Source organism: Lycorma delicatula, chromosome 9, assembly GCF_047948215.1.
Source record: "Lycorma delicatula isolate Av1 chromosome 9, ASM4794821v1, whole genome shotgun sequence".
In the NCBI taxonomy this organism is placed as follows: domain Eukaryota; kingdom Metazoa; phylum Arthropoda; class Insecta; order Hemiptera; family Fulgoridae; genus Lycorma; species Lycorma delicatula.
Window position 1 is genome coordinate 16,144,388 of NC_134463.1, and position 134,828 is coordinate 16,279,215.

General features: G+C 31.8%; 1 protein-coding gene across 3 annotated transcripts; it reads left to right on the plus strand.

Annotated features, from left to right (window-relative positions):
* Positions 1 to 16,218: 16,218 nt before the first annotated feature.
* Positions 16,219 to 118,644, plus strand: LOC142330281 (angiotensin-converting enzyme-like). Of its 3 annotated transcripts, none has more exons than XM_075375469.1 (19): positions 16,219 to 16,605; positions 18,623 to 18,864; positions 23,173 to 23,388; positions 25,158 to 25,347; positions 37,881 to 38,000; positions 60,301 to 60,402; positions 69,399 to 69,484; positions 77,070 to 77,406; positions 79,911 to 80,075; positions 84,898 to 84,994; positions 85,616 to 85,759; positions 87,960 to 88,151; positions 90,510 to 90,607; positions 91,463 to 91,632; positions 94,900 to 95,024; positions 96,254 to 96,500; positions 104,520 to 104,618; positions 114,964 to 115,110; positions 118,403 to 118,644. In XM_075375469.1, exons 8-19 carry the CDS (start codon positions 77,071 to 77,073, stop codon positions 118,563 to 118,565), a joined length of 1,983 nt encoding a protein of 660 aa, XP_075231584.1. In that variant the 5' UTR covers positions 16,219 to 16,605; positions 18,623 to 18,864; positions 23,173 to 23,388; positions 25,158 to 25,347; positions 37,881 to 38,000; positions 60,301 to 60,402; positions 69,399 to 69,484; position 77,070; the 3' UTR covers positions 118,566 to 118,644. The 3 variants fall into 3 exon arrangements, with proteins under 3 accessions (XP_075231584.1, XP_075231587.1, XP_075231585.1); XM_075375472.1 differs by having other exon boundaries at positions 16,219 to 16,379; XM_075375470.1 differs by having other exon boundaries at positions 16,219 to 16,379; positions 18,697 to 18,864.
* The last annotated feature ends 16,184 nt before the right edge of the window (positions 118,645 to 134,828 follow it).

Sequence of the window (134,828 nt, forward strand, 5' to 3'; positions counted from 1 at the left end):
GAATAGTAATAATTATATATTATATTTACTTATAGAATATTGTTGCAAAATAAATACTAATATGTAAAAAATTATAATTATTCTTTGAAATCATCAATAAGTAATTTTCTTTCGAATATTTTTATGTCCTTGTATGTTCTTAGAATATAGAAAGACATAGTTTACTGACTGTAAAAGTTTTCACATGAATATTTTGATTAAAATTTAATTTATATATATTTTTTTTATTTAAGTTTACCAGTTATCATTTTACTGACATTGTTCTTTTCTTCATCCTATACTACAGTAACCTTCTTTGAAAAAAATTAAAAACAACCCACCAGATTGATCTAAACTCATTGTCACAAATCAGCTGATTTCAAAGTTGAGACTCTAAGGTTCAATTAAGAGAGTTTAAGGTTCTAATAAAGGCATATAGATATGGATACTAAATAGTGGATACCAGTGTTCTTTGGTAGCTGGTTTCAATTAATCACATGTCTCAATAATGTTCAGACTGAGTCTGTTCAAGATTACACATTTACCTGGTACATTCACACAGAGCTTTATAAGTCACTAACAAATCTAATTGTTGATGCGACTATAAAATTATATTACACATAGTTGTAAAAATTAAAAACAATATTAAAAAGCTCTTTAATATGCAGTCAAATACTACATTCTGTCAGTTGACAAAACCAATGTTCTACCTATTTTTCATGATACAAAAACAACATATAAAATAAGAAAACATAGCATATAAAGAATGTATTACTCCCCTACTTACTAAAGGTGTCTTTTTTTTTAAGTAGATGCCATTAATAACTTACTGGTAATACCATTAAAAAGAAGCTGTGTAATTTCCTGTGAAAGGTTGTTTTGGAGAGCGGTTTAATTTAAATTCCACTGATAATGAATTTAATTCCACCATAGAAACCTTGTAATTTTGGTCCTAAACAGTGCACGTAAACCATTTCAGTAAGTTGATTATCTTTCTTATCACTTACTCCTTTTCTGTATCCTTAATCACTTCTTCCCCATTATAAGTTCTATAAGAATAGGTCTGATTCTGCTAAAAGCTCCATATTGAGAAGCTGAGACCTTGATGATCATTGTTGTTACCTGATTGGGATCTATCTGAGAATCAACTTAGAGACTCAATTTCCTACCCATTGGCTACAAATAAGCCGAACAGCTTATATTTAATTATTTAGCTTAACTAAGCAATTAGGCTTACTGTTAGCCATTAAAGTTATCAGGCTTTACCTCCTAAAAAAAAACATTTTAATATCATCATATTTGTTACTTCCTAAACACCTGTATTTAATTACTTTAAACAGATCTAAATCATTATCATAGTAATGTTTTAAAAAAGTTATCTAATGTTAAAAACTAGCAACAATATTGCTGAATTGTGCAAGCACAGATCTAAACCCACCTCTCCAGTGATAAGTTGAAGGTTATTTTCTTTATGACCTTACTTGTATTATTTATTTACTTGCATTCTTATTGAGAAAAAACAACAGAAAAATTTCAAGAATGCTTTGTTAAAACAGAATTTATACAATTCAACCCCCTTGGAATTAAAAATACACCTTTCTAATTAAAAGAAAAACCATAATTGGCAATGACTGCTAAACTTTTCCATTAAACAATCTTAGGTATATTCTTCACCTCTCTATCACCCCACGCCACCTTTGAAACTTCAGCCCCAAAATTTAATATCATCAGTGCCCATACCAAATTCATAAGTCAGATTTTAAAATTATTGGTATACCCTGATTAACAATTTTTACTGTATTTCTTAGTAAATACTGCAAAAAATCTCACAATTTTATTTTTGTTTTTTAATGATCAGCTGATATTATAATCTAACTACACCTTAATTACCCTTATGCAAACAATGTTTTTATTTTTAAAAATAAAACATTGTTTTCTCTAAAATATAACACTGTATTGCTTTGGTTTTAAGATTATTTTTTTTTGTAACTTCTCATTTCTAAGTTGTTTTGTAAATACCAGTATTCAAAAAAAAAGTTACAAAATAATCCTTTTTTATATAAGTGAGTCCAAACATTTCAAGATTTAAAAAATATATATAATGATTATCAATACATCCTTTTAAAAACAATGATTTATACTTTTCTTATTCATGAACCTTTTAAAGAATTATTTTTTCCTTAACATTAATTAAATAAACCAAATCTCAGGAAAGTTATCATGTTCATGACTGGAAACTGTATGTTTAGGTCTCATGACTCAATATTCAGACTATGCCAAAAATTTACTTAAGCTGCCAAGTATTTTTTTCTGGAATGTAAAGGGCTTTAGTTCAAAAGAGATTTGATCTTTGAAGTTTTGCTCTTTCCAGACAGAGCACCTCAGTTTAACAGACAGTCTGTGGAGTTCTTTAACAATGTAGACCTGATCTTACAGTTAACAGGGTTTAAATATAGACTTGAGCAAGGGCTTTTAAGCTGAGGAGAAGGCTGAAATTTGCTCCTTTTAACTTAATTTAGTCTAGCATTTAAATCTAGTGGTGCTCACATAACTTCCAGTATGTATAAATTACTGAGTCAGGCAGCCACCTTAACCACTCATTTCTTAATAAAAGGTGCAGCAGCATAATTTGCTGATTTGAAGGGTCAATAAAAATAAAGATGTTATAGGTATCATTGTAATTATTTTTTCACCATATGCTACTACATTGGAAATTTATTTTTACACTGTTTTGAAAGTTGTATCCAACAAGTGGTGCCCCCCATTGATGATACACTGATTTACTGTAATTTGGAAGCGTCGGTCGACTCTTTCCAGCATAGCAAGGGGTATGTTGGCTATTGCTTGATGAATATTCTCCTTTACTTCAGCAAGAGTCCTTGGACGATCGGTATACACGAGGGATTTCAGATATCCCCAAAAACAGTTGTGCATGGGCCACTGAAGACTGCCCCTCAAAGAGATCAGGCGCCCAGGGAGATTTTCCCACAAAACACGCATTGCAGTTCACGCCGTGTGTATCGAGTCTTCATCCTGTTGCAAGGGAGAGAAAACTTCCCTAAGCTTAAAAATTTAAGGTTACCATATTTATTCATTAAAGAATGTTAGTTTAATATGTAAAACATTATTAACATATCTCTTTTCATTGTTAGATAAAAATTTCTATTAAAAAATGTAGATAAATAACGAAACAAAATATTTGTTCTTTTTTTTCATTACCTGAAATAGATGAGTTTCCTAACTTTGTAAGCTACTTCACAGAACTTATATACAGCCTGAAAATGGAATTCAACCAATACTTTTGTACTGGTTTCCAGTACAAGCATTTCAAAATTAAGATCATTTCAGACTAGACATAATTCATAATCCAGTGATTGAATAATGTACCCCTTGCATAATGAATTATAAAAAGAAGTTAAACCACATTCACAGATGTTAAGAAATTCCTTGACCATCTTATCTATCTGTCTAACTGCAGTATATTTATGTTCTTGATACAACGGCTTTTGATCTTGTTTTGTCCATAGATGACCAGAGGAAATAACAAAATGTTTCACATTGTTCCATAGTTAAAAGTAAAACTGTAGATCAAAGTTAGTTCTACTGTATTTGATGTATAGTTTTAATAAAAATGCATTGATTAGAAGATTTTTTAGATCATTATAAGTTGATAAAAAATCTATTAAATAGTATTAGTTTGCAAAAAGATAACAAATTACAAAGTAATGGTTATATTAATGTATGACATCTTAAAATACAATAGAATGTCTTTAGAAATATTATTTTTAGAAGTAAGATGTCAATAGCTAAAGCTAATTTACTAAACCAACATTCATAAATTATCCAGTTAAAGAACACTAGATGCAGATTGTGTTAGAATGGGTGGTCATATGTTGTTATTCCTATTAATAATTTACACATACTTTCATTTTGCAATCGCAAGCAAGAAGAGCTTTTATTCAGAAAAGAAGTTTGTTAGTATTAAATATGGATCTAAGATTAGAAAGATATTCTTAAAAATATTTAAATAAAAAATAATTAATCAGTCATTATTGGCATAAATTAATTGATAACTAAAGAAATTATAATACAGAATACTTAGTAGAAAATATTTATTTACCATGTAATTAGATTATTATATGTTAATAAGATTAGTATCTGTTATTTATGAATATAAAAGCACATATTCTGAAAAAGATTATAATAGTAAAAAAAAAGTATTTATAATATTAAAAAAAGTATTTAAAGTGTGCTAAAAAAAATGTCAACTATTTAAAGTTGAAAGGCCCTTTATGTTTCAAAAACCATCATTACAAAAAAAAAGAATATCTGAGAACAAGCTGAGAATTTGAAAATGAATTAAAATCATGGGAACAGTGCTAGAAGAAACAGTTTCAGAAAAATTTAAAGGATAAGAAATTTATAACAGAAGTCGTGCTCAGCCATCAGCACTAGATGACTACAATACAGCTTACAGCAAACAATATATTTTTACATCTTCTGCTGTTGCTGTTGACAGCACAAGGAATTGTTACTCAAGTAAATCAAAATAAAATATACATAATTTTTTTAAATTAAATTTGTCTTTATTTAATTATATTTTTTTATTAATTTATTAAAACACTAAACACAATTTATCGTTAAATGTCTTATTTTTTAAATTTATTTTATTTCTTTCATTTTTTATTTTTTTGTACATTTTTTTAGACCATACACAATTTATTGATTCAATCTCATTATCAAAATACAAATCTTTAAAATAATTCATCTGCTTGCATTATAATAAATTTAATTTCATAATTAAATCATCAAAATCACAATGTAATGAGATGTAATAAACAGTTTCGTACTGTCTTACTATCACATCATAGATAAGGGGATTAAAGGTATATCATAACGGTTAATTATTTTCAGTTATAAAATTTTAGTGTTTTATAAAATAAACTTGTTTTTAGTTCAGTTGCGCATATTTCATGCATGCAATCAATTTTTTAAAACTTCTAAAAATCACTCTTCCTCAATTTTGAAATTTTATTATTTATTTATAAAACTCTCTCTAAAAAAAAATATATATATATATATATCATAGCAGGAATTGGCTTTGTAATGAAGCATCTTTACATTTCAAATAAAGCAATTCTGATTAGTGCTACTTATTTATATCCTAGAGGATCTCTGCTCAACAGACATAATGTATTTTAAATGGGAGTCTTATACATTATCATAATAAATACTTAACAATAATACCAAGCAATTGATAAGATGTAACAATACAAAACAGTACAGTTGCAAACAAAATCACTTTGGACATGCTGTAAAAATATTTGCTCTGGTTAAAGCTAAGTAGCTTTATTATTTTTATTTTATTTTTACTGAGAACTACAGAGTGTCCCATATAAAACGCAACCCAACCTTATATTGGTAGGTATTGAAATAATAAAAAGGCATGTGTAAATGTAAATGTAATTTTTATTATTACCATCCATTACCTTACATTTAGAGTAAATGTTGGAAGTGGCATCCATCTTCTTGAATACAAGCTTCAATTCTTTTCACAGCGTTTCTTGCAACTTTTTTCAGTTTGTGGCTGGATATTTAATACAGCTTGTTCAATATTGACTTTCAATTGTTCAAGTGTTCGTGGTTTGTTGCTGTAGGCTTTTTCTTTGAGGTAACCCCGTAGAAAAAAATCCGCCGCAGTCAAATCTGGAGATCTTGGTGGCCACAAGCCTCGACCGATAACACGATTACCAAAGAATTCCTCAACGAAATCAGAAGTTGAACCTGCTTAGTGCGATGTCGCACCGTCATGTTGTAGCCAGCAGTGTCTGTGTTCCTCTTACAAAGTGCGATGAACTGAAATAAAATATCCTGATATCGTTCTGCATTAATGGTGTACTCGAAAAAAATAGGACCGATTATTTTCTTCCGCGATATCGCGCACCACACGCCCAACTTCTGCGGGTGTAATTGTTTTTCGTGATAAACGTGGGGATTTTCAGCACTCCAAATTCTACTGTTTTGGCTGTTTACGTAGCCATCCAAATGAAACCGTGCTTCATCTGTGAAAAATAACTAATCCATAACATTAATTCCCTTACGCAGAAATCGACGGAACTGTTGACAATATTGTAGCCGTTTTCTTTGTCGGGCTCAAGAAGTCGATAAACCGTTTGAATGCGATAAGGTTGTAATTGTAATTGTTTGGTCACCCGATGAACAGTTGATTTAGACAAATTAATTTCAGCAGACAAACGTCTGATCGATTTATTTGGCGAGGCGAGTAATCGGTCTTTGATTTCAGCGACTGTATCTGTATTCAACACTGACGCGGATCTTTTGTGTTCCTTGTTATTAACAGAACTGGTCTCTCTAAATTTTGCGACTAACCTTACTACTGATGTTTTGTTAGGAGCTGGTTTATCCGGGTACTTATGGCGAAACAAATCTTGAACTGTAACCGCTGATTTCGTACTGAAGTACGAATCAACAATGAAAACACGTTCATCTAGCGAAAACACCATCTTGTCTCTAGTAATACACTGAACGTTATGATTGAATTGTTGTTACTACCGGTAGTGTTCTACTGCGTCGCCGCGATGTTCAGATGTTGGACGAGTCCATTTCAGTAACGAGTAAGGGAGTAAGCTTGACTTTTGAAATTTCATGAATGAGTGATTGATGGGTTGCGTTTTATATGGGACACTCTGTATATAAGGCAACATTTTGCATACATTTCTCTTTCTTTCAGACATTTTCTTTCTGATTTTGTAATAGTTCTATATTCACTCCTCCTTTTCTAATATTATTAACTCATTTAATTTCAACATTTGTAAAAGCCCATCTCAAAGGGCTTTCTGCTCTTTTAATTCATATTTTTCTTCTGTATTTGCCATGTTTCACTACCATTTAGCTCCTTTATACTCTACACAAATATTTTCAATTCTTTTTTTTAATTTAAAATTTATATTTAATAAAAGCAGATCCTTTTTCTGTAAAAACTTTCCTTGCTTGTGCCAATTTACTTTCAAGTCGACACTACTTCATTCATCCTTTGTAATTTACTTATTACATAACAAAATTCTTTAGTTATGTGTTAATATTATACCTGTTTATTTATTATTTTTTTTGTCTTCAGTCATTTGACTGGTTTGATGCAGCTCTCCAAGATTCCCTATCTAGTGCTAGTGGTTTCATTTCAGTATACCCTCTACATCCTACATCCCTGACAATTTGTTTTACATATTCCAAACGTGGCCTGCCTACACAATGTTTTCCTTCTACCTGTCCTTCCAATATTAAAGAGACTATTCCAGGATGCCTTAGTATGTGGCCTCTAAGTCTGTCTCTTCTTTTAACTATAGTTTTCCAAATGCTTCTTTTTTCATCTATTTGCCGCAATACCTCTGCTGCTCAATAACGATTTGCTGATGATATAGTAATTCTAGCCGAGAGTAAAAAGGATTTAGAAGAAACAATGAACGGCACAGATGAAGTCCTTCGCAAGAACTATCGCATGAAAATAAACAATAACAAAACAAGAGTAATGAAATGTAGTAGAAATAACAAAGATGGACCGCTGAATGTGAAAATAGGAGGAGAAAAGATTATGGAGGTAGAAGAATTTTGTTATTTGGGAAGTAGAATTACTAAAGATGGACGAAGCAGGAACGATATAAAATGCCGAATAGCACAAGCTAAACGAGCCTTCAGTAAGAAATATAATTTGTTTACATCAAAAATTAATTTAAATGTCAGGAAAAGATTTTTGAAAGTGTATGTTTGGAGTGTCGCTTTATATGGAAGTGAAACTTGGACGATCGGAGTATCTGAGAAGAAAAGATTAGAAGCTTTTGAAATGCGGTGCTATAGGAGAATGTTAAAAATCAGACGGGTGGATAAAGTGACAAATGAGGAGATATTGTGGCAAATAGATAAAGAAAGAAGCATTTGGAAAAATATAGTTAAAAGAAGAGACAGACTTATAGGCCACATACTAAGGCATCCTGGAATAGTCGCTTTAATATTGGAAGGACAGGTAGAAGGGAAAAATTGTGTAGGCAGGCCACGTTTGGAATATGTAAAACAAATTGTTAGGGATGTACGATGTAGAGGGTATACTGAAATGAAACGACTAGCACTAGATAGGGAATCTTGGAGAGCTGCATCAAACCAGTCAAATGACTGAAGACAAAAAAAAAAAAGATATGAAATAACGTTATGTTCATCTATCTTAATATTCGATTCCTCCTCATATGTATAATATGACAACCTATATGTAAATAAACGGGTAAAATATGTATATATTATTATACAGAGGGATTCAGGAGCAAAGGGGAATAATTTGGGAACTGATAATAGAGCTTGAAATAAAGAAAATAGTTCATACAAACGTATGTCCGAAAACGCTTTGTTATCGAGTTACCGAAAAATTTCGCCCGGATTTCAGTTTCTTCGATGAAGTAAGTTCATACTGAAATTTTTAAGGCGTTATATTTGGGGTAAACTTGGTGGTTTCTATGTTTCTTGATATAAAAAATCGAATAAAACAAACCCCAGAACTTTGTCTCTTCTAGTTTTCACGATATCCAACGTAAATCAGAAAAATTCGGTCACGGTAAACACGTTTTTTAGGTCTGAAGTACAATAACTTTGTTAAATGACTAATAAATGCGAACATTTTATTATCAAAACTTGTAGAGAATTTAAATCTGAGAAAATTGATGTGAAAAGGAAATGAAAAACAAAAAAAAAATAAAATTTTATTTTTATAAACAACAAATAGCCAAATTTATGGGAAGAATATTGCGAATCTGTAAATATTAAAAACAGCTGTAATTAATAGGCCCTCTCATAATACTAGGTCAACGTGTCACGTCAAGGGGGGAATTTCCTGGAATATTTTAACAATGAATTTCTTACAATGCTTGTAAATTTCTCATTAGTGAAAAGAACTTTTCAACTTGATGGAACACAAACACATTTCACGAATGAAGTAAGACAATTCTTAGATAAAAAAAATTACTGGTTAATGGACTGGACATAGAGGGGGGGCCACCTAGATTACCGGACCTCACTACCTTACATTATTGTTTATAGGAATGGTTGAAATGCGAACTATACAAGCAAAAAGTAGACACACAAACACACGTTAACTGCTGGCTTGCATTCGCAATGCTGCTTCCATCATCAAGGAATGCGAAGATTTGGTTGGCAACAGAATATGTAAGAAAACGAGTTGAAAACTGCATCGGTGAAATTTTATAGCATTTATTGCTAGTACAATTATAATCCACAGTGAGTATTCTTTTTTAAGTAAATTAAAAGTATTTCAATTTTTAGTCTAAATTTATTACACTAAAACAGCTGTTTTTAATTTTTAAATTAAAAACAGCATTCATTCATTCTTCTGTTAACTTTTGACCTGATAAGTTGTTTTTAGTTTTTCATAGACTTTATTGCATCAATTTTCTCAGAATTAAATTCTCTATAAATTTCAATAATAAAATTTACGGATTTATTAATCATTTAACGAAATTATTTTATTCCAAACCTAATTTTGCTTTAATTTTTTTGTTTTAATTCACCGAATTTTTCTGTTACATTGGATATCATGAAAACTAAGGGATTATTCAATTTTTCAAGTCAAGAAAAGTCATGTTTACCCCCTCCTATATAACGCCTTAAAAATTTCAGTATGACCTCATTCATTGGGGAAACTGAAATCCGGGCGAAATCTCTAGCCTTTAACTTGATAACAAAGCGTTTTTGGACATATGTTTGTAGAAATTTTTGTTCTTATTTCAGGCTCCAGAATCAGTTGCCAAATTATTTCACTTTCCTCCTGAACCACTTTCTATACCCATATTCTCTTGTATTTCTGGAAGAGGTTCATTGCGTAGCACAAATAGGCGTGCTCTTCAAACAACTAGGGTATATAACCACACGCGGAAATTGCGTTCGGTGTAATTTCTATGAAGTGATATACAAAGTATTTTATAAGGTTTATTTACGAGGGTTATAGTTGGTTATTACTGTATTTTATAAGGTTTATAATTCTATTTACGAGGTAATAGATGGTTATTACTGTAACTTTAATTACTTACTGACAGTTTTATACGGATTTGATTACTAGATCGTGGTTACGTACGATTAACATGATGTGCACCGTTATCTACGCGCACAGTTAACCAATGTGACATGTATTAAATTAAAAATACTGAAGCAAAGCTATAATTCCTGCGTTTAATATGTACTATTGCTGCAACTTTTCTTTTGCAGACGTTTCACCTTGCTGTTGCTTTGTAGTAGGTCTTAGAAATATTAATTAACAAACAAAATATAAATAAAATCTTTTTAATAGTTTTTAAGTAAAATTATTTCAGTACAAATAAAAAATTAAGTAATTTCAAGTGATAAAACGTTTTATGGATTTTTTTAGAGAAATCAAAAAAAATTTGTAAAAAAAAAATCCCTTAATACAATAACCAGTTCTAATTGACCAGTTTAAATCTCAGTGCATGTACAATTGTATCCCGGATCTATCTGATCCGACTCATTGACGCCCCCCCTTTTTTTTTTTAATCGGTTTTTGAGTTTTTAGTTTTTACATAACTCCGTCCCCTCTTTTTTAAGATCACTGAATCTCATTGTGTGGATATCAGATTACGCGGAATTGAGCGCTGAATACTATGGTGCCGCGTAAAAACTTTTCCAACTTCACTGGTGGTAAGGAGAAGCAAAATTAATTATGGACGAAGATGATTCAACTTCTGCGGCTGCGGTTGAGACAGACGTACCTACAGCAGCTAAACAAGACAAAGGATGGAAGTGGGCGAAGCAGTGGAAGAGAAGGATGCTCCACCGGGAAATCTTAAGGACTTGACCAATCGGCTGGGAATCGCACTGTATGTCCTGCGGCAGAATCGCGGCACTAGTTTGAATAGTTTCATTAATACACATGAAATGGAACTGCAGGCTATCCTTAGTGAAAGAAATTTCGGCGCCGCTAAGGCAAATAGTCGATGTGAGAGTCTGAAATAAGAAATATTCTCACAGCAAATTGGTCTGATGATGAACTTATAGATAAGCTTTCGCGACGGTGACGATCAGAATGTAGTAACAGTATACATCAGATGAAGACTGTATCTCCGGATGCAAGAGATACGTGACAGTTATTACGTCCTAAAGGGTGGCGCGTAAGTTGACAGAAGAATGTATCCGGGTAAGATGGGTCCACTGAAGAGTCTACATACGATATGATGCTGCATGTTGCTACAGGTGCTGGGATACCGGTCACCAGAGTGTGGACTACAGTGGCCCTAACAGAACTGAATTGTTTCAATTGTGGTGGCAGAGGCCTCAAGGCTAATGAATGTCGTGAACCAACTACATGTTTAAATTGCGGAAGTCACAACCATCGCACCGGAAGCTGGACGTGCCACTCTCACAAAAAAATATTAGTATAATTCTTACTAATGCCAACCGTTGTCAACTCTCTTGCGAGAAAGTATCAGGTGGATTTTTCCATTACATCTGAACCAAATAGATACGTGGCAGCCAGAAATGACTGGTGGGCGGATTCAGAGGGTGATGTAACCATCAGAACGTTAGTGGAAGTCTAGGTTGTCAGTTATTCAGTCGAGAACGAGGTTATATCGTAGTTGAGTTTGCAGAAGTCGTTATTGTCGAGACTTACATCATCCCTAATTGTGATTTGCGCGAGTACGAGTTATTTTTAGGCAGATTGCAGGAAATAGTCGTCAGGTCCCCCAAGAAGATTATTCTTATGGGGGATTTCGATTGCAAAGCTGTGGTGGCGGGAAGTTTATACTCTAACCACCGCGGAGAGGTGCTCGCCGAATTTATTCAATCTGTAGTAGGGTTATACTATATAAACGATGCCACCCCAACGATTGAGGTCAGAAGTCACTCATGAGTTCTGAACCTGATCATATTGGACGGACTGTGGAATCACAACGCGTGTTCCTGGCGGGTGTTGCCTGATGAGACTGCGAGTGATCACCTTGCTACTATTCTGGAGATAGCTGACCCTTCGGGCACAGCCAGTTGCCGAATGACACCACAGAGATTAACGCAGCTTCAGATCTCTACTATTATTACAAATGTCATGAGAATTAGAGATGTCAACAAACCTAAGCCAAGCTTGCTTCAGGACATTATTAGGGAAGAAATGGAGTTGATACCGGCTCAAGTTAGGGGTTTCCGGTCGGCTTATTGGTGGTCTGATAAGATAGCCGAGCTTAGGCGAATTTTCCAAAGATAAAGCGAAGGAAACAAAGGCTTAGACTGAATGGTGGTCCGGAATACGAGGCTGCGGCACAGGCTTTTTTGGCCAGAAGGGGGCTGCTCAACTATGAAATTAAATGTGCAAAGGGGAGAAAATGGCTTGAGCTTTGCCAAGATTTAGACAGTGACCCGTGGGGGCGAGCATATCAGATTGCCACTAGGGTCGGACGCGATTCTCCCAATTGCATGTATTGGCATGCTGAAGACACAGCTGAACACACCTTTTTTCGATGTACTGAATGGAGAGATTAGAGGGCTAGGGCTAGGGCTAGTGTGGTGGCTTGACACCCAGGCTCCTTGTACCATATATGTGTTAGCTTTGTCAGAGAATTGGAGGCTGGTGGATTCATTTGCGATGGAAGAGTTGAGGACCGAAGGCATGGAGGCTTGGAGAAGGGAACACAAGTTTAGGGACAGGTGGATGCCCCAGTCATGAGGGCCGGTATGCTTAAGTGCACCGGTTCCAATGAACAGCTAGGAACTCCATGGGAGAATAGGTGGGAATAAAATAAAGACAGAGTCCCGGCCACTGGGTGGGGTTCTGGGAACGACGTAGTCTGGCCTGGTTCCCCTCCCCAGTGTTAGAGGCAGGCATATGAAAAGACTGATTCCCAGTCTTTTAACGACATAGTTGGGCCCGGTTAACCCTTCCTGGGTATTGGAGGTGGGATTGTCAATCGAGGGGCCGACCTGCCATGCCAGACCTATTGCCAGTAGGTGGGGAGGCTCCTTTACTTCATTGTATGTCTGGGTCAGGAGAGTAGGGGAAAAAGCAATATTGCACACCTAGTGTGTGATTCATCACTCTACAAACAAAGTTGTGTAATCACACCATTATTTTTAGCAACCAGTCTTCAAAAAAAATAATTTTCACGAACTGAAGAATAAAAACAACACACAAATAAGCAAATAAAATAGAAATACTATTTTTAACAAGCACATCATGATCATTATACATCTTTACACAAGGTGTTACATGATCTTGTAAAATACAGTAAGTTGATATGCAAATAAATCTGCAAATTAAAAACCTATAATTATGTGATTAACACCTAAGAAAATAAAGGCAAATAGTACAATGTGAAAAATTTTGTAGAAATTGAAAAGAAAAAATGTTTTTGAAAAAGTTTGTTTACACAACATTGGTAGTTAATCGGGTAATCAGTGTTTATTTCATACTGATCTCTAAAAATGTTATGAGAAAAATTTAAATAATAGGTAACATCAGTATGGGTGCTTCACATGAAAATGTGACCTCCACTAGACTTCATTACCACTGGACCTTAGAAAAATAAGTCATCGTAATGAAACAGAGAATGATGACTCACTTCATCAATTATGTTTACCATTCAATCATTTTTATTTAACCATCATAGAGTTTGGAAAAGGATTTTTACTTTTGTATTTATTTTTCTTAAATCCAGACTATAAACAAATAAATTCTGTGATTTTGATTCTTTCTTCATGAGACATGAATTAAAAATGAAATAAAATACAAATAAATTATCATACATGAACAATAAATAACTCCTTTGAACAAAAAACAAAATAAACTTATTCACAGCTTAGTCACCAAAAAACTATAATAATAATGAAATATTTAAACTGAATTGCTCCAATTGTACAATATTCTACATCAGTCAACAGGATGTATCTTTAAAGAATGAACATGTAAAACACAACCACAAACATTAAGTATTTGATTCTTTTGGTCATTATCTTTAAATCAATTATAGTTTTCTTTAAAACTATGTAGTTATTCAAATCAGCTTGCATCCATTACAACTATTTATAAAACTGTAAATTTGTATCAGTAGTTAAATCTTGAATTGGAATTAATATTTAAACCAATTGAAAGAAAAAACCACTTGATATTTTGAGCAGTTATTTTATTATTGTTAGTTTTAATTATAACATTTGTTTTATTGCTTCATTATTATAATTTATTTTTTTTGTTAGGATGAAAACAACTTTTACATCATTAATACCATCCATCAGTTTATATTTTAATTACAATTGCTTTATCATTTGATAATAATATAGAACAGTTTACTGAAAATAATGATAAATTGTAAATGAAAAAACAATGAATTATCTGCAAGAAGTATGAATAAGGTTACATTGGCTAATTGGGCTTTTGAAAATAGTATTAAAGAACATTATGACAATGTAAAGATAAAATTTTTTGTTTTATTTTACCAACAATTATATCATTAATTTACACATTTATTCTGTTGATTATTTTGATTTGTTAGATTTATTCTTAAAAATGGCACAAGTATAAAAGAGTAAACATGGTCCGAATTTTCAATAATTTTATAATTAACAGTATTTTACTTAAGAGTTTTTAGTAACATTCTATTATACTTACAGAACAAGTATATTAAGAATTCACATTTTAGACCATTCTTAGGCAAAGTAAATATCATGAAACTTGTGAATTCTCTGTACATGTAATAACTATCACTTTAGTACAAGCATGTTTTCATAACTACATCTTTTCATAACTATATTCTTACAACAAGAAATATATGTATATATAAAGTTACATAAAATAAATAATCCTATAAGACCATTCATAAATTTTAAAATAGCGCCTGCATATTTTATAGCTAAAATTATTAAAAATAAAAATGAATCTTAAATATAAATATTGTGTTAAAAATGGTTGGTTATAAAGTCATAAGTAAGTTTTAGTTATCACTAAAATTGTAAGTCATGTCATCATCACAAACATATACCCTAATATACCAGTTGATAAAACAATAGAAATAATAAAAAAATAATATAAAAGAAACCCCAGAAGGGAATATTTATCTTTGAAATTACTTTGAGTATGAGAACTAATTTTATTCACAAACAGAAGGATTACTTATGGGTTCACCTACTTCTGCAATTATGTCTTTTTATACAATATTTTGCAAGTATTATAGTTGATGGTATATTGAGTACACACCAAGTACTATTAAGGATAAGAAATGTTGTCGCATATAATCCAGTTATAAATAATGTAAATTTGATCATTTAAATAAACTTAATAATTATAATGAGTATTTAAAATTGTCATGCAAAATTGAAAAGAACAGAAAAATAAATTTTTTGAAAATTAAATTTTAATTTTTTAATTTTTTTAACTAATAGTATTAAAATACTTGTAAATTCTAATCACCCAAGGCCACAAAAAATGGTACATTTAAAAACCTGATTTTTAAAGCTATACCATTATCCAAATAATATGAAATAAACTCAAAAAAGATAAAGAAAAAATAAAACAAATAGCAGTACTTAGTACTTAATGATTTCAATGATAAAATTGTAGAAAAAGAATATAAAAAATAGTTTAAAGTACCATGAAATTTTTACAAAATTACAAGAAAATAACACAGATATTTAGTAATAGTTTTTTTCTTAGAATACAGTATTACAAATAAACTAACAGAAAACATTATTAATGTTTATGAAAAAATAAATGTAAAAATAACAAAAAACCAAATACTTACATTATAAAATATTTAAGGAATAACAATAATAAAAGTGATGGAAAGGATTTAAGGGTAATATATATAAAATTAAATGAAATGAATGCAATAAAATGTATACTTGTAAAAGTAAAAAATCCTTTAAAAAAAATGTTTAAGGGACATTACAATGCTTATAGTAAAAATAAAGAAAGGTGTGTCTGTCACCCGATCGTTTGTTGCAATGTAAGCATAATATTGATAGTAAAAACATTTTAGAAATTTTGTAAATTTGTAATAACATTAAAAATAATGAATAATACTTGAACAATATTATATTTATAAATCTAAAAAAGGTATGAAATGGTGAACGAACAGATCGTATTTAACGATGATATTTTAATTAAACATATAGTGGGTTGTAGCAGTTGGCAACAATATGTACGAACGTAGATATGTGACGTTTTAAATTTACATCGTTCCAGTAATGGCAGTCCAGTCATGTTAAAATTTCTGTTGTTAATGTTTTGTTTTCCGAATGTTTAAGTTCATTTCGTTTTTGTTATTTGTTGAAGTAATTATAGAATTATGTACCGACTGATGATGCGGGATCCGCGGAAGTCGACAATTTGAGTTAGGTTTTTAGGTTCTCTGTTATTGTGTTTAATGGTGGTGGTTTTTCAGTTATATATATTTAGTATTACATTTTTCTATGTATTTATTCCATACCTTATATAGATTACAAATTTTTATTAATGTTATTATCTACTGAAAATGTAACATACCAATTAACTTGCAAAGAGACCCGCCCCCATGCTTAAATACACATGTATATCACAGTATGCGATTCAGAATTAAAGTACGTATGTAGTATTATGTTTTATATTATTACAATACAAATACATAAAGTCAGCAAAGAAATAGAGTTATAAATATTTTTAACTTAAACCGACACTCTTTTACAACCTTAAAAATTTCATAAAGACTCAACAAATTTATCTAATACGTTGTATCTGGAGAACACATTGTTTATCTAACAAAAAAACATTTACTATTGAAGACAATTTCTGAGTAGAATCTACTTTTTGACCCTTGTAATTTGGTCGGTCATTGACTTTGTCTGTTAGTCGAACAATATCCAACCACTAATATTGGTTTCATGCCACCTTTCCCGGTTGAAAACGTTCTAGGTCTTGTCTAATGGGTATACCATCAATTTCAGTAATTCTTAACTACCTCCTGTAAACAACAGAAATATGACTTTACATCCTGTTGAAATACTGGATGAGAGAGATGCAGTCATTACGCATCAGATAAGTATCTTTGTCATTAGATTTGAACATGAAAAACACTCAAAGGTAAGAGTCATTATTTCCTTTGTTTAAAAACTATTTTCTTCAAAATGAATTGCTACCATCATGTATAGTTTTTTGTTATCTCAATATGAAGCTTCAGCTTTAAGCAATAAGATAATTTTACCTTCTAAATGAAGTAATACTGACAATTGTTAATACTTGTTCACCTTCCTGGTTATTGCTAACCATTAGCATGCTATGTATAAATCAAACAATGAGTTGTAATATGCTGACAACTAATGAGTACTCATATTCTTAAGAGTAGGCTATTTTTTACTGTTGATTCCTGTAGCCTTAAAAATGTTTTTTATTACTGAACAATTTTAAACAGGTAAAATCAGTAGATTTCAGTTGAGACCAATTTAGAGAAAATTGAGATCTAATTCAAATAGGATGAAGATAATCATTTAGAAATTGATGTTGGTCATGAATCTGATTAGTAATTGTCCAGTGTTACAGATTATGTACATGATCAGACTAAAATTGAAAAGAAGACTCAGTAATATCAGAATCATTGATCAATGAAACCCTAATAAAAGAAAAGAAAATTTTTCAAAAAAAATGCCTAAAGGTGTTGGTTCTTCTAATGAAATAGTAAAATAAGTAATTATAGTTGATGCGGGTAAGGTATAACAACTTAGAAATGCAAAATATTGTCTATTCTAGGAAAACTTGTAACTACGATTGTGGACTTTTATCCATCTTCTCCTTTAATTTGAACTTTTAAAATGTTTCAGTAATTTATTTATAGAAAATATATTCATAATATTCTTGTGAATGAAATAACAAAAGAAGATTTATAAATTAATAAAAAATTAACTGTTTATATTGTCTTGTTTTATAAAGATGTTATGAACCCTTAAGCATATTAATTTTATCTGAAGCTCTTCACAATAACATAGCATAGAAATATTAAATACTACATACTGCAGAGAAATATCCAGACCTTTTATAAACTGTCTTTGATTTGATATTATTATAAAAAAAGAAGTTACAGCATAAAAACTTAGTATTAATCTCAGAAATCAGGGAATTTTTTTTTAGGGAAACTGTCATAATAATTATAATGTAGGATCATCAGTAACAGTACATGATTAACTGATAGATTTCTATTTTAAATGTATATCCCTTCTAAACCCTTTGGGTGGGTGAAAAATGTCATTCACCATGGGGTCTTACCATTGTCGTGTTGGTATGTCGATTCTTTCTTTGGTTGTGGTCGCGGTTGGTGAAAAAAGTCATCCACCATGAGACCACCTTTTTTTGTGTCAGTCAACTCACACAGTTCGTTAACACCGCTAGGTCTCCCTGTGCAAACAAGTCGTTGATCATTGTACAGTTTAACACTGCAAGGTCTTTGTGTGCGAGATTGGTTGTGATCCTATATTTACAACACAATGCTTATATTCTTCTTAGAAATAGATTCTTGCATTGAGAATTATGTTTTTTAGTGTGTGTTTTTATACAGTTTTTGATAGATTAATTTGTGTATATTTTGATTCATCTTTTCTGGTATTCAAGAAGAGATCATTTTCACCCTGGTGACTTTGAGTTAACTGACTAATGATTTTTTGGCATCTGTGGGTTCATCGTAGATGGTCACACAGATAACTGAAATTTACAGTACAATCACGTAAATCCTTACCACAAGACATCACTTCATGGATTTTTGCATTTTTACTGTTGGATGATAAATTGTTTCCTGAGCCTCCTGTAAACAACTTAAGAAAGGAGCTGATTACAGCAGCTTAAATGTTAACGAGGTAGGTTCATTATCCATTTTTTGGTGGGCAGAAAATGATTATTTTCATTGTAAATTTGGTATTTAATATACCATATCTTGTCATTAAATTTTTTATTTATGTTTCAATATAGAATATTTTCTTAGATATTTTCTTTTGGCATGTAAGGATACGTGGCTGAGTTTATCAGAATGGATTTAAGTGATTTAAGAGGTTATAATATGTACTTGATCAAAATAATGTTTAATTTTTGTGAAACCTTATTGGCTAGAAGTTAATGTAAAGTATAACTTACTATCTGTGTCCCATTGACTTCATTAATGAACAGAGTTGCATTTTTATTTATCATTAAAACTAATATTATATATATATATACTAGTATAATGATAGTTCATATTGTATTTACAAATGGAAGTGTTAAAATATTTGTAGCAAAATGCAACAAAGGTCTGCTACCTTTTATAATCTAATATTACTCATTGTAGGCAGCAGAAATTTAGCCCACAATCATAATGGGTATGAAACTGAATGTCTCGTGTATATATATATATATTATTATTATGCTTTTACGGCCAACATGGGGACCACTTAAGTCAATTTTAGTTGGATCTTTTCTGAGAAAAGCGTGTTATTTTACTCTTTCGAGCTGCCCAGTATTTCTTCATCCGTTCAGATCTTGCTTTCTTTTCTTCATCCGTAAACACCCTCTTCGTTGTATTTTGTCGTTGTCTGTCTTTTGTTTAAATCTAATGCTTTTATCTTTTAGCTTTGTAATTTTTCCAGTTTTATTCTGTAGGTCAGTCAGGGAAATTCCCAATTGTTTCATATCTTCTCTAATTTCTTTGATCCATCCTACTTCTAGCTTTTGGAACCAGAGCTTTTCAATGATATTTCTTGACAGTCTTGTTTCCGGTGTCCTTATGAGATGACCGAAGAAAGAGATTCTTTTTTTCCGCATAGTATCAGTAACAGGCTCTATTTCTCGATACACCACCTCATTTGGCACAATCCACCATTGGCCTTCTTTTTGGTGTTTTTTATTGATACACGTTCTGACAATTCTCCTCTCTATTTTCAGAATTTTTTCAATTCGGTTTTTCTGAGTGATTTTGAAAAGGGTCTCGCTTCCGTAGGTGACTTCTGGCTGTACTACAGTTTTGTAATGTTTAAGTTTTGTTTTAGCAGAAAGGCATTTTTTGTTATATGTTGACCAAGTTAATTTTTGGGATTTAATCATTTTATTTGTCCTGTTTTGCCATGTCACTTTTTCATTTAAATTATAAGTTATTATTTCCCCTAGATATTTAAATTGTTTTACTATTTTAATTTTCTGATTGTTTACTGTAATGTGCTCTATTACCAGAGGATCTATGGCCATTAGTTCAGTTTTTTCGAAAGAGATATGAAGCCCTATCTTTTGTGCTAGGTTTTGAAGGCTCATGATTTGTGTTTTGGCTTCTTGAATATTATTTGCTAAAAGAGCGAGGTCATCTGCAAATCCTAGGCAATTTAGTGTGATGGAGTTTTTCTTAGTACCCATTTTTATATTTTTGGGATTTATTTCATACCATTTTCTCATGACAAATTCGAGGGCGCAGTTAAAAAGGAGTGGTGAGTGGTCTCCTTGCCTCAATCCAGTTTTTATGTAGAAGGGTTGAGAGAGTTCACCTCTGAATTTCACTCTGGACTGGGTATTGGTTAAAGTTAATTTTATCATGTTTACGAGTTTAGGGTGAAGGCCCAGGTTTCTCAGAATATTCAGCATGGATGGTCGGTGTATACAATCATAGGCCCTAGTCGACAAAGGTGATTATTAGTTGTTTTTTCCGTCTTTTATATAAGTCCATCATAAGTTTTAGGGATATTATTTGTTCCGGGCAACCTCTCCATGGCCTAAATCCCCCTTGGTATTCCCCAAGTTCCAGTTCAAGTTGGTCTTTGCATCGGTTGTATATGATTCTCGACAGGATTTTGTATGTGCAATCCAGGAGAGATATGCCTCTGTAGTTTTCCGGATTAGTTTTATCCCCTTTTTTATGTAATGGATGGATGAGGGCTGTGGTCCAGTGTTCTGGAAGTTTTTCTTCATTCCATATTTTCACGAGGCATAGATGTAGGGAAGTTTTGACTGAATAAACTGATGAGTGTTTCCAGAGTTCTGCGAAAAGCTGGTCTTCTCTGCTTGCTTTGTAGTTTTTTATTTCATTTAAGGCTGCGAGAACTTCTTGAATTGTTGGCGGGTTGATATTTACTGGTGAAGTTTTAACTGGAGTTTGTGTCAATCTCAAAAAGCTCTGGGGGGTCGTCACAGTTGAGGAGTCTATTGAAGGTTTCTGCCAAAATTTCAGCATTTTCTTTATTGGTGTGGGCCATATTTCCTTTTTTTCCTCTCAGCATAAGGGTGGGTGGTTCATATCTTTGAAGAGCCTGACCAAAAATTTTATAATAGTCTCGGAAATTAGTTTTCTTGGAACTTTCTTCTATTTGCTGAATCAAGTTTTTTTGGGCTTGTCGTTTGGTTCCTCTTATAATTTTCTGAGTTATTTTCCTTTGTTTGGTGAATTCATGGTTAGATTCTTCAGTTTTCTGGGTTTGGTGGTTGATCCAAGCCCGGTGTCGGTCTTTGACTGCTTTGTCACATTCTTCATTCCACCATTGGTGTTTTTTTCTTGGGTTTATAGGGGCTAGTTCTTCAGCTATTTCTTTCAGTTGGGATGTCAGTTCTTTTAAATTATTAGTTAATTTGATTTTTTTTGTTGTTTCTTCAAAGATGGCATTGTTTATTAATTTATGTGGATCATAAGCTCTTTTGTTTTTAGGTTGGGATTTTTTCTTTTTATGCGGGGTGAATTTTATTTTAACTTTAATTAAGTAATGGTCCGATCCAGTATCTGTTCCTCTCAAGACTTTTACATTATAAATCTCCTTGTGATAATTCCGGTCCATGCAAACATGATCCAGTTGCCATTCTCATTTTTTCCAATCTGGGTGTTTCCAAGTCTTAAATTTGTTTGGTTTTCTCATAAAATAGGTGGATTTTGAGATCATATTATGGTTTCTGCAAAATTCGACAAGTCTTTGGCCGTTCTTGTTAGTTTTCTTTTGGGCAACCCATTTTCCGATAATATCACGATATCTTCGTTCTTTACCAAGTTGGGCATTAAAGTCCCCTATTAAAATCTTTGTGTGGGTCTTATTTATGTTGTTTGCAGTTTGGTCAAGAAGTTCCCAGAATTTGTCCATCTCTTCTCTATCTTTTTTAAGATTTTTTGTCATTGGTGGGAGCATGGACATTTATTATGGTGTAGAATTTATTGGCTGATTTTAGGGTTAAGGTTGAAATCCTGGGGGAGTAAGACTTAAATTCTACGACTGAGTCAATTATTTTAAGATTGATTGCAAATCCTGTTCCGAACTGTGGGCAATTCTTCATCACATTTTTCCTGGGGATTCCTTTGTAAATTCTGTAACCCTGAGATTCAAACGGCTCTCGATCGGTGTTTCTCATTTCTTGAAGTCCTGCGATTAGGATATTTTGTTTGTCCATTATGTCTGTTAGAGTTTTTAGTTTGCCGGGTTGAGTTAGAAAATTAATGTTGTGAGTGGCAATGTAGTTTATTTGCTTGTTTCTTATCCTCAATTTTGAAGTTGTGTTGTTTTTGGGTGTTTCCAAACGCTCCGATTCATTGTTATCTTTTAAGCAGCTGCCCACCGGATCCGAGTGCAGCCTCCTCTGGTATTTACCAGACGGTGGATTTTTTCTTAAAAGACCTTCCATATTTGACTTTCAAGTCAGCCTTGGGTGGGAATAAATTCCCGAGTTACAACTCTGGATGTGATCCAGAGAGGTGATTCCGATTTAGTTCACCAGTAGAAATCTCCACGTTTCTAACTGGTTATCTAGTATATATATAATATATCTTATATGCAAAGAGAAGTGTTAAAATGTTTCTAATAGAATGCAACTTGCTCCTACCTTTCTTAATTTAACAATCATTGCAGACAGTTGCGAGTTAGATTACAATCTTACTGGGTATGAAACAATGTTTCATATGATTATATTTACAAATATTTGCAGAAAAATGAAAATGCTACATTAAGTAATCTTATATTAATCAATTCAAGAAGTTGAATATTCACATCAATCATATTTGATATGAATATGAATTTTTATATCATCATATATACAGTGAGCATTATATGTTTAGAGTAGAGAATAATTTTACAAGAAAGTTCAGGTAAGGTTGTGCACCCCTCTTAGTCGTTTATTCATATACTCATACTGATATTTAAACTTAACGAATTTTAACCTCAGTAATTGTCTTTCAGGATTTTTACTCCAGATGTGCGTTTTCTTTTCTGTCAGAGAATCATCTGCAGTTGGGATTGAGACCAGGACAAAAACTGATTGTATTATTTTCTTTCTCTGTATGGTCCCCTACAATATCGTATACTGTCATAATTTTTTGATTGAAGTTGATAGCAAGGACCATGGTAATGAAAAATGTATAAATAGTAAATACTACTCACTATGGGAGGAGCATGGTAAGTAATGAGAATGATAAGTAGTTTATCTGTTGATGAATATGAAACAAATATTCTATTAGCAATTACATTAAGAACGATTATCGATCAATTTAGAACGATCAAGTATTGAATTTATGGTTAATTGTAACAGATTAGTTAGACTGGGTTATGAGAAATGGAAATGTGAGAAGGGTTTGAAGAGGTGCCCTTCACGTGATGGTGACACTTTGGTGCAATGCCAATCTCACCCACACTGCTTTCAGCTGTCACCAGATTACGTTTGCACGTGATTTACAAGTTTAAGTTTACGTGGTTTAAGTTTGTCTGTTACTTTACATAAAAAGATATTTATAATAAGGATCTATTATTGGTAATCAATTTGTTCTCATTTATTGCTACTGGAGTATTATTATCAGTTTTCTTAAGTCATACGATTTTTTTTTCTAGTGTGCATTGGACAATTACTGAAATTACATTACAAGGAAATGATCTTTAATTATGTTTATAGTGATTCATCTTGTGAAAAATGTTATTTCTCCACAGAAATTTCTGTTATGATATGAGTATTGTGGGATCGGAGGATTCATTTTTATTTTGTGTTGATTTATATTCAAATGCTCGATTGTTTTCCTTTGGATCTGGTCGCAGGGTGGATGAAAAATGTCATCCACCGTGGGGTCATTCCATTGTCTGGTTGGTATGGTTCCTTTGAATGTGACTGCTGGCTGGTTGAAAAATGTCATCCTCCATGGGTCATTCTGTTGTCTTGTTGGTATGTCAAATCTTTTGTTGGATGTGATCGCGGTGAGTGAAAAAAGTCATCTACATAGAGGTCACTGATTCCTTTGGATCTGGCCACAGGTTGGATGAAAAATGTCATCCTGTGTGGGGTTATTCCATTTTTCTTGTTGGTATGTTAAGTCTTTTGATGGATGTGTTGTCGGTGAGTGGAAAACTCATCCCCGGAGAGAACACTTGCAGCTGTGTCAGTCATTTCCCATAGTTCATTAACATAGCTAGTGAACCAGTACAAACGAGTCGTCGATATCTGCACTTTTCGTTAACACTGCAATTTCCACATGTGGACGATTTGCTAGTTGTGTGTATATATATATATATATATATATATATATACACTAGTATAATGATATGTCATATCTCATTATATTTACAAATGAAAGTGTAAAAATTTATGTAGCAAGATGCAACTGTATGCTTACCGTTTATAATCTAATATTACTCACTGTAGGCAGTGGAAATTAAGCTCACAATCATATCAGGTATGACACTGAATGTCTCATGTTTATCATATTTACAAAGGGAAGTTATATGTTGTTCCAACAGTATGTAATTTACTGCTACATTCCTTAATTTAAAATTAATCATTCCAGACAGTTGCCAGTTAGCCTATACTCTTACTGGATATGAAACAATGTTTCACATGATTATATTTACAAATAAAAGTTGTAAACTATTTGCAGCAGAAGGTAACTGTTTCTGTTTTATGTCTGTTGGATTATGTAATGTTATATTGATCATTGTAGGCAGTTGAATATAGCCTACAATCATACTGAATATGAATATGAATTTTTATATCATCATATGTACAGTGGAGCATTATATGTTTAAAATATAGAATAATTTTACAAGGAAGGGCAGATTAGGTTGTGCATCCCTCTTACTCGTTTATTCATATACTCATACTGATATTAAAATATAAACAATCCTAACCTCAGTAATTTTCTTTCAGCATTTTTAATACAGATGTGCATTTTCATTTCTTTCAGGGAATCATATTATTGGTGTCTGCAGTGGGGATCGAGACTGGGCAAAAGCTGATTATTTTATTTCTGTGTATGGTCTCCTTTGGGTAGCATATACTATCATAATTTTATGATTGAGGTTGATACCACGAACCATGATAATGACAGATATACAAATAGTAAATACTACTACTCACTCTACGGGAGCAGCGTGGTAAGTAATGAGAATGTTAAGTAGTTTATCTGTGATGAATACAGAACAAATATTCTATTAGCGATTAGATTAAGATTATTGTCCAATTTAGAATGGTTAAGTATTGAATTTGTGGTTAACCGTCACAGAGTAGTTTGATTGGGTTATGAGAAATAGAAATGTGAGGTGAAGTGATTTTTAAAAGGGGCCCACCAAAGGGATTTAAGTGGTGCCCACCACTTGACAATGACACTTTGGTGCATCGCTACTCTCACCCCTGCTGCTTTCAGTGGTCACCAGATTACATTTGCATGTGATGTTAGAATTCTGAAATGGGAATGGTTTACTTTTATATTTTACTTTACATAAAAAGATACTTTATAATAAGGATCTATTATTGGTAATAAATTTGAAGTCATTTATCGCTGCTGGTGTATTATCAGTTTCCCTAAATCGTACGATTTTTTTTCCTGTGCACCGTGGACAATTACTGAAATTACATTACAAGGAAATGACCTTTAAGTATGTTTATAGTGATTCATCTTGTGTAAAATGTTATTTCTCCTCAGAAATTTCTGTTTTGATTTGGGTATTGTGGGATTGGAGGTTATTTTTATTTCCTGTATTGATTTTATAGTTGATTTTTTACTGAAATGCTAGATTTTTTCGTTTGGATCTCGTTGCAATGTGGATGAAAAACTTCGACACAGATTAATTAGATTGGGTTATGAGAAATCCACATGTGTGAAGAAGGGATTGAAGCGGTGCCTCACCACGCGACGATGATGTGCATCATCACTCTCACTCCGCTGCTTTCAGCGGTCACCAGCTTACATTTGCACATGATGTCGAATTTCCAAAATGCTTTACTTTTTCGTGATTGGCAACCAATGATCTAATATTGGCAACCAATTTTAGTCATTTAATCGCTAGTGGTGTATTATTATCAGTTTCCCTAAGTTGTACAATTTTTTTTCTAGTGAGCTGCAGACAATTACTGAAATTACACTACAAGAAAATAATCTTATGTTATGTTTATAGTGATTCATCTTGTGATAAATATTATTTCTTTTCAGAAATTTCTGTTATGATTTGAGTAGTATTGTGGGATCGGAGGATTCATTTTATTTTATGTTTTGATTTGATAGTTGATTTATACTCAAATGATCGGTGGAAAAATAACATCCACCCTATGACCTTCTTAATCATTTTTTCTTGATAATACATTTATATCTGGCCGCAAGGAGGTTGGCAATTGTTATTCACGAACAGACGACCCCATCATCTTTGTATCAAATCGATTAAGATAAGTTAGGTTTTACTATTTTTTTTTTTATATCTGGCCGCACCGTGTCTGAAAATGTCATCCACATATGGGCCATCACATCGTCTCTTTTTTATGTCAATGATTACTTTGGAGCTGGCCGCAGGGTGTTGAAAAATATCATCCACCGTGTGACCATCCCACCTTAATCATTTTCTCATGATAATACATTTAGATCTGGCTGCTAGTAGCGTGAAAATTGTTATTCACGAAGAGACGGACTAATCATCTTTGTATCAGATTGATTACATTTGATTAGATTGATCAGATAAGTTAGATTTTACAGTGATTTATTATGTAGTTTTTGGTCCTGTATTTGTTCGCCTGTGTTATGAGTAACGTATACATATATAAATGTGTTCGAACAAGCGCCCACCACATGACACACTAAAATATCTATCGTCACTCTCACCCCCCCTGCTTTCAGCAGTCACCAAAAATAAAACTATAGTTTTCAATAAAGGTTTTAATTACATTAAACTATATGCCGTTTACGGCTACCGATGTATTATTTAAAGTTATGTAGTTTCGTATTAAATTGTTTCCGTTTTTGTGAGCCATGTTGAATTGCTGAATTGAATAAGTGTTTAAAAATTAACAACGTAATGTTATATACTTCATGTGTCCATGGTTATATATATATATATATATATATATATATATATACTGTAATTCTTGTAATGATGAGAGTAGTGTAGTTCAGTGCTCTCACCCCCGCTGCTTTCTGCGGTCGCCAAACATAAATAGATAGTTTATAATAAGGATTTAATTTATTTAAAGGCATATTTGTTTATTGTCTTGATGTAAATAAACTTTGTACAAATTAGACACTAATCTCTAAGTAATCTTTCTGTTGTTGTTTCGTGGTAAGTAATAATCATCACCTACCAAGAGGCAAGCCATCACCGGAGTATTATATTGATTAAATATGTAATTATTTGTTAAATATCTGAATACGAAATCATTAGTCTGTTAGAATACTCGTGTGATTAGGTTTGAAATTAGAAATAAAAGTATCTGATTATACAGTTTAAAGTCTCATACTAGCTAGGCTGTGTTAAGAGTGATTAATTCATATGTAAAAGAATTTCAAGAAGCGCCCACCACGTGATGATGACGCTACCATGTCCATCATCACTCTCATCACCCCCGCTGCTTTCAGCGGTCGCCAAACGGAAATAGATAGTTTGTAATAAGGATTTAATTTATTTAAGTTAATATTCCTTTACTGCCTTCGGAATATAGTTTCACTGTTTGTAATTCCATTATAATATATTATAGCCATGTTCATTTGCTCAAGTTATAAATGTGATTGAATTTAACAACATAATAGTTTATACTTCGTGTGTCTAGCCTTATTTATAAACAGCAATAATTAAAATGAGAGCAGTTTAAGGCCAGAAAAGTATTTTTTTTCATGTCTATTTGTACTAATTTTATACAAATACCTCTTAAGTAATTCCTTTGTATCACGCCACATGGTGTGTGAAAAACAGCATCACCATAATAAAATCCAATGTAGTGTATGTATATCACTGATTCCAATAAAACTTTAGGCAGGATTAGTGGAAAACATAATTCGAGATGTGGACATTCCATAGTCGTGTTTGTGTTTTTTTTGTACCTGACCGCAGGGTGGCGAAAAATATCTTCCACCGTGTGACCATCCCATCTTAATCATTATTTCCTGATATTAAATTTAGATCTTGAAGCAGAGCGGTTGAAAATTATCTTTCACGTAGAGAATATACCTATGGTTTATTTTTTGAATCTTTCCGCATTGTGTCTTAGACAGCCTGTCACATGACATCATTGGGCCATTATATTGTCGTATATTAATATCAATGATTCCTTTGGATCTGGCCGCAGGGCGGTGGAAAAATAACATCCACCCTATGACACCATCCTTTCTTAATGATTTTTTCATGATAATAATACATTTTTATCTGGCCGCTAGTAGGGTAAAAATTGTTATTCACGAGTCCAACCCATCATCTTTGTATCAAATCGATAAAGATAAGTTAGATTTTACAGTGATTTATGTAGTTTTTTGTCTCGTATATGTTCGCCTGTGTTACGAACGTATACATGTATAAATGTTTTCGAAGAAGCGCCCTCCACGTGACAATGACACTAAAATATTTATCGTCACTCTCACCCCTTCTGCTTTCAGTGGTCGCCAAACATAAATAGATAGTTTATAATAAATATTTAATTTATTTGAAGTGATATTCGTTTTTTGTCTTAAAGTAAATACGATAGTAACGTTGTAGTAATTATAAACTAATTCCTGAGTAATCTTTTTGGTCCGGTCTCATAGTGAGTAAAAATCATGATCCACCAAGAGGCTTCCCATCATCGTGATATTTTGTTAATTAAATACGTAGATTTTCTGGTAAATAAATCTGAATATGAAATCGTTAGTCTGTTAGATTACTCATACTAGCTAGGCTGTGTGAAGAGCGGTTGATTCATATGTAAAAGAATTTGAAGAAGCGCCCACCACATGACGATGACCCGCTGTGTTCAGCGGTCGCCAAACAGAAATAGATAGTTTATAATAAGGATTGAATTTATTTAAATTAATATTCCTTTACTGCCTTCGGAATATAGTTTAACTTTATGTAATTCCATATAGTATATTTTCGTTTCATCATGTTCATTTGCTGAAGTTATAAATGTGATTGAATTTAACAACATAATAGTTTATACTTCGTGTGTCTAGCCTTATTTATAAACAGCAATAATTAAAATGAGAGCAGTTTAAGGCCAGAAAAGTATTTTTTTTTCATGTCATTTGTACTAATTTTATACAAATACCTCGAAAGTAATTCCTTTGTTATCACGCTACGTGGTGTGTGAAAAACGACATCACCTTAATAAAATCCAATGTAGTGTATGTATATTACTGATTCCAATGGAACTTTAGGCAGTATTGGTGAAAAACGTAATCCGGCATGTGGACATTCCAGTCGTGTTTGTGTTTTTTCGTCGTACCTGACCTTGGATCTGGCCGCAGGGTGGTGAAAAATATCCACCGTGTGACCATCCCATCTTAATCATTATTTCCTGTTAATAAATTTAGATTTGGCCACTAGTAGCGTGAAAATTGTTATTCACGAAGAGACGAACTAATCATCTTTGTATCAGATAGATTAAGATAAGTTAGATTTTGCATATGTTAGTGTTTTTTTATTTTGTATCTGGCCGCACCATGTCTCAAAATGTTATCTACCTATGGGCTATCACAATGTCTTATTTTTATATCAATGATTACTTTGGATCTGACCACTGGGTGTTGGAAAATATCATTCACCATGTGACCATCCCATCTTAATATTTATTTCCTGATAATAAATTTAGATCTTGAAGCAGAGCGGCTGAAAATTGTCATTCACGTAGAGAATATACCTATGGTTTATTTTTTTAATCTTTCCGCAGTGTGTCTTAGACAGCCATCCATCATTGGGCCATTATATTGTTGTATATTAATATCAATCATTCCTTTGGATCTGGCCGCAGGGTGGTGGAAAAATAACATCCACCCTATGACTATCCCTTCTTAATCATTTTTTCTTGATGATACATTTATATCTGGCCGCAGGGAGGTTGGTAATTGTTATTCACGAAGAGTCGAACCTATCATCTTGTATCAAATCGATTAAGATAAGTTAAGTTTTAGATAAGTTAGGGGTTTTTTTTTTTGTTTCGCCGCACCGTGTTTGAAAATGTCATCCACATATGGGCCATCGCATTGTCTCTTTATTATATCAGTGATTACTTTGGAGCTGGCCGCAGGGTGTTGAAAAATATCATCCACCGTGTGACCATCCCGTCTTAATCATTTTTTCATGATAATACATTTTGATCTTGCTGCTAGTAGCAAGAAAATAGTTATTGACAAGGAGTCCAACCCATCATCTTTGTATCAAATCGATAATGATAATTTAGATTTTACAGTGATTTATTATGTTGTTTTCAGTCTCATATATGTTCGCCTGTGTTACGAGTAACGTATACATGTATAAATGTGTTCGAAGAAGCGCCCACCATGTGAAAACACTTACATAAGTGTGGAAGTCTTATTTAGTGTGTAAGTAGGTAAGTGTATTTAGATTTCAATGTAACTTATCAAATAGTTTTGGAAATTTTCGAGCCAAAAATTTTATACATAGTGTATAAAATTTTATATATATATAAATTATCGCCTTCTAATACAGACTGAGGAGTATACTTAAAATACAGGACAGAAACGGCAAGGAGATCTAGGTCCAAAGCAAGCCTCTGGTGAAGCATCTTCGCCACATTGTTTTGTCGGACTGTATATTCCCTTGGAGCTAAAAACTGACACCCGCTAACCATGCATGGACAGCATGATGATGATGAGTCCATCGAACAGCATGTTTGATGGACTCGGTCGATCCACAAAGGCACAGGTCAATGGTTACAGGCAGGTTCCTTTGGGGTTAGATTATTGTCACATTTTACTATAACCCCGTGGAGCAAACTGGACTGGCTCTTCTCTAGGAAGTATTTCCGGAGATTCAGCAGCTGTTTTGCATGAACCTCCCGCCCACAAATCCACAACGCCTCTTCCTCTATTCCTGGAGAGGTGAAACCACTTGACGGAGCTGCGCGGGTGATGGGAGCGGTGTCGCGTGAACGATACATGCATCATTCTATTAAGCCCTTTAAATTATTTCATATTAATTTGAATTCTGATGTTCTGTTTTGCTGTCGTGATTTATATTATTTTGTTGGTTATATGTTGTATTGATGACAATTCCGTAACTAGGAAACCACAAGGCGTTATACAACAATAATTAATATAGTTTTTATTTTACTGTAAAGGCTATTTTTAAATAAAATTAAATCTTTTAGTAGGTTATTTGGTTAACCTAGCTAACCAATAATTGCTTTGTTTGGGAGCTGTTACTAATCAGCTGTCAAGGTGAGTAATAAATCAACAGTACGTTTGTAAATTCGAGTAGGAGTGTTCAGACAAACAGAAAATAAGACCCTTTGATGTGTTTGGACAGGTATCCTAGAAAATGTTCGCGGCGTAAACTCAGAAAAGACAACATTGTAGAAAAGTGACATCATCGATGACATGAGTGACACCTCTGGAAGTGGGCAAGATATCACTGACTCGCGAACGAATTCCTTCCCATGGCAGACTATCCCAATTTTATGCAAACCGAAAATGCCACATCCTCCAACTATGAATAAATTACTTCTATCCAATCAGTTTCAGCACCTTCCAATGGAGGAGACTAGCGAACAAACCGACAACACTAAGGTTGTCCTTAGCCAATAATCCTTTATGGAATAACGGACGTATTAAAACTCTGTGATTTATTTGACAAGGATTTAGACAAATATGACTATAGTGTGCGGATAGTATCCAGTAAATAGCTTTGGGTAATTTCAAAAGATGTAGATAAGAAAATTGAGTTCTTTGAGGCCTAATAGGGCAAACCTTCATAAGGAAAGATGAAAGGGCGTTCCGAGTTGTACTCAAAGACATACATTATTCAATCCCAGTAGATGTTATAAGAAAGGACAATGAGAGCCATGGACACAAAGAGTCGGAGTACTTTTAACGCCAGACATTGAGTGACGAAAAAGCCTCTGCCAATCTAATCTTGAACCAGAGGGTAACAACAGGAAGATCTTCGACCTAAAGTGTATTGCGAACTGTAGTGTTTGTTTTGAAACACCATGGAGGTCTCCTGAATCTGAGGTTGCAAGAGGACTCAGAAAGGTCGACCTTCTGATCTTTCCGTATCGTATGCCGTTCAGACAACAGCAACTTTGGTGATTCTGATGGCAAATATAAAATAGATAATTTAGTAGCTAAGACTGAATTCTTGTTACAATAAATTGGTAGTCTGATAAGCCTACTGACGAAAGTTATTATCAAGATTTGTTAATGGCAAGGTATTGAAGAATTTTGACCTGGAACGTCAGTGGCCTAGTAAGGAAGGAATTGAAGGCGATGATAGTTACGGAATTTTTAAACATTCTGAAACGCACTTCACTGACCGTAACTATTTCTGTGTTAGAGTTTACAAGGTCTAATCACCCAGATGTTAGAACACATGGCGGTAATACGGTTCTGGTTAAGATTGCTGTAAGGTATCACCTCCTTCCAAGTTTTAAAATGGACCATATTCAAGCGACCTTGATTAAAATATTCGACCAACCATATTGTCTGCAGTTTATTGTCCACCTTGTCAGGTGATCACAGATGGCTTATTTTTGGAATTCTTTGCAACTATGGGTTCCCGTGTTGTTGTGGGTCATGACTGGAATGAAAATCACGTACTCTCAGCTTATGAGGACTGAAAGGAGGACCTTGAAGGTTATTATTGACATCCAGCGATTGAATGTAATTTCTGGACTGTAGCCTACATACTGGCCTACAGATGTAACAAAGGTGCCCGACTTATTAGATTTTTATATCGTCTCGGGGAGTTTCTCTTTTTTGCACCACGTTTGAGAATAATTAATTCCTTAATAATTACATAATCCGATCATTTTCCAGTTCTTCTGACCGTTAGCACGATGGTTATAAAGAAGAAATCCCCATTAATGCATAATAATGCCACAGATTGAGAATCATCGTAGTTGGGTGCGATGATTGGGTACGACGTAGTTGGGTACGATGTCCCCCCAGCCAACTACGACAGGCTGGGGGGGACAGGCTGCCTATAGTAGTTACTTAGAAATACCCAAATTACATCGATGATGGGACCCACGACTTAACCTTGTTTACGCAGGAGGCAATCTGACGTTTAACTCACATACTATCCAAGAGAAGCAATGTTTCTTATTCTCATTTAAAGGAAATCTCGGCTCGGTGAAAATGGCAATTATGAGGCCTGAAGATAGGTCAACTATGAATAGGGGTGCTCGTAACTAAAAAAGCTGATAAAGGTGAGATGATCAAACACTACCTGGAAAGTCTTATACGACGTTTCACATGCAGAAGTGTTGCAAGGGATCGGGAGAGTAGAAGGCGTCAACAAGGCTCCTGGTTTTGACGTAATAACTCATAAGATGCTGTTTATGTTACCATTAGGGCCACCAAGTGCATAACGCGCCTCTTCAGTGGCATCCTTCGGAATGAAAGGTGTCACAAAACCGGGCAACTTGTAGAAGATGAAACTTCGAATGGACTTTTGAGATTTAATATCTTGTTTTTAAATGCTCTATGAATTTTTTCTTGTTTTTAAGCGCATATTTTTTATTTAAATGGACAACTGGGAAGATATTTTATCTCAATCAATTATCAAAACAACAGTCAATATAATTTGTTTATTATTATTATATTCGTAATAGAACCTATTCCCTCGAACACTATAGATTGTTTCTAGACAATAAGGGTATGATTCTCGATCATCAGTTTGGTTTCTATAGGGGTCATTCTACTACCTAACAGAGTCACAGGATTACTAGTATGGAGAGGAAGGGGATATTATTCAGCGGCGTTCTTGGACGTGCTACTTCAACCTTACTATTTAGTCTTACTTAGCTAGTCGTATGGCCGTTTTTCGCAAGTTATATTATCAGGAGTTGTCTTGCTTTTTTGTCACCAATTCGGGTCACTTTTGAGGTCAGTCCTATACCTGGTTTTCAAATGGGACCTTTTAGTCTTAGACTATGTTACCAATGGATCCTTTGCGGAAGATATGCAGTACTGGCGATTGACGATGATGCAATTTTAGCCTTGGACAAGCGTCAATCGGCGTTAGACGTAAAATAAGGGTTAGCTCAGGTAAGCCCATCCACGTTACTTTTACGATGAGGAGGGAGGACTGTCAATGAGTTCACTTCGATAATGTTGATATTCCATGCTTTAACAGCGTTTGGAAACTGGGTTTTCATCTAGATGAAAACCCAGATCTAGATGAATGCCCATGTCGCTTGGGCATGGAGGGATCACATAAGGGATAATCGAAAGCAAATTAACATTAAGATCAAGAAGATTCTGGCTTCTTGATAGGGTTCTCTCTCTTTTCAACAAAGTATTACTATATAAGGGGTTCTTAAAGCCAGTTTGGACCTACGGAATTAAAACAATATACGTGGAAATTAATTTTATTTTTTTGTCTTTTTTTTTGTCTTCAGTCATTTGACTGGTTTGATGCAGCTCTCCAAGATTCCCTATCTAGTGCTAGTCGTTTCATTTCAGTATACCCTCTACATCCTACATCCCCAACAATTTGTTTTACATACTCCAAACGTGGCCTGCCTACACAATTTTTCCCTTCTACCTGTCCTTCCAATATTAAAGCGACTATTCCAGGATGCCTTAGTATGTGGCCTATAAGTCTGTCTCTTCTTTTAACTATATTTTTCCAAATGCTTCTTTCTTCATCTATTTGCCGCAATACCTCTTCATTTGTCACTTTATCCACCCATCTGATTTTTAACATTCTCCTATAGCACCACATTTCAAAAGCTTCTAATCTTTTCTTCTCAGATACTCCGATTGTCCAAGTTTCACTTCCATATAAAGCGACACTCAAAACATACACTTTCAAAAATCTTTTCCTGACATTTAAATTAATTTTTGATGTAAACAAATTATATTTCTTACTGAAGGCTCGTTTAGCTTGTGCTATTCGGCATTTTATATCGCTCCTGCTTCGTCCATCTTTAGTAATTTTACTTCCCAAATAACAAAATTCTTCTACCTCCATAATCTTTTCTCTTCCTATTTTCACATTCAGCGGTCCATCTTTGTTATTTCTACTACATTTCATTACTTTTGTTTTGTTCTTGCTGGAAATTAATTAATGATACAATTAATTACGTAAAAAATTTTCTATTATAAAACTCTTTAATTCGTATTTTTTTTTATAATCGAAAAGAAGTATAGCATTTCACTGAAAAAAATTGAGAACAAATTTAAACTAATCCACCTCCCCAGATTTGACTGGGGAGGTGGAGTTTTATTTCTTTATACTATCTTAGTTCTGATCATTTGTGGAGGAACGTCATACTAATTATTAAATTAAATTACATTTGTTAAAACATATTATATACGTTAAAATATAACTGTTCAAATTATTATATATAAGTTAAATTCTATTTTAAATGAAAACAATATACAACACGAAAGTTAGTAAATATTAAATTTATTAACCATAAATATTAACTTCACTCAGTGAAAGCTGTATTCCCATTTTTATTATGGAATGTAACATTGTGTCTTCGTTATGTTTTGCATAATATTTTAAATTACGAATAAAACAGTTATATCATCTTTTATTTCTTCTTGGTTAACAGCAATAATTTTCTGCTACTTCTTAATTTATTTTTTTCTTAATCTATGAATACACAGAATGTGTTTGTGTACGATATATCTTTATACAAAATATAATACGCTGATTAAAATTTCACAATTCTATATATATGCTATATATATAATATATATTATGAAATATATTTTATAATTGTATTAAATTATAATAAAATATTTTACAAAATTTCTTTTGAAAATTTATTATTTCATGGCAATTTTTTGTATATACATATAAAAAAGGTATTAATTTTTAAAAAAATCGATTATAAATTACTTTTTTCAAACCTAATTATTACGTGAATTAATTCATTAAAAAAATACATTTTTTAAAAATTAGCGTTATAATTATTTTTTTAAGAAATATAACGTTTTAAATTATTAAAAATCAGTTTTTTATAGTGAAATATTACAGATATTTAACATAGATTTTAACTTCCATCGCCATTGTTAAAAAAAAATTTCTTATGATTCAAATATATTAACGATCATTAATGATTCTTTTTAAGCATAAATAATTTAAAACATATCAGGAAGAGAGATAAAATAATAAAACATGAAGGACTCGTATTTATAATTTGGAGGGGGAAATAAAAAATGCATAATTGTCTTTTTTGAAAGTAAAAAATCATATTTATAGTCATTAAATAATGAAATATATTTATTATTTATTATTCTTTAATATTAATATTTCAATTAAATTCAGTCAGTGAAATCTGTATTACTATTTTTATTATAATTGGAATAGAACGTATATTTTACCATACCTTGAGACAGAATATAATCATTAACAAATTTAAAAAAATTTTTACCATTTAATAATACCTATTTAAAATCTGCTACATGAACTTTAATCTTAATATTTTACTCAGAATAAAATTCTCTACAACTTTGTTTAAAAGTTTTATGTGTTTATTACCTATTTAATAAAATTATTTTATTAATAATAAATAGTGTATTTTTCCACCTTAATAATAAATAGTGTATTTTTACATCCCCAATCTTTTGACTTTTGCCCAGATTTATCGAAAATTACTAAAAATACAGTTATGAGACCTTAATTTTGGATCCTAAGAATTCCAGTCTGTTTTAATTTTTCTGAAGCTGGAGAAATCAGGACTTTTTCGCCAGGCAACACTCGAAACGTTTTTGAATCTATGTTTATATGAACGTTTTTCTTTATTTCCATCAGTAAAACATGTCATGAAATTTATTACAGTAATTAATTACATATAAGTTATTTTTTACAAAAGGTTTTATTTAACTAATATTAATATTAACATTAATAAAAAAAAGAACAAATTAGAAAAACCTAAAAATAAAAAGTAAGAATTAATTCAAATGGGAACCCCATTTACGGGCGCCTAAGCAGTGTCCGGCTCGTTAACAGATTCCGGCAGTAATAACCAAAGGCGTACGTATACCTGCAGTTTGTAGTACTGTAGGCTTGTGTCTGCCTGGTCAGGAGAACCTATCTTCTTGGTTTATCTGACTGCCAGTATCTGCTAGCTCATTTAGCGTTACCCAGGGTGCACCACGTGGAGGCGAACTAGCTTTACACCCCAAAAACCTAAAGGGTTTAGCCTCCCCCTTGCCATGACTGGTGACTGTGGAGGGGTTTGGGGGGGGACTGGGAGGACGAAGACTGGGTGAATTGGACGGGGGAGCTTGACTGGATGGATAAAGACTGGGTGGAATTGGACGGGGGAGCTGGATTGGATGGGGGAAGACTGGGTGGAATTGAAGGGGGGAGCTGGACTATGTGGATGAAGAGGACCAAATATGAAGCAAGGTGTGTTAGTGGTAGTAATGATTGTGGCAATGATGTTTTAGTTTTCTATAAAATGCTTAGTCTTTGTGATGATGATGTTGGTGGTGGGTGTTGATGTTTGTGGTCTTGATGATGATGTTTGGTTTCAGAAAAGGATCTGGAATCTCCAACCTCGTTGCTACATATCTACTACGTATTAGTCTAACACTACACCACGTCTCACCCCTGCGTTCCTGATACACCACGGCGGACTACGCCCAGAAATTACTGTATGTATTCATTTTACCTTCATTAGTTCCTCTCTTACAAATATTTGTGTGCTACAGGCAAGTTTAGTTTTCCATTACTTATTACGTTAAACCATTATGTTATCATTACAATTTGTGGAACATTCAGTTCATCATACCTATGGCCTTTCAAGTTTCAATTTCACTTAAGTACAGTCACGACAGGTTACTTACATAAGGTTATTATTGTTCAGCTGCAACCTATTTTACAGGCTCAATTAATTTCAATGCGATTATATTTTAATTAACTCTTTATTTTTATGTTTACTTATCACAATTTGATTATTATTAACTCTTTTTGTACTAGAATATCATTGTGGCCTTTTTTCTACACTAAATGTATTAATTATTTAACGTTAAGTTTGTTGATGTTCTTAATTCAGAAGAGGCCAGTGCTAATTAAGATTTATTGTAATTCGTTTATCTAAGATAATGACATCCGTTCATTGCTATTTGTCACATTATAGTATATGTCAGTAGTATAACTATTTGCCAGTTACTGATATTATGTTTTTCTAAATTTACAATTAAAATTAAGGTGTTTCATATGTTCTCTTGTTTTTCAGGCTTTGTCAAAAATGTATATTGTCAAAATCTGTATTTAAAAGTGTATATTCATGTATTTTTTTTTTTTCATTTAACATTATTGTTCAGATGCTGATTTCAGTTGATATTGTATGTATCATTAAATTATGTTATTTTCATAATTTCTTTTTAGTTTTTAAGGTTATGATTTAACATAAGTTCAGTTTTTCTTTCTCATTAAAGTCCAATTTCTTTTGGCAAATACGAGCTGTGTTTTTAGTTAACTTTACCCAACATAGCTCGTTGTTTTTGGACCTCCGGGCCGGATATATTAACGGATTTAAAGTTCTGGCAATATTTCTTAAAGTAATATTTGTCGTAATATCTCTTCCAAATATTATTTTTGATCTGAACTTATTCTATTATTTATAATTTAATGTTCTGTCAAATTTAGAATATCTTTATATTGTATTGTCTTTAAGCATGTTGTGACTGAAAGTAATGATGTCATGAAAATTGTAATTGACAACTACTAGTTACAGTAATTATATGATTACATATTGTTTTTATCCCATATTTCTTGAAAACTGCTGATAATAAAATTTTGGAAGCTGTTTCAGTAACTATCCATTTATGAACCCCTGTTTATAGCAACTTTCTTCTTTGTCCTGAAAATTTGTTACATTCTTTACGAATCATACCATATATAGTGTTTTATATATATCAAATGTATTCTAAGGCCTGTCATATTCCTTTCATTTAATAAGTATTGGTGATCTATTTTTCTTAGATTACATCACACAGAAGAAGAGAACACAGAATGATATCTGTGGTGGTGCTGTTTTATAACAGCACCACCACAGACATCATCATCGCCACCACAATCACCAACAACATAACAAACAACAAGCATTATAAAGACAACACTACACAATTGCCAACAATTTCACATCACTAAGTAACTTACTGTAATTTGTTGGTTTTCACGTGTAGTTTGCAATTGTGTATTGTTGTCGGTGATTGTGGTGGTGATGATGATGTCTGTGGTGGTGGTGATAATGTCTGTGGTGGTGCTGTTTTATGTCTTTTATTCTGTGTGATGTACTGTAAGAAAAATAGATCACCAATACTTATTAAATGAAAGGAATATGACAGGCCTTAAAATACATTTGGTATATATAAAACACTATATATGGTATGATTCGTAAATAATGTAACAAACTTTCAGGACAAAGAAGAAAGTTGCTATAAACAGAGGTTCATAAATGGATAGTTATTGAAACAGCTTCCAACATTTTATTTTCAGCACTTTTCAAGAAATATGGGATAAAAATCAGAAGGCTGGTGTCGAAAAAACTATAGTATGTTTGGCGTAAAATAACTGTTAAAACAGCCGGCGGGCGGGGAGGCGAGCTAGAGTAAAGGACACTCCTCTGGCGCGAGTCAAACTTGATTGTAGATCCGTTCCAGAGGAGTAGGTGGGAATATAAAAAAAAAAAAACTGTTAAAACAGGTGGGTAATAATAATACATAAAAATTATTTTTAATAAAACTTGTAGAGAATTAATTTTCTCAATTAATTCTAAGTAAAATTTATGAATAAAGACCACAGAAACTAATCTCGCCCAATTTTTTTCTTTTAACCAGAGTTGGACAAATAGCATGATATTAAGAGTATAAAAATATGAAAAATCATCGGTCTAAATGTGATTTGTGAAACGGAATTGCAAGGTGACCGCATGAAAAAATATAGTTATTACATATTTTAAGAAAATCTTGTTTTTCTGTCAGCCGTGAACTTTCAGAACGCCCTTCATGGTTACTGATCCTTACACTTACAATAAACTTAATTTTTGTATTCAGTAATATATCGAATAATTAAGCAAGTATCTGCCATAATCACATCTTAGTCTAAAGAAATTATTATTTTTACAAATATAAAATATTCAATAATTCCTTTACTATAAAGTACCAATATATCATTACAGTCACCAGAAAAAAAGACAAACAATTACTGAATTTTTACACTTAATTTAGAGGAGCCATGAGGTTTTCTTTGACTTTACTAATAGTAGTGTAGAATATTAAAATCGAGGAATCTTCATGAAGTCTGATGGCTGAAGCTAATGCCATAACCCAGAAAAGAGAGGGAGAAGATTATCTTTTATAAACACAAAATCTGATCGCGGAGGTGGGTAACAATCTCATTTAGGTATTTTTTTTCCTACGGCACTACTGGTTCATTAAACTAGGTTTTTCTGATCAACAGAGTCAAGTTTTATTTGTACAGCTAAATATGAAGTATATTTCAGTGATTCTCGTTAATCAAAAACCAAAACCAAATGGAGACAATTTCAATTTCAATTTTTATTATCCCAAGTAAACCCGTCCGGCATGTTATTTACTCTTTTCACCTTATTCATTTTCATAGAATTAGTTGGTGAGACATTGATGGGAAATTTAATCATATGATATTGGCGCAATTCTTCATTTACATTACGTTGAGCGAATATGAGCACGATTGCCTCATTATATTTTCTATATCCACCTTTAATAAAGAGGTCTCATTATTTCCCAACTCTTTTTCCAGTTTCATTATTATAAATATTACAATCTACATAAATATTTCCAAGATTTTTCTCCTGATTTTAATTTTTGATAAAAATTAAAGAATTCTATTTCTAGTCGACTTTATTTCACGAATCCTTTGTAATTTTACCACGAAATTGACTTTCCATTTCTGAAATTGTATATATCTCTGTTTAATATTGAACTCTTCATTAATTCCCTCGCAATCACCCATGATCTTTTTATTTTTTACGTAATGTAAAATCAGTAATTAAAAAAAATAAATACATAAAAACATGAAATTATAATAATAGTATTACTGCTCAAGCAATAATGTATAAATCTGGATAAATTTACTCCTAAAACCGCACTCGAAATTTAATAAAAGCATGTATCGATATATTGATGAATTCAATTTTACGAAAAGGTTATATAAAAAGATTTCTTGAAAAGATAAAGAATAATAGATGATAAATTTAAAACCATGTTTTAACGGATTTCAAATATTTGAAAACATTGTGTTTTATCAACATAAATCGAATCTATGCCGATTATGTATGCTAGTTTCTACGTGATGCAAGACTACTTAAGAAAAAGGTAAAAAAAAGAAATACTTATCGTCCAGCGAACCTTGAATTTTCCTGTTTGTGTTTGATTATTTAATTTGTTTAATTTTTTAATGTTATGTCTTATTTTTGTTCTTTATGTACCATCTACTTGTGTTTGTGTTTTTCGTAATCTTTGTATTAGTTGTATTCTTGTTCTGTAGTATGTGTAGTACTTTGGGTGCGCCTGTCTAAATGTAAAGTTAACTGGAAAAAAAAAAAATTAATTTAAAAAATTTGGCGTGGACACTACATGACTTTTCATTTTTTTTAAATGAAAAGTACATAACACTACATTTCATTAATAACTTCTGATATTTTTTCATTATTTCATTTTTAATTGTTATTATTGAATTATTATTAATCGTAAATTTTTTTACAATCAGAGGTTAATTATTAACAAATCAATATATTTAAGTTAAAAAAAAAATAGGAGATGAAATCTGATTTGAACTGATGTGCCTTCCCCTTGTGGATAACTCATGAGTTCCTTCATGTGTTGTCCACATCAGAATTTTTGTTTACTTTAACCGATAATTTTTTCCGGTTTCATTTACCGGTAAGTAAGTTTAACTTTTCATAAACACTCAATTTGATTATATTATATATTTGACGATTACTATTGGTGTTTGTTCGGTGCTCGATGATAACGCATAAATAATTTGAATTATCATCCGCCCTGAAAACCAGTGACCCAGTACCTACAAAATTCTATTATCTATTCCTCAAGTCAAGTTCAATTTTTTAAAGTAATTCACGAGGGATGAACTGAAAGATGCAGTGAGATTGTGGATCTAGGAAAGATTGCCAGAATTATTCATTTCAGAATGAGGAAACTGGTTCATCGTTACGTGAATATATTTTTTTTTTTGTAAATGATGACTACATGACAGATTTGTAAGTTATTGCGGTAAATAAAATATACCTGACACTTGACAATGTATGACATTTATCCTTTGACAATTTTCATTTGCGATTTATGATCTACTATATGTTATATCAGTCATATTAGCTAATTTCAATTTTATAAATACTGTATCCGTAACTCTACCAGATCACAGTTGTATGATGCAATATCTATTTTAAAATTTTCAATTTGGAGATAAAATACCAAAGGAAAATATACTACATAGATAATATGAATAAATCTTCATATTTTCTGCACAACTGCACAATATAATACTACACAAATAAATATGTCCTTAGCTAATGGATTCTTTAAACATGAGTAAAATGTATATACCCTTGGAAATGCACTAACTTACTATACGTATATAATTGTATTTTTATTTTTTTTAATTAAGTTACTTTGATAATTTTACTTACTAGAATGTTGTTCATGTGTGTGTTGTCGTGAAGTAGATGGTAATTGATTGCGTGTGTTTTTAGACATAATGAAAACAATTGAAAATGTGTGTAACTACTGTGTGAAAATGTGTTGTAACTGTGTAATGTAAAATAAAAATAAAATAAATTAATTTTTTTTTTTTTGCTTGGCAACGGTTATTATTATTGTTAGATGTCAAAAATAGATTCATTTAATTACGTATTTTTTTCAGATGCAATTTTTTTAAATTATACTATGTAATGCAGTATATTTTGTTACAAAACATTTGTCTCATTATTTCTAGTAAATCATTTTCTCTCTCATTTACTAAACTAGAATTACATGTATTAATTATTTAACGTTAAGTTTGTTGATGTTCTTAATTCAGAAAAAGCCAGTGCTAATTAAGATTTATTGTAATTCGTTTATCTAAGATAATGACATCCGTTCATTGCTATGTGTCACATTATAGTATATGTCAGTAGTACAACTGTTTGCCAGTTGATATTATGTTTTTCTAAATTTACAATTAAAATTAAGGTGTTTCATATGTTCTCTTGTTTTTCAGGCTTTGTCAAAAATGTATATTGTCAAAATCTGTATTTAAAAGTGTATATTCATGTATTTTTTTTTTTTTCATTTAACATTATTGTTCAGATGCTGATTTCAGTTGATATTGTATGTATCATTAAATTATGTTATTTTCATAATTTCTTTAGTTTTTAAGGTTATGATTTAACATAAGTTCAGTTGTTTTTCTTTCTCATTAAAGTCCAATTTCTTTTGGCAAATACGAGCTGTGTTTTTAGTTAACTTTACCCAACATAGCTCGTTGTTTTTTGTCCTCCGTGCCAGATATAATTCCAGATTTAAAGTTCTGGCAATATTTCTCTAAGTAAATATCTGTCGTAATATCTCTTTCAAATATTATTTTTGATCTAAACTTATTCTATTATATAAATAATTTAATGTTCTGCCAAATTTAGAATATCTTTATATTGTATTGTCTTTAAGCATGTTGTTACTGAAAGTAATGATGTCATGAAAATTGTAATTGACAACTACTAGTTACAGTAATTATATGATTACATATTTTTTGTGATAATTGAATATAACAATTATTTTATGTATTAATTCTCTGCTAAAAAATTTTTTTCTGATTTTATTGTTGTATAATTAAGTTGTTATTTTTAAGAGTGGCATTTCATATTGTATCTAATTTCTTACTATTTAAATATTTTATTGTAACTTCAATTAAAAAAATGACAACTCGTACTAAGACAGCTTCATGCTACTGATACTCGATTTTTTTTCTTGACGCTTTATCAATTGCAACTTTGTTTCTGCAACGTTTACTGGACATATGGATCGCCCTCGTCTCTCTTCTCTCTCTCTCACTCTCTCTCTCTCTCTCTCTCTCTCTCTCTCTCTCTCTCTCTCTCGGAAAACACTTCATACAAACATATATCCGAAAACGTTTTGTTATTGAATTACAGCGAGTGAAGAATTTCGCCCAGATTCAGTTCCCCTGGTGAAATGAGTAATTTTTAAGGAATTATATAAGGATACCGTTGATTTCTTATGGTTTTTAACCTGAAAAATCGAATAAACAAAACTATCTCCGTCGATTTTCATGATACCAAACTTGAAATGAAATATTCGCTGATGAAAAATACGTTTTTATTTCGGTTTGAAGTTTAATAACTTTATTAAACGATTAATTAAAACTTAATTTAATTCTGAGAATTTAATTATATATCAGAATTTAATTTAATTTAAATTCTAAGATTATGTAATAAAGTCTATGGAAAACAGAAAAAGTAAATAGACTTTTAATATTAAAAACAAAACCTAACGAAGATTTTTTCATTTATAAGTATCCAGAAATTTCCCATTACGGGCAATAGAAATAGTTATGATTCACTTTTTTTTTCCGTCGTTTTAGCTTGTTTCCCAACCCCCCTGAGCTGGATTCATCGTGAAGCATAGCACAGCCCAGAGGATTGTTCACCCTAACGGATAGTTTCAATGCCTGACTAACCCCCAGGTCAAGGTATCCAGGCCAGACTATGTCGTTCCTGAACCACACTCTAAGGGTCGGGACTCTGTCTTGATGCCTTGTCTCTAATGTGAATATCCCACAAAGGGGGCCCACACCGCGTCTTAACAGCTCGAGGTCTTTAACAATACACATTATCAAATATTATCCTAACTAATCTTTATAAGTTTTGTATATAATTTATGTTAATCTCTAATAATGTACTACAGTACAAAATTACGTTGTAAGGATAAAATGTGTATAATAACTACAGTAAAATACCGTTAATTCTTGAAAAAAAGTCTTAATTTTTTTTTTAGTTTCTTCTGGCAGATTTGGAAATCAAGGGCATTTTCAATCTTTAGTAATACACTAAATATACTCTTCTACTCTTGACCTTCCGAAGAATATTAGGTTATTTATTGCCGATTCCACGTCTTTATCTGTAATTGTAATTGTTCAGTTTCGTCTTCATCAGAATCCTTACCAGTGATTGAGATGATATCATCATCGATTGGAGCGACACTAACTGCAATATCATCATTAACATGTTCGAACAAGTAAAATGAAATTTCGTCCATGCCAATTTTAAAGGTTTTTAAAAATTACACTATTCTTGTTCTGAAATTGAGAAAGGGTCTACAAATTCATCTTGATTTTATACACCATTAACTTAAATTTACTGTTATCTATGCTTCTCTGGAAATCGTGTACGTTTAAAAACCGTTTTCATCAAAGAAATAATATCTACATCAAATCCATGAAATTTTCATACAAAGAGTTGATTTAATTCGATTTTAAGAGGATTTTCAAGGGGACAAAGTAAATATTCAATTTAGGGAATTATTCGAATTAAGGACGTTCGATTTAGGCAGGTTGATTGTACTAGAATTAACAGTTGTAGAAAATTATAAATTAATGAAAAAACCCGACTACTAATTGTCAAATCTATCTTCAATAATTATGAAAAATGAAACAAAAGTTAAACAAGTTTTGTTAGTCTTAAAAATGTGTAGGCCATTAAATTCACTAACTCATACAGCCTAAACAGGCATCCGACTACAACATAAAATGTAAAGTAATATTAAATTTCACATCACTAAGTAACTTACTGTAATTTGTTGTATTTGTGTATTGTTGGCAATTGTGTAGTGTTGTCTTTATAATGCTTGTTGTTTGTTATGTTGTTGGTGATTGTGGTGGCGATGATGATGTCTGTGGTGGTGCTGTTATAAAACAGCACCACCACAGATATCATTCTGTGTTCTCTTCTTCTGTGTGATGTAATCTAAGAAAAATAGATCACCAATACTTATTAAATGAAAGGAATATGACAGGCCTTAGAATACATTTGATATATATAAAACACTATATATGGTATGATTCGTAAAGAATGTAACAAATTTTCAGGACAAAGAAGAAAGTTGCTATAAACAGGGGTTCATAAATGGATAGTTACTGAAACAGCTTCCAAAATTTTATTATCAGCAGTTTTCAAGAAATATGGGATAAAAATCAGAAGGCTGGTGTCGAAAAACACTATAGTATGTTTGGCGTAAAATAACTGTTAAAACGGGTGGGTAATAATACATAAAAATTATTTTTAATAAAACTTGTAGAGAATTAATTCTCTCAATTAATTCTAAGTAAAATTTATGAATAAAGACCACAGAAACTAATCTCGGCCAATTTTTTTTCTTTTACCCAGAGTTGGACAAATTGCATTATATTAAGGGTATTAAAAATATGATAAATCATCGGTCTAAATGTGATTTGTGAAACGGAATTGCAAGGTGACCACATGAAAAAATAAAGTTATTACATATTTTAAGAAAATCTTGTTTTTCTGTCAGCCGTGAACTTTCAGAATGCCCTTCATGGTTACTGATCCTTACACTTACAATAAACTTAATTTTTGTATTCAGTAATATATCGAATAATTAAGCAAGTATCTGCCATAATCACATCTTAGTCTAAAGAAATTATTATTTTTACAAATATAAAATATTCAATAATTCCTTTACTATAAGTACCAATATATCATTACAGTCACCAGAAAAGAAGACAAACAATTACTGAATTTTTACACTTAATTTAGAGGAGCCATGAGGTTTTCTTTGACTTTACTAATAGTAGTGTAGAATATTAAAATCGAGGAATCTTCATGAAGTCTGATGGCTGAAGCTAATGCCATAACCCAGAAAAGAGAGGGAGAAGATTATCTTTTATAAACACAAAATCTGATCGCGGAGGTGGGTAACAATCTCATTTAGGTATTTTTTTTCCTACGGCACTATTGGTTCATTAAACTAGGTTTTTCTGATCAACAGAGTCAAGTTTTATTTGTACAGCTAAATATGAAGTATATTTCAGTGATTCTCGTTAATCAAAAACAAAAACCAATCGGAGACAATTTCAATTTCAATTTTTATTATCCCAAGTAAACCCGTCCGGCATGTTATTTACTCTTTTCAGCTTATTCATTTTCATAGAATTAGTTGGTGAGACATTGATGGGAAATTTAATCATATGATATTGGCATGATTCTTCATTTACATTACGTTGAGCGGATATGAGCACGATAGCCTCATTATATTTTCTATATCCACCTTTAATAAAGAGGTCTCATTATTTCCTAACTCTTTTTCCAGTTTCATTATTATAAATATTACAATCTACATAAATATTTCCAAGATTTTTCTCCTGATTTTAATTTTTGATAAAAATTAAAGAATTCTATTTCTAGTCGACTTTATTTCACGAATCCTTTGTAATTTTACCACGAAATTGACTTTCCATTTCTGAAATTGTATATATCTCTGTTTAATATTGAACTCTTCATTAATTCCCTCGCAATCACCCATGATCTTTTTATTTTTTACGTAATGTAAAATCAGTAATTAAAAAAAATAAATACATAAAAACATGAAATTATAATAATAGTATTACTGCTCAAGCAATAATGTATAAATCTGGATAAATTTACTCCTAAAACCGCACTCGAAATTTAATAAAAGCATGTATCGATATATTGATGAATTCAATTTTACGAAAAGGTTATATAAAAAGATTTCTTGAAATCCGTTTTAACGGATTTCAAATATTTGAAAACATTGTGTTTTATCAACATAAACCGAATCTATGCCGATTATGTATGCTAGTTTCTACGTGATGCAAGACTACTTAAGAAAAAGGTAAAAAAAAGAAATACTTATCGTCCAGCGAACCTTGAATTTTCCTGTTTGTGTTTGATTATTTAATTTGTTTAATTTTTTAATGTTATGTCTTATTTTTGTTCTTTCTGTACCATCTACTTGTGTTTGTGTTTTTCATAATCTTTGTATTAGTTGTATTCTTGTTCTGTAGTATGTGTAGTACTTTGGGTGCGCCTGTCTAAATGTAAAGTTAACTGGAAAAAAAAAAAATTAATTTAAAAAATTTGGCGTGGACACTACATGACTTTTCATTTTTTTTAAATGAAAAGTACATAACACTACATTTCATTAATAACTTCTGATATTTTTTCATTATTTCATTTTTAATTGTTATTATTGAATTATTATTAATCGTAAATTTTTTTACAATCAGAGGTTAATTATTAACAAATCAATATATTTAAGTTAAAAAAAAAATAGGAGATGAAATCTGATTTGAACTGATGTGCCTTCCCCTTGTGGATAACTCATGAGTTCCTTCATGTGTTGTCCACATCAGAATTTTTGTTTACTTTAACCGATAATTTTTTCCGGTTTAATTTACCGGTAAGTAAGTTTAACTTTTCATAAACACTCAATTTGATTATATTATATATTTGACGATTACTATTGGTGTTTGTTCGGTGCTCGATGATAACGCATAAATAATTTGAATTATCATCCGCCCTGAAAACCAGTGACCCAGTACCTACAAAATTCTATTATCTATTCCTCAAGTCAAGTTCAATTTTTTAAAGTAATTCACGAGGGATGAACTGAAAGATGCAGTGAGATTGTGGATCTAGGAAAGATTGCCAGAATTATTCATTTCAGAATGAGGAAACTGGTTCATCGTTACGTGAATATATTTTTTTTTTTGTAAATGATGACTACATGACAGATTTGTAAGTTATTGCGGTAAATAAAATATACCTGACACTTGACAATGTATGACATTTATCCTTTGACAATTTTCATTTGCGATTTATGATCTACTATATGTTATATCAGTCATATTAGCTAATTTCAATTTTATAAATACTGTATCCGTAACTCTACCAGATCACAGTTGTATGATGCAATATCTATTTTAAAATTTTCAATTTGGAGATAAAATACCAAAGGAAAATATACTACATAGATAATATGAATAAATCTTCATATTTTCTGCACAACTGCACAATATAATACTACACAAATAAATATGTCCTTAGCTAATGGATTCTTTAAACATGAGTAAAATGTATATACCCTTGGAAATGCACTAACTTACTATACGTATATAATTGTATTTTTATTTTTTTTAATTAAGTTACTTTGATAATTTTACTTACTAGAATGTTGTTCATGTGTGTGTTGTCGTGAAGTAGATGGTAATTGATTGCGTGTGTTTTTAGACATAATGAAAACAATTGAAAATGTGTGTAACTACTGTGTGAAAATGTGTTGTAACTGTGTAATGTAAAATAAAAATAAAATAAATTAATTTTTTTTTTTTTGCTTGGCAACGGTTATTATTATTGTTAGATGTCAAAAATAGATTCATTTAATTACGTATTTTTTTCAGATGCAATTTTTTTAAATTATACTATATAATGCAGTATATTTTGTTACAAAACATTTGTCTCATTTCTAGTAAATCATTTTCTTTCTCATTTATACACAGTGTAAATGACAGTAGTCATTTCATAAAATTTGGGTATCAGTCTAACTTCCTGTGAATGGTCTCCAGTTCAGCACCTTTTCTCCTACATGTACCATATCATTACTAATTAGGTTACACATATATCTCAAAACAACAGTTTCCGTTGCTGTCAACCAATCATAATAATTTCCACAATTACAATAAATACATGTTTTCATCTTACCTAGATGACTCAAAAGTTTCGAGTCCTGTACTGACCAAACTGTTACTCTGAAAAAATAAAATACGCTGATAGTTTTTATACATTGATCAGGCTTTTATTGTTATTTGTCAATATTATTCTCACAATCATGAGGCTAATGAACACAATGGGAGTCCAAGGGATGAAACCTCCATACTGGCTAGTAGATATATATATATATATATATATATATATATATATATATACGTGTGTGAAAAATATAAGTTTGTATATGGTTTGTAACAACTGTACAATAATATAAAGCATGATATTATGTACTATATTTATATATTATTTTCCAATAATTGATGACTAAATCTCTTAATATTATTATGACTTCTCAAAGAGCACCTAAAGCGTCTAAAAGGAGGGTTGTTGCGTCCTCTGTTATGTCATCGATATTCTATGCTGTCCCGGTATGGTGGCCTTCAGTACGGATAAAGAAGAACTTGGCACGCTTAGTTAGGACCCATAGGAGACTGTTGCTAGGCGTGGTTTCTGCGTACAGGACAGTCTCTTATGAGGCGTTATGCGGCGTTTTATCAGGAGTGCCTCCGATCGACCTTATGGCTCATTTCAGAGTCGAAAGAGATCAAGGTGTTGAAGTACATGAAGCAAGGCATAGGCTAATAGAGAGATGGCAGGAGAGATGGAGCACAGCAGGCCCTGGAGACAGGACCAGAAGGCTAATCCCCAATCTAAGGAACTGGATATATAGAAAACACTGTGAAATAAACTTTTACACGTCACAGTATTTTACAGGACACTGTAGTTTTAATTACTATCTGCATAGAGTCGGTAGAAGGGAAACTGCAGCCTGTATGTACTGTGACTGTGATGATGATGTCGAACATACTTTCACTGTATGTCATAATGGAGGGAAGAGACAGACGGTATTGACCTGTCATCTGATGGAACTGGGAGACTAATCAATAACATGATAAACAGTGAAGAAACTTTGAAAAAAGTTGAGTTGGTCATCAAAAGAATACTTACGCAGAAAAACAATGATGAGAGGAGACTAGGTTTTTAAACTTTAGCATAGGGCAGGGTGGACAGCCTCAGTGGTGAGGACTGACATGCCGAGGTGTGTCGGTTTTGATGATCCACTGGGGATTCCTAAGGGTTTCATCGTTAGGTTAATATCAAGATCTGAGAAGTCCCAATCGCCGTGTCGCGACAATGCTGGTATTGTCGTGACGTGGCGATATACGGATGGGGCAAAAGAACTGACCGGTGGGCCGACCTGCCATGCCGGACTTATAGCCGGTAGGTGGGAAGGCCCATTAGAGTAGAACAGGCACTCCCCAGGGTGGCGCAATACCAACCAGTCGGACCGGCCCAGTGGAGTAGAGTTCAAAAAAAAAAAAAGCATATCCCGTCTCGGCTTGCCCGCGCTATATACGTATGGAAGAAATTTCAGAAACTGGAAATAGTTTTTTTTTACTAATTAAATCTGGACTACTATTGTTATCAGAGTTAATCGCTACTCACTACTTAACACGTAAAATAAACTGTTTAGATAAAAAATTTCTTCCCATAATCGCAAATTTTTAATGAAATCAGAAGGATATTGAAGTTGTTAAAAAACTATTTGCTCCTAGCTCAACAAAAATCCAGGAGTTTCATCATTCCATTTTTTAGCATTACAACGGTTACATATTTTAATGTTCTTAGCTATGTGAATAAATTCACATACTCAATTTTAGAGTGATAATCAAATGCAGATTTGAAACCTAACATATTTTCTCGAACACTTTCAGTGTTGCTCTTCAAGTTTTTGAGAACGTTCTGGAGTATGTTCACATTGCCTACAATCATAAATTCTAGTAGCCAAAGAAGTTCTTTTTCATATCTGTGACTTTAACGACATAGGTATGATGAAATTATTAATACTAAATTGAAAATCGAATCTATGCAAATTATGTGTGTGCTTTACCCTGATGGAACTTCTTAGTTCAGGATATAAAATCTATACAGTGCTACATTGTTCGCGTGAGGATTAGTTCTCGTGGTAGCCGCTAGAACCACATTAAACTCTGACATTAAATTCAGTAAAATACATAACTTGTCTGAAGAAGTCGATATTGACATAGAAAATGATCGATAAGGATAATATCTATCGAGATAAACCATGACATTAAATTTATTAAAAGAAGTTATTACAATTTTTCGAAATATGTTGTCCCCAGCGCCACGTAGCGGGTCCAAACTAATTCAGAAACCTTCGCGGGCGTGCTCAAAATAACTCACCAAAGCTTCGTCGCAATGAGATTAATGGGATGAATGACAAACATTCATTTATATATATATATATAATGTCGGAGAGGCGAGGAGATTTGTCAGGGATTCAACGTTTTGTGTTTCACTCATTTTTATTATTACAAGTGGAGAATATATAAGATTATTAATAAAGTTCAATTAATAAAAATTGAGTAGATAACTCGTACAATGAAATAATTACAAATGATAATTATCACTTATCAATAACTCAGTAGTACACGAATTATAATATAAGATTAATTTAATTTAGAATTCAAATAATATTAAAACAACTTGCGATAGACCGAGGCTCAGGGAAATAACGAATTCGCGATCACCAGGACGTCTGTTCGATCTGGGTTCCAAAGCAAGACTGCCTTTTCTCAATATTCTCAAATAATATGCCTACTGCATATTTCCTTTTCCTTATTAATTTTATGATACCCCTATCGTCCTGGGATCCCGACTACGTTGACAACCATGTGCCTACCTAGGCCTAAGCCTACCGCAATAAAACAATTTAAACCTTATTTTACAAAATATTACAAGTAATAGTACATTTCTTAAAACTACTAAAAATACAGATATTCTAAAGAATATTCTCATCGTTTTGTCGGAAGATACTCCACTGTACTTTATTCTCCGACACGGCCATTCTGACAATCACACGCCCTCGGGTGTATCTAAAACATTGAGTTACAGTGGTATTTTAATTTTTGTTTTCAACTGACCTCGGTCATTATAAAGCATTTTACAATAGTTAAAGTACAAAAGATAGATACAGAAATCCGTTAATTATTCATTATCCTAAATAGTCATCGTACAGTACTCAAGAGATCGAAAAGCCATCAATCATTATTCCTTATCATTTAACTGTCAAATAAGATTTTATTTCCTCCACCAATAGACCTCTGCACTATCTCTAGGCTACCCTGTATGCCACATACAGTATCATACATATTCTGTAGTTGCCACAACTACCTGCCCGACACATCATCAGGTGCCCATCGCGCCCTGATCAAACTAACATTAGCCACTAATTTAGTTTGCAGTTACGACTACACACTGATGCATGTGCGAAAAATAAAAATGCCAGGTCCACGACCTGCTGCCAGCCATTAGTGCATTGCGTCATTGGTGGTCTCTTTTTAAACCATAGTCCCTGTTTCAGGACCAACATCAACAGTCTCCTCGGCACAACTTTCATTGTCCGAGGAAACATCCAACTCATTAGGAATATAATTCTCAGGCATTTCTCTCAACTTATCATGACTATACTTATAACTTCTACTACTACTACTTAAAGATTTTAGTGTGTACCTGTCGTTATCAAGTAATTCTGTTACTACGAATGGACCTCTAAATTTCCTATCGAGTTTCGTTTGATTACGTTCTTCGTTCTTAATCAAAACGTGATCTCCTATTTTAAACTTATTAACCTTCGCTTTATTTTTATCAAATCTAATCTTCTCATAATTAGCATTTTCCTCTATACTTTCAATCGCTCGTTGTCTTACATTAGAGATATCAATTTCATTTTCGTTGTCATCAACTAACAACCCGTAAGGTCTTGCCTTCTTACCAATTAATAATTCTAACGCACTAGATTTGGTAATACGATTCGCGGTTGAGTTTAAAGCTAGCTGAACTTCACCAATGGCGTCTTGCCATGGACGATTATTAGACTCAACAGCAGTGAACATATTTTTTAACGTACTCATTACACGCTCTACTTGACCATTTGCCCTACTAGTACCTGTAGCTATTAAATGTAAATTAATATTTAAAGATTTACAAAAGTCTTTAAAATCTTTCCCAGTAAAACATCTACCTTGATCGGCAATCACACGAGCGGGAACTCCCAATATAAATATTGAAGCCTTTGAAGCTTTAATAACACTATTACAGTCAATTTTTCTGGTGTGATGTAAATAAACATATTTGGTAAAACCATCTATAATAACAATAATGTATTCTTTAGTATTATTTTTACCGCTCATTTTACCTGTAATATCTATATGCACAGTATGCCAAGGTATGCGGGTCTTAGGGATGGGATGTAATTCAGCTTGAATTTTACCTGACTGAGCTTTAGAGAGTTTACAAGTAATACAATTGTCAACAAATTTACGTACGTATTTAGACATACCTTCAAACCAGTAATACTCATAAACCTTATCGAGTGTTTTATCCCAACCTAAGTGCATAACAGACTCATGTACATGGTTAATGACGGACCACCGAAATGCTCTGGGTACAATCGGCAAACAAAGGGTTTCGCCTTTTCTCTGTATTTTCCGGTATAGCGTACCGGCTTTAATTTCATAAGATTTTAAGAGATCTTCCGATAGCTCATCGCTTTGCAATTTGGTGACTATTTCCGAGTCACGCTGTTGTTCAGCAAGAAGCCAATCAACCGATATTTCCGCGAGGTTAACGCGTTTCTCTTCAATTTTATTAACCTGTTTTGTTAAATCGGACAAAGGGTTTCGAGAGAAGAAATCCGCGTGCGACATACGTTTGCCTTCTCTATAAACTATATCGAACTGAAAAGCCTGTAAATAAGCCCACCACCTATGGACTCTATCACTAAGATCAATCTTATTTTGAGAAGATTTCAATGAATTACAATCAGTTACAACAGTAAATTGTCGTCCATGCAAGTAATGCCGAAAATGTTTAATAGATTTAACAACGGCCATAGTTTCGAGTTCGTAAGAATGATACCTGGACTCGGCTGGGCTTGTCCTTTTACTAAAGTATTCAATAACTTTATTTTTACCGTCTACTTTATGCATGAGTATTGCTCCGTACCCATCGGAACTAGCATCGGTATGCAGTTCTATAGGATAATCCGGGTCAAAGATAATTAAGACGGGTTCGTTGGTCAAAGTATGAATTACTTTTTGTCGGGCGTTTTCATGTGTCTCAGTCCACTCAATATATTTTTTACCTGAGGTAAGAGCATATAATGGTTTCATGATTTGTGAAAACTTAGGGACAAACCGTCGGAAATAAGATGCAAGGCCAATAAACTGTCTAAGCTGAGTAACGGTCCTTGGAGCGGGTAACATTGTTAAAGAGTTTATTTTACGAGGGTTTGGACGAACTTGTCCTTCTTGAATCTCATACCCAAGGTATGAAACAGATGTTTTGAGAAAAGAACATTTTGAAAAATTAAATGAGAATCCCGCATCTATAAGAATTTTTAATACCACTCGAAGTCTTTCAAACGCTTCTTCTATCGTATCTGCAATTATCAGTACATCGTCTAGATAAACTACAACGAAAGTGTACGCGAGCTCACCCAATGCCTTTAAAATTGCTCTTTGAAAAACCGAAGGAGCATTTTTCAAGCCGAATGGCATTGTTAAAAATTCAAATTGACCATCAGGAGTAACAAATGCCGTACGTTCTATAGATTCCGAATGTATAGGAATTTGATGGAAACCACTGGCCATATCTAAACTAATGTAGAATTTAGCCTTTCTAAGTCTCGGTATTTGATCTAAAATAAGTGGCAAAGGAAATTTGTCTGCAACTGTATTTTTATTTAATTCACGATAATCGACACATAAACGATCCGATCCGTCCTTTTTCTTGACTAGTAAGATAGGACTAGCAAACGGTGAATTGCTAGGACGAATAACATTAGCTTCAAGTAACTCATTTATTCTTTCTCTAACTATTTGTCTCTCTTCTACACTAAGTCTATATGGTCTTCTCTGTACCGTAACGTTTGTATCTATTAAACGTATGTCAAGTTCACCACTGTTGACGCGAGTACGAGGAAAACCCGTAATAAAAGAACTTTCATACTCTTTTAAGATTGAGACTAATCTTATTTTATCATTTTTATCAACATCTGTATCAACATTATCAAAATTTATAATTTCGAATTTACTACATTCATTTGCTACTTTAGATTTACAGATTTTAAAATTATTTTGAGAAATATTTACTTCAAAACCCACGCTCAAAATTTCTCGACCAATTAAAATATTATAACTCAAATATTCATCTGGGACAACGTGAAAAAGGACCTCTAATGTAAACAAATCCATAATTACAATAGATAAAATTTGCATGCTACAATTTACTACAACATTTCCGATGCCTTTCAAAATTATTAATTCATTAATTCTACGTCCAGAAAACTTAATCGCTATCGATTCCTTTATTAATGAGCATTCCGCTCCTGAATCAAAACAATATGGAAACGACTCACCAAGATGGTTTAGAATACCAGTAGGAGCTGCAACTGTGCAAAGATTCACACGGCGTTCGACGCTACCATTCTCCTGGTTGTTCCCTGGACCGCTGCGGCTGCTACCTGGAGCCGTACAGTTTGGCGCAATATGACCAGCTACCCCACATTTGAAACACGTCACATTGCGCGATGAAGAGGATGATCCTTTGGAGCCACGATGGTTACTGCTTTGCTCCGCTTGCTTCTTCTTAAGTTTAGGACACTCAAACTTTTTGTGACCTATTTCCCCACAGAAATGGCACTTCCCTGAAGCTGCTGGCTTAAAACGCTTCAAATCGGATGTAGATGAGTTATCTGAAGCTGATATTGGTCTTTTTCGGGTGTAGGAAAAGCCTCGCATTTCGCTCAAAAATTCGGCTTCCGTTTTGATGTCGCTAGTTAATGCTACGCGCTCCACTCTATTATCAATATGGGTCAATCGCGCAAGCACAACCGCATTAACTATTTCGTCAACTGTTAAAGACCTCCAGCGGGCCTTTAGCGATGATCGAAGTCGAATGCCAAAGGCGCCGACACTTTCATCCTTGGTTGGTGCCTCCTGATGAATTTTCAGCACAACCGCTGTCGCAGTTTCTTGTCCCCCGAAGCGTGACACAAAAAGTTCTTTTAATTGAGGCCACTGTATACCCGGAATTGCCACTTGGGATAGCCACTGAGCTGCTGAGCCTGCCAAAGCTTTGCTAAGCGCAGATATCAATTCACTGCCTTGAAGAGGATTTTCTAATAGACACAGTTCTGCTGCAGAGCACCAAGCAACAGAATCCGATCCCGCACTCTCTGGATTGGTTCATCGTAAAGGAAAGTTGATACAAGTAATTTTACGGAAATTGCAGATTTTACACAATGATATGACGGTGTATTTAGTTTTTACCAAAGAATCGCGTTAGATACCAATTAGATCCTGGAAATTTTGGATTCAGGCCGCAAAAATAACCCACTGACTGATTACCAGCCTCTGTACATTTATGAAACAAAATCAACAGTATTGACGTACATATTCTCAGCTGCTGATCAGTCTGTAATTATTCACATATAATAACGAAAGTAATTATCTTAGAAAACTTGCTTTATCTGACTTTCGTTTTTACCGTATTTGAAATTTTAATACATGAATTTGACTAGAAATATTTGTATATCAATCATTATTAGAAAATTCGTTTACATTTTTCCAGTGGCCACTAGGAAATTATAATGTATCTTTAACAGGTAAATTGTTGACATTATAGTAAATAAATGTTTAATGTTTGTATTTTTTCATGGTAAGAAATTTATTTTAAATATCAATTTCTGTGATAATTGAATATATTAACTTATTTATTTTCATTTGCAATTTATCTTTATTTTAAAAATAAAAATATCATGCTGTAACAATATTCATTATATGTTTTTGTTCTACTGCATCATCATTAGACCAAAAATCTGAATAATTTAATGGTTAAACACATCAGAAATGTTTTATTGTATTTCTCAAAAATTTATTGCGTTGTAAAATCAATCTGCACTCCCATCAAACAGTTAACTCGTGAACTAAAAAGTCTTCTTTGCTTTCTACTTTATCATTTGATAAATTACAAAATATAATCATAAAAAATTGTTTTTATTTCAAGAAATGTCTGGAGTAATTTCGGCTATTGTTGAGTTGAATATGGTTGATAAAGATCTGGATATAATTGCATTTTTTACCGTTTTCATCTATTAAATTTACTGATTCTTTTTGAATAATTTTTCTGTAATAATGATATGGAAATTCACCCTTCATTACAATTGTTGCGTGGTTTTGCCTCACATGATCAAACTTAGCAAGCAACTGTACTAGTCCTAATAATTTGTCATTATGAGGGATGCATAGTTTATAGAGTTTCCCCTAAAACTGGTTGAAAGATACAGTGCGATTTTCATAAACTGAAAAAGAATATTTTGTTATTGTAAAAGCTTTCTTTTTTTTAATTACTTTTTGTTCTTCCTTATCTATTGTTTTTCCTGTTTTTTTAATCTCATTTCACTTTACACCCATTGCTCATAAAATTTCTTGTGAGAGACTAATTTTATGAATTTTCACTACTTAAAACCAATGATTCCAGTTATTAAATTCATCAGAAACTAATTTAGAATTTGAATTACTCAAAAATCCGATAGGAAATACAATATGCAGAATCTTTGGAAACAGATTAACTAAACATTGATGGCAAAATATTCTCAGATTGAAAGTCTTGTTTATTGTAATAAGAACTTGAAAAATGTGTCAGGATACTGATCAATAAAAATTTCAGTCAGACCTATTGTAATTAAACAATGACCAAGTATCACATCTGATTCTAGTGATAATATCCTTAAATCTCATACAGTTACTCAAAAATATTAAGCATATCATCATTGTTTCCAGTAAGTTCTACTTTTTAATTTAAATTGGTGATGAACCAATGTCTTCAGCAACTGCAGTCTGTTCAGTTTCAATATTCATAAACTTCCTAATTTCTTCAAATTGTTGTTATTGTTTTGCCCTTCTTTCTAAATCCATGATTTGAAGGTTCTTTAATATTTAAGTTTTTCAGATATTTTATTAATTTTTTTCATAACTCAGCATCAGAATATGTGAAAGAAAGAGATAAAAAATCAGAAAAAGTCTTCTTATTATGTTTTAAGCAGTTTTACTACATTTAAAACCTTTAATTAATGATTGGAAAAAATCATCTGCATTATCCACAAAAAAAACTTTGTGTTACTTTTTAATGATTGGAAAACAATGATGTTTCCAAAAAAGCATAAAAATGAACTTTTCAATAACTCATGTAAAATCTACTATTTTATCTTACAAAAAATATTTTTAATGTGTAACTCAGTGGATTTAAAAACTTAAATTTTTTTGCAGAAATACTTAAACAATTGAATATGACACATGTTGCATGCTTTCAACTTATAAAAGACTGCCGCTTGACTGTGTGCACCACATCCTTGTGGACTGCATATACTATGCAGCCTTATGTCACAAATTTAAATTTTTGAGGGACATATGGGCACATCCTAGGAATTGACAGGAATGTACTAGACCGGGAATTGCTACTTCTAAGAAGAATCGATATACTGAATAAAATTTAATAATAATCAACCATAATTTTTTTTTGTTGTTCATGTTAAATATTGCATCTTAATAATGGTTACATTTCTTATATTATTTTAGTTTTAATCTTATTACTATCTTAGTTTTAGCTTTCTTTTATTAATATTTTAATATCCGAGAGAGGACTTTTGTAAACTTTTTGACCTGCGTGAGGAGGTTGATTGATGGGGGGGGGTGAGCATTTTCACCCCCAAAAAAAATCATCTTATAGCTAGCTGCCTTCAGTACATTGTAAAATCTGTTGGGTTTTTAAAGAGGATGAAGCAAGACCAGCTTATTTAAGTTGGGTTCATGAAGCGTGCAATTTTACTTTAGTTCTGTAGTAATTACTGGGTTTAATTTGATTTATTTATGAATCTATTTTTCTCTCTAGTCAAAATTTTGATAAAACAAGAACATATAGCTGCTTCCCGTGTAATTTTTACCCCAAAAATGTTATTAGTTTAGCGATTAGTATATTAATGTAATATGTACATATTTCTGTTTTAGATTATTCAAGATACCAATGATTGCTGAGAGTGCTGGTCCGATTATGTGAACTTACTCTTAACACCTGCACACCTGCTTGATTCTCTGGACCCATAATATTCAGTGCGTTCTGTATAATATTAAAAATAGACTATAAAGTCGTCCGGTAATTTTTTGTATCAAGTTATTCAATTGCCTGCCCTTTCTTAACCTTAATTTACACCAGTGAATGTAGGATAGGAATATTGTAATGGATAGTATTCTTAACCCTTAGCAGTCTGTAAAACTTGAACCAAAATATTTTGTCAAAATAAGAAGTCATCGATTTTCTCTCTTAAAAAATCTAATTAGCAAATTTTTTGATGGTGGAATATTTCCAAGCTGCTATAAGACTTTTGTTATTATTCCCTTTCTTGAGAAAAAAGTAAGAGAATTACAACCTTTCCTTAATCACATCCTGCAATTAATTTCCAAAATTATAATGCAGTATTTTATACTGTCAGCATTCTCTTAAGTAGTTGAAAAACTATAACTGAAGTTTTTAAATTTTTTGAAAAGCTTAACATATCGGCAAACTTGCTGTTTAGTTTTAGAAAATAGATATTTTAATGATCCAGTCATTTCTCAGTTTTTGGAAAAATGTAATATACACCTCTATCAAACCAATTCACAGAAGTGATTTCTGTTATAATTTAATATAAAACTTGACTTTACAAGAAAGCGCCCACAATTACCATTTATAAATGATCAGCCATCTAAAAGATCTTCCCACCAATTTATTTTCAATAAAATTAAAAGACTTACACAAAACAATATTTCTTTATTGGTGAAATTTTAAGTAATACTAATTGAAAGAATATTAAAAAGCCAAATTTTCTTGCATCTCTTTACAATATCCACCAAATACATGAACAAATCAGTTTTATTAGCATCATCTGATTTATTGTTTATTATATGTTTTTGATATTTTCACATGTTTAAATCATTATTATTTCATGAATTATACTTTTCAATATGGACATTTCTATTTTTTATTATATATTTGATATTGTGTAATACTGCTCCATTCAAGATTTTCTCGTGATTTATTATTATTATTAGTTACCATTAAAACAAATTTTATAAATTAAAAGTTTTACTTTTATAAAATTATAATTTTTTAAAATACATTTTTAATATATTAATATTAATGTATTTTTAATTGTATTTATTTTAGAATGTTTTTCCCAAATAAAATAGGAAAATTAATTTGGTTCTTTAAAAAATCAAAATAATTTATTAATCATACTACTGCAAAAATACTTAAATTTTTTTATTTTACTTTACGGGCATCGACTGCTAAGGTCATTAGCCCTTGTCACATTCTTAAAAAAAAAGAAATTAGTATCACCATCTGGATCGTCATATGTAAGGGTGTAAAGGGCCTTTACATTTTATTTAAAAGCACAAACTACACAGAAACTTTAAGACACAACAACAACAACAACAAAACAACACTTATGGGATGTAAAGGGCCCCGATATTAAAATTTGAGATAAAAAATTCTAAGAACATTTATCTTCTTCTGCCTGTCTCGTTTATCAATTAATTTTAGCACCTTTTGGGCGACCAGAACCGCCGTTAAGCAGTGTGTTAGTCGCCCAGGATACCGTGGCAGTTGACTCCCCCCTATAGACAGTCCCGTAGGACGTAACCCGTCGGGATTCTCCCAGCGTCATAAAGGCAATCTGACCACCTGTTCTGTACGGCCAAAAAGCCCCTCGGCGGGGAGGCTACCCTTCTCGGTCCTGACCTGCTTGGCTACAGGCATGCATTGCGCCCACCCATAGCCTCACGCCCTCAGTCCACCCTTGGGGGTCTTCCATGCCATCATTGGACACACCCCGACTCGCTGCTCTTGAATGCAGACGAGCCAGGGTGGCATAAGCAAGAGGGCTACCTCCCATCACTATACGTGCCACGCTTCGAGACCCCTATATATATAAAAACTTCCTCTTAGAGATTCTTTAACACAGCTTAAAAATTTTTCCACTTTTACAGACTTCTAAGAAGTCCACTGACATGTAAATAAGCAACTCTATCTTTTCTTCATTTCCATTATCCAGATCAGCAGCAAGGTCATTTCTTAGCCAGAACCTCTTTCTGAGTTCCTCATATATTGTACACTCTTCTATTAGATGTTTAATTGTAAGTGTTTTATTACAAACACCGTACATTGGTCTCTCTTCGCCAGTTAACAAATATGAATTTGTTAATCGCGTGTGACCGATTTTAAGTCTGGTCACAGCTACTTGTTCACGGCGAGTCAACTTAAAGTCGCTTTTCCATTTATATGGAGAAGTTTTCACAGAGTTTAATTTTATATTTAAACTCCTCCAATCAGTACTCTACTTGTTTCTTACTATGTTAGTTAGACAGTTTTTAATATCTGCCACTCTTACAGGAAATGCATCTAAATCATCGCAGACTTTTGCCTTTCTGGCAGCTTCGTCTGCGCTTTCATTACCTGTAATACCAGCATGCCCTGGAGTCCATACAAATACGCATCGCTGTCCTCGTTGATTTAGAACGTAAAAAATGGACAGGATGTTTGCAATTAGGACATCCTTAATGTTTCTGTTCCAAATTGCAACAAGTGCACTTAAAAAATCGGAACATATTAGCACTCTCTCTTCGCAATAGTGTTGTGTGTAGCGAAGAGCTTGCTGTATGGCAGTAAGTTCTGCCGTATAGACACTGTCCATATCTGGCAGTTTCCAAGATTGGGCTTCTCCATTTACATATATGGAGCATCCAACACCATGTTCGGTTTTAGAACAGTCCGTATAAATTCTAATATGTTTTACGTAGTTACCGACGGTTGCTAAAAATTCCTGCTGGATGATCACTGCTGGCTTCTTTTATTTCTCCCTGAGAGAGATCCAACCTTCTATTTACCGCTGGGAAGAGCCATGGCGGTATTTCTCTCGTGGAAATTGCTAATGTCTCTAGAACAGCAATTTCGTGCTTTCTTCTTAATTCGTGATGCCTAATTCCGGCTGGTCTGGAATAGGTAGCACGATGTTCGTATAATGCAGCCATAGGATGATTTTTAAAAAGTTTGTTAATTATATGGGCAGGAAAAGCCCATACGTTTGCTGCATATCTTAACAAAAGGATATCTCTCTTCTATAATGTAGTGGCATTATTCCGGCTTCGGACATTAGACTAGTCGCCAGACTTGTGCGGAAAGCGCCTGTCGCATATCTTATTCCACTATTATGAATTACGTCTAACTTTCTTAAATGCGACTTCCTAGTGGATGAATATACAATACATCCGTAGTCTAGTTTCGATTGAACCAATGTCTTATACAATCTCAATTATATCTCTTTATCTGAGCCCCAATTAATGTTCGATAAACATTTTATAATGTTTAGGGCTTTTTTGCATCTATCACTCAAGTCCTGTATATGTAATCCCCACATAAGGGATTTATCCAATGCTAGTCCTAAAAATCTAACATTGTCCTTATATTGTATTGGATTATTGCCAATTGTCAACGTAGGACTTTGGTGAGGAATTCTCTTCCTACAGAAGTGTACACAACACGTTTTTTCTGGTGAAAATTGGAATCCATTATTCCTCGCAACTTCGTTTAGAGCGTCAATCGCCAATTGTAATTTGTATTTCATTATAGCTGGCATACGCAATCGCCAAATCATCAACATAGACGCTTTTGCTGATTTCTACTGGAATGGCTAATATCAGTTTATTAATAGCGATGATAAAAAAGGTACCGCTCAGCGGCGAACCTTGTGGTAGGCAATTTTCCAACATTCTTTCAGATGAATATTCATTGTTGACACGTACTTGGAAATTACGGCCGTTCATATAGTTGCTGAGTAAAACTGGCAGATTGCCACGAATTCATGTATCTGTAGCATTATTCCATGTCGCCAGGTCATATCGAAAGCCTGAAGATCAAAGAAGACTCGGACACAATGTTTCCTTGTAATAAAGCTGTTGTATATAATGTTCTCATTTGATCGGTGGTAGAATGGTATTGCCGAAAACCTGCTTGATATGGTGATATCAGGTTTTCTTTTTCTAAAACCCAAACGAGTCGATTATTAATCATTTTTTCGAGTATTTTTCCCATAGCGCACGTCAAAGAAATAGGACGATAGCTATTGGGATCTGTTACATTTTTATTTTTCTTCGGTTCTGGAACAACATGTGCTTTTTTCCACTGCTGCGGGTACATTCCATCCCGCCATATTTGATTATAGAGTTCTAATAATCTGCGTTTTGCAGTGGCATTCAGCTGCCTGAATATCATATTATAATGGATTTCATCCGGACCAGCAGCTGTGTTGCCCGCTTTCACGAATTCTTTCATTTTAAATGGTACATTATATGAGTAATTATACTCAGTTCTGAAATTTAGTAGACCTTCAAGTTCTTCTTTTTTCGTCCAAAAATCTTCTTCGTAGTTAGCCGTTTTGCTCGAAGTGATTAGATAATAACTCTGCAATTTCGTTTGGAGTGTCCTTAATTTCATCTTCATCTTGAAGGCTAGTTATGGGAGCAAAGTTTTTACGCCCACAAATCGCCTTCACTTTCCTCCAAACGACTGATGCAGTAGTAGGTCTGTCAATGGATGACACGTATTGTTGCCAGGATCGTTTCTTCGAATCTATCATGAGACGTTTTGCATACGCCCTGTATTTTTTAAAGGAAATAAGATTATCTGTGGTAGGACGTTTCTTAAAGGCGTTATACGCTCTTTTTTTTCTTTTAATAGCTTCACTAATTTCATCGTTCCACCATGGAACGGGTTTCTTCGTAAGTTTCCCAGGTGTTTTGGGAATATATCTGAGTCAAGTATCGCATTTGTTATAGCGTCGACATCGTCCCCGATAACTCCAGTTGTTTCGGGGAGTATCGTCTTAGCCGTAAAGCTCGTCCAATCTGCCTTATCAAATAACCATCTTTTAGAGATGGGGAATATTTTTCTTGTAACATCAGTTACAATTGGCACCGGGAAATGATCGCGTCCATGCAAATCGTCTAAAACATGGAAGGTGTACCTCGGTGCTATCGATCCGTTTATAAATCTATACAGGACGTCGATCCCTCTCTGGCATTGAAAAAGGTTCCTGACCCATCGTTTAAAAGAATAAGTTCGGAATTAATCGGGAACCTTTCCAATTCTCTTCCGCGGGGATCTACTCGATCCCCGCATTAAAGTCACCCACCAGTAAAACAGGTGGGGGAAGCTCAGAAACTAATTGCGCTATGTCATCCTCCTTCCAATCAAAATTCGGCAAGTATATGCTGCAGACAGTAATTTGAAGCGGATGCTTCATTCTAATGGCGACCGCTTGAGGGTTTGTATTTAGATCAACCGCTTCGGCGGTAGCTCTAGTCGATGTTAATATGGCTACTCCACCTCTAACTCTTAACATTTGGCGGTTGATCTCGCCGAAATATATCGTATCCTCTTAAGTAAAAAATTTAATTTCGGCAGAAATGTGTTTCTTGCAGACATATACAAATCGGGTCTACATCATGTACCAAGCGTTGGAGCTCATGGATGTTTGAAAAACATCCATTGATGTTCCATTGTACAATAGACTCGCTGATTTTAAATTAAATTATGACCTTGGTTTACCTTTCGGCCAGCCTTTTATCCTTTTCTTTTCCATACTGCGAACAGCTTCGTGTTCGCGGAGAACGTCGTCGCCCGTATAGCTTACGGTCTCCGAATCGGAAACCACCGAAGCCGCCGACCACGATGGACATGGATCGGCGCCGATTCAGAGGCGGAAACCTGACCGACCCCCGACACAGGGATCGCGCCAGTCACCGCCTCCGGGAGGTGGGATACTTGCCTCCCCTGTGTGGGTTTTTGTGGCCTCTGTGATTTAGAGGCCACCTCAGTTGCAGGAGGCTTGGAAGCCTCCACAACGGACTGCGAATCGATCACTTTCTTCTGATCATCTAGAATCTCTAAGACGGATTTGCTTCTGGTTTGGCGTCCGTTTTCTTCTGAACAGGAGCAACTTTCTGTTTCAAAGATGTATCTTCAGGAGGCTGTACAATTATCATTGGCTTAACAGCTTCTTTACTGCTGAAAGGCTTCATTTTATTTTCAATGATCCTTTCAATTAAGCCAGCCAAAGTGGGCGCAAGTTTGTTAATGATTACATTCTCATCAACAGCAGCCGCAGCCTGAGCATAGGTTGTTGTTGCTCTAGGTCTGCAGGCATTTACAATTTTCTTTGCTTCGAAGTAGCTCACCTTTTGCAGGGTTTTTACTTCCTGCACAGCCACCTCGTCTTTGTAGACAGGACAGTTCCTGGATGTACAAGAATGCTGTCCTTTGCAATTAATACAAGTAGGAGGCTCCTTACTTCATGTACTTCATCACCACACACGCATATTTGCAGTCTCTCACACCTAACAGCGGTGTGGCCAAAGCGTTGGCACTTAAAGCATCCCATTGGCTGCGGGACAAATGCCCGCATGTCCAATCCCTGCTCTTATCTTCTCCGGCAGAGTTGGCCAATTAAAAGTAAGAACATGAGAGGCCGATGTAGGTCTTCGCCATTCCTTCTCATGTTCAACCTCCGACACTCTAGTACTCCCTTCGATGCTAACTCTTCGACAATTTCCTGCTCCGTGCAGTTAAGAAGATCCCGACAGACCTCAACACCCCTTGAAGTGTTGAGGTGCCGTGGGGATCGACGCGTACAGTAAAATCTATCTTTTGGACCCCTAGGATCTTTTGAGACTAAGCATCATTTACAGTCTCTACATGAATTCCAGTAAAAGTTTTTCTTATTTCCTTAACAGGGCCTCCAGCACATTTAGTTATTTCCCGAGCAATGAAAAAGGGAATCACCCTCGAGAAATTACCATCCTCCTTTGTAACCAGATACTTAGGTTTTGGAACATTACTATTCTAGAAGAAAACTTTTTGTAAGCTTCTTCTAGCCTCAACTTCAATTTTCTTTGACTCCGCGCTCTTTCTCCGTTTTGCCTCAGGCGAAACGGCCGGTTCTAAACGAGGGTGTTTACGTGAATCCTCTGCCACATTTTGATTTTGATCAGTTTGCAAGACCATTGATGTAGTAAGGCTAGCCACCGGGGTACACCCCCACTCCAGGGGTACCAACCCTGGAGGTCCGTCTCGGCACTCCGGTGGAACCGGCATATGTCTTTGCAGAGAGCAGATGCGCAGTCTCTGCACTGACTCCAGGCCCTTACACACCGAGGCTTTCAGGGCTCCCATGCCCCGAAAAACATGGGCACCTTAACTACATGCTTGCTATCGCGGGGGGCATGTGGACAACGAAAGGCCTCTGTTATATCTGCAAATAACTTCGACCGTGGCCGCCATATCACCAGCTCCAAAGGTGGTATCAATCCATAATTGTCAGTCCATAATCGTTAAACATTTCGTACCTGCAAGTGGCCGCGAAATCCAGTCCTGAAATTCGGCCTGTAGATGTAATTCGGCCGAAAAATAGCATGTCCGAGAACAACACTCGGAACCCTGTTAGCCAGCTGCATGAATTGTACGTGAGTACAGCTGTTGCCGGCCTGGACGTGGAACGTAGATGTTGTGTTCCAGACGTTGGGATTACCTACCTCAGGGCATTATTATTATTATTTTTTTTTTTTAACATCTGAGACCACCGTTTAGGTATTGATTCAGAGGATGAGATATGAATGATTTGTATGTGAAAATGTCATGCCTGACCAGGATTTGAAACCAGGACCTTCGAATGAAAGTTTTTCAGAATCTTTTGTAATCTAACATTCCCAACTCCCAATCAAACCAAATCATGAGAATTTTCTGTAATTCTCAAAACATTAGTGCTAATTTTTTGCCAATTATTATATACATTTTTTTTTTAATTTAATTTTATCTCTTTTTATTAATTTTACTTTATATATATAGCTATAATAGCTACATTAAAGGAAAAGTATGGTGATATGGTGATCATGTCAAAAATTGGGTTTATTTCAAATTTATGGCCCAACTAATTCATCCAGACAAAAAATACATATGTATATATATGCATGCTTATGTCACACTACTTTTATCCGTATATCTTAGAATTGGCCAAACCAATTTTCTTCAAATTTGGCTCAAATATTTCTATATATGGGGGATTGATTACATACATTTTTTCAAAATTTGTTCAGTAGGTGGGAGGGATATTGTAAAAAACCAATTTTGATTTTGTTTAAAGGCACTTAGAAAAAACCTTTACTATGGCAGGTTCATCTATATTACATAAATAAACAATCATAAAAAATTATTTTGAAAAATCAACTACACCTCTTAGAATTGGGTTATGTTTTTTTTGCTCTGTATCCCTTCAGTTTCAAAATTTAAAAAGACTGTTCTGATATTTTATATATCACATATAAAGCTATCAAAAAATGTCTACTTATAAAAAAATAAATCCTGAACCATAAATACAGAAAGGTTTTTTTGAAAGTGTGTACATTCTTACTTTAGTCTTTATCAGAGGAGGTGTTAGATTTAGAGATACTCATAGGAACTTATTAAGCTTAACCTATATATGAATATTTTCAGAAAAATTTTTTTTTTATTTATTCCCCATCTCCAAAAACAATAAGATTCTTTTTTTTTGTTTAACTCAATTTTCAAATGCTAAATTTTTTTAACTTTTTCTTTGTTTTTATTAGGTAATTAAAATTTAAGTAGATTTGGTCCCTGTTATGTACCCGGACCCAAAATAGAAGCATTTTTTTTTTATTACTATCATAAAAGTTGTAACATAACAGTACTTTCAGTTTTTTTAATTTTTACAATTTATAAATATATTAATTGTTATATTGGAATTAAATACTTAGTTTGAATTGTTAGTATTATATCTTTAATAACTATCTAAATCTGTATTAGATGTGTATACTTTTATTAAAAATACTGTGTTTACTTATGATGTGCTTTCGATAAGATTTTTTTTTAATGTTTACCATTCAGGTGCAATATCTACTTATTATTAATTTATGTATAATCTGTATTTTAGATTAGCTTATCATTAAGTATACATTTAAAATAATGAAATTTAATTGTTGCTAATTATTTGTTACAGTCGATAAAAGACATTTTGAAACTAATGACGCTAATAAATACACAAATGTAACATTTATTATAAAGCGTTTTTGGAATACCTTACATGTAAGTCAAATAGGTGTAATGTTTTTTTTAAATTTTTATATCTATTATGAGTGTATTTGTTGATGTGCATTTACAGTCAGTAAATCTCAAGGCTGTGTGAATTCTTATAAATCTTGTTTTAATTAATTTATTTGTAAGAAAGAAATAATCATTGAAAGAATTAATAATTGGTGCAATTTATTTTATCCCTAACACATTGGAATGGAAAAGTCTTCTGTATCTCAGTTGCCTTACCTACTGTGCTTCTGTATTTAGCCCTCATAAAAAAAAACCTGGATCCTTGAAATGAATACATTTTTTCATAAATACTTAAATCCACTTTGTGCAAAAAAAAAATACAAAGCAATTTGTTTTAATATTAAGCAACTTTTGCTATAAAATGAAGAGAAAAATTATAAAAAAGAAATATTGCTGATAGAATTTAGCTGCCATTTTTCAGATTGATAAATAAATTTTCTTGCTGAATATTATGACACTGAAGCTATGGCATTTGTTAAAATCCATTTAACCATTTATTTATCAGTAACTAAAATTATGATTTCATTGGTAATTTTGTCCAGTCTCACTCCATCTATCTCTTAGATAATTCCAGTGAGTCACATTGATGAAAGTGCATCTGCAACACAGGAATCAATATTTCAAATTCTCTTAGATTATGGTAATGCAAAAACGCAACTGATTACAGTACTAATATTATCCATTAAAAAAATGACATTCTGTTATTAGTCGATGAACACTTTTACACACAGTAATTTACTTAGAAATAATAAATAATCCTATTGTTTTTTATGTGTAAGTGAATATAAACAATACAAATAGCATAACTGATACATAAACTTTCATGATTAAAGTTTATTCATGGCATCATTCTTTTAACTCACATAACATCATTAAAGTTTGAACAATCAAGATTGGGAGCAGTGTTTATAACCTGTGACTGTAAATACTAAAAAATCCAGTAGAAGATTTCTCTTCACAATTTTCTGGTTTTGAGTCAGACATACGTAATATAACCCATGCTATTAAGCGTGCTTTTCTCTTGGACAATGTGTGTTTCTTGAAAGGTCTCTTGCTAAGTAATTTATAAGTATATAAGAATAGAAATATATATCAGCTGGTATTCCAGTTTCTCATAATTTGAAATTTTGCGATACTGATTTGCGTTTCTTCTTTGCTGTTTAAATTCATTGATGTTGGTATCATTACATACATGGCATCTCACTTTTGTGGTTAATTTCCAGAAAGATTTTATCAGGAATTTAATCTAGTTTTCAGATAAAAATGTAGATCATTTATAATAATTTATCTTTTTTGAGTTATTCACAAAAACCGCATCTTTAATCCTTCAACCCTTATTATAAAAAAACCACCATTGTCTGGTACTCGGGAGTCCTCAGTTTCATAAATTACATGAAAAAACAAACATTTTCTTTGTGCCAAACTTTTAGTTAAAAGAAACTTCTTTTTAAAAATATATTTTTAATGAACTGTGAGTGTAAAGCTTGATCACTCATTAAATAAAAATGCTGGTTAAAATCTGTCAAAAACACATACCTTATTTCTTAGAAAACATACTTACTTCTTAGAAGAAGAAGTTAGCGAGTATAACAAAAATACATATTTTGTTAGTGCTCTGAGAAATTTTTATTTTTTAGCTTGAATTTGAGTTTGGTATATATCTCTCATATTATGCTGATTATTTTTGTGTAAAAGCTGCTTAAAATTATAGTTATTTTTTTATAAAACTTTAAAAAGAAAGAGAAAGAACTTATTTCAGGCTGCATTAGTACAAATTACGAGGTGTGATCAAAAAATACAGTGAATAATTTTTTATTAAAAAAAGTAATAAGGTTACATAGAATTCGATTTAATCCCCTTCAAAGTACTGTCCTTGGCTAGCAGTGCACTTATCCCAACGTTGACTCCATGACTGGAGATATTTCTGGAAGGTGTCTTTCAGAAGGGCTTTCAGCTGCTCGGTCGTGGCCCTCTCAATGTCAACAATGGTGTCAAAACATTTTCCTTTAAGCACAGTTTTAATTTTTGGGAAGAGCCAAAAGTCGCATGGTGCTAAATCCAGTGAGTATGGGGGATGTGGACAGACAGGAACACTTTTTTCGGCCAAAAACTCGTGAATGAGAAGCGAGGTGTGACACGGCGCATTGTTGTGGTGAAGAAGGAAGCCATTGGTCCATTTTTCTGGTCGCTTTCTTCGTATGTCGTTAAGTTAAAATGCTTTGAACGGATCCGTACAAGATATTAAGGTCTTCCGATAGCTCTCGAATAGTCATTCGCCAGTTTGAACGAACCATTATTTCCACTTTTTGCACATTTTCAACTGTTTTTGAGGTTACTGGACGTCCCGCACGCTCGTGCGGGACGTCCAGTAACGTCCCGTCCTGCTCGTCTTCAACAGACTCATTTCCGTTTTTAAATCGGTCATACCACTTGTACACAGTCTTTAAAGTTACCGTACACCGATTCTAACATTTCGTGAGCTTCTTTGGCACTCTTTTGCAACTTAAAACAAAACTTAATGTTAATGCGTTGTTCAAAAAACATGATGCGCGACAGTCATGATAAACACAACCTCACTCTGGCAGCTGACTGACAAGCTCGAACGTGTTACAACTTGTCCCTGCCTGTCTCAGTTGACCACGCTATTGGACAAATTACAGCATATGGATGTAGCGTCGGCAGTTGCCGCTATAAAAATTCATTCACCGTATTGGTTGATCACACCTTGTAATTACATAATTTCTGGTCACTATATACTGGATATGAGATAAGAAATTATAAATTACAGTACAGTTAGAATTCTGTTTGTTTTCAGAGAATTGGTTAAATCTTACATGTATAATATCTTGCTTAAGGTAAATATTATCTTGGATAATGTTTTTATAATTGATGAAAAATTTTAAATTACTGAAAAAGTGTGTCATGATTTTATTGTTATTAAGTAATAGGAATTGATAGAAGTAATTAGCTTTTTGTGTGTCAGATATGATGTAACAATTCAGAAAGAATTATCTAGCTTTATTAATTTTAATGTTGTTTTTGGCTTATCAACTTAAATATATTTCTTCAATTGGCTACAGCAAGGAAGAAATTAAACTATTGTTTAATTTTTAGGAAAAGCTTAAAAAAAAAATTGAAGTAACTATGCAGCGTAAGGGTGTATATAACAGTTGGTTTCATCTTAGGTGCAACTATCATTGAGGGAGGATAATTTGGAAAATTTTAAATATGGTTCTTTAAAATGGGTTTACAAAGGTTGTGAGGTAGATTTGTTTTAAAAAATTGTGAAATAACACTAAATCACAATGAAATAATTCTAGATTTACTAAGACAAAACAGATTTTTTAAAGAGTGCCATATTTTATGTAAATAAACAATTAGAAATGACACATAAATGATGAATGGTCCCTTGAACATAGTTTATCATAGTCTTTTTGAGAGCTGTTTATTTATTCAATTATTCTGCTGAATGCAGTTAAGAGAAATTTGGAAAAAAATATCTGTATGGCAAAAGAGAGCTCTGAGAAGTATATTTAGATTGCAACCTTAAACTTATTGCAAGCCTCTTTTTAAAAATCTTCTCATGTTTACAGTTCCATGTCTGTAAATTATGTATACAAACATAATTAATGTAAAAATCAATCACAAAACAAAACCTAAAAATTGGAATGGTTCTTCTCATAAAGTTATTGTAAGAATGTTTAAAATTTATTCAATACAGCTAGAAAACATAAATAAGGCTCAACAAATGGTAAATGAAAAAAACATTAAAAAAGAATATTGAAACTATGAAGTATGTGTTATTACTATGAAAATACTAAAAAATACCACTAATTTGCATAGTTTAAGATCAATAATATAAAATAGAAATTTCGCTTTATATAAAACACTCAAAGTGATGTATGCTGTACAATTTTACAGTAAAAAGCTCAAAAATAAATTGTTTTATTAACCCTTCCAATGTAAAATTCTCAGCCCTGGCTAATTATCTATCGGAACATTTTTTTTTGGTCAACTAAGTACCATGTTTAATACTTTATTTAGTTTCATCCTTCCTTTTTTGCCAATACTATTGAAGTCTCTTGGTGGCCTTTTTTTATGAATCCATGTTTTAACATATTTTTTTGTTTTAAACTTCTTAATAAAAAAAAACTTTACTTTCTGAGATTTCTTTTTTGATTTTTTCGTTTTAATCCCTGATTTTATAAGTCTGAAATTTCTACTCCTACTTTGTTTGTCTTTTAGGAACTATTGTAAGATTTTTTTATTTAACTTGTGTGATTTGTTTATGCGATAAATTATATAATTGTGTTGCCTCAACATGAGTGGAAACATTTTGTCATTGGTTCTGACTGATAATGGGATGGTGAAGTATAGCAGAGGTTTTTTCCATTAACACAGCATCACAGATTACAGGATAATCATGTTTAAAATATCCTACCCCATTTTTAAAATTAAAGCTTATAACAAAATAACATGGTAAACTGCTGTTTAACAATGTAGTAGTCCTTATATAACTTCATAAAAGAATGACCCTAACAGGTTGTTGATATAAATCATAACAATTTAAAGTGACAGAAGTGAGTGTGCTGATCAGCAGTAGCTTGCATATAGGCGCTATGGAACTGCAGCTATTTCCACTTGGTATTATTGATAAAATTTAATATAATTAATCCTTTTTTCTTTCATTCTTTCTTTATACTTATACAATATATAATCCTTAAAGCTTAATGTCAGTAGCCATCCCCCAGATTATGAAAAAGATATAAAAGTGTTTGTAAGGAACTATGTGCTTCACAGTTCCAACGGCGTGGTGTTTGGTTTGGCTGTTGTGTGCATGTGCATATAGGAAGCTGCACACGAGGCTGCAAGGGAGAGAGAGAGAGAGAGAGAGAGCACTGTTGCTCCCGCAGTGCCGACTGATATGCTGGTGGAAGGTAGTTTATTTTTACTCAACGTGTGTATGGAACATTCCTTGTTCATTCCCTTTTCTAGTTTAGTCAGTGGAAGGAATATGAAAGTGGTTTAAATTGTGATTAATTGTTTTTTCAGTAGTAATCAGAAGACGGTGGAAAGCAAAGGCTCTTTGATTGCCAAATCTGTCTAAAAATACGCTGGAAGGGTGAAAAAGAAATAATTAGTAAAAACTAACTATTTATTTGTTTTTGTGTAAATAGAAATTTAATTTAAGCACCACTGGACTACAGTGTTTTTAAGCGAACATTTTATTAAGTTATTATCTAATAATAGTAAAAAATATTATCTGTACTTATATTTTGTTATTTATTTGGTTAAACCAAATATGGCTTTTAAGCACAATGTGCTTAAAAATCGTATACAATGTTCTTGAATGTGATAAAGCGTAGAATTAGACTTATTATCCTGCTTCCAGCTATTTTATTTGATTAATTTTTTCGGTTCTTTTATTTTATAGAGAACTTTAACCATGACCTTGAAAAGGCCCAGGAAAAAGTTTTCTGGAGTAGCACCCCGAATAATTTTAGCTACGAGCCCCAACTGGTGCTGATATATGTTAATAGCTAGTTGCTATATGTACAATTAAATTCAATATGCAACATTAAAGGACAAATATACATAAACCTTTTTAGTACTAGTGCCTCGTGTACGCCACTGCAGCTTGAGCGTGAACTCGTAGGCCTACTGCCGCGTATCCTCGTTTTTGAACTTTCCCCTACAAAGTACTATCGTCGTGTTAATGCGATCAATATATAAAAAAGTTGCCCCAGCGAATCTACGAGCTTGTGATGTCAGGTGCTGACATTTCATATTACTGTATTCCAAAACATTAGTTTGCATGTAATTATTACTTTTATTTCATTTTTTGACATCCAAACAATGCATTTATGTTGTTGTGTGTTCAATTCTATCCACTTGAGTTGATTATATGTATAAAAATGCTTAATGATTCAACAATAACAATAACAATCTCTTAACCAATGACTAATTCTCTGATTTGTATTATGTACAGGCCTATAAAAATTTACACATGCAGTTAGAAATGTCTTTTTTCACAATTATATTTAGATTGGTCATTCATAGACACAATGTGTGTGTAAAGAAATAAACTTTATTCCAGTTTATATCATACTCAATGAAGGTATTCAGATAGCATGTTTGTGCTGTCATTTTATTTTATTACTCATTGTTTTTCGCAAATTTTTTGCAATATATTATTTCTTGTTTGTTGTGGTTTGTTATGGCAGAACTTAAATCTGTAGTTATGAAAAAAACTTAGGAGTCAAGCATGTAAAATTATCAATAATGCTTATGATTTTACGATAAAGAAGCTCTAAAAGTAGGTAAATTAACTGATGACAAACAACAAACATATAATTGACATTCAAAAATGCAAACAAAGAACTGCTGCTACTTCTGAGATATCAAGAACACAGGTTCAAAAACTCAGAAGAGGAAAAAGACATGATTCTTCAATCAAAATCCCAATCGTGTTCTAAGAATGCCGAAAAGTGTAAACGACGTTCAAAACCTGTCAGTGGACTGGACAGTTATGATTTAGTTGTAGTTAAAAGAACAGTTAATGAATTTCATTCAAAGAATGAATCACATACTTTAAAAAAAATAAGGCAAGAACTTTAGTCATCTATTGATTTTAAAGGCAGTGAATCAACTTTAGCTGTTATTTTGAAAGTAAAGTTTCAAATGAAAACTCAAATGAAAGGTAACAGAAAACTTTTAATTGAAAAATCCGATATTAGGTGGAAGAGACTTGAATAGCCATTGCCACTGCAGGCAATGGCTAAGTACAGACAAAACAGTGGTACAATTGTTTATTTGGATGAAACATACGTCTTAAGTTCCCATTGTTCGACAAAGTCGTGGTCTGATGGTATTGTTGAGGAATTTCATGTGCTGATTAATAAAGGTAACCGTTTAATAGTAATCCATGCTGGAGGAGAAATCAGTTTTATTCCGAACACATTACTAACTTGGAAAGCCAGTTTGAAAAGTGGCAACTACCATGACAACATGAATACAGACAATTTTATGAAGTGGGCACGTGAAAAATTGATTCCAAATCTTCCACCAATGTCAGTAGTAGTTGTTGATAACGCCCCTTATCACAATGCAGGTTATATAAATTAGTAAAGTTACATAAAACTAAAGTTTAAAAATATCATTTGGATGAATTAAATTTGGATGAGTTAAATATACTCTGTATATTTAACAGCTTTTTTTCTATTGAAAAATATTTAAAATGTTGAATTATTACCTCTTACTTATTTAACACTTTTCATTTACACAATCTATTATTTTCAACAATTTAACTAGTAAAAATTTCTTTGAAAATTTAAATATGTTTTTATCATTTTGTTAAAAGGTTTTCTGTCATAAACGATAAGTTTCTGTTTTTATTGAAAAATGTATTAAAATGATACCTATTCTTAATTAATTTTCTTGTTAAAATAAATTCATCAATTTTTAACTCTATTTTATTAGAATTTAATAATATTTTGATTTTGTTGGAAGATCTTTATAAATTAATTTATTTTAAATGTAAATTAATCGTGTATTATTTTTATTTCAGCATGTTTTCATCGTATGTGATGTTATTTTCCCTACCAGCTTTTTTACTCTTTCAAATAATATTATCTCCTTGTAATTCTGTTACATCTACGCGTAAATATAATATATCTGGTATTACTTTATCAGACAAAGAAATAGAAAATATATATAGTAAGATTAAAACTGCTTACAAAGAACTTAAGTCAGATAAACCTCTGATTAAAAGGAAGAGAAGAATGCATTCTGCTTTCAGATTTTTATTTCAGAGGAATACTGAGATATTGAACCTTCAGCATAAAGCAATTCAGTTTAAGTGGAAATATGAAGCAAATACTACAGAATACAATAAACAGAGAATGGTAATATATGTATATTTTTTTTTTTCTTTTAACTTATTTATGAAAAATATGAACATAAAAAATGTAATATCACATTTACACAGGAAAATTTAATAGGCCTAGCGTAAGTAACATTTTCATTACAACTTTAGTCAACTGTCTATGCATAGGTAACTTTTTTCTTAACGTCGTGGATTTATGTAAGTGTCCTGAGCATATCATTGATGTGGTGGTGTTATATTTCATTGATATGTGGACAGTTTATATTTATGATTTAGGAGGAATTAGGAAATACAACTTTTACCTGATAACCAATTACTCTGTACCTCAGGCTTTTTGTATAGTCATCAGGTAGAAATTAGAATCCATAGGCAGATTTCTATCCGTTAAACCACGCAAATACCAAAAATACAATAACCTTACTACTCTCCATCTCCTTAGCATCCTGCTTGTATAACCAAAACCACAGAACCCTCTGGGGAAGAAGGAATCAAGAGCTAAGGAAAGTAATAGATAGATTGATTGTAAGAAAGAAACTTCTAGCCACAAAGGAGCTATGAAATACGACACACCCATGTTGTTTAAATTCTAGTGGGTGCTTGTCCCATTCACAATCTTTTGCAGACCATGTTTGTACTACAGGTGAGACATTATGGTCAACAATTTTGTATTTTCAGCTTAAAAAAGAAAAAAAAAGAAATATATAATACTATAATACAAACAAATGCATGTGCGCGTGCGCACACACACACACACAGAGTGGTGTAAAAGTATGTGCAATAATAAAAACTACTTAATTTTTTGAGCTTATTTAATTCATCAATACTGCTTAAGTTTTTTTGATCACTTCCAAATAATAGGATTTTTCTAACTGCAAAATATTTGTTCCTGCAATCACCTACTCATTTGAATAAAATCTCACTCCTACCAGCCATTTTTTTATGTTGAGGACAAATAGTAGTCAGAAGGAGCCAAATTTGTAGAATAGGGAGAACAAGTTTAAATTTAACTATTAATTTTGCAGTCACAATTCCAGAAGAGTGAGCAGATGCATTATCATGATGGAAAAGGACTTATTTGTGGGCCAATCATGGAAATTTTTCTTGTAGCTTTATTTTCAAACAATCCAATAACGATACGTATTATTTACTTGTAATTTTTGAACCTTTTTATAAATGGTTGATGAGGATTATCTCTTATGATCTCAAAACATAGTTGCCATAATCTTCCTGTCTGAAGGAACGGCTTTTGTCTTCTTTGGTGCAGACTCCCTGCTGGCAAACCATTGTTTAGATCTCAGGCATATAGTGGTGTAACCATGTTTCATCGGCAGTGATGATATGACGCTTAAATCCTATAGATTTCACTGAAGCAGCTGGAAACCATTCATGGAATACCTCTTACTATTTTGTTTTTGGTCAACTGTGAGCAATTGCGGCACGCATCTTGCTTGTAGCTTTTCCATGTTTAAATGTTGATGCATAATAATCTAGGCGCAGTAGTATAACAGATGGGTCGAAGCAGAATAATACCGTTGGATGTGCTTTTGTTATACTCATAAATGTCAGAACTTTAATATTAGTCTATTATTAATAATTTTTATTACATTTTGTGGAGGAAATAAAAACAGGCAAAAATTATCAGCTTTATTATGGTGCACAAGCGTACTGCCGGGTTAACTATCTGCAATAACTTGATTTTTTTTTAATGGATTTTTACAAATGAGGTATCATTTTGTTCAAAATAAAATGCTTAATAAATTTTGTAAAAATTTGACCAAATAAATAATTACAAAGTAAATTTAAAAATTTTTGAAGGTGAATTTTTCAAAATTTTTTATTTTGTAGAACAAGACACTAGTAGATTTGCCAAATTGAATTAAAGTAGGTTTACCTGTTACTGAGAATGATTTTTTTTTGAAAATCACAATGCATCCAGAAGGAAAACAAAGAAAAATAGGACTTTTGTTGATATGAACTTTTTTGCTCATTTTGGTGTCCTGAAGCAGTTCCTGAAGTTTGGCTAATAAATTCTGAAACACTCTGTATAGGCATATAAGTATAAAGCCTATATATACATATATATACATATATATACATATATATACATATATATATATATATATATATATGTACTACATGTGGTATATATTATATTACCATATATAATCCATAAAACCACAAGACAAGAAAATTATATTAACTTAGCATATATATAGGACTGAGTTAAGTAGAAGTTAGAGGTAATAACTTTGTTAGAAATGGATTAATAATATTGAGTGAAAAATAACAATAATGTTTGCTCAGGAAAGTCTTATTAGACTTTTCTTTGATAATTGGTTATTTTCTAAAATTTATTAAAAAAATAATTTAATTTAAATTAGTACAGTTATAATACACTTATTTAAAAAATTAAGTGTTAATAAAAATTTATAAGTATGTTCTCAATAGTGTACATATGCTATATATACATAAATTACACGTTTATAGTTATTATAATTGTTTGTGTATTTATTTCTTTTTCAGATGAAAACAAATTTATTATTAGCAAATGGTACTAAAAAAGCACTGTTAAAAGTATTAAATTATCCATGGACAGATGAGCTTAATGAGCCAGTTGTTAGAAGATTTTATAAAAAGACAGTTATTATGCTGGAAGAACTAGTATTATCTGAAGAAAAATTAAAACTTGTCAGTATTGATGAAATTTTATTACATATTAATAATACATTATTTTTAATTTTTCCTTGCATACTCTGTGTGTGTGTGTTTGTGTTTGTTTGTGTGTGTGCGCGCGCGCACGTGTGGTTAACTCATTGCAAATGTGTTTAACAGGTGATTTTCAAAGCCAAAGATTCTGAGTTTCAAATCTTAGAAAAAGTTAGTTGATTTTATACGGATTTGAATGCTGGACAGTGACTACTGATATACTTTGATGGTTGGGGTTCAATCAACCAAACATCTCAGGATTGGTCAGCCTGTGTGTGTACTGCACCTCATTTACATGACATACATCTTCATCTCATTGGGCCATGTGGGGGTTGCTTTATTGATCACTATTGAACAGATTGCAATGTAAACATTAGGAAAATAAAAAAATTAAAATATTTATTTTATCATTCTTTAAGCCAGGGGTGGCAAATATTTTTAACCAAGGGCCAAAAAGGTCTTTCTTAGTGCATCATGCAGGCAGGGCCATCACAAGATGAGTTAGTGCTTGTGACGATCTTTTGCAGTGTCCCTGTTGTTTTTCAAGTTGCGATGAGGAGAGATGTTGCCCTCCACGGACCTCACTATTACGTTCTGGTAGAAATTTAAAAAAAATTACTTTTTAAAATAGCATTTTTGTCTTTTTTTTAAATAAGCCCTAGACTATGAACACAATAGCTCTGCATGCAGGTCAACCACTTAAATATAAAATGTACATTTAATTTCCAGGAATGTGAAGCAAAAAATCATAGATGATTAGTCAAACAATTTTATAAATTTATATCTTTGTATACAATTTTATTTCTATTACAAACATCTTATAAAAACAATTATTAATTAATATATACTTAATGTAAGACGTGAAATCTCGAATGTTCGTTTGCAATTATTTCATCCAAATTAGATTCCAATTCACTTGTAGCAATCCTTAATACAGATTGCAAATCTTTATCAGTAATTTGTGATCGATATTTATTTTTCGTGAAAATGTCCTTTCACATAAATATGTCAATCGAAATAAATCTAAATACTTTTGAACATAATAAAAAACTTTTGAATTTATCTACATTCAGAGAACCATAAAACTTTTCCTTTAACAAATGATCAGACTGAAAATCAATGAGTTCTAAGTGAATCTGAACTGGAGTATCTTGCATATTAAAATTAAACAGTGCACTTATTAATGAAAAATCTTATTCAGTATTTTTAGTCTTCAAATCTTTTTGCCAAATTCAGCATGTAACGTTTTTATTTTTCCGTATTTAAACAAAATTGTCTTTTCTCAAGTTTTCCCGTGTTGATTCCAATGTTGGAAGTTATTTAACTATTCCTCAGAAACTTTAAGTTTTGTCATAAATGATCTTGATTTTTTAATACATACGAGGTCTGTTCAAGAAATACGTTGACTGTTTAAATTGCTCGGGTCCAGTTGGTTCCAGTCAAATCCGCTTGGCATCATAATGTTCATACAGATCAGCTGATTACAACGCAGTTTTTTGTTTGCAAATATCATTATTGATTGCTTAGCTATGCGGTTGTTTGTGAAGTGTGTTTTTTCGTTTGGCAGATTTTAGAATGAGTGACTTGAACGAGCAAAGAGTTGCTGTGAAATTTTTTGTTAAACTCAGAAAATCTGCGAGCGAAACTTTTGATATGCTCAAGACGACTTACGGCGATGTTGATATGAAGCATGCGACATGTTTTAAATGGCATGGACGTTTTAAAGATGGTCGTCAGTCGATTGAAGACGATGAGCGTCCTTCCATGTCAACTGACAACTCACACGTAGACAAAATCAACACCCTGGTTTGGACAAATCGATGTCTGACCATCAGAGAGCTTGCTGAAGGGTGTGGGATATCAGTTGGATCATGTTACGAGATTTTGAGATCATTTTACGAGAGTGGTGACTGGTTTTTTCATCACGACAACGCTTCAGCCCAATCAGCCCTCAGAACTCGTGAGTTTTTGGCTAAACACTCGATCACTGTTCTTCCCCACTCACCCTACTCACCTGACCTTGCTCCTTGTGACTTCTTGTTCTCCAAACTCAAAAGACCTTTGAAAGGAAAAAGATTTGAGACGATTCCCAAGATTGAGGCAAATGTGATGAAGGAACTGAAGAACATCACAAAAGAATTGTCCCAGGACAGTTTACAAAAGTGGAAACACCGTTGGGATAAGTGTGTGCATTGGGGAGGAGAGTACTTTTAAGGGGACCCAGACAAGTAACTACTAAATAAAGTACATTTTGTTTTATGACATTAGTCTATGTATTTTTTGAACAGACCTCGTATTAAAAGCATATTGCTTTTTTCCTTGCAGTGTAATATTTAGGTCGCTCAGATAAGTTATGTCAATAGAAACGGAGATCATTTAACCATTCCTCATTGTGCAATTCAAGAAGTCATTAATTTTTTCTTTAATCGACAAGAAACTTATGATTTCATTAAAAAAATGATTAAATCTCTTCAAAACCTTGCTGACACTAAGTCTGCAAGGTACCATGGCTTAGCATGATACAGTATTTCATAAAATTCACTTCTTATACCTTTTAAGAATTCAGTAAACTGCCGGTTATTTAGGGCTTGTTCCCATTTAAAATACACTACTTTTGCTACAACATTGATGACATGACCCAGTTTTAAAACCTTTTCACAAAGCACTTCTTTATGAATGAGGCAGTGTACTGAAATTATTTCATGTTGTGGTTGCACCTCATTTATTTTACCACTGATTCTTTTTAATAAGCCCACATTTTTTCCTGTTAAACTAGGAAAGCTGTCACTGGTGAAGCTTACTACTTTGTCCCAAGTTAAATGCATTTTAATAGACACTTCTCAACAGCCATAAAAAGTCTTCTCATGTAGCCCATAGTTGTATGTACGACTACGTTAGCGTACATAGAATGTATGCTAACCAGTTCCTTGCTAACTTTGAATTTCTTGTCTATGCCACAAATAAATATTAATGATAATTAGCTTGTGTCAGTTGCATCGCAGAACTTAAAGCAAGAGAAAAATAATTTAAATTTGCATTCTTTGTTAATCAAATAAATTCTATAAAATATTTTCAATCCGCTGTACTACCGTTATTCTTGAAAGACTTAAATTTTCAAATATTTTTCCTTGTCAAGGAAATTTCCGAAAATTTTACTAACCATTCCTTGTCAAATTCTGCATTAACAAACAGTTTACACAACTTGGCAAATTATGTACAACAACATAATTAACAAAGCAGCTTTCGTGGCTGCTTTGTTGATATTGTTTTGTTTTGTGAAAATATTTTGTTTCTTTTGCAAGATTTTTTTTAAGTTCTCTGCAATATTTTGCATTTCCTTTGATGAAAGCAATCCATATTTTGAATGCTTTGTTTAAAAATGCCGCTTTAAGTTGTATTCTTTGTTTACAGCAATTTCTCTTGGCAAACTAAACAAAGTGCTTTGTTATTTATATTTGTAAATAAATACTTGGTTGTATATGCATCATTAAAATTTCAGGATTCCAAATCATTTTTCCTTTTTTTTTGCACTGACTCATTTCAATGCCTTTAATTAAAATGATAAAATAAAACCAAAGAAATTCTTAAAACTTACCCATGAATAATATCCAATATTCTTGAGTTTAGTACACTCAGATATAAAGCACATACAAAATCTGAAATGAGAAAGCCCATTTGCACACCGATCCAATTCCACAACTTTGCTAACTTGCCACTACCATCAAGCTATTAGTCACGCATATATATGTGCATGTACACTGTAATAATATATGTGCACTCACGCTGCTGATCAGTAATTTGCTTATAAAATCGGGTAGGAAAGAGATGAAAATGTTGTTGCACAGGATTTCATAATGGGCCGTAATATATTTTACACTTGATTTAATATATATTTACTCATGATTTCATGACATAAGCTTAAAGCTTTTGCATGGGATATGGAAATGGAATTTTAGTGCATGAAAAATACCATGCCTGAATGGGATTACAATAGAATATTATTTTATAATAATGAGAGTAATAAAATAAAATCTATTGTAAATTATCTTCTTTGCTTATATTACTTTTAAAAAAAATTATTATTATAATTAGTTGCGTAAAAAGTACAGATGTCTCAAAATTGTGTTACCACTCAATAATGAATAATCTATCTATTTATTAACCATACACCAAACACATATGATATTGAACTTTAGTTCTCAATTAGGACTAGGGTTTATGCCTGTGTATGTTTATTATGTGTTAGCTGTGATTGCTTACCTCTTCGATAACCAAAGTGTATCAATATGTATATGGGAACTTTCTTTTAAATACACACTTCATGACCAAGAACCTATCTTCTATTTGAGTAGTAACACAATTTTGAAACACTTTATTTGTGAGGAATTTTATAGAAAACAATATCAGTTAAGACTGTCATCCACCAAAGATTTCAAATAAATATATCTATATATTTTATTTTTTTATACGACTATAAATAAACATTGTAAGTCACAAAATGTTAAATATAACTTTAAAATTGTACAGGTATTTCTGTAAAAGGTTTTATATTTGGTGATTTTTTTTCTTTAATAATTTTGGATGGGTTCCAGCCAAGAACATACAGTGGGAATAATCAATGTTAAAACAGTAAGTGCCTCTTGAACGATGCAGTGTTAACCAAACAGAGAATTGTGTAGACTATGTGCATTAAAATGTATTAAATAACTGTTCTGAAATTTAATGAAGATTTTTGATATTGTGTGTCCAGTATTACATGGCAAAATTAGTCTTCAATTTTGTGTGTTTTTTTTTCTTATTACAGTATAGAAATGTTATGAATCACATGGAAGATACTTATAATTCAGCAAAAGTTTGTGAATACAAAAATAAAAAAAAGTGTGATCTTTCTCTTGAAGCAGGTAATTTACATTTAGAAATTAATTAATTCTATATATATATATATATATATATATATATATATATATATATATATATATATATATATATTACTGAAATTAGTCTTTTTAAGATTCATTAACAAGGTCAAAAGGTCTTGGAATATTTTGTTGTTTTTTTTTCTTGTTACAGCTTTCTTAAAGATTATATGGAATCTATGAAACACTTTTTAAAATTGTTACTCATAAGATAAATACTCCAATAAAAACGCCAAGACATAGTTATGCTTTTTAACAAATAAGTAGTAATGGTGTGGATAATCTATGTTGCAATTATTTTTTCCATTATTATCTCCAATCCTGAGAGCTAATTTCTTCCTCAATTTTAATGGAATAAAACATATCCCAATATTCATAAGTAATCTGCTATATTAAAATTAAAAGAAAAAAATCATGAGCAATTTCAGTTTTTATTTTGAATCAGTAATTACTTATGGGACATTCTGCATATTTAGCATCATATTTATTTAATTATTTTTAGTTTTATAAAACTGTACCGTCGATTATTTTTAATGTTATCTATTAAGAATATTTTTTGTCTTTAAGTTATTCAATAAAATAAATTATTTTTATGTCTTATTTTAGATTTGAAAAAGATATTTGCAACAAGTAGAGACCCTGAAGAATTAAAATATTACTGGGCGGCTTGGAGGAATGCTACTGGAAAAAAACTTAAAAACTCGTATAATCACTATCTGGAATTGATAAATGAAATAGCAGTTTTACATAGTATGTCATACTTGTGTATGAATTCTGGTCATTTTGTTATCAGGTTATTCCTTTTTAAATGATATTTTTTTATTCTAGTTTTTTTCAATTATAAATTGCATATAAACTAGATTATCTCCATTTTTCTTGATTAAATAATTTATTTAGCTGCATGCATAAAAGAAGTAGTAAGAATTCAATTTAGCTGAGATCACAAAAAATTTAATCTTAGGAGTAAATGAGGTACACCATGAAATAAACATATATTAATGGTATTGTTTATAAGTAAAAAAAGATAACGAATTATGCTATTTTTTATACTTTGCACACATTTGTTTAGTTGGAAAAAACTTCAAAATTTATGAATTTCTCAAATAATAGTAATATTGTGGTCTATTTGGCCAGTTAGTTATGACTCATTATATTTGCTTTTGTTGTGAACAAATCATGAACATCTCAGCTTAGAAATTGTGACAGAGAGCTCAGAGAATGGTAAAAATAAACATATAGTACTAGCGCATGTGTTTTTTAACAAACATTTAGAGAAACTTTGTAGGTAATTGAATGCAAACTAGAAGAAAATGTTTAATCCCCATTCTCAGAAGTCCTTTTTCATGATATCTAAACTGAGACAGTGTTCAAATGTTCAGTAAACTTCCCATTTTCTATGAAAATGGGAAAACATTATGTAAGTATGTGTTTTTAATAGAAGCTCTTTCTTTAGATAGCAGCATTTTTTACAAGGGTTTTGACCCATAATTTACTGATAACATTGTTTTCAGATAGGATCTAAATATGTATAGTTATAAAAAATACATTTTTAGTCCAAAAAATGTAATATTATCATATATATTTTTATGCTAGAAGAGTTGTTAATTTTTAACCTTTACTTTAAATTTTGATTTTTTGGTTCTATGTCTTTAATTTTATTATCCGAGCAGGGAGCCTTTTGCACAACCCATCAGAATTAGGTATGTTTTATATAGTTTCTTTATTCGATTATTTTAACTATTATATTTTAAAGACTTCGTCTGCAGTATTAGTTTTGAGTTTTATTTTACCTTCTTCACTCTTGTTTTAATAAATTTTTATTATATGATTAATATTAATTTTACACCTTATGAGTTTTATTATTTTGGAGTTATTTTACCCTTTTATTAATAAAATTCCGGGCGATAATAATGCCCATGCGTTTTTCACCCACAAACAACAAAAAAAACTACGTTATGTTAAATCATCTGTCTGCATCATTGTCTCTGATCTCCTCCATACTTACATTAAAATCCCTTCCAGACCATCTTTCTTCCCTTTTCCATAATAATCCACACTTTATATCCATATAGAAGTAAACCCCAAAGAACACTTTCTGCACACGATATTTCTGGCCTGCATAAACAGAATTAGAAAAGTTTTAACTACATCTAATGTAGTTAAAACTTCATTTGCTTTTTATTGTATATTTTGTTCACCATTACTTTGCTACTCTGGGCTTTTTGCTTTATTTTTTTTTTATGGTCTTTTGTTAACATTTTCTGTACATCATATATAAATAAAAGTATTAAAGTATCACTCAAAAAAGCATCACTTAAATGATTACAGTTTAATGGAACTTGCAGGTTGGTCTTACCTTGCATTCAAAGATAGGTTGTACATTTAAAAAATATCCTGTGACATGATGCCCTTCTTTTAAACAATGGTTTATTGCCAGTTTTTACATGAATGTTAGTCTAGATGTAACATAATTCAACTTTTGTCTAAAATACTTTTAAATTTATTTTACGTTTTTTGGTTATTGGTATTCAGCATGTGGCAGAGGATATAACAATGGGCTTCCATTATAATTATGTCAGCTCATCTGTGAACAAAATAATTAGAATTAACATAATAATTTTTATGAAGGAAAAGGAAATATTAAACCACATGATTTCTTAAGACAAGATTCCCTCATTCAGTAATGATTTTGGGAACATCATAAACAGACAATGTTTCATTCAAGTTTTCATCAAATACAAATATTATCAGAATCACTCACAGGATTGAGAAAAAGAGTTAAGTATCTTCTTGGGAAACCTGACCAGTAAAGAGTTTTATGACTAGTTTATAATTTAATTTATATTTCTTCCTTACACATTTTGTTGATAGAACAATTTTTTTTACTTTTGTACATATTCCCAAAATTTTGCTGTTATGAAACCTGTTACTTTGTTCTTTTCATTTTCAGACTTTACAGATGTTGAACAAATGTGGAATGATAATTATCAAAGCCAAAATTTTACTTCTGAAGTTTATAGTTTGTGGATGGCAGTTAGACCTCTCTATTTACAATTGCATGCATATGCTAGAAATCGTTTACGAAAAGTATATGGAAAAAATTTAATACCATTAAGAGGTCCTATACCAGCACATTTATTTGGTATAAGTTTCATTACTTTTATTTTAGTTAAAAACTGTTATACTACATTTTAAACATAAATTATCTGATTTCAAAGAATATGGGATGGGAGTTATAGTAGTATGTTTCTCTCTATGCACCCTACCATAAGTGCAGTCAATACTACAATTTTCAAACTGTTCATTTTAAATGAGATAGACATTAAATTAAACAATATTATATTTAATACAGCTATTCAAAGGATTGAAGTCTTTTATCCTTTGCCTAATTCAATAGTTAAGTTTAAATCATACATACTATTATTTAATATATTAACAGTTGTAACTTGAAAGGTCTTTAGCACGGTTCTTTTTTATTTAATATATTTTACAAAGTAATTCTTCTATCTGCATTTGAATTTTTTACTGGACACTATATTTTATAATTTTAGTGTCTGAAATTTCTCCAGTAATAGTAAAATAAAGCAGTTAGATATTAAGGTGTATTTGTGTATGTCAAGAGAGCTGTTACTCTCTTGACAAGTTTTTTAACTTCTAAAGAAAAAATTAGCCTCGTCAGTATGGTGAAGGAACCGCACAGTCATCAAAAGGATATTTTGGAAGCTTGTCCGTATTTAGAAAATATCTAAATACAGACATCTTCAAGTTTTCTAAAAATATTGAAGTAATATCATAGGATACTTTTGTAATTTTTTAGATAAACTAATTTATTATCTCTTTTAAACTCATTAGTTGAATTGTAGTAGAGATAAACATTTTTATATAAGTTTAAAGAAAGGATTCTAAACATTGATTCCAATGAAATATTGGTTGGTATGTTCTTCAATGAAATTCAGTGCAGTATAATGTATAACAACTTGCATCATAAGAAAATATAACTGTGAAGTACAAGGTCTGTAAATAAATTAATGAGACTAGTTTTTTTTTGGCAGCCATAATGGCTGGCTACACTGTAAAGTTACTAGTAAACATATGGTTATATGAACAGCTGATTTATATTAGGTATTAATATTTTTAGTCTATTGTTGCCACGTGAGACTGCTAAACTCAGTGAGAATGCTACTGAAACTTTTTCAAAATTGCAAAGGGCATACAGAGATAACACTGTCATGAGCCCAAGTTTTTAGGTGGTTTAAAGCATTTTCAGATGGCTGGGAGTCAGTTGCGGATGATCCATGCTCTGGAAGACTGTTAACATCAAAAAGTGAGATTTGATATGGTACGACCGGTGGTGATTAACTGTGAGAATGATTGCAGAACAATTGAATTTGATTCATACCACAGTCCATCAAATTTTGATAAATGAATTTGACATGAAAAATGTTTGTGAGAAATTGGTCCCAAAAAACCTCGCTGTTGAATAGTAAAATAATAGGTTGTGTTGTGATCTTCTAGGGTGAATTGAAACTGATCCTGATTTTCTAAAAACTATTATTACTGGTGATGAATATTGGATATTTGAGTATGACCCAGAAACAAATTGCCAAAGCAAGGAGTGGCACACTTCAAACCCACCATGTCCCAAAAAAAGCAAAAATGAGCAAATCAAAAATCAAAACCATGCTAAATTGTTTCTTTGATAGTAATGGCATAGTCCATAAAGAGTTTTTGCCTACACAACAGACTGAAAATCAATATCTTTACTGAAAAATTCTTGAAAGACTGTGGAAAAGAGTTGCCCGCGTGAGACCAGCCATCAAAGACAACTGGATGCTGCATCATGACAATGCACCTTGTCATAATTAACTCTCAATTAATGAATTTTTGGTAAAGAAAAACATTTCTGTAGTTCCTCGACCACCTTATTCACCTGACTCAAGTCCCTGCAACTTTTTTCTGTTCCCAACTTTAAAAAAACTCCTCAATGAACTTCATTTTGGAACAGTAGATAACAAAAAAAATGTAACCAAACATTTGAAGGATATTCAGGTTTCTGAGTTCCAATGCTGCTTGAAGAGTGTGGGAAAACCATTTGAAATTTGTCTTCCCAAGGGAACTATTTCGAAGGTGATTAGAGTCCATGTGTAACTGGATTGTAAATAAAAAGTTTTTCTGAACCATTCTTATTACTTTATTTACAGATATTGTATATAGTCCTCCTATAGACTTTTTTTTTGAATGGCCAAATGAAGTACAGTAGAAAATAAATTTCCTCCAGTCACAATTGAAAAGTGGATTTTTTTTAATAAGAGAGGAAACTGGTACCATTAAATAAAAATATATTTAACTCTTTTGCTTACTGTAATAAAATATTTTCTGGTATATTTTTTATTCATCAGTAAATTATTTTATGTAAATTTGTGCTCTTTATTGACTAATGGTTGTAAGAAGTAATCTGCTTCACTAGTTTATGTTATTGAGTCTGAATTATCTTTCACAGGAAATGTGTGGGCTGAAACATGGGAAAACATTTATAATATAACTGCACCTTATCCTGAAAGGCCATTGTATAACTTAACTGCTGAAATGATTAAGCAGGTAATATATTAATTCTTTAATTTCTCAGACATGGTACCATTGATATATTAAATAAATAAAATTAACAATTAATTAAAACCATTCTACCAGCACATTGATATGAACTCAGGTCTTTCTGGCGTCTTGCCTGGACTGGACAGTTTTGACTGTCCAGTCCTACCAGTGTAATCAAACCACATATACTGATAGGACTTATGAGTACACTGGCTGATGCGTAACTGGTAGAACCGGTCAGTCATGACTGTTTTATATTTTAACTGTGATCTTTTAAATTTTTGACTTCAATACAATAATTTTATCTCCTGATGTTGGCTTTCAAATAAGCCGAAAGATCTTGAGTTCATATCAATGTGCTGGTAAGGTGGTTTTCATTAATTGTTATTATTAATTCTTAAATTTTACAGACTAGTACAATAAATAATATTGTAAATTATTTCACCATGGTTAAATTTTTCTTATTAAAATGTGATTACTAGTAATGTAGATGAATTTTTGAACTGGGATTTGAATCTTCAGGATGAAAGGCTGAAATGCTATTACTCTGTCATGGAAGATGTTATGATTTCAAAGTAAGTTATCCAATAAACATGAACCATGATTAGTAGCTTTAATGTAGTTGTTTTAGCTACAGTCAGGTCAACATCCAAGAAGAAAGAATTGAAATTAATTTAAATTTGATTTGTTCATTATAGATTTCAGATGCTTTAGAGCTGTTTTAAAACAAGCAATATTTTTATTAGTGATTTGGAGTATAAATTTTCACAATATTATCTGCTGAACTGAAGATTCTAGGTAATAGATTATTGTCATTGTATTTCTACTTATTTTATATTCATTCAGTATGAATTTTTTCAGAAATTTACACCATTGCGAATGTTTCGAATGGCTGAAAATTTTTATGAATCATTAGCACTTAGTCCTATGACTGGTCTCTTTTGGGATAGATCTATTTTTCAACGTATTGAAAACCGAACTATGGATTGTACTCCATCAGCATGGGATTTCCATGGATTACATGATTATAGGTAAGTTTATTTGTACTCCTTTATTTATTAAGGTTAGTATTTTTACTTCTTCATAATAATTTAAGGTATTGTTTAATAAATTAGTAATTCATTAAACATCTTAAAGTTAATATTTATGTATCACCAAAGCAGTAATACAATGAAACTTGGTTGTAATGAGCTCAACTGTTTTTACTAAAACATTCTAATAAACCTTCATTAAAATTACCAAATTTTCACATGACTCAGATTGTATTATCAAAAGCTATTCTGAAATTTTACTTTAAATTTAAGGTATATACTTTAATGTGTATGTAACTTTAAATGCTAATACTTTATGGGGATAGGGAAGATATGAAAGCTTGTTGAGAGAAGTTATGCAGAGGGAACTGAAGTGTGTATATGTTTTGTACAAAGTGTACTGTTTGCTTCCCTTATAGGAAATGCAGATATACCAGTAAAGTAAAACGCATCAAAGTAAGTATAACAGGTGATGGGTATGAAGTAATGCTCTAGACCTTAAACAGTCAAAGAATCTTAACATCAGTAAAGACTCAAGCTTAAGAATGAAAAATGAGTTGGTGGGGAGCTTTTCAAACAAATGATATGATTTTTGTTTAAATAAACACAACTAAAACCAAAAAGTAGAAGAGATAATTTAAAGTAGTAGATAACTGTAAATGTTTTTTTACTGTCAGCTATTAAAAATATTCTGTTGGTATATCACTTGGATGTAATGGCAGACTTTATTAGGTCCTTCCAACATTGCTAAAACCAACTTCCATTGTAAGTACAAAAAGTTTACTCAACTGTGCTTTATATATTTTCTGTTGGCAACAATATCTTCAGAAACAATTATATATTAGGCATATTATTTTTTTTTAATTTTAAGGCAAGTATGAAATCACATAATTGAAATAATTTAACAGAATTGCCAATTTAAGCCATCATTTTCATAATTTCTTTAACGCATCATAAATTAAAATTTAATCTTTTATTTGTGTAAAACTTGTAATAAGGTATGCTTACATTTTGATAATAGATACTTGATGCCTACTAACAGAAAATATCCAGCTTTTCTAATTATTTTTAGTTCTTTATTTTCACTTTTCACTTTAAAATTCTTGTATTATTCTTTATGTCGAAGATGTTGTGATGTTCAGATTTTCTCAAGTAGTCTTTAAAATTTGCTCCAAATAGATACATCAATTACAATACTTAGGAATTATTTAAGTTATCTTTATTTTATTAAGTAAAATAAATTGTGATGTTACTTCTGATGACAAGTTTCTATAGACTATTAGTGACTAGTTATTCTTAAGTATTAAGGTAAAGAGTTTTATCTTGTTCATAAAGATTAATTAATTTTTTTTTAAACCAAATATTCTTCCAAACCTAAAACAACAAAAATAAATTGTTAGCTGTAATTATTATTAAAGGCTATTCACTCTCAATAAATTATTTATTCATTAAATTTATTTATTAATAACAATTATTTTTGTCTTTTGCTTTTTTCTCAGTAACATTTTTTTATTAATCCAATTAAAATTTATTTTAAATTTCATGTTAACTTTCTCTATAAAATTATAGACTCGCTTTGTAGATACCTGAAGATATGCTTTCTGAAAGCCTTTATCAAACTGTAATCCAGTCAAGTCAGTCAATAAAATTGTAAATGATGTCATTAGTGGCATTTGTCTTAAATGATAAGGAAACGCTTTAGTAAATGATCAAACAGTTCTTTGTTATGTTCGTTCTTTTAATGTTTTAATAATGTTATCATATCATCTAATGTTTTAATAATTCTATATCATACAAATGAGATAAAATTAGTAAGACTTTATTTACATATTTCATTTTTCTCCAACTTTTTATTAAAAAAAAGAAACTTCAAAAGATTTATTTGTATTCAAGCCTGGGTGATTTGATAGAAAATAATTCTTCTAAGATAAGTGTGTGTAATAATACATACATAGCTGTTTCTGTTGTATTATTTTAGGTGTAGGTGTTCACTATTCCTCTCCAATTTCCTCTGTTCTACAGAGTTTCTTCTGCAGTTTCTTCCCATGAAAAGCCTTTCTTCTGGAGCTGGTCTGAAGTGTGTGGGTGTCGTCTAGACCTTTTTCTCTGTAGGTCTTTTTCTTTCTTCTTCTCACACTCTTGAAATCCTACCAAAATCCATTATTTTCACATGTCCTAGCCACCTCAATCTGCCTTTCTTCACCTACTTTCTCAGACATTCCGTTCCATTCTCCTCTCTGATGTCCTCATTCCTTACTCTAGTCGTCCTAGTCTTTCCTTCTATACTACTCAGGAATTCAATCTCGCCAACCTGTTCCAGTCTCTCATTCAATACTTTGTTGTATACATTACTTCTGGTAAATAAAATATCTTGTAAATTATCTCCTTTGCCTTCCTTGGTATTTTCTTGTCCCAGATCAAATATCTCACACTATGGAAGAGCTTCCTGGCCTTTCTCCAATTACTGCAATTTCATGTTCCACTCTACCTTTGCTTGTTGTCAACAAATAGCTCTCAGGGTCATTGGGATATGAAAGCATTATCACCACCACATTAAGGTCCTGTACTCCCTAGGTGTTGTATTATATAATAATAATGTTGCATAAAGACAAAAGCTCGATTCATACTTGAAAGTTTGCTTGGAAGCAATGAAACGTAGAAGAGAATACTTCATTACATTGTATGACATATGTTTCATCTCCAGAAAACAATATTTGGAAAATTAGTATTTTCAATATTATATTTAGAGTTTAAACACAGGGCTCAACACTGGAAAAATAAGGATGGTTCTATTCAAAAAAAGACCCTATTTTAAAAATTTAATATTAATAATAACATAAAAATTGTATATTTTGCAGTAATTGTATTGTACTGTGTGAAACATATATAGAGGTATATTTTCTGCATTTGATAGTGCTAAATAATTGAAATAACTTTTCTGTTGACAATAGAGATAGATTTGATTTGAAGCTTTAAAACCTGAAATGTGTGTTTTTGATCAGAAAAATGAACTATTTGATATATTAGTATTTTACAATCAGATGGAAGTACTGGCATGTTAATAGCTCTTCAGGTATGTCTCTGTACACCATTATAGGAAGGAAGGTAGTAGGATTATAATTTTGAAACTTACCTGTTGCTGTTTATGGGTTATGTAATAATAATTTGTGTATTACTCTATATAACTCTAGAATAATGATTATTATTTGTACAAATAATGTTTGTTTTTACAAAATAAACAAAAATAAATAGTTTCTTTTATTGTAGGATAAAAATGTGTACTGAAGTTACATTTGAAGACTTTTTAACTGTTTATTATGAAATGGGAAATATAGAACATTTCATGCAGTATAGAAACAAGCCTCTTTGTTTCAGGAAAAGTGCTGATGAAGGTGATATATGATATACATTTTTTTGTGTTTGTTTTGGCTGTAATTATAAGATTATGACAGTTGTAATTTGTTTTAGTATTATTAAGGTATAGAGTAATTTTTTTTAATTGTTAACAAATAATATTAATAAATAAAACTAAAGAAAACAGTTTATTGTAACTGGCCACATGCAAAAGACAAATGCAAATCAAAGAAAAGATTAAAGTTTATTTTAAAATTAAATATTTATACTAATTTTTTATTTAAAAAAAAATCTCTTTTATTAAATTTTAGCAGCATTTTGAAACCTGTTGAACAATTTTTTGCTTTTAAATTTCAAAGGCATAAGAAAAATTATTATTTGTAATATTACATATATATAAAAAGTTTGTTTTTTTAAAAAGGTAAGAACAAATAATTTACAGAAATTTACTTAGATTGAACTAGATAACTAAGATGAGAAAGTTCCAAAATTTAATTTGATGATAAAATTGAAATATTTGTAGAATAAGGAACATAATTTAAAATTTAGGTCGTAATTTAATTAAGTAAATTGTCAGGTGATTCATAGCATCTGTTGCTTTCCAGATGAAGAATAATAAGAAAATATATTTAAAAATTATACATATTAAAACTGAAGCAGAACTTTCATAACATCACCTTGTTGCTTAAAGCTTTCAAAATTGTATAGAAAAGACATCTAAAAAAGAAAAAGAACAGTGATTGAAAATTCCCGATGAACTTTTTGAATTTAGCCTTAAGTTTTGTTTTTCTAATACATAGTGTAAGCAGAAAAATGCATTTTTCCTTCTCATAGACAGACATGTGAAGTTGTTGCTGCACTTATATGACTTATTATATTATATTATGCACTTATATTATATTATTTTTTATAATATAAATACTTCAGGTAAATTTTACCAAAAATTTTAATGAAATAAATTTCATATCTTTTACTATTACTTTTGGAAAGGGATTATGCATTCCTCTTAAAATAACTATTTTTATTATTTACTAGTTCCAGGACTCATTTAAATAAAAAATGTCACGAGATCAAAAGTACAGCAAATAGCCATTAATACAACTTTCAATAAAAGTTTTTCAAAATTTGAACCAAAATAAATTTACTAGTAAAATGATTATAATCACATCTTTTGATTATTATCAAAAGAAACTTAGATAATTTCACTATACTTTAATATACTTACTTTTTTTGTGATAAAATGCAATTAATTTTTTTTTTCATACAGCTTTTTATGATGCTTTTGCTAGTATTGTACCTCTTTCTGTTATAACACCTAATCATTTAAAACGAATTGGACTCATTCCTAAAGATGCTAAATATGATTATAAAATGGAAATAAATCAACTTTATCTCACTGCACTAAAAAAAATTGCAATCTTGCCTTATAGTTATTTAATGGATTTTTGGAGATGGGACGTATTTAAAAAACTTTTGAAACCTGAAAATTATAATAGATACTGGTGGGATTTGAGGTAAGTAAATTTTCTTCTGAGTGAAATGTGTTGTGAATACTTGCTTGTTATTTCAAGTAAATAATGTTAAAAATTGTACATTATGGGTTTATAAAAGCCAAAATTTAACTTTTTCAAAATTCCTAGAAATTTTAGAATTCCAACTATACGTCATTATTTTCTTCTAACCAATTCAGCCTTGTTATTGTAAGTAAATAAGTAAATTAATACTCTCTGCTTTCTTCTGCTCTTTTTTTCAACATATTACACATCTGTTCAACCATGCAGGTAATGTTTACTATCATTCACAAGTGGCTCAGGAACTGGAATAATTTCACTGTGAGGTACAGGCCTGACTGCAGATTGCAATAAAGGATATTTTACAGTATGGTTAGATTTTTCAGAAATTCCAGACACGCTTGTTAAACAAAACTAACAATCGGTTACGTGATCCTTTGGTTTATGCCAAACCATAGGTACACCAAATGGCAAAGCCTTACCTTTCAGTCATCCTCTAAATATACAGAACAATTAGTGCATACTATATGAAGAGCCCATATCTTATCCTGATCACCAATTTTACACAGAAAGTACAAATGATATGCTTTTTTAATTAAAAGTGTAATGTTTTTTTCTATTTGATTTTATGATAAACTCACCACATACATAACAAAAGACATCCACATCATTTACACAATTTTGAGGCATTATGACACTGCACTGTTAAGGACAGCAATAAGATTGAACAGAATTGATTCATTCATTCCTAAATCCAGTGGTTAAAACAAACAATACAGTTGTTTTTTCAGCTACATGTTTTGACCTGCACAGACATGATTAATCTTGTCCATGAAGACCCACTCTTCAGTATTAGATATGATGTCATAATATGTGACTATATGACTTAATTCTTTGTCTAGTATTGTTTATTTGTAGCTTACAAATTATATTAACAAAGTTAAACATTGAGCTAACAAAATATAATATTGGAGCTTGAAATGCTAACTATACGTTGAAAAATGAAAAAAAAATCCTTCAATTAAAATTTAAAAACTTTTAATTTTGAGGTTGTATTAGATTATTAGATTCTGAGGTCATATTTGTTTTCAGCACCAAAGAACATTAAAATCTAATAAATTTTTAAGTAAACTTCAATCTTAGTATATTATAGATGTATATAATATACTATAACTACATTATTGTAAACTTAAGGAAATTTTTATCTCAGGAATTAATCATGTAAATAATGAAACATTAAAATAGAAAATTATAAGTTAGTTAAAAAAAATCTCAAAAGTGAACATTAGTAAAATAAGAAATAAAATAATTAATTGTCCGAATACCTATTGATACTTTATCCCTATTGGTCTGTTTTGTAGCAGCAAGGATCTTGCAGCGACATAGAGCATGTTCTACTCTTTTATAAATTAGTGATGTCCTGCAGTCCTAAAATGCAGTTTGTTTATTGTACAATTTTGATAATTTGTGATGGTGATTACTGATCCTGAATTTCCAGGGTAAATCCTTCATTCTCAAGAGTAAAGGTGTCCATAAATATATTTATTTATTTATGAAAACAAAATTACACTCGCTCATCTCTTGTTTAAAGTTATATTTTCCAAACCTAGTTACTAGTAAATAGGATATTTGCAGAGTTCCATATATGTTATAGACACACCCTATAAACTTACTTCCCAACGGGGAGTCTTACTCTTTAAGACTATGGGATTGGTATCCCCCATGCCCCTAGCCTCTGCAGCTTTTCTTCCTAATATACCCTGAGCTGCCGAACTCTTTACAATGTACTATACACTACACCAGGAACATTACATCATTTACAGCATATACCCTTACGCTGAAACACAGCTACATCTTACACTGTTTCTTCTTACTTACATACAGTGGTGTTGCAACAACTTATGAAATGCAACCGTAACCCAAGGTGGAAACTACCATGCCAATGGGTGGATGACTCTACATAGTAACTCTCAAACAGGGCACCAAGGTGAACCCAGTTGTATTTAGCTCCTAACCTCTATACGTGTGGGCTCTGCAAAGATAGTCTGTATTTCCCTGGTACTAGTGGGACCAAAATTACTAGCCCTAAAATAATCCCTATGATGGTTGGTGGTAGTCAATCTGAAAAAACCCACACAGTGTCATGTGAAAAGACCTCATTCAGCTTTGTTGAGGATAAGAACTCTGTAAAAGATAATACATTAAATGTTGCTGAAACTAGTTTGCAGTATAACAGACTTACAGATTAGACTTACAGTTCTCCAAAACAATCAGGAAGTGCTCCAAAAGGTCTCACACCTTTCCTGATAAATAAACTAATAAATGGTCCAAAAAAGTCAGTAAATTAAAAAGTCTGATCGGTACTATTTGATTGATCACTCTTGTGTCTCACTAATATGAGTAGTATAAAAATAAAAGCTGTGTGCCACAAATGTTTGAATACCAGGTGAGATGTAATCTTCTGCCGGGACCTTGTGGAAATCGATGTGACAGATTGTCAATGAGCTTTGTCCACAAGGTGTTATCAAGCTAAAACGTATTATGAAACATCAGAGCAGTGTAAGAACCTACTCCCTCTCTTATACTAATGTTTAACCCTACTATACCATCGGAGAAAATAAAGAGTAGGTTTCATGTATGTATTTCATGAATACATGTATGTATTTCTCCCCAACCCATGACGATGTTTCCAATGTCAAGGGTGTGACCACACTACAACATCTTGCTCGAAAACTACAGTATATGCTTAATGTGCTAAAGAGGGTCACAACAATAGTAACTATCAAGAAGAAGGAAAATGTGCTAACTGTGGTTGATCACATTCTGCTCTCTCACAAGGTTGCCTAACATGTAAAGAAAAGAAGGTAATTCTCAAAATATGTATTGTACAAAAGCTTTTTTTTCTGACTACAAGAATAGAATATAAAGACACAGAACTCCCAATACCTGGTTAAACCAGACGTCTCTTTTGCTGCCGCTACATCAAGGCATGCTCCTACAAATGTGTAGGTCAATAGTGCGGATCCTGCAGTGTTTTAAAACAGCTTGTTTAGTTACTATCTGATCAGATTGCTTTGCTTATAGCCACTATTTCTGAGCTAACTAAGAATTCAAACAAAAAGAGAACGGAAGAAGGGTCTTGCTGGAAAAACCAACAGTGGTTTATTGAAAACACTTTAGATGGTAAATCTACAAATAAAATTTCCACTGCACCAACAACACAGCAAACTACCAAAATCCCTATGAAGGGATCAATTAAAAAATCATTGCCTGGTACGATATCTCAGGCCTCCCAGGCTTCCAATTCCCCATCACCATCTCAAGATCTCTTCGAGAATATGGAGGCTGATGAAGTGCTTGAAGAAGCAAAGCACTTCGTAAAAGTTATCAATAGCAAAAAGAAAAACTGGATAGTATTTTAAAAATAATCTGCATGTAGTTATGTATTAACAGGAAAAGAGTATTTTTATGGTAACAAATGTTATTCAATGTTATGTCTCAGTTCTCACCATGAGGATATTGAAATCCTAATAAAGGAAGAAAATCCTTTAATACTGTGTCTGCATGAGACTCACCTCTGTTTCCTGGATGATGTGTCCTTTTGCAGATACATCTGCGAAACTTGCTATCATCAAACTGAGGGGAGAGGACATGAAGGTCCTGTGAATGTCTGTTTTCCTGAAGGAAATCATAATAGTCGCTTGTATATCGCTAGCGACAAATATTCCTGCAGTCTCAGTGAAAATATTGGCATCATTCAAAATGAATATCTGCAACTTATATCTTCCTCCAAATTTCGATATCAGTGAGGATGATATGTCCAGTCTGTTTTCCAGATCTCTTTACCCTGCCTAATAATTGGCGATTTCAACGCTGATCACTATTCACGAGGCTCATCATCATGTTCTTTCCGAAACACTATGGTTGATCGACTAAAGTAGAACTTAGATCTCTGTTAATTGAACAATGGATTGTACATATTTATATCATCATCAGGTACATTTTCATGCATCGATCTACCCTTGTGTTCAACAGCCTTACTCTCATGTCTTGCATGGGGCGTTTCCAAAACTTCTTTGAAAGCAGTCATGGTTTGTAATTGTGATTTGCCTCAAAGTTAGTTACGCAGATGTGTGGTTCAGAAAGTGAACTGAATCGGATGCAAGGAATCCTTTGGCGAATATGACAAGAATGGTAGTGCAATCCAACTTGCCAAGTTTGCACACCAAATTCTTGATAGCACAAATGAATTCATCCCTTCAACATCTGGAAAGCCAAGGCAGCCTGCTGTTCCTTGGTGGGATGAAGACTGCAGGCGTGCACTAAGGAGTCATCGCAGGGCTTTGCGTAATTTCAGTCAAAGTCCTACAACTGAATTGTTCTGCGCCTTCCGCAATGCGAGGGCTATTTATCATCAAGTGTTTCGGTGTGCTAAATTAAATCTTGGCTGAATTATATCGATTAAATTTCTCAGACAACATCATCACCTTCCTGTTGTATGGGGTAAAGCTCAAGCCATATATGGATCACAACAATCTTTACAGCTGTTTGGACTGGAAAACAATGGCATCCATGTAACGACACCAATTGATGTGGCAAACAGGTTTGGAATATGTATGTTAGTTCCATTTGTATCACCGTATTGTTGTGAGTTTATCCAGGTATAAGTTGCAATTAGAATGTGTTAATTGTAAATGTTAGTGCAAATGTAAATTTGTTAATGGAGATTTGCAGAATTAATTAAACATTCCTTTTTTTTTTGATGAGCTGAAGTATACCTTGAATAGTTGCCATGACACTTTCCCTGGAAATGATTTTATCAGGCTCATTATGTAACTTCCCTCCCAAATACTGAATTACAACATCTTTTTTATATCTGTATTAGAATATTTGTTGACCACTTTTCAGATTCTTAGTCAGAAGCATTGGTGATTAAAGATAAATCATGCTCTTCAGGTTATCTACCTATCTCCTTAACCGAATGGTAAATGGTCTCCTTAACCGATTGAACGAATGGTAAATGGTCAATTAGTATGGTACCTTGAGAGAAACTCTAATGGCCTCCAAACAAAGCAGTTTTCACCAAGGTAGATTGCCTATTGACATGTAGTTGCTCTTGAATCTGTCATTCAAAATGCATTCCTACTTCGTCAATGTCTTGTTGCTGTATTTTTCGATATGCAAAAGGCGATATGAAAAATGGCTTGGGAGCAGAGTTATCCTAAATAAACTGCATGAATGGGTTGTACTAGGAAATCTTCCTGCATTTATCAGGGGGTTTCCTCCCCCCCTGATAAATAAAGTCCTTAAAAGACTGACTTAAAAGTCAGTCCTTTTAAGTTTGGTTGACACAACTGTATTTAAAAATTTTACACTAGAAAACAGAATACCACAGAGAAGTGTCCTTAGTGTTACTTTGTTGCCATAGCCATAAGTATACAAATTGCGAAAACCCGTTCTTTATTTGTAGATGGATTTTCAGTTCACGTAGCGTCTAGAACTTTAGCTACTGGTGAGAGGCTACTCCAGAAACACAATAACCTTTTTAGAATCGTGTTGTAAAATGACTGGATTGACGTTTTCTTTTCACACTTAAGGGAACATGTTGAACCACAACTGATTTTCATGGTGAACCAGCTGAACCATGCACATAGGTTAGATTTTTAGGATTGTAGGTTGACCAACAACTGATGTGGGTAACACTTTAAAGGAGTTGAAGGTAAAATGTTGTAAAATGTAGACAGTGCTGTATATATGTATATATTAAAAGACTATTAAAAGACACAAACAATGCTTCAAAATTTTAACAAAACAAATTAAAAATCATTAATTTTTTGCTACAATCTGCCTACTTTTTCTTGCAATTGTAAAGTATATAAATCACCTGAAAAACAAGCAGCACCAAAATGTTTTTTTGAAGAATAATGAGCATTATGCAGGTAGTTACCATGAAGAGACTATATTTATAGACCCAATATCACTTAAGTTTTGTTATGTTGATAAGTAGATTTGCAGTAGTATGTTTAGCTTAGTTAAGAAGGCCAAAACTTCTTTACTTCCCTCACCTTCCTTAGCAAACCTGCAATGGAATGCTAATTATTCTTCAGAATGGGTATACCATTTTTGAGAAGTGGTTTGTGTCCCATATCATATTACCTTTTTCATTTATGGCACCTAACATTCTCATTCGCCAAGTAGAATATTTAATAATGAATCCTAGAAGATTAGAAGATTAATTAAGTAGTCAGCTGCTCAAGGCAGAATCACAGACACTTCTTGATGTCTCACAAAGAATTGAAATTGAACATAGTGGGTTTAACTCAAATAGATGAGTAATGAGATATTTACTAAAAGTTAATAATATTATTGTTAGAGATTGGTCCTGGTTAAGACAATAAAGTGTATTCCTTAAAACCTGTATAGATTTCGCAACATATGGAATGTTTCAAGAAATAGCATCTTGAAAATTAAAGGGTGTGAAAAAGGTAAAATTCCATTAGCCATGTTAAAAAACTGGTTCCTCTAGATATAACCTTAATTAAACAACACTGGGATGTAGTTTCATTAAATGTAGCTGATGTTTATTAATAGTTAATGGTCATAGATGTTGATGCCACTTGTAGTTATTAATATTAACTTCTGATAAGGTGTTTCAGGATAAAACATTATCAAAAATTAATTTTACTCAGTTTAAATAGATAAAGTTAATGTTAGAATATTGACTGTTTTACTGTCTTTTTATTTGTTTTCAGTAATCCATAATTAATTCTTTCTCTATACAAGTAGGATTCTTTGCTATGTAACTTACAGTGTAAAAATGATAATAACTTAAAAGTTATAGTATAAACAAACAGCAGTAGTAATAAGAACAATATTTCAAGCTGCCTATGACAATTCATTTTTAAACATCGTTTAATAAACATGCATTTGCTTATAGGTATTTCTGCAAAAAATGTACATAAATGATTATTTACAGCTAATTGATGGTAAGCAGGTTATGCGCTAAAATTTAAATATGTTAATTTATTAGTTGAACTGTCAGTAACAGTTACTCTGATGTTATATTATTAGACTTGATTAACAATGAAGTTATAACAGAGGTTATAGCAAATGATTTCAGTTAATCAGAGACAATCACTGCACGGGTTGGTCATCCCTCTCTTATATCTTCCATTTCCTGATTTTTTAAAAACTGTTATGAGTGCCATAGAAATTGGGCTGGAAAAAGTTTTAATGATGTGCTGGCCCAGAAACAGTTTCAGTATGCTCAACAGAGTGGTGTCCTGTTTTATCAGTTTAACTGTCCAAGGATTTTATTCCCATGTACACAAAAAGAAAGCTAGTGGCTGAGGTGCCCATTGGTTAAAGCCAGGCTTCCAAAATCTAAAATAAATTTATCCTACACCAAAACAGATCAACAGTTTATATAATTTTTAATTATAATGAATAATTGTACATTTAATTCAGTGATTTTTAAAGTAATCTAATTTTAACAAATAAAAGGATCACCATTTCAAAATTAAGTACATGATTTTGAATTTAAAGTAAATGATGTAAGTAAAACTTAAGCTTTCACTGCAACTGTCTAAGTAGTGTGTACCATGTATCACACACACACTTGAGCATACACACACTACTATTTTTCCTGTGTGTGTGTGTGTGTGTAGATTTAACCAGTCGTAAATTTTGATATTCATGTTACATATTATCCTACATTTACTACCTACCTATGTTACATTTCTTTTACTACCTCAATCCTATTATTATCTTAGTTTTTCATCATAGTTTTAACCCTATTTTATTAATGTTTTAAATCCGAGAAGGAGCTTCTTGTTATTATTTTGACTCAGGTAATGATAATGCAAAAGCATTTTCACTCCAAAAAAAAAAATTGTTTTTTTGTATGTGTGTGTGTGTGCATTGCGCGCACATGTGAATCATTTACATGATCATATATATAAAGTCTAAAATTCATTAATTCTGTATATTTTTTATGATTTAAATTTTTTAAATTTGTTTTAGATTGAATATTCAAGGAATGTCACCTCCACTAAAAAGGAATGATGATGATTTCGATCCTGGTGCAAATTATAATATTATTAAAAGTGTGCCACATATCAAGTAAAAATAGATTATAAATTTTTAATATTTATACATATTGTACTTATATTTATGTTTATTTATGTATGTTATGTTACTGTTGAAGTGTGAACCCCTATTTTATAGGTTAGTGGAAACAAATCTGTTATGAAGTTATACAACACTCAGTTGTTTAACTTTAAGTAAATTTATCACCATCAGTCAATTTCTATTAAATGTTTGTCTTTAATCAAATTTTTGAAATTTTGTTTGTGTTAATGACACACTCATGGGCCAAACATGTTTTCTAATTTTTGTGAAATTTCTCATTTAGGTTCCTTGCTATTAGAAAACAAACTATGTATAATGAATTTTCTTAAAGTCTTCTGTTTTTAAAAAAATTTGAACAGTAAATGAAAAGAAAAACATCAACTACTAGTCTTCACACAATGTCTTCGCAGAAGTTCTTTGTTCATGAACCTCAACATATGTACAGGTGTATATAAGATTCTATATATTTCATCTATAGGTAGCACACTGCAATATACGAAAGCTTGTCTGTTTTTTGTTATCACATCACGCGAGAACCAACTGACTAATTACTTTCAGATTTGCAGGATAAATTGTTAATCCCAGGGAAGGTTTTAAGCTATCAACCAAGGTCCTACCTCCCTTGAAGATAAAGATATTAAAAATATTCATTATTTCTTCACTCCCAAGAGAATGAAGTTGTGAATTAAAGATAATCATTAGGAAAAAATAGATTAATTCTTTTACTATATTATTATATTTCTGCCACAAACAAATAAGTTATCTCGGGAGATACCAAGAAGCCCCTGTGTTTGCTGCGGGATTTGCCTGGGCTGACCTGAGCCCTGAGGGTCCAGCTGCTGACTAGATGGGCCGGCTAGTATATGTACGAGGTAAGTAAATAAAGTAATGAGACTTTCATTTTGGCAGCAAAAGTGGCAACACTGTAATGTTACTATTTTCAGATGGCCAGGAATCAGCTGCAGACAACCCATACTCTGGAAGACTGTTAACATAAGTGACGACAATGTGGAGTGAATCAGAGACTTGATACTGTACGACCAGCAATTAACTGTCAGAATGATTGCAGAACAATTGGATTTGAACCACACCACAGTCAAAGAGAACTGGCCATCAGCTAGCCATCGAAGACAACTGGATGCTGCATAATAACAATCCCTTGCCACACTGCATTCTCAATTAATGAGTTTTTGGCAAAGAAAAACAATATTCCTGTAGTTCCTCAACCACCATATTCACCTGACTTGAGTCCCTGAGACTTTTTCCTTTTCCCGACTTTTAAAAAACATCTCAAAGGATACCATTTTGGAAAAGTAGAACACATAAAAAAAAAATGTAACCGACCATCTGAAGGATATTGTGCTTTCTGAGTTCCAACACTGCTATGAAGAGTGGGAAAACTGTTGAAGGATTGCGTGGCTTCCCAAGGAACTATTTCGAAGGTGAACTATTCTCATTACTTTATTTACAGACCTTGTATACATACAACAACCATATAATGAATGTCTAAATTGCGAATTTTTCCATTTAGCGAAATTTTTTGGAGAATGGTGAAAACACAGCATTATTTCATTACAAATTCTCTCTACTTAGCAGAGTCAAATTTCTATATGACAAAGTTTTTTTTTTTGTAAATACTGCATCCATATCGTGTACAATAAATAAAAATGACAAAAAAAAATAATTGGATAAAAATAACTAATAAGTACTGTATCATGTTCATGGTAGACATACATTATTTTTTGCCAATTAACGTACTGCATGAACAACAAGAAGTTGGTGGTGTCGTTACATCAGCAACTAAAATTGTTTTATATTCCTTTCTTATCTTTATCTTATGCTACTGCAAAAGTAAGCCTAATGCGTAAGTGAATTTGCTATTCAGTTGCTGTACAACACAGATCTAGTGGTTTTGTTTTGATCCAGTAGTGTTATTCGGTGAATTTATTTTTCTTATTGTATGTACAGTAGTGCATGGAATTTTTTGTTGTTTTGAGTACTGTATTTTCCCATTTTTTTTTTCAAAGTACTATACTGTATAATTATACTGTTCAGTTCTGTACCGTGTATTGGTGTTATCGTGTATGTGATTTGTTAAAAATGTCCAAAAGGAAGTGTTTGAGACATAGCAATTCTTTTTGGTTTACCAGCGAATTCTCTTTCCATAATATTAAAAAATAAAGATTCTATTAAAAAACAAGCAGAAAATTTAGACAATAGTAGAAAGAGATTTAAGACTTGTATTTATGATATTGATGAGGCTGTAATCAATGGTTAATTGTAGTTCATAAAAAATTTACCAGTATCGGGAACGATTATTAAAGAAAAGACTTTAGAATTGTCCAAAAACTAAGTTGTCCTGATTTTCAGGCTAGTACTGGTTGGTTTGACAACCAAACAGCATGCTGGTAAAAGGTTTTAAATTACAGCATGCTTTTATACAAAAGGTTTTATGCAGTGAGAAAGCCAATATAAAAGAAGAATGTATTACATAGAAGGAAAATATCTTGACTAATCTACTGCAAGAATACAATGAAAATAATATTTTTAGTGCCGATGAGACCAGTCTATTTTTTAAATGCCTTCCAGACAAAATACTAGCTTTAAAGAATGAAAAATGTTTTCTTGGAAAGTACAGCTAAGAGAGGGTTACTGTTATGATAGCTGTCCACATTACTGGTACTGAGAAGCTCAAACTTCTACTAATCGGAAAGCCTCTGAAACCTCATTTTAAAGGCATCAAATCATTAGAAACAAATTTTGATTACAACAGAAAAGTTTGGATGACAACTGAAATTTATACAAAATGGTTAACAAAACTTGATGAAGAGATGTCAAGACAAAAACATAAAATTCTTTTACTTATTGATAAATGCCTGGCCCATCCCCACCGTGTGAATGTAAACATGAAATCTGTAACTGTTGCTTACTTTCAGTCAACTATGACTTCAAAAAACCCACCAGGTTGATCTAGTGGTTAAATTCATCATTGCAAATCAGCTGATTTTGAAGTTGCAAATTTTAAGGTTTAAATCCTAGTAAAGGCAGTTACTTTTATACGGATTTGAAATACTAGATTGTGGATACCAGTATTCTTTGGTGGTTTGGTTTCAATTAACCACTACATTTCAGTTACATTCATACATATCATCCTCACGCATCCTCTGAAGTAATACTTATGTATAAGTACTTAAATAAGTACTTACTTATAGTACTTGTAACCTTACGGTGGTTCCGAAGGCTAAACAGAAAAAGAGAAAGGTATGACTTCAAAAATGCAACTGATGGACCAGCATATAATAAAAAATTTAAAAGTTCACTAAGAAAACTAATTCTAATGAAGTTTTTTAAAGCTATCTATAACAATGTTCTGATTTAAAATTTAATAATCTTAAAAGATTGTATTGCTGAAATATCTAAAGCATGGTACCATGATGTAACCCCCGAAACAATTTCAAAATTTTTAAAAGGCCGGATTTTGTAAGAATGAGACAGTAACAGCCACCAGTAACAATAATTTTATAACTAAAGATGTAGGTGAATTCCAAATTCCAGGATTTTTTACCGATAATTGGGTAAATTGCAAAGCAGCACGGAATTAGAACTGCAGTTAGATGAATACCTAAAGATTGATGATGGAATAGTGGTAGAAGAATGTCCTAACAGTGAGGAAATAATAAGAAACGTAGTTGCAAAAAAGTAGTGGACTGACCCACATATTGAAGATGACATATGAAACGGATGGTGCAACAACCGTTAAGCCTACAAATGATGAGTTATTACGATCATTCAATATGATAAGAAGTGGCTATCATTCTTTTGAAAATGTGTACTGGTTTATTAAGTTTAATTTCTTGAATAATTTACTATCATTTTTTGAAAATAAAATTTTCTTTGGAAACAAAACAGTTCAAACAAAAACTACAGACATCTTTTTAGCAAATTGTATTACCGACTTTTAAACAAACTGCACTCGTTAGTTAAACATGGTTTATTAATTTTTTCCTTTTTTTTATTTTATTGTCAATTAAACAAAAACTTTTGGAATATAGTACTGTGATTATAGTACTGTGCATTTTTTATTAAAAAAAGAAAGACAATTATAATACAGTATTTAAATATAAAAATTATAACATAGTTTTTTATATACAGTACGTATTTTTAAAAAATTTCTTTATGTAAATAAAATTTCAGTAGTACAGTATTACTATTGTAATATTCTATTTTATGAATTTTCCATTTAAAAAACTTTTTCGCTGGTCCCATGATACTTTGTTATACATAAGTTCAACCGTATATATTGTATTTGCTACAGTTTAAAAGATTTGAAAATATGAATCTTAACTTGGTTGTGTATATGTTATGTATACTCCAGTTTTAAGAAATTGAAAACAAGAGTAATAAAAAAATATTGTGTGTTTGTTGGAACTTCTTAAACAGTATCATAACCCTGTTTTCAACACAGTCTATGATATCCATTGTCTCTGGCAAAAGTGCTTCGATATTACTAATTTACTAATACAATAAGATTATTTTTGGCACTGACTAAACCTACAGTCACTTACAATCACTTTTTTGTTTTACTTTACTTTTATTTTATTAACTCAATTTTATTGTAGATCTGAATATTTTATATTTCTGTTATTTAATATTTCTCCAATATTATAATTTAAGAAAAAATATATAAACTAGTTTTATTAAAATTCTTTTATATTACATAGGTCATTATTTCTCATACATTGCACCCTACCTTGCACTAGTAAATAAAATGTAGCAAATTTCTCATTTTGTATTTCACTAAAGAGAAGATTAGAATAATACATTTTTGTACCATCTATATAAAATAATACACTTTAATAGGAATATACAGTATATCATGAAGTTCTCCCAGGACTTTCATAACCTATTCTACTCATGGAAAAATGGAAAAAGTTCCTATAAATGTATGTCCTAAATGCTTCGTTTGCGAGTTACGGCTAATGAAATATTTCGCTTGTATTTCAGCTACCCTAGTGAAATAAGCTCGTACTGAAATTTTTAGGACGTTAATTAAAGGGTAGAATTAGTGGTTTCTTATGGTTTTTTTACCTGAAAAATTGAATAAAATAGGTCCCAAAACTGTATCTACAGTAGTTTTTGAGACATCTAGAGTGAAAACCAAAAAAATGGGAGTAAGAAAAAACCCTGTTTTTTACATTTGATGTACAATAACTTTGTTAAGTGGATAATAACAAAACTTGTAAAGAATTTAATTGTGAACAAAATAGTGAAAGATAAGTTGAATAAAGCAAAGGAAACTTAGAAAATTAGAATCTTATTTAGAAACAGTACATTACTACATTTAATTTGTTAGAAAAGTACACCAAATTATTTTTTGGTGATGTAAAAAATTTTTAAAACAAAATTTACTGATAAAAATTGCTGTTAAAAGATTTAAAAAAAACTATAAATTACACAAAAATTGTAAAATTAAAAAGAAATTAATAAAAATTACTTAGATAATAATGTTTAATTAATGACAGAAATACTATACAAATTATTACAATGTGCAATACTGTATTATTGTTTAAATCATTCATTATGTTTTATTAATATATTGGGTACTATGAACTGTTCTGTCGTTAGCGAAGATTTTCTCTGAATTTTAGTTTGAACGTGATTGGTTTGCCACTGAAGTAATGCTGTACTTATTTACAGCAGAGGAGAATGCTGATAGGGTAGTCATTTTGGGTGTATGTAATGCTAATACTACAGTTGCTGCAGTAGAATTATGAAATACATTTTCTGAATTGCAATGTTCCAGATCCCAAAACAATTAGTGCAACGTTTCACAATCTTCAGGAAACAGATTCACTACCTAGTATTTGTACAAGCTACGAATGATCTGTCCAAAACAGTTCTGTTGTTGATAAAATTATTATCAATATAGTTTAGCACGGTCCAGGCATCAGTAAACGACTTCTTTGTAAGCATATTGGAATTTTGCATTTGATGGTTTAGAGAATACTTAAACAAATCTTATTGGTATCATAAACAGCCAGTTCAACATCTACACCCAGGAGACAGCCCGCTTTGCCTGGAGTTCTGCAACTGGTGGAATATAAATCGACAACTCTACAAGTATGTTTTGTTTATTGATGAGGTAAATTTCTCTTGAGATGGCATCAACAACTTTTGTATTGACCATACATGGGCAGAAGTAAATCCTCATGAAACAGAATGCAATTTTCAACATCTATTTAGCATCAGTGTGTGATGTAGCCTTCTTCACAATCAGCTGTTTCTGAATCATTCATATTACCTGGCCGCATAAATGCTGAGGTCTACTTGCACTTTCTTCAAGAAGAATTGCCGCAGGTCCTTGAAAATGTATACTTCCAGCATGATGACATGCTTCCACTTCTCTTGTGCTGTTTCCACTCACTTAAATCATCATTATGCTGAGAAATGGATCAGCCATATTCCTGGCCACCAATATCACCTGATCTAACACCTTTAGAATTTGCATCTGGGGATGGATGAAAAATATTATTTACAAGACACAAATTCTCATGAGGAATTAATTCTCAGCATTATGCATGTGGCTGAGCAACTTAAGGACAGCCCTGAAGAACTAAATCGAGCAACAAACCCATTACAGAAGTGTGCCAGGAAATGTGTTGAAAATGGTGGGCTCATTTTTGAACATTTATTATAAACTAGTAGTACTTATAATTCACTTTGGTCTATGATGGTACTGATTCTAAATAAAATTCAAATTATTCTAACTTTTTTTATATTATTCAACTTAACACCATTTTAGAATTGTTAAACGTAAAAAAGCAGGGTTTTACATCAAATTATTGATTTTCACCCCAGTTTTCTCAAAAACTACTACAGATACAGTTTTGGGAACTATTTTATTCGATTCGTCAAATAAAAAACCACCAGGTAAGAAATCACTAATTCTGCCCCTTACTGAAAAAATTCAGTACAACCTCATTCCACCGGGGTAACTAAAATCCTAGTGAAGTCTTTCACTAGCTGTAACTCGTAAAAGAAGCATTTTAGGACATGTTTATATGAACTTTTTCCACAATTTTCAAGAGTAGAGTAATAGGTTATGAAAGTCCTGAGAGTACTTCATGATACACTCTTTGTATTGTAATGGTTTTGTTGGTTTTAGTGAAGGTTTTGATGCACATCATGCATCAAATAAGTTGGCACACTACTTTATGATTTCTTTAAAAATCTTTTTTTCAGGGGTCACTTGTTTTTCAGAAATCCCTAAGTTTCTCACGATGTCTGTGAGAATAACAACACACATAATTAAAGTAAATGTAATCATAACAAATAACTTTCATGTATGTTAATTTTCTCTTCTTGTTTACTTTTTATGTGTGATCCATATTATAAATAAGATAGCTGTGATTCCAGTATTTTGAAACACTACATTATTATTTTATTATTACACATTCAGTTTGTAGGAAAATTACTTCAATAATATTGTTTTTCTTTAAAATTATGGTCCTGTTAAGTCTGAAATATGTTTGATGTATCAGGACATCTTAATTGTCATAGTACAACATAAATAATTGAGAGGTTATAAAATAAAAGTGGAATCCCCCCATGTTTTGTTGTTATGAAAATTATAAGTAATAACTACCAGAAAGTACTTTGGCTCTAAATCAAAGATATTCTACTTAAATATAGATGTCAGTGTAATAATTTTAAGATTATTAATACATAATCATTTAACAGTTTAAATATAGGTAACTGATATAGGTTTGAAATTGCATCCAGGGAAGAGAAATAGTGATGTACTGACATTGTCATATTTTGATAAACCCTTTGGTAACAGTCCCATCAATATTCCTGGTTTTGTGTAAAACAAATATATAACATAATTTCAACTAATTCTTGTTATTAGCAGCATTCCTAGCAAGTGAAAACTGAAGATTTTAAAGCATTGATGTTATAAATACTTGCAAAATAATGTTCACTTATTTAGATGATTTCGCCAACAATGTGACAATAACGTGACAATGGCTCATTAATATCACTCAATCCCCAGATATTTACATGTGTGGTAACTCATGAATGTTACCAAATGCAGTGGTACAAGACTGCCTTGGAACACACTAAAATATGAATTTAGCTAACTGCAGTGACTCAAGGTTTTCAATAAATGTACTGACAAATGACTTATTAACTGCATGCTGTTTGGAATTCTTTTTTTATTTTAATTGAAAATCGAGATCAATATTATTTTTGTTACCTGTAGATCAAACTTCCTATTATTTTTCTTATGAATTCCCACTGCAAACAAAAAAAAAGTAGTTAATATTAATTGTTAGAGGCTACACCTTAAAACTGGAAGGTTTTTCTCTTGCATTTTCTAAAAACTGCCTGATTAAAAGAAAAAATCTAATTTCTAAAAAATAATTTTCCCATTGATAATGTATAAGAATTGAATTATTTCCATTTGAACAAAGGTACAAGAATAATTTAAAAAGACAAATGACTATTGACAAATTATTTTTTCAGTGATAATTAAACTAATGCTACTTTTACTTTTTCACATATTTCTCAGCTACATATTGGCACTTGTACACATGGACCCCATTTTTCTGTTAGCTTTCTTATTCTAATAGTAAAGGATTGTTCAGCTTGGTGTCTGAACCATTCTTGCACCTCATTCTTGACCTGTTCCTTATTGCTGAACTTGGTGCTGTGTAAAAACTGTTTGAGAGGATCAAACAAAAGAAAATCTAATGGCAGAAGTAAAGTATGTAAGGTAAGGTGGGTGTGGCAACATCACTCGATCGAGTTTTTTCAGTAGTATGTCTTTTGAGTAGTATGGGGACAGGGCGGGTGTTTTCATACAAAAGGATTATGCCATTTGAGAGAGAACTAGGATGTTTCCTCCTTAACATCACTGTACTGACCTTTGTAGGTTATGAATTATTTCCTGGTGGGTGAACCAGATGTTTCCATTCCATACTCAGATGTTTGAATTCTGGCTCACAATGATGAATGAGTTTCATTACAAATTATGCAATCTAACAAAGCAGTACCTTGCACTAAAAACCATTGTTTAAGTTCCCTACTAATGTGAATGTGTGTGTCTGTAATTTTGAATTGACTGTCTCAGAACAGTCAATTCTGAACATTGTTTTGTAATAATTCAGCTTATTGTGCATAAGAGAATAGACACTGCCAGTATGAATACAAATTTCAGCAATTTCCCAAATGTTTATACACTTCTTGCAAATAAGATGATTAATGGGATTTTACAAAGGGTCAATCAAAGCTTCCACCAGTCTTAGCTTCATCTGTTTTCTTGGGAAGGAAATCCTTTATTTAATGGTTGTGTTTAATTTTTTAGTACATTTTGTTTTATCCTTTTTCTTTTTTTTATGCTATGATGAAAATCAATGACACTTGTTCTGTCAGATTTAAACTGTTCGACTGTACTCAAATTGTGTGGTATATACACTTATTTAGCATACTGTTTTAACATCTGTCAGTGAATTTTGTCTGTTTTTACACCTTCAGAAATAAAAAAAAATCTTATGACAGCATGCTGTTCTTCCATGGTGCATTTTCAAGCAGAGCCAATATTTCAAAAGAAATTATAATAGAAATTATACTTTCTGTATCAGGTATGCCAACTTGAACATCAGACAGGTTTGGTTTATTCTATTAAATAGTTTTTCCTCTGTTATCATTTGTCTCTTTAATTATTAAATAAGTCTCCAATATACTAAACAGGATATTAAAATTTAAGTGTTACAGCAGAATTAATATAAAAAATTAAAAATATTCTCATAGCAGTACACAATCATTTGACATGTCATGTATATCTCACATTGACAAGTTTATTGTTATACAAAGAGGTTTCTCAGGTAATAAAGGTTTAAATGTACCACCTTAAACTATTGTAATTTTAACAAATATTTAATAGACTGGTTGTTAGTGAACAAGTTGAACTTCACAAAGCTAAAAGTTAAGTTTATTAATTTGTACCTTATGGTATAGTGATACTATTTACTGTCTACTCAATGAAATATTGAGTATTGTCAAGACTTTTCAACCAACAATAACAATGAACAGAGAAGACTTTTCTTATTTCATTTTGTTTATTGCATAAGTAAAATTGAAAATGGTGGTATGCACCTTTTATCAATTAAACCCAAACCTGTCTAAATTATTATTACAATTTTAATTTTTTTTTTAACGATTTAGTTGTTCTTAACTTGCCTCTCCAAGTTGTTGTTCTTACCTTCCCTCTTTTTTTATTCTAGCATAATTTTTAGGTACTTCTTTTCATTGGTATTTTTCTTTTACTTTTTAGGTATTTCATGAGCATTTTTCACCAATTCCAGTATTATAGGCAATACTGTAATTATTCTATTATAACAAATTCACAGAGTCGTAATAGCAGAAACCATCTACATTTATGTGATATTTATGGTTGTAAGGAATGTGGCCACTTTATATGGTAGGTATTTATTTTTATAATAAATACAGAAAACATTTTTATAATGATGTTTATGAGAAGAAAGAAAAATAATATTGATGGGATATTCACATAGTGTGAAATTGAAAAAAATCAGTTTTTTCTTAGATTTATAAATAACTTAATCTAATCTTATCTTTGTTTTTCATAGACCTAACTTTCAACCTAACAATAATTAAAAGTGCCTAAAAAATTACATACCTTTGGATCATCTTATTTTTATTACATTAGTACTTGTGATTTCTGTTAACCAACTAAAAGTTTGATTATTTATTAACCTTTTATCTATGTAGTTATTTTAATATTTTATATTTTTTAATTTATTGTGCCACGTAAGTCTGATATTACAGAAATTTAATCTTTCCAATGCATATACATAAAATAAATTTCATTTTTGATTTTTAATTTTTGTTATACATACAATAAAATGATAACTAGGGTCATATCTGTGTGTGCATCATGCAAAAACTACTGAAGAGAATTTAGTAAAATTTTGCAAATTTATACCTTAGAGACTGGTGATTATCACAAACTAGAATTATCATGATACTCCTCATGTGGGTTAAAATATTAAAAATTCCTCTTCTGGCAACAATGGTGTTTTCTTGCTACAAACAAGAGGGACAAGTGACATGGTGTACATGCATGGATTAGAGGAGGAGTTGTTTCAGTTTATATCTCATGGTAAAGTCAGCAACAGCCATGCATCATTTGCTTGAGCAACCTGATACTGTGAAGTTCTGTTTTGAAATGCTAAAAAATTGTTTCATGAATGCTCAGTTACAGATGCTTAATTGTTAATATTTGATGTCTATTTAATTATAAACTATTAATTATCTGTTCATATTAATATTATTTATTATGATTATATTTCTTTCTACAGTATTGTAATTAAATTAATTATACACAAATAAAATTAATTTAGCATAATTAGCAACTTTTATTAATTTTGATTGTTGATGTTGATATTGGAATGTCAAAAGTTAAAAAACTATGCATTCAAGAAAGAGGTGTTACCTTTCTTATTATTCAGCTTACTAAAAGAATGAGGGTACCTCAGTCCTCTGAAATGCGTGATTCTCTATTAGCTGTTGACTGAGAGTGTTACATCCAGACTCGAACTGCAATTAAATTCCTCATGTACATAATAGTGGGGGGGGGGGGTCTCTGGCTATACAGGAGGGTGAGCAAAGCAAATTGAACTGGCCAGTATTTACATAATTTTCATTAATTTAAAATAAATAATTTTTATTTGAAAGTTAAAAGGTTAGGTTATTTAATGCAATATTGTAAGAGGTTAGGGCTGCTTGGATGAATGCTGATGCTTTCAATTAAACTGTTGGCTCCGTTTAAAAGTTTTGTGAATTCCATTTAAAAGTCATGGTTCCATAAAAGTCTCATGGTCTAACCCTCACTAGAACATGTGAAAATTAATAGCAGCTGTTTGTCATGGTGCTGATTCATTTAAATTTACATTATTGTAAAACAACCTGTGTGAGAAAAACTGTTTGTCTTTAACATCCATATAAGATTTAGATTGTGCACTGAATTATGTTTGATCATGCAAACTGGCCTACTCTGTGGCCCTGGTTATTGGACATAATAAATGTTAATGCAGTCATTATAATCAATCAAACGTTAATGCAGACCTTTGACTCAATCTTTTGATAAGTGATGAGGATCATTTCCACCTTTTGGGCTTTGTCAATAAGGTAAAGGTTCATTATTGTTCAAGTGTAAATCCTCAAAGATTACAAAAAAAGTCACTTCATAGAGCCAAAGTGACAGTCTGGTGTTCTGTTTCATAATTTGAAATTATAAGGCTATATTTCTTTGAGGAACTATAACAGGATTTCAGTTACAGTTAACTTACAACACTATGTTAGAGTTAGAAAACTTCTCTTATTTTGAATTAACTGGTCATTCTTTTTATACAAAACAGCTTCAAGGGCTTACATGACATTTGTAAGGAAATTGTTTTCTAATCACATCATATTGAACAATAGGGGCACTCTTTAGTCCACAAGATCATCAGATCTATCTGCATTTAACTTTTCCCTTTGGTGATAATTAAAATCACACCTTTTTCAAATATTATCACCTTCAGGAACTAAAAGAATGGAAACACACAGAGGAAACAAGGAGAGGTGTATTCATATGGCCACATAGCAGATTGTGATGGGTAAAACAAATAAATAAAAATAAGTAAAATAAAATAAATAATTTAAGTGATAAAGGCAAAAAAATTCAGGATGCTGAAATTAAGTTTATTAGAAATACTTCAGAAATTGATCAAGATAGATTAAACAATTGCACGATATGAGAATATCTGGGAAATAGATTACATCCTAGAAAGAATCTGATAGAACTATGATGGCAAAAAGAAATGTATATAAAAAAATTTAAATGTTGCATTCTAATGTTGATAATTGATGTTTTAAATGTTGATAATTTTGTCTAGTTTAGTTGTGTCTTTAATGTTTTAATAGAGTTTAAGAAGAAAAATTACCTTTATATAATAAACATTTCATTTAGAGAAGGGAGTAGATGAGTAAAATAAAAACTAAGAATGAAATATATGATAACAATAATGGAATTGAAACTTGGAAAGATTAGTGGTTAAGAGTTGGATAATTGAATAAAAGAAGTATTTTGAGAGTAAAGCCAACAAAAGGAAATAAATTATAACAATTATTTTTTTGAATTCCTAACTGCAGGGCATGTTTCTTACATCCTATATAAGATATCTGCAGGTTTTAAGTTAGGTGCTGCCATAACAACAAAAGTTATGTGACCTGATACAACAAACAAATCACTTCTGAAATCGACATAGCCATTCTCAAAATAACAAGCATTGTATGCCAGACTTAGTAGGAAAGTAGGGAATGAAGTGGTTTCCTATATTCTTCTTTACTGATCTAGGTGTCCTGTTGAACATCGATGTGCCAAGCCCCTCGAAACCAAGGAGATAGTCAGCTCTATAAGGGACATCTTCTCTTTATTCAACCCAAGAAATAGTGGTACAGAAAATATTATTACTTTCAGAGAAAGCAACTCTGAGTAATGCTATTCCACTAATTATATCATTGAAAGTCAGGTAATATAAAGTAACAGATTATATTATCCCCCTGTGTTAAAAAATTGTGAATTACAGACATTACCTCTTTGTATGATATCCGTTAATTGGTAAACATCATTACTATTATCTTTTTTTTGTGGAATTTGAAAAGGTAATTCAATTATTATTAATTTTTTTATAAATAACATTTTCCAGGAAACAGATGTTTTGGGGTTATGCAAGGTCATGGAGGTTCATAATGGATTCAACCATTGAAGAATGGTGGAATGATGTAGATTCTGTTAAGCAGTATTTTTCACCTCTTATGCAATGGTTACAAACTGAAAATAAAAGAAGTAACGAATATATTGGTTGGTGATGCTCTAACAGAGTACAGGAAGTAATTTAGTTTAATTTATAGTCAGTGTTTATAACTTATTAAATCTTGATTAATTCTTTCTTTGTAAGTTTTGCCATCAGTTATGTTCCTTTTTAGAGTCAGAGCATTAGATTCAAAACATGAATACAGAGACAAAATTTTCCTGTCAATCAGACCAGGTGGAAATGGTCTCTAAGCATGCTTCAATTAATATACTAAATGTTGAGAGCCTCACTACTACATGTCTCATTACTAATTTTGAGATATCCAGGTGGATCTAGTAAAATGGCCACTCTAACATTTCATAGTTCCGTCTCTAATGCCTCATAATCTATAAATTATGCCCTTATACTTATGTTTAATCTAATGCTCCTACTCTATTTCTAATAGAAGAATTTCCGGCTTCTTAAACAATCGAGTATGTTATTATTTAGAGTTGATAGATTTTAAATTATCAGTCTGTGAAAAAAGTGTCACATTTAATGTTTCCATTTTATACTAATTCAAGTGTTTCTGATTTGTTTTCAAATTGTATTAGTACTTTGATGTAATCCTTTGGGAGCCAGTAAGAGCCCTTTTATCATGGACTCCAGTTCACTAGAACAGTTAATTATATATTGGTCTAATTGGCCCGTGTTTGTTTATCTCTTATTAAATTTTCTTATTTTTATGTTGAAATGATTAATAAAACATATTTTACTGTGTAAATAAAATGGGCTCCCAAATATGCAAGATTTAAACTTAAACAAAATGTAAAAGTTTCACTCCACATCAGCCTGTTCCACAGTTTGATGCAAATGTAAACAAGTTTTTTTTTTGTTCATCTCTATATTGCTCCATCTCTACTCTGATAATTCAATTGCAAAACATTTGTTTTGCAATTGAAGACATTTATTAATTTAATAAGAGGATTGTATTTTGTAATTTTAATTATTAACGTTTCTCTCGGAACAGTTAATTATAAGATTGGTATTCAGCTATATCCATTATGGTGTTGCCTTATAAGAACTGAACTGCTTTTTTCTTGCAATAATTTGATTGTGATTTTTTTGGAAAAAAAAATACCTTTATCATTTTATATTTGTGTAATAATAATTTGCATTTATTACAAGCAATATCTTTTACAATTTGATTATTTTTTAAATATAATTTTTGTTCAAATTTACATCGACAGATTTGCACAGAGTCTATTAATGTTTGATTTGATTTGTGGTGCATAAATGTGAGCTCAAATACACTCCTAAATATTTTCCTGGAAAAAAAAGAATTGTAATAAGAAAAAAAATTAAATACTCGTTATAAATTTAATTTTAATTAAATAAAATTTTCATATATACATTTGTAGAAAGATTTGTTTAATTTAAAATTATATGTAAATTATTAAAATGCAATATATCAATACTAGGTATAAAGTTAAAATTTTGTAAACTCAGTTTTTTTAGCTATATTTAAAGATAAAAGTATATGTACATATTATGTACCTGATGAATAATACTCATATTATTTGAACTTAAATTAAATCCTTAATGGTTAATATAGTAAAATTAAAATAATATTTTTAACAAAGACCAATTTACCTGTAATGGGAATCCACCCATTGTAGGGAGACAAATCACCTAAAAGCCAAATCTCTACTTTATCTTCATAGACCATTTTAGTCTACTGGTTAATTATACTTTTTCCTTACAATGTATGTGAGGGATCTGGTATAGACTGATTCCTCACCCCATTACCAGATAGACTAGTTACTGATTATAATTTTGAAACTAATTCTGTCACCTCTTAGCATAGTAAAGTATAGTCTGACTTTTTTGAAAGCTCAAAACTCAGCTTGATTTTTAAGATTTTTTCTTTTGTGTGGTGTAAAAGAGTGGTCTACATCAGTGTTTTCTCTTTCTTCTTGTCACTGATGTATTTAGATCAAGCCCTGTCACAAGCATACTTGTTGATTGTGGTGAGCTATCACTTTGGGATAGGTGGGACCAGCAGCTAGCATATTACTCTGCCCCTCTTAAAGGACACCAAATCCACCCGGTTTCTTAAAGCAGTCCTTGCAAATCCTCATTTCCAATAGTATGAAAACTATTTATGTAATACAGCACCAATGGGTGTCCGTACTTTGCATTTATTGTACCTTTTACATTTTGACCCACTTTCTATTTTCCCAACCTATCCCTCCATATATCTTCTGTAGAGACTTGACCCCATTAATTTTAATTATTACCTTACCATGTAATAAAAAATTAACAACTCCTCTCATCTTTCAGCAAACATTTACCACTTTCTATCAGAGACAAACCCAGACGCAGTAGTATACATAGATGGGTCGAAGCAGAATGATTCTGTTGGATGTGCTTCTGTTGTAAATGATAGACCTTATGTGTTTGGTCTACCAGGTATCACAAGTGTCTTCAATTCTGAACTGCTCACCATCAAAATGTGATGAAATCACAAATCCTCAGCTTGAGGATTTGTATTCCAGACATCTTTTTGTCACCAAAATACATAATACAATCACTGAATTAAATCATCATAACACAGGTGAATTTCTGCTGGATTCCTAGCCATGTGGGAACCCTGGGTAATGATCGTTGCATGTAGCCAACCGTCTTTCACCACTCAAGATACAACTACCAATTTTATTAATTCTATTAAATATACACTTCAAAGAAGATGGTAAGGTGACTGGACCGCTTCAGTGGATAATAAACTTCAACACATCAAAGATATGGTGTTACCATGGGGCTTCATGCAGAAAGATTCGCTGAGAGGAAGTGGTCCTGTGCCGATTATAATTAGGAGTACCGGAGCTACTCACAATACCTGATGTCAGCGGAGAGCACACCACTTTGCATCAGATGCGACTGCCACTTGACTGAGCACCACATCCTTGTGGACTGTGTATGTTATGTGCCCTTGAGGGACATATGGCGTGTCCTAGGAAATGACAAAAATGTACCAGACTAATGTATAGATCATTCTCAAGAATAACAACATTCCATGTTATGCTAGAAAATGAGTTACCTCCATTGCTTTTTTTCATTGAGTTGAACATACTACTTTTTATTAATATGTCAGGCCTTTTGAATTGTAGACAATTTTCAACCTGGCAACTTGGAAGTTTGCTCTGTGCTGCTAGAAAAATGGCAATATACTAAACGTTACTAGTAACAAAGAAAATAATAACTGAAAAAAAAGGATAAAATACGTCAATTAATTACCAAAAAGAGGTACTTCACACATACTTAATTTAAAAAATAAAATTATCCCCAAATCCCAACTTTTACCTTAATTATTATTCTATAAAAAGAAGTAAAGGTAAATTTCTATTTATTATTATTATAATTTCTAATTTATTAGAAATTTACCTTTACATCTTTTACTTTACAGTTTTATTTGGTTCAATAATATCAGATTACATGTTTTATTCAGTTTTTCCATTACTGCTGGCCTGTTTTATTGATGGCTTTTAAGGATATATCTTTACCATTCAATAATTTAAAAGCAGTATTTTCTGAAGCTACGTAACTTTAAATTTGTTTCCAAAATAACTCATTTGGGTAGAGCACACAATGATAGAGAGGTAATCAAAGCACGGTTTTGCCACTGGATCTTGCTAATCCATCAGTTTTATACACAATAAAATTACTTTTAATACGCAAAACTCTTTGCAATAATTGGACCTTAAGTTCATCCTCTTCAAAAATCATTCCTTTTGAACTAAAAGCTACATTTTAATATAATTTTTTTCCAAGACATGGCTGAAATGTTTTTATTTTTACATAAATGATAGGGACATTGTTTAAGATCATAACCAAGTTATCTTCCAGAGGAAGTAACATAACACTAAACCATTTCTCAATAAATAAGATTTGTGTACTTTTTTACGAATCACATTTTTATCAAATCAACTTTTTCTTCAGTTGACCTGTGGGGTTTTGTGTTTTTAGAAAACCATAACTCATTAGTAAATTCATACTTGTAAATCACATTCTGCACTGAAGTAGCACAACTTGTTAGCAGTTTATTAATGACATCTGAAATCAACGCCATTGGATTACTCCGTAATTTGCTTTTGTAAGCATTTAAAATGATGCGTTTTTCTGCACAACTTAGGGCTTTTTTCAAAGGGAATATTAATAATCATGTACTATTATCAACTGAATCAGTATCAGAAATGGTGTCAAAATAATGGTACATGCACAAATCTAGGAATAAACTACACTCATGTTCCAGTAAACTTAAAAAAGCTGCATTATATTAACTTTAAATAATATTAGAGTAAATAAATAAGTAACAGAAACACAAAAATTGAACACTAGAACAAAAGAGTGATCATATGAAAAGATCAAGGGTTTAATAGAACTAATAAGACATAACATTACATAAACTTTGATTACATTGACTATGATAAATTAATTATACTGTGACTAATATATGAGTAATGATTTTAGTGTTGTATATAGAAATGGTCATTTTGTGAATCGGCAATGATACAAGGAATGCGATTTGGCTGAATTTTGACAAACTCCCTAACACAAAAACAACGCTTGTTTATTCTCCATTCTACAAACTAAGTAAATACTATACAGACAACACAAAATACTGTATTTTACAAATAGCCCTTGAAAATACAATTTGTTAGCAGAGCTAAATTAATAAAAATTAATTTAATATTCTCTGCAAAACAAGATTATATTTTAATTTCACCGTGTATCCTGCAGCAGAATAGAACATATCTCTGATAGCTGATGGTCAATTTTAACTGCTAGATATCGTAGACCTGCCTTTTCCAGAATTTTTTTTTTTCAAAAAATATATATACGAGACAAATAAGACGGCTAAGGAAGAGATAGAGGGAGCAATTGTGAGACTTGAGATTGAGGTGGTCGAGTCTACCTGTAATGTTTATGACGATGACTATGATGATGATGATGATTGATGGTGGTGGTGATGATGATTGTGTGTGTGTGTGTTGTGTGTGTGTAATATAGAATACAATAGTGTTCAACTTAAAAGAGGTCCCATCACTCACTAGTTTATGCATTTAAAAAAAAAAATATATTTAATGTATTGGTACGGGATGGGTAAAATAAGATTGAAGATGTTGGTTTGATTGGAAGTAGTATGTGGAGGACTGTTAATTCCCTGGAAATTTGAGTATTGCCGCCAGTCAGTGTTGAGCCAATCTCGTTCAAAAGCCAATGCTCAACATAGGCTTTTGAACAAGATTGTATAATCACGTAGTGAGAAGAAGGCTAAAATGTTATCTATATCAAATGCAAATTTTCCATGAGCTAACTAATGCTGATTATACTAAAAGGTTCACTACTGTCACTGGTTCAAGAACTTTATTAGAGGCAACATTGGCATTTTAGGTAAAGTGTTTTTCACAAATGAAGCGTGGTTTCAATTTTCTGGATATGTTAATAGTCAGAACTACAGGTTCTGGAATGAAAACCCACATATTTTCTTTGAATCCCCCTTATACGCACAAAAAATAAGCAAAAATTATGATTTGTGGTTTCAAGGCGACAAATAATAGGAGCCTTGTTTTTTGAAAAAAACTGTGAATGCTGCTACCAAGAAATTATTCAACAGTTTATTATAGCCTTACTGCAAGAGGGTGACTGGTTGCAACAGGACAGCGCTGCTTGCCTTATCAGCTCACAGTGCTATGGAGATGCTGCAGGATATTTTTGAAGAATCATTTCTAAAGGATTGTGGCCACCAAGATCTCCCTGATCTGACTAGTCCAAACTTCTTTCGGTGAGGTTACTTAAAAGAAATTATTTATAGAAGCAATCCTCACACTTTGCAGGAACTGAAGACAAACATTACCAATGCCATTTAGGAAATAGACACGGTATAGCTAACAAGAATAGCCAGGAACATGGTCAAACGTGTTAAGTGCATAGAAGTGAATGAGCATCATTTTCAACACCTTGTGTAAATTTTTATGCAATTGTTTACCAATAAACAATTTTTTTTTGTAATTAAGTGATGAGGCCTCTTTTAAGTTGAACACCTATACTTAAATATACGAAAGAAAGTAGCAGAGACAGCCATTCTTTGATATCTAGCTGAAAATGTATCAGTAATATTCTCAAAAGATTGCACCTCATAATTAAAAATTGTCATTTTTCTGTTAGTACTTTGTTAATGAGTATTTTTTTAGCATCACATCTCTGAGGTACATGTCAGCAGAGATCTGACATACTGATACTTCTGTTTAAGTTAACTAATTGTTTAAATTACGTGCATTTTTATGTATTTTAGACTTAATTATAATTTTCTCAGTAAAAGATAAATCTGATGAAGTGACAGCGATAAACATCAACTGACAAATTCAGAAAATTAAAGCAAGCAAAGGTTTAATCTGTTATGAATAAATTTAAAATTAAATGACCAATTTGAAATGAAATACATTTGAACTTCATGATATTTTTTCCCTTTTGTTCTTGAATGAAAAAATTTCTATCTAAAATTATATTGATTGTATATAAAAACTAATGAATTTAAATAAGAAAAGTGTGTAGGGTTTTAACTTAACATAATCTGATAAGAAATTGATGTGTGAAGTAACACACTTGTTAATGATGTACTCATTACCCACTCATGGGTCTATTCATTTACATTTATAAATATAAAACAAGATGTTTTTCCGTTATCTGTCAGGAAATCTGATTTACTTTGAGTAATATTTCTTAATAATATGAGATTTATTTAAAGGCTTGTATATTTATATTTTAAAATTGTTTGTATAATGAAACTAGTTTATGAAAATAAACCAGTTCGTACATTTCAATATTAATTAGAAAATGAAACTGTAACTCTCACCGGTCGTTCAGGTGCCAGTAAGCGCAAAAATTTAATAAATAAATCACTCTCGGGGTTACGCTGACGCACATAAGTCCGCCAAATGCAAATCTGTCATTTGCTTGTAGGTGCCGACCTGCTTCTTTTTCGATTCTTCTTGCTTTCAATTGATTGGTTTTATGCCCTCATTTGAGTATCAAAGAAATTTTATGAATGATTTACAATTAGATGAACGTAACCGGAAGGTTACAAATCCCACGATACGACGACCATTCGTCTGAAATAATAGCAAAGCCCGCTGCTCTTGTGCAATTACTTACCAACAGTAGCACCGAGTCGGCACTTCTATCCGGTACCGCGATTATGAAGCACTCCATTTCTCGACAAAACCACCAAAGAGCCACTACTGAGTAGTATCCGGCCGACGTGATTCTTCCGTTTTGAAAACATACTCTCATTTATTTTGACAGTCTTGCCAGGTCCGTCGATTTGTATCAGATGATCATTAAATTATGAGCGCACACCTCTCTCATGTAGGTGTACTAGCGACCACAACTACCACGTTGTGGTCTATTTCTATTTCTTCCTTGAAAAATTTATCTGAAGCCCAACAATAAGTGAAAAAAATACAATTTTGCGGAAAGGCAATTTTAAACCACTCATAAATATTTCTTGCCGTACCAGTTTGAACTCCCTGAAGCAGTCTCTCGAGCACGTACACCCCGTTTGTAAAAATCATGTCATGACCGCGTTGACATCGACGCGGATTATAGAGAATACCATACTCCTGTAACAATGCGACAGCGTCATTTTCAATTGTAACTTGTTCAACAAGGCGTAAAATATTCATATTGACCGATTAAACTACCGAACACAATTTAAGACGGCTATGTAACAACAACTGATGCGCAGAATACACCTACAGTAATGTAATCATTTGACGAGCGTGAATGAACATGAACTTGCTGGCTAAATGGAATTGGAAACGTCCAAGATAAGTAATCACATACAACGTTAGAATTATAGTTAAATACGTAAAATTAAGTAATTTTAGCAATTAACATTTCTTGACCGATAACGGAAAAGTTTATCAGTATTTACATTTTTATAAGTTTCGTTTTTTACATTACTTCAGGAGTCTTTGGAAGATTTGGTACACATGTTTACGTGTACTTTCTCTAATAAGTAAAAAATTCGGCAAAGGATGGCGTAACTTTCCCGGCTTCGGCCTTGACAAATGTTTGTTTCAAATACATGGATCGTTTGTTTTTAAAATGGACCGACTAAATTATAGAATGCAAATAGGAGATCGATTTTAGATAACCAAGTTAAAAAACAATTTTAGAAGTCGGTTTCTGCAGTGTGTTGCTGATAGTTTTGGGGATATTTTACTAGCTGGTACCAAATATAAAAATGAATGACCAGTAATACTATTCTTTTCTTCTTCTTCTTTGATCCCTAGCTGGCGGCTTGCCGCGCAACCGATAGCTGCTGCGGGTGCCGCAGGATTCTGAAGTTTGATCATAACGCTTTTCCATGCTTTACGGTCTATAGCGATGGTCCTGGCCTGGTCGAAGTCAATTCGCTGATTCCTTAGGTTATCATCTGCAGCTTGTTTTATCTAATTTTCTTTTGCATATTCTTTGAATCTTCTACTGAGTAGGACGTTGCCTACAGAGGAATCCTGTGCGAAAAACGATCAGAGTCCATCCGGCACACACAACCAAACCCAACTTTGACGGTTGGGTTTCAATTAATCACACATCTCAGGAATGGTCGACTGAGACTGTACAAGACTACCCTTCATTAACATTCGTGCATTTCATTCTCATTCATCCTGTGAAGTAATACCTTACGATGATTGGAGGCTGAAAAAAAAAAAGATCAAACCATCTCAGTCTACGCGTTTGGAATCTGCTCTTCAACTGTTGGTTGCTGCCCGCATCTATAACGCTACTTAACGAAAACTGTGTTATGGCTTCAGTAAACACATTTATCTGGTATAAATTGTTATAGTAAGGTGGAATTTTATCTTTAGTCATAATTATTTTATTCGCAGTTTACTTTTATATAAAAAAAAACATAACTGATTCATACAAGTACCCAAAATGATAAGTCTTATAACTGTAAAATTGTTTTCCAGGAAAAAAGTAGTATAAAATAAATAAATATAATTGCAAAGTAAATTAGGTACTATTCCGTTATGTTAACACTATGATGATGAGCCCACATGAACTCTGAAAGATAAGAATCTATCATTCCTTGATCTGTACCTCACCACATTTTTTAAAGGTTTTCGCTAATTTTTATCTACTTTTTATAATTTGTATATGGGCACTCGTTTGTAGTTGTACAAAATTTTGCGAATGGTTAACTGTTTGGTTTAGTCTGGTTTTGTAGTTTCCCAGCAGGAAATCCTCAATATGTTCGCCATTAGTCAGAGATAATTGTAAATCCCGCTTTTATGTAATTTGTTTATAAAAACATTAAAGTTTTCGCGCTTCTGACTGGCATCGTGACCGAAAAACATTCCTTACTTTCTCCGTGATAGATCCATTTCTGAGGCGCTATACGGCCGACATTATGTTTTCGTAACGTGAAAGTACTCTCGTCGATTTCAACCGACATTTCGAGTCCCCCGATTACCACCGCATTATTAATGATATCGTGAGTGAGCACAAACCTAACTAATTTCTACGGTTCAAATGTGCGGTTGATTTGTAACTTCATAAAACTTGAGTGATGCTAGGCCTTTGCCCAAGTGTAAATGAAGAATACTATTTTCCCAAGAGGTAATTCAGATCCGGTCAGAAATATATTTTGGCATAACCGTTTAAATTTTGTGCATCTCTCCTTTGAGCACGTTCGCCGGTCCATACACCCGTTCGTAAAATCATGTCGTGTCCCCGTTCACATCTACGCGGATTGTTTAGAATGCCGTGTTCCTGGAAAAACAAAAAAAATCATTGTAACGCCTACAAATAATGGCACAAAATTCATGATGACGAAAAGCAAAAATAATACTGGACGATGTTGTTTAATTGGTGATTAATGATACTGGCTGATATGATTTTGTAACATTAATGAAAACGCTCTTTTGTGTTTCATTTTACTAATTATTAAAATATTTATTCACAGGAATATCCTACCACGCCCCATTTCAGAGAACCTGTTAACCTAACTACCTATTAACCTGTTCTGAATACCTGGAATAGTTTACACCTGACATTGCTGGGTATTCCCACCGCATTCTACGAGCCTTTAAAGACTCTTAAAGTTTAAAGTTTAGTTTGATTCTGTCTTGCGTACAGTCTAGTGTATTTTAGTGATTTTGTTATATTTTATATAAATTTGCCAGTTTTAGTTGTCAATGTTGCAGAAATCCAGCGGATAGATTTTGTTATATATGTGGAAGATTAATTTAAAGATAGACTAGATCTATAACTCAGGAAGTTAAAAAAGCCTACATTTTATATTTTAAGTGCCAAATTGGAGATAAAGATAAACGTTAGGTTCCCCATATTCGCTGTATGAGTTGTCACGTAAATCTAGGGCAGTGGATGCACGGCAAGAAAAATTCTGTGCCGTTTGCTTTTCATATGGTGTGGAGAGAACCTTTTAACCATGTAAGTGATTGTTAATTCTACATTACTAAAAGAGAGGGGTACTCAAAAAAGCAAAAGGGCAAAATTGAGTATCCAAATTTACCTTCAGCATTAAGGCCCATTTCTCACAATCAGGAATTACCCGTGCCGATTGCGCCTTTAAACATGGATAGCGTTACGTTTCCTGATGACTCTTATTCTTCATTTAGATGTGTTTTACAACTTTCTGAGACCACTAGTAGTGACCCTACGTTTGTATTAAACACCAATGAACCTTATTTAATAACTCAAAATGAATTTAATGATTTGGTATGCGACCTGAGTTTGTCAAAACAAGAAGTTGAACTTCTTGGTTCCAGACTTGAGCAGTGTAACCTATTAGATATAAACACAAGTGTTTTTCACTTTATCGAAAACAGAATATAAAATTTTCAAGTTTTGAAAATGATATGATATTGATGGTTTAATGAATGAACTTAATATGAAGCATACCTTCCGAGTGGCGTATTTTCATAGATACATCTAAAAGCAGTCTTGCTTCATAATGGAAACTAAAACCATATATTCCTTTAGCTCATTCAGTGATAATGAAAGAAAAGTATGATAACTTGGCTACCATACTAAATGAAGTTAAATATGAATAGTATTAGTGGGATATTTTTTGGAGACTTAAAAGTGATAGATATGTTGCTAGGATTTGTAGGAGGTTTTACAAAGAATTGTATTTTTTCCTAGGACAGTCGGGCAACACAAAAACATTTCATTTGGCCTCGTAGAACTTCTTTTGAACCAGGTACTTCAAATATAAAGTTTGCTCCCCTCGTTGACTCCAAAAAAGTGCTTTCCCACCTCTCCGTATTAAGCTAGAACTAATGAAAAACGTCGTTAAATCTATGGACAAAGAAGTTAACGGTTTCAAGTAATTAAAATAATTATTTTCCCAGTTAAGTGATGCAGAATTTAAAAAAAAAGGTATCTTTATTGAACTTCAAATAAGGAAACTTTTAACCGTTCCCCTTTTTAAAGAAAAATTAAATCTCAAAGAATTGATAGCTTGGAACTGTTCTTTAAGTGTACTGAAGGGGTTTCTGGGTAGAAAGATAACTGTAAAACCCTCATAAATGAACTCTTAGAAGCTTATGAATTAATAGGATGTCGCATGTTCTTAAAAAAAAAAAAATTATACTCTATTTTGGATTTTTTCCGGAAAATTTGAGTGCAGTAAGTGATGGAACAAGGAGAGAGATTTCATCAGGACAGTGGAAACACGATACCAAGGACGCTGAACCCTATTTATGATGGTTTTTAAAAAGAGAAGATTTTACTGAACATAAGGAGAAACGTGAAATATTGTCACTATATGGTACTTTTATGTAACATTTTATATTTTTTATCGCATGTAGTCCTTAATTAAATTCTTTTAATTAAGGATTAAACACGAGCAGTATGGACGTGTACGAACATGCATAGTATGTATAGCGGCTGATTTTGTTGATGTCATATAAATACAATAACAAATATTAAAACAGCTAGATAAATTAATAACCTCACTACAACTACTAGATTATTTAATAACTTTTCTCAGCACATAATAGAAGAGCAACATTTTTTTTAGCAGTATTTTGGTTTTTAGATTTTGAACAAATGTTTTTGCTCTTTATTAAAAAACGATTAAAATATGCTATAATTTTGTACAATCATACTTATGTTACAGTATGTATTTATAGAATTTATAAATTTAATTAAATCATTTCAATTCTGCCTGTCTAATTCAATTAGTTTATTTTTTTTTTGCCTTTTATTATGTTGAATGATATAGGCCATAAATAATAAATCTTATTTTATCGGTAAATAATAATACATTATATAAGTCACGTAATTAAAAGATAAATTATAAACATAAATTATTATAAGATAAAAATCTGATGGACACCACACAACTTCCTTGTATATCTATTAATAACTTCTTTCATATTTTTTTTTATTGTTATTATTGAATTATTATTTATTGTAATTTTTTTTACAATCAGAGGTTAATAATTAATAAATCAATACATTTAAATTAAAAGGAAGAAAATGTTGCAAACAAAGAAAGAATAAAAAGATTAAGAGAAGATGATAAATATAAAGAGGACGAAAACGTTAAGACAAAGGAAAGAATAAAAAGATTAAGGGAGGATGATGAATACAAAGAGAGAGAAAATTTGAAAACTAGAGAACGTGTACTAGGAGATAAGGTTTTGCAATTCGTCAAAGATCGGACATGAATACCTTAGTGTATATGTTGTATTCTAAATTATAATTTTCGGTTAGTATTAAATAATCAGATGTTTCATTAAATGTATTACATACACACATGTAAAAATGCCTATTAAATTACATAAACACATTTTTAAAAGTACGTTAAATTTTATTTTATTATGATTTTTTTTTTTAATTTTTATTATTGAATAATTATTTATTGAAAACTTTTTTACAATTCCGAGTATCAATATATATAAATTAAAAAAAAAAAATTGAAAAAAGGAAATGTAGTCTGATTAGAACCGATGTGTCTTCCCTTCAAGATCCAAATAATTAATAATTAATCAATTAATAATCATTAATTAAAATTTTATTTGTCTAAAACTCTTATATAGTTGAAAATCTCTCAATAAGGGCTTATTAATATAGTTAAGGAAAAGTCCAAAATCCAAACCTGTTTGGATTTTGTGCTTTCTTTTGGACACGTTGGTACAGTCGATTGCAATCAAACGAGGAGGAGGTGCTCAACTAGATGTTACAACAGTCCTAAATCCAAAATTTCAACAATCTACGGCTAATCGTTTTTGAGTTATGCGAGATACATACGCACATACGTATGTACAGACGTCACGCCGAACTAGTCAAAATGGATTCAAGAATGGTCAAAATGCATATTTTCGTTGAAATCTGAAAACCGAAATTTTTCGCCATCACAGTACTTCCTTTTCTTCGTATAAGAAAGTAAAAATAAATGATTATAATTTTAGCGTAAATTCGTAAATAAAAACAAGGGAAATTTCTTCAAAATATCGGTCTACATGTTTAATCATTATCACCCACAGAGGAATTATTAAATTTGAAGATAAATTCAGAAGCGAAACGTAAAAGAAAAAACAAACCGGCAGTTATAATGTAACTAGGCAATTCCTTAGTTACCGTTGCACATAACAAAGTAACGACATTTTTTAGATTTAACAACTTTTTAAACTCAATAACATTTTAAACTCTAAACAAATTTTTCTGCTCTTTATTTATCAACAATAATATTTAAGTACCAAAAACGTTTTACTTTACTACAACAATGTAAAGTTCTCCACAGTATGGTTTATAAGAAAAGTAACCACAGTAGGGTTTTCAGCGAAAAAGAAAAGTTAAAAGTAAAACTAAATATAAAAACACATATATGGAACCGAAAACATTATTTAATTTATAATTTTAAAAAAATAATCCCAGATTACTTTGATATTGTGCAAATTAATATATCTGAGTATTGATATTTTTAAAAGCATCAATAGGTGCGCGTGTGAATGTTTGTTAAAGATATATTCAGCAGAAATAGAACATGTAAAGCATACGTAATCCTACAGAACGGTGATCACAATCACCGATCAGAGACCGGGCCACCCTGGAACTTAGAGGTCAAGGGGAAAATTGGCCACTCACAAGCGAAGAGTCAATGTGGCGAGAGCCGCATTGTAGGACCTTGATGCGACTTTGGACCTTGGGAGTTCCTTGATGCGGTTGCTTTGTTCAACCGACATCAATAGTTTACTTAAGGAAAAAAACTGTGTGAAGCTTAAAATATATGACTGATAAACCAGAGATATATATGGCTGACAACCAGCCAGACAATTAAAGTTCCAAGTGCTTTAATATGGTGGACAGGGTCGATGGCATTCAGCGACCTAGGCATGGCAGAGAATTTCTGTGTAGACGAAATTTTTAACTTGTCATATATATATTTTTAGTAATTAACGGGGTGCGCCTACCATTTTAGCAAATATATGACAAGTGAGCGGTTGGAACACGTAGACCGGTGTTGTATGGCACCGCGCTTAGTCCGCTCATGCTGTTAGGTAAGCTCTAAAAGCTATTTAGGATACTGGTCGCTAAACTGTTCGAGACTCAGTTGCAGTTTGTGGCACAGTCATTCGGTCTTATGCTTTAAGGTAACCGTATGGGATGGTGGCGGAAGAAATGCCAAGCAAACCAATACGTAACCCTACAATGAATTTCCAGATGAAGAATAATCTTTTATTTTAATACGATAGTATAACTTTTTATCTAAGTTAAATTTATTTTCGATTCTTGTAACTTTTTAAGTAAATTTTTCCATCCGTTTGTCGCTTCTTTGTCTTCATCAAAGCCTTTTGATCTGGTTGGTGTGTGTTGTGTATGTTGTGTTAAAACAAAAAGAAAGGCAGCTAGCATTAAAATTAATTTTTTTTTAATAATTATAAAAAAAACATATCCTACATTTGCTATTGCCTATGTCTAGAGAATGAGTCTGTATAATACAGATGGAAAAGATTTAAAACAAAAAATGACCTTCAGTTAATCTTCAAGGATAAAAATGAGTACGTGTCTTAGATACATTGAGAAAAGTATTGAGAGGGTAAAATGAAAACGAATAAGTGGGAGTAGCAAGTTTAATTTTTTTTAACCGTTTTGCAGTAGCAATTGTTCATCAGTGCGATGAAAAAATAAATCAACTCTTGTTTATTATTTTAAAGATAGTTTACTCACACACACATACACGAGGGCACGCGTATAAATTATTTTTTATTGTTTTGTATGACAATCAGATCAGAGATAATCAATTTTAAAAACAAATATTTGTGGTTATATTATATGGAAAAAAGTGTTTTTTTTTTTTACTAAATATTTATATTAAAAATCATATAACGGGTAATTAAATATAAAATATTTTATGAATGACGGATTATATTTGAACTTAATACTTACTATTTAATGCAGTTTAAACTTGAAACCAAAATTAAGTACAATTCAGAAACTAAAACTTAAACTGTTCAATTTTTGGTACATTTAACTGAAAAAACATAGACGAATAATTTTTTAATATTTTGTAAAGTAGATACATTATCGTTTCGCTGATCGTACCAGAGTGGTAACGTCAGCCTAACACAGAAGGTCCCAGGATAGAATTTCATTCAGGCGTGTATTTATTTAATACACTACAAACTGTTATTACAAGAACTAACGAAATTGTTCCGTTAGATTATCAGAATGGCCAAGTGTTTTATTTTAATAATTGTAGATACTAAAGTTGTAATATGTAAATAACCTACATTAATGAATACACCGTTATAAACTATATTAGTTCTTTTACTTAGAACTGTAATTCACGTTTTAATTATAACAGAGAATTAAAAATTACCTAATATTAAACTTATGACAGATTAAAATTTATTCTTAACCTAACTGAAAGTTACATTAGTCTAACATGATTTTTACGAGACATGTATAGTTAAATAATATTAAAAAATAAAATAAAAAACTTGAATACAATAACTAGAAAACTGTATTATTACAAAAAATCGTTTTACTTTTGTAAACAAAGTTTTAAAAAACAAAACATCGTTTTCTTTTAACGGGAATAAACAGCTGACTATTAAAACCATACTAATCCAGTTTGAATTTTTCGAATATCTTCAACGTAAATGTTTCAATAAAATTTACTTTATGAATAATCTATTCTAACGTATTCAATTTGAAATATATATATATTCTGTATAGAAAATAAACTATAACCAAATCCATTTTATACTTACATTTTTCATTCTTATAATAAATT

Excerpts from the sequence above, each read along its gene's own strand:
- LOC142330281 (XM_075375469.1), top strand. The coding sequence starts at position 77,071 with ATGTTTTCATCGTATGTGATGTTATTTTCCCTACCAGCTTTTTTACTC. Across the intron at positions 84,995-85,615 it reads TGATCTTTCTCTTGAAGCAG|ATTTGAAAAAGATATTTGCA; the intron begins GTAATTTACATT and ends GTCTTATTTTAG. Across the intron at positions 115,111-118,402 it reads GAATGTGGCCACTTTATATG|GAAACAGATGTTTTGGGGTT; the intron begins GTAGGTATTTAT and ends AACATTTTCCAG.